The sequence below is a fragment of the Chamaea fasciata genome, unplaced genomic scaffold (genome assembly GCF_029207755.1).
Source record: "Chamaea fasciata isolate MVZ Bird 193981 ecotype frontalis unplaced genomic scaffold, bChaFas1.0.hap1 SCAF_11, whole genome shotgun sequence".
NCBI lineage: Eukaryota > Metazoa > Chordata > Aves > Passeriformes > Sylviidae > Chamaea > Chamaea fasciata.
In genome coordinates this window covers 3106604-3246792 of record NW_027094096.1, presented here as the reverse complement: position 1 = coordinate 3246792, position 140189 = coordinate 3106604, and the positions used below count along the sequence as shown (strand labels likewise).

The window sequence follows — 140189 nt, the reverse complement described above, 5'->3', positions numbered from 1 at the left end:
CACTTCTGTTTGAGGAGAGGTGAGGCGGCCTTTGTACCCTGCTCTCCCTGGGCTCCTGGCCAGCAGCAGCAGTCTCTGGGGCAGACCCACAGCCCAGGGTACATTTTTTAGGCTGGGACATGGTGTAAGTTGCTGGAGTAGGCAGCCACATCAAAGACTCTGTGATCACACTGAGACAGTGACGTGATGGCACCCAGGCAGCCTCAGAGGTGACTGTGAGTGTTCCTCTGGGTATCCCCTTCTAACACAGTCTCTTGGGATGAAGGGCTGGGGAAATCCTAGCGTTATTCTGTTTGTTTCCCTTTCTTGTCTGCTGCTCCCTGTCACAGCAGCAGTGGACCTGCTGACTCGTTGAATCAGTCAGGTAAACTCTGTGAAGTAGGAAGTTTTCTCTGTGTGTATGCATTAAAGAGTGTGCCAAACGCCGTAAGACAGTAACATTTCTCACATTTCTGCTCAGTTTGACAATGCCTGTTTATAGTCGGCAACAGAACACAATGGAGTGCAGTCTTTGCAGGAGTTACAGTGCTCAGCAAGCAACCTGAGATCTCCCAAACCCATCAGATAATTAACTAAGCTTTCAGCAGGATGCTTGTTGAAGCAGAAATGAGTAAAGTAATTAACGGTGCGTGGTTCAACCTGAAAATCGATACAGACTGTATTGAGCCAGAAGAGAGGCTGCTAATACTGTGTGTCTGCATCAGCAAGATACGTAAAAAGTGCGTCCACCTAACATAAATTTACTAGAGAGCATTTAAAAAAATCAATAACCAGAGCATTAAGGCCAGGTTTACAGGAAATTTCAAAAGGATCATTCAGGTTGGCACCACAAACTATTGAACACTGAGATGCAGTGGCAAACTGAGCTCAGTTCAGAATCCTCAGGAGTGTATCTCAGAGCTGCCAGCCCCTTGCAAATGTCCAGATGTGGAAATGCCTCCCAAGGTCAAGAAAATTAAAGGAGACAACCAACAGATATTCTTCAGAACCACCTGTTCTGGGTTATATCCGTGTGCCAAGAAACCAAGCTTTCACATTTCTATATCTAGCACAACTCTACTGAGCAGTTAAAAGCCCCTGGGAAAATCTGCCCAGGTCTGATGGGGTTGAATCTCTCTTCCAGTTATTTGCTGTTGCCCATTTCTGTAAAACTAAAGCTCTCCTGCATTCCTAAGGCTTTTACAGGCGCACAGGTACAACTGAACAAGCTGATGCCATGGGGCTGACCCTGCCAGCTGTAGCAGAGGAATAGCTGAACACAGGACACACAGGGCTGTGCACTTGTGCTGCCTTGAGAGCTCTGTGGTTCTCTTTGTATGTGGGCTGAACGAGAGAGTCATCAGAGGCCTTCCCTTTGTCATGAGGATGTCAACTGAGTGAGCCTTCAGTCACTCATCTAGAACTGGATGAACTTTAAGTTCCCTTCCTACCCAAATCATTCTGTGATTTATTTCTCTATCAGCTAAAGGTGTGCTGGTGTTTCTCTATCAGCTGGTGCAACAATGAACTCTTGTTGTTTTTTTTTTTTCACACTGAATCCTAAGCAGTTGGTGTAAAATCCAGTTGTGATTTTATATGGAAATTAGAGAGTCTTCCCATTAATAGGACATCCTTGTAGTGCCAGGAGCTGGGAGGCAGCAAACACCTCCACTATTAACAGAGATCTGAAATTACAGTTGGAGGTGATTTATGCATCTGAGTTTTCATTGCCTCCCTTCCATTTTACAACAAAAGTATAATTCAACAGTTTTGAGTGCTACTGTCCAGTTATGGTATTAACTGTGTCGTGACTCAGTTGTAGATGCAGGGTATGACCCTGGCACCAAATGCATAAATGCATCAATATTGCCCACACACTTCTCAGTGGATGCAGGATCAAGTGAGCAAAAATAATCACCTTTTGTTTTGCCTACCCCAGACACCACAGCAGCTGAAATGCCGTCCTTAAAATTACCATTGGCTTTTCCTTCTATCTTCTCGTTCCATATGGCACACCCTGTCAACTGTCTTAACATCCAGTTCCATGGGTGCCAGCTATCAGTGTGACAGGAAATGAAATGTGCACAAGATTGGATGACTGATGCTGAGTTTCATGAGCAGTCTGCTTGGTTGCTTGGCATGCCCTGAGGCAGCATGTCCATGGCACAGCAGGACTTGCTGACTCTCTGCATGGTGAGCTGTGCCCTTGCTCCTGTGGAGAGAAGCTGCACTGCTGTGGGCTGGTAGCACCGGGGAGAAAATGAATACAAGAATGCCAGGGTTAGTGAGCCTATTAAAAAAAAAAATATTAAATCGGCTTTTTTTATGATCACACCATGCCTGGAAGAATTTGAAATGTTCCTTCTCTGCAGTCCAGATCCTTCACAATTCTCTCATTGCACCCCCAGCTCTGATACTGAGATCTGGCATTAAAGGCAGCACGGTGCAGCAACAGAATGAGGGCCAGGAAGCCAGGAATTGGGCTCCAAATGGACACTGGAAGTGCCAAGTCTGCCCTGGGGTATGCTGGTATGGGACAGGGTATGTCACTCATCCCAGACTGCACAGATTGACTGGAAGGCTGCAAGAGATGAGAATACAGTATTTGTATATCATGCATGAAGAAAGGCAGGGGAAAGTTTATCATTCATTAATAACATGGATTGATTCACTGAACCAAAAATGGTTTTCATCTGCAAATAAGATAATTTCATTCACTAGAGTGATTGTGCTACAATCTTACAACAGGATTGAGAGCCTTTTTTATTGATCACTTCAAATAAATTGTGTTGTTGCACACACATTGGTACAAAACCACCCAATCACATTTATGACTCTTCTACATCAGTACATGTGGAATGTTGATCTGTATCATCGTGTATTTGTTTAATCAGGCTAATATTTCATCTGCCTCACTGGAGTGATGATGTGATGAGAAAAAACTCAAATTACTGAAACTGATCAACCCATTCACTTCTGTTCCAAGAGCTAGCTGAGGGATTTAGTCCTTTTCAAGCCACACAGAGTCATTCTCTTTTCTAAACATTTGATTTTTCGGAAAGAAAATAAAATCTCCTTTTTAGGCAAAACCATCTTTTGGAACTCACTTGCAAGTTTGAACTTTCTGTCCTTGAGAAGAGCTGGTAGAATTGGCTACAGAAATCACTTTGCTTCCATGGGCTTTTTGCATCCTCTGCTTCATTTGCCTTTCTAAGGACTCGGCGTAGAAGATCTTGCTTTCTCCAACTCAGACAAATCATCCCAAAATCCTAAGGAAATGGACTTGCCTGGCTGTGCTGCAGAAAGGAGAGCAAATGGAACTGGGATCTACCTCAGGGAGACAGAGCTCAACAGTTCCTCAAATTTGGATTACAGAACTTTGTTCCTTTTCCTGGAGGAATGGTCTCTCACCCCATCAGGCACAAACGTGAAGATGTTTTTAATCTCTCCAGTTGTCTGCCTCGTGGCAGGTGTCCTCATCATCCCTACCATCTTATTTGTGATCTTCTCTCGGTTTAAAATCCGCCAGGAAACAAGGTACATGCTGCTGGGAAATGCTCTGCTTTCTGATCTGGTCTACCTGCTGTTCTACACCGTGTCAGCTGCTCTCAATGCAGCACATCTACACCTCCCAAAGGAAGCTTGTGTCCTCCTCTTATTTTTGCTGGCAATGGCTTACTGTGGAGGGCTGTTCACGGCTGTTGCAATAGTCTTGGACACGTACATCGCTGTTTTGTTTCCTTTGCACTACATTGCTATTTTGCCTCCTTCACGAACTAAAAAAATCATTGTATTGCTGTGGATGTGCTCCGGAGCTTTCCCTGGGATTTTCTTCTTGGTGCTATGGTCTACCCACAGCTTTGTGCCCTGTGTCCTGGAAACATGCTCAGTTCCAGTAATACTAATATTAACCCTGAATGGGACTGGTGCTGTGAAACTCTGTTTCTGGCTTTCTGCCACAGTTATCATTCTTTGCATGTCTGTAATATTTTGTTGCTATGCTATTCTGTATTTTAAAACCAAACACTCAGGTATATGGGAGAGCATCTGCTCCAGAGCCAGTGTAACATTCTTAATGCACAACACTGTGTTGTTTTTTTACTTCTTTCCACTCTTGGCCCTTTTTGTAGAATCATTCTTGTCCATTAATGTTGTCATCAGGCTGCAGACAGGAATCTTGGTCTCCCTGACAGTCTGCAATGTCCTCATGATTCTTCCTAAAGTTTTGTTCCCTTTTCTGTATGGGCTTCGATACAGAGAGATCTCAGCCTCTCTCAAATCCATTGTCAGGAGGAAGCAGCTTCGCCTGGTGTCACCTGCTCCACCACCATCCTGAGGCAGCAGAGCAGTCACAGCAGACGAGCTGTCCTCACCTTGTTGTGGTGCAAGACTGATGGAAATCACCCAGCTTCTGAATGGAGAAGTGATCAACCCGTGGTAAGAAGCCATGGGTTCATCACTGCCTCCTTCATGCCAAAAGGCCACAGCTCTTTCATCACGACACAGCTGAGAATATACTGAATGCTACCCTGGATGAAGTTCCAAGCTTTGTTCTGATATGAAAAGCAGGACCTTCTGGAGGGGATATTGAATTAAGGTCATTTTCACCCACCTGTTGCAGATGCCTTTCTGGAAAAAGGAAAAATTAAAAATAGATAATGCAAAGCAAAGGAGTAACCACAGGTCTCGTGACAGCATCACCTACAGCAGAGGATCCTTAACCAAATGTGCTGTGAAAACAACACCCATTTCCTTCACACAGTATATTCTTGCAAGCTTGGCAGCCAAAGTCTTGTTCTTGAAAACATGCACTGGGAGGTGCCTCTGGAAACTGCTGCACTCGGTGAAACACCATCGCTCAGCCTGTGCAGTGTGCTGGTGTATTCACTGCCTTATGGATTCCATCTGACAATCTGCAAAACTCCGACGGTTTGATAAAATCTCTGCCTGATGGGAAGCCACCTTGGGTCAGCGTGTGCTGGGCAGCCAGCACATGGCACTGCCAGGCATTGCAGAGGTGGACGTGCTGCTGGGTGAGGGAGGACAGGGGGCGGCGGGTGGCATTCCCTCCCTGCCAGGTACAGAACTGCTGCAGGAGCCTGGGGCAGCCCGAACCCCGAGGCCCTGCTGAGCCCAGCAGCTGGGACAGCAGGGCAGGAGCAGAGAGGTGCCAGGCTGGGCACAGGGGTACCCACACCGTGGCTCAGACAGGACCCAGGGAGAGGGGCTAAGTGTGAACACCACTTCTGAGTCTCTGCCGAGGCAGCTGCCAGTTCTGCCTCACAAAAATCTTCTCCAGCAGCCTGATCTCAGTTTACAGCTACACCACGTCAGAGCTGCTGCTGGGTACCTGCCACCAAAGCCTTGGGAAGGTCAGGAGGAGAGGCTGCAGGTTGGTGTATCGGGGCAAGAAAAATGAGATCCTGTAAGAGCCTTTTAGGTTCTCCAGATCGGCCACCTACCTATAGAAGACAAGAGAAACATATATCTGACCTTTGAAGAAACCAAAGTATCATTAGATATAAACATCAGTGTGGGAAATTTAAATTGCTGTTCTGTCCCCTGGACTTGAGAAAAGAGTTCTGTTCTTCTAATTTGTTACATTTTATGTAAAAATACATTGGACTTTTAAAGAAGGTCCTTGCTTTCATTCTGTGCAGTATTTTCCTTGTGCAGACTCTCTCCACCTTCTGTTTGCTTAAAGCGATGCACAGAAAGTGCTGAATGTGGCTTTTGGCTATTTCACACTCATCTGAAGAATTCCACTAAGTGTGAGCCAGGAGGAGATCAGCGTCTGGTTGCATGAAATGTTTTTGGCAGCCAAGTGAGTTTGAGCAGTTCCTGCTGATCTCTCCTCATTCCCAAACTGCTTGTTACTCTTCTCACATTGCAGTGCCCGCTCTCTCCTCTTTGCTGATGCAACTGCTTCTGGGGTTGCAGGTTAAAAATATCTCTTCAAAGAGAAGTGGTGTTTTCATTTTAGCCGAGATTATCCCAGCAATGTGTTTTAGAGGATGTTCTGAAAACAGCTGCATCAGCACAACATTTGAGGATGTAACAAATTCCACTTCAGAGGTGGGGGGAATGAGCAGGGACGTCTTAGAGGCTTTGCTGCTAAGGGACACTTCTTGTGTGAGAAGTACCTCTAAGGTAAAATTGTTGCAAGTGAATGAACTGTAATATTACATATTTGCTTTACCCATGGTTCTGTGCTTCTCAATCCTCTTCAATAAAAGGATCTAGAAGTTGCTTTTTACTGGCTGCTTTTATTTTTCTCAAAGATGAATGTACCATGGACATCTGCCACAGAAACTACGTTTGAATACTTTATTTTCAACCTGTAACAGAGGTATTCCATAGCACATAGGAAGGGTGGGGAAAATGTCTGCGTACTGGATCAGGTTCTTTCTGCTGAACCCTTTTGGCATGTGGGAAGATCAAGAATGGAAGAGGTACTTGTGAATCCCCAGGTTTCCATACCCTGGGCCGAATTTTTATGCCAGTGCCCCATGACAAAGATGCTGATAACTTACAGGTTGTTTTGTCCATGCAAGGGCCATTCATGTTTGCCTCTATTGGAAAATTTCATGACAAGTAGTAAAGATAACTGTGTAAATAGCTAAAGTAAGGTAATTGAATACGGAGCCACAGGTGACTCTGTGTAACAGCAGGTTAACAGTACGTGGTCTTCCTGCTGACCTCTGATAATTATGAAGGTATAATCTGGACAGGATTCTGTTGCCAGTTCTGTAACTCCCTCTTACGTACAACATCTCCTGGATATGTTTAGATGCAACAAGAAGTTTGGCAACATAAAGAAGGATGCTGAAAGGCAGAGCCCATGAATCAGTGATTGTGGCAAGTTTATGTACGTATAAAGCCTGTCCACAGTGACGTCACAAGGCCCAGGCAAACAAAACACTGCTCTGTGGAGGTACTCTTGTAAGAAAGATCATTGCAAGCTGATATTAATTCTCTTAAAAGTTTTACATCAGATAGGTTCATTTTTCTTAAGTGACTGCTTGTAAACAACTTCCCATGGAATATTACTGTGCTGTTTGGTACAAAAGCAGCAGGTTATAGCCTGCATACAACAAGAAACACACCATGTGCCTGAACCATTTGCCATTGGGATTTCTCCAGGCTGTCTGAATAGGATCAAAGGGCTCACCAGGGCAACGTCACAAGTACTAGGTTCCTATAATGCTTTTCATAAATGTCGTGAGTTTTGTCTCAAAGAATGTTAGGCTCCTGCATTTTCCAGAACTTCATGGGTGTAGTATTCACCAGCCTTGTAAGGATGTCTCCACATAAGCTCTGGAAATTCAGACTGAGACTGTTTACCAGAGCCCAGTAACCGACCTCTCCCAGGTCACATAAGTGAACTTCTTGGACGTCACTGTGGCTGTCCAGCATTTTAATTTGAAGTGAAATGGAGAGCAGTCGGCTTTAACATGTGATTTGGCAGCTGGGGGCAGTAATCCTTTAATGAATTGCAATAGCATGAATCACTAAAGGTATTCTACTTTATAGCCTAAATATATTCCTGGTCAGTTTTTCCCCTCTTTTCTTGTGCCAGCACTGTCACAACGTTTACCTCTGCTCTCTTCCCTCTCCCAGCTGGATTCAAGTGCAGTTTGCTGTCTGTAACCTGCAGACTGAAGGGAGTCAGACCAGCATTCCAGGGGCTGGGGCTCTACCATACATCACTGCAGACAGAATTACATCAGAGATAGGTCTGTGCCTCAAATGAGATCAGTTTCACTAACAGGAGATGCAGAGGATCTCCATGCAGGTAAACAAGCACACAGCTTTGGATTTGAGGTACAGCTCACTGCGAGCATTTGAGTAATTATTCAGTAAAACTAATTAACCTCCTGCAGTTTTACTAATTACTATTGGAGTGTCTATTTCTGCTCCATCAGTTGGCTGTGTCATTTTCTGCTGGAAGTGTAATATAGGAACAGGGCAGAAGGAAAGTGGCATTTGCCTGGTTGCACTGGGGGCAGCCCGAGAGCCCCGGGGCTGTGTCCGTGCTGGGGAGCAGCACCAGCTGCCCCCAGACAGCTCGGGCAGCTCCTGCAGGGACAGCCGGCTCTGTGCTTTGCTGGGCACTGTTTTGTACATCCAGATACTCTGTGTTCCTCGGGCAGAAACTGTGGTTGTGGCCATTCCCTGCCGGAGGGGGATATGCACGGCCGATGAGAAAGAGTCTGTGATAGGAAAAGGAAATTGCAAGGTTTCGAAGCTTGATTTCTGTTGTCTGTTGTCTCCACCCCCACCTCGCTGCTGACAAATGAGTGCCCAGCACGGCTGGTTCTGGCCTTTTTTTTTTTTTTTCCACAAGCCTTGTGATTTTTGGTGTCTGCGTAAAACTACTGATTTGAATGTTTTTGTTTTTCAATATACTTCAAGTTCTTCGGATTGCAGCATGAATCCAGAAGGAACAAAGAGCAGAGAGGCAAATGACCACAACTCCTCACGCACTGCTATTAAAATGTCAGAATTTGTGAGCGATTCATGAGTTAGGAGAGGGAAAGGAGCCGAGCTGAGGTTGTGGTTGTGCTGTCTCGTGTTTGTCAGTGAGGTCTGTTTTGGCTTATGATTGCCCAAGGCTTGCACATGTGACTAGGAAACCACCTTAGCACAGACAAGAGGCTGTTTTCTGCCTTTGAGATGTGGAGTTAAGAATTTGTCTTAGGAAGTTTATTTAAACAACTTTTTTTTTTTCTAATTCAGCGGTTTATCTTTCACAAGTAAAAGAAATACAAGCCTCGCTATGGACATTACAGGGAGAAAATCAGCAACCAGTTCCTGAGAGCTGCTGGTTTTTAAGATGATTCCCAGTAGGAAGAACTAATCAGCTTCAGCAGCTGCTCTAATTAGTTTTTCCAACAGGTAAAGATACAGAAACGCAGCTCCTCAAGAGGAAAGGGAGACGCCTCCCATTCATCCACTTCTCTGTCCCTCTAGACCAGCCAGTGCTGCCAACCAAGTCAAAGGTGGTAACTGTTGTTCACAAAACCCTTTTGAAATAAAATACTCTATCTGGAGGGTATTTCCTCGTGCCCTTTGATAAGCAGAGTGGGATGGGAGAGTGTGGGCCAGCGTGGAAGTGTGAGAAGTGCTGAGCCTGCAGAATGACAGGAACGTAAAGAAGGAAGGGGAGCAATTAAAAAGTAGTTGAAAATGGAAGGCCAGTGGGAAAATTAGAGTGAGAAAATGTGGGGATTGGCTGAAATGACAGAGATGAGTTTAAGACATGGGGCAAATTTCAGAAGAAACAGGATTCCCTGCAGTCTTTCTGAGGGAAGGATGCAGTGGAGACCTGTTGGAGGGCTGCACCCGCCCTGCCCAGCCTGCACCAGCACTGTCTGCAGGCCCTGCCACACCATTGAGCACTCCGGCGTTAGTGTGCTGAAATTCAGGGACCCGTATTTTTCCCTCAGCCTAACATGACAGAAATATTATTTTTAATACTGTATAAGGCAAAAGGAGACATTCCAGAGAGGGAGGGAGGGAAGGCTGGAAGGAGTCACTGCTCTCCACGTGGAGAGATTTGTTTTCCACTGTATTTTTTTTGTCTTAATTTAACAGTGAGTTGGCTCTTTCCAGCAACTAGGCAGGGGAGGAGGGACGGGAATATGTTCCCGGTCTTCGGCCAAGAGTGTCCCAGGGCGTCCCGGGCGTGACCTCTTCAATGTTTGTTTTTCTTTCCCTACAACTGACCCAGATGCTGCGACTTGAGCCCTCCTGGCCTGTTGAACATTTGCCCCTTGTGGTACAGCATGTGACAGTCTCAGGAACCAGGCCGGGAACAGTACCTAGAACTGTTTTTTCTCCCCAGCAGACTGTTTTGTCCGGTTCCGTTCCAGGAAAGCAAAAGGCGTGAGGAAAAGGCTGGGAGCGCAGTGCCACCCAGTGGGGATGGAGGCAGCGATGGAGCACGGCTGGGCGTGCAGAGAGGAGAGGAAAAAACCCCTTCCAGGCACAGCCCTCACCCCACACACAACAGAGGAAAGGGAAACTACGTTTTGCTCTGGTTTATTTAGAAAACAGCCGCAAGTGAATGTTCAGTGGGAACAAATTAGCGTTCATTTACATTTGCAGCCTGTGCAGTCGCTTTCTTGGGAATGACAGCAAGGTTTGCAAACTGAGACGGATTGTTTTTGGTCATGCAGAACTGAAAAACCAACAAAGTATCTTCAAACAAACAAACTGGTTCGAACGTAATCTAATGTGCCAAACACTGGGGGAAAAACAAGCACAGCTTTGGAAGACGCAACATTATGTTCCACCAAAGTTAAAAATATTTAATTCCAAAAGCAACTTCTCTTTTTTTTTCACTACTGGGTATTGCAAATCCAATTTAATAAATAGTTGACCAAACTCTGGGACCAGACTGAGCCAGTTCAAGCACATTCCAGGGTAGATGTAGCTGGAAAGTAAATTTCCCACCTACATTTCTTTGCCTGATTCGAGGTATCGTGTTGGCAGGAGTAAACTACAGCCGATGCCTTTGTTCTTCTGTGGACGGGAGGAATTCAGATAATTTAAGGAAATAATGTACAGAGGAAACACAAGGATGAGCATATATACAGATACCCCCCCAGAGGACCTGCGGCGGTATTTCACTGCTCCCTGATGCTAAAACCCATCCTCTGCAGTCTGTGCCACCGAGGCTCCGGGTTCCTTTCGGGTCAGACAGAAACTGCCCCGGGCACAACCTTACGGATGGGCGTGTAAGACTTCCTGAGGGTAACGCTGCCGTGGTGAGACACCCCCCGAGGCAGGACACACTCTTCGGTCAGCTTCTGAGTTTCAGGGTCCCAGCAGAGCACTGTTGCAATGACTTCGTTCTTTTCATCTCGGCCGCCGGTGATGAACAGCTTGTTGTTGCAAGGAGAAATGCCACAGCTGGCTCTCTCGTGGGTGAACTGAGTCACCAGGCACCAAGTGTCCTCCTGGGGGCTGTAGGAGTAGAGAGCTTTCATTGCCCCACCTGGGAAGGAAATGGATATTGGTTTGCACTGGCCATTCCTGTAAGGGGTGTTAATTAAACCATCCAATTCAACAGAGCTCTGTTCCTGACATTCATAAGAATAGGTCTCTGCCCCAAAGCCAAGAAAAAACAAGGTCACAGGATACTTTATTGTTCTGAAAGCCCGATCTGCAGAAGGCCACTTATTGTTCGTAAGGCTGTGGAATTTAGGGCCAGAACAAACTGCTGTGATCCTTCAGTGTGACCACAGTGCACCTAGCAACAGATCTTTCTCATATCTGCTGCTCCAGCTAAGGACACAGCTTCACAAAAAGACTGTTTTGTTTAAAAGAGCTTAGATCATGGAGGACCAGCCGTGGTAAACCATCAGTGTTAGAAATGGGTACAGGATTTTTCCACTCACTCCTCTAACTTCATTGTCCATCAAACCTCCTTCTTCCTGGAGCTGGCTGCTTTCAAAAACCCTTCCTTGTTTAGAGCTTGTCAGACTGAATCAATAATCTTTCTATGGATTTGTTAAACAGAGAGTGACCTTCATGTTCTCTGTGTTTCCCAAAACTGAAGTTATTAATGAAACTTTTAGTGCACCTTTTCAATCTTGCAGTGTCCTTTTCTCTTGAAAAAAAAATGGTCAATACCTCAATTCTCAAGAAAGGCTATGAAAATAAATTCCCTCCCAAGATTAGCAACAGCTAAACAGTTCTTACTCTGAAATTTGCAGGCACTGAATGTGTCTTCTGTAGTAGCTGTACAGAATCACAGAATTGTTAGGGTTGGAAGAGACCTCTGGAGATTTTATCCAGTCCAACCCCTCTGCCAAGGCAGGGTCACCTGGAACGGGTTACACTGGAATGCATCCAGGTGGGTTTGGAATGTCTCCAGAGAGGGAGACTCCACAACCTCACTGGGCAGCTGTTCCACTGCTCTGTCACCCTCAGCATAAAGAAGTCCTTCCTCAGGCTGAGGTGGAGTTTCTTGTGTTGTAGTTATGGTCATTGTTCCTTGTCCTGTCCCTGGCCACCACTGAAAAGGGTCTGGCACCATTCTTCTGGATAGGGTGGGGGAAACCTTGAAGCCATGGCCTTAACTGATGAGGCGCAACAATGCCTGGGATCCTCCCTGCTGGCAAAGTGAGCATTTATCTGTGGCACTTATAATAGATGCTGAGTATTTGTACAATACTATTTGACAATACTAGTGCAGTACCTGAGGGGTGGTCAAGTCATTCAGAGGTGACTTAATTGGGACAGACTGAAAACAGACCTTGTTTGTTGTGGTGATTCACCTGGCAGTTGGTAATTCATCAGACTGGGTAACTTGATTGCTTTGGATGCAGTAACCAAATACTCTTTTATCTTTTTAACTTCAGAGGGGGCTGATTTCTATCCAATTGGAGTAGATTTGTTCCTCAGATAAATAAACAAGAGATTTACTAGTGGATGTTGCTGGCTGAAAGATGCTGAGTGAATGTGACTGGAGTATCATGTCCATTTTATCAGGGGTTATATCAGCTAGTCCATAAGTCATGTGCCTTCTCTCTCTGTCATCCTGTACAAACAGGGTGAGGTCAACCCCAGTGCTGAGGACAAGCATGAGGTATTTATGTACACAAAAGGGGCGTGTGTGTGTATGTGTGTGTGTACATGCAGAATATAAATCTCCCTCCGGAGCACCATTAATTATTTGGTGAATGCTCCATCTCTATGCCAGCTCTCAGCAACATATTGATTACATTGCAAGTGGGAAATTCCCTGCACCAAGGCTGAGAGAGGGAGGGAGCTTTTCAGAGCTACTGTTTTGGAAACAAATGTTCTTTTGGTTTTCCTGGTTCCATCTGGAGATGTGTGCAGGCTCCCTCCTCCCCCCACAGTTCAGCTCACCACCATCAAAATCCTGTTCTTCCATTTTTTCTTCCAGTTCTGGCAAGTGACTGAATTAACCCCAAGTGCAATCTAGTGAGGAGCTCTGGGTCTTTGGGTCTCACTGGCTCTGCTCCTCTGACCTGCTCCTAGAGTACTCTTATCCCTGCATAAACCCTGTTGTGTAATGCCCCTGGAGAGGGGTGGGGACGTGATGCAGCCATGAGATCATGCCCTTGCCACTGTGAACACATCTTTGGACGGCTTTGAGCTGTCTCTGGGCTAGCTCCAGCTTTCCAAGGTATCTACCACGCTAACAGGGATCTGGACTTGGTGACCTTTCCCTACATGCTGGATTCCCACCCCTGGCTAAGCCCAACGGGAAGAGCCATCTGACCCACTGATTGCACTCCGTGGGGCCTGTGGGTAAAACTAACAGAAGCACAGGGACCAGCCCTGCTGGGTGCAGCCAAGGAGAGCCACTGGTGCTTCACTCACCCACCACATAGATGTGGTCCCTGAAGCTGGCAGCGTTGATGCACTTGGCCTCCACGGGCATGGCAGCCCTGAGGCTCCAGGCGTTGGTGGCGGGGTCGTAGCACTGCGTCTTGTCCGTGGCCAGCTTCCCGTTGGGGCCACCCCCAATCACGTACAGCCTCTTCTTGTAGCTGGCTGCTGCAAAGGAGCTCACGTTGACCATCAGGGGAGCAGCCTGGGGACCAAAGAGAATCATTAGTAACCATGAGAAGCAGCCAGACTGATGCCTGTGGGGAGGGAGCCTGCGGAATTTTAAGTCAGGCATCCCTTTTTAAGCAGGGTTCAGAAGATGGTGTTTCTAAGGATAAGGGGGAAGTATGCTTCAGCTTTTTCTTAAGACTGCAAAAACCCTTAATAAAAAATATGCTCTGTTCAAATGCTGGAATTAAAATTACTTTATCAATAATTCAAAAGCTAGGAAATGTCAGAAATGCCAAAAATCTCCTTTACACACTTACATACAAAAAAAACCACAAGAAATTTGTTCATACTGATCTTTCTACTTGCAGCTGTGATTGTTAGAGTCATCCACATTGCTTTGTATAATCTAGAGACAATGTGCTGTATCTGCTGCTATGATGCCTAATCTCATTACTGCCATGGATTAATTAGTTGCCTAATTGTCTCCTCTCATTGCTTGAAGTACAATGAGTAGAACTAAGTGGGGGGTTATTCTGTTTACCTTCAAACCTGTACTTCCAACTTGAACGCATAACCCATACCAGATATAATGCACAGCTTGATAGATCCGTTTTATATACCTATAAAATGTGTCAGAGGAGTAGTTTTCAGCCTGTGCTCTGGCTCATGGATACTATAGTCTTACACCATGTTTTATGGACTGCTAGCTTTAAAAGCCAACTAAAAAAAGGAAAGTCAGTCTCATTAGATGTCTCACAGAAAATGATTGGCTGGAAATCCAGGGATTTTTACCTTCTAAAGGATATGAATTTCTATAGAAAAAAATGCATTTAGGACTTTTAAAGATGACAAATACTTTAAAGAATTATACAAGATCATTTTTATGAATCCAAGCCCTAAGATTTTCTGATTAAAATGTTCCAAGTGATTAAAATGTTACGTGATGCAGCCTCTTACCTCGGACCAGCAGTTATGAAAGGGGTCATAGGCTTCCATGCTGTTGATTCTCTGCATGCCATCAAACCCCCCAATGGCATACACTTTGCCACCCAACACTGCCATTTTATGTCTCCAGCGCCCAATATTGAGATACTCAATTTGGATCCATTTGTTGATGGAGGCGTTGTATTTCCAGACATCATGCTTTGTTTCTTTGCCACCTGTGGTGTACATGACGTGTGTAAATATGATAGCACAGCCTGTATTTACTTAAAAACTCCAATATGTTCAAATTTAAGTGTGTTCTCTCACAGGGGAAAGTAAATCATTATTACTGGTTGTTAAGCGGTCCTGTTACAACAGAAGAAAATGTCTGCATTTAGTTTACTTAACAGTGAAGGAAACTGAACAATTTCTACAGCCAAATATTCAGTGAAGATAAATCACTGTTCCCCCCTTTACCAGACCACAACCACTTCCATTTCAATACTGGGTGCATGACCAACCACACAGCAGGGCGACATGCAGTAGATTTTTGTGCAACACCAGGGCTCTGCAGAACTGCTGCAAAGCTACAAATAAACAAATAAGATTTCAATAAGATAGTGGAGGATGCTGCAGCTCAAGTGCCAAACCCCTTGAAGACAGGCCTGCACACTGGAGAACTGCCAGGTTGTGCAGGGCAGATCCAGCCAGCCCTGAGGTTTGCATCGTAAAGCACAAGACCTGACTGAACTCCTACCAACAATAGTCCTGCAGGACTTGGAAGTTTCACTATTTAAACGCTGGGTCCATATGGCTGGGATCTCCTTTTCGTGCCTCTCCTTCTGGTCTCTTTCTCTACAGACTCAGGCATGCTTCATATTTCTGGCTTGAAGATCAAAACTGGACCCTGTAAACTCATTCTAGAGCTGGCCTGCAAGTGGATCTTTGCTTGTGCTAAAGCAGAGAGCAGTGTTTTTAACAAGAGCTGTTGTTTGCCTACAGTTTCTGGTGTAACTGTGATACAAAGGGATCTAGTTAAGCCTGAAACCACATTTACAGACTGAGTAGCTTATTCCAGTCATCTGCAACCCGATTCAACATTTGCTTCACTGGTGAATATACTGAAAAGAGAATTCATATTCCATTGAGAAAGTGTCTGCCTTCATTGGTATTCTGTACTGCAGACAGATCACTGCAAATTGATGGAGCCTATCTCTGGGCCAAATAGCAGATTGAATGGGAGATAATTAGCATGCTAGAAAGAGTCGTTTGTAATGCTTTTGTCCCAGTATTTTTCACATGTATGTGTTGAATTTTATTTGCACTCAAACAGCTGAAGTGGCCAAAGGGCCTGAATGCAGCATTCATGGCTACAATGGGGCTGAGAGACTGCAGGTGTTCCACTTACTCTCCCTTGAAATTTCCCTTTGACATGAGCTTGTGCTTTCCTCCACAGGCTGAAACTCATGTAGTAGCTTGAACTGGACCAGTGGGTGAATTTGCTGCACATCAGGGGACAGGGAGAGATTTCTGAGAGGATTGGAGGTTTATTTTGTGTCTGTTTTTCCTCTGGACAACAATTCTTTCTAATTTGAAGATAAATTGTACCTAAATTAGTAAAAGCATCAGAATGGTGAATGATAGATAATTCACGCAATTTTTAGCTATGCTACAAATGAAGTGTTTCAGGCCATCCAGTCAAAGCATTTAAAATGTTTTGGAGAAATCACAATCTAACAGTAGTCATAATCTTGTGCAAAGGATTTTCTTGTTTTCCGGATGCTAAAGGAGCAGGGAAAACTCCAGACTGTACCAAGATACAGAGGGAAATGAGCACGTGGAAAGGGAGATCAAGTTAGGAAAAAATGAAAGCCAGGTTAGAGAAGAAGCAAATTACAGGAGCTAAAGAAAGAAAACAAAAGTAGAAGGACATGCAGGAGGAAGCAGGTGTTTAATCAGGATTGAGACACTAATAATTGGTTTAGCTGAGAAAAACATGCTAATGGCTTTGGTCCACTCAGACTTTTATTTGAATGCAAAGGGCAAAAAGGTGAAAGGCAAAGAGAGAATGGAGAGAGGGACTCAGAGGTGTGAAAGTAAGCAGAGAAGGAAGAAAGAGAAGCTGTGGGAATAGAAGCAAAGGGAAAGCCAGCTTAGACTCACCACAGCAGGGAATGTGTTAGCCTGGCCTGGAGGTAGCCTGGACAGAACATAAAATAATAGTGGAGAAGAGATATTGGAAAAGATGTCAGGAATAAAAGAATGCAAAAAGCCTTGAAAAAGAGGGAAGGGTAACAAATTGATGGCAAATGGAAAAAAAGACCTCTCAACTCAAGGCTGTGAAGGTGAGAGGAATATTCCCTAGCTGGAATGCTTGACTTAGCTTCCTCTCTACAGCTACCTTTTAACAGAGGGACTAATGCCACAAACTCTCTATAGTGGACTGAAAGGAAAAAACTTTTTTTGTTTGTTTGTTTTGTTTTGTAGTTATAGGAACATTAATCTAATTCTTATCCCAGGATAAAGCTTTAATAAATGTTAAATTGGAATGAAGTCTCAAAAATATGTGGAAAAGAAAGAATGCAATGGAAGATATTTGAATAAAGGCAGTGGACCACTATTCACATTTAAGCAAAGCATTCACAGTTTGGCCTGCTCTCCTCCTTTCTACTCTTCTGTTTTAATGGGGTATAGAATTTGGTGGCTAGTTTTGCAGGAAGAAAGTATTCTACCTATGATGGCCCTGCTCTGTACCACGGTTTGTAACGCCACAGTGATGAAAATTTGCTGTCACTTTTCCTCTGGAAGCAGAACAAGATCACCAAACTTGGTTTATGACAGGCCATCAAAAGCAGCTGTCAAACTGGCTAACAAGCTTGATTTTAACATTTTGATCGTCAGAGTGGAATCTCTGCAGCTCTGGGATCACACCCCTGTATTTGTGTGGGAAGGTAGATAGACCTCCTGAAGCTCTTGGGATGATGATCAGCACATGAGTTGTTCGGACCCACACGGGGTGTCTGGACCATGGGATTTCATCTGGCTTTGACAGTTTATACTGCCAAGTTAATAACTGTGGGTGGGCACTTGTACACTCCTCTGTGATGGCAGCTTTCAGGGGGCAGCCAAACATCAGTGACAGTTCCCTGGAGGTTCTTGACTGACTTTTGCAGAACGGCTCAGATTCTGGCAGCATTTTGCTTGCGCATGCGGAGCTTCCAATGGACTTGTCATGAGGAGATGCTGAAGCAAATTGTCATTTTATGTTTGGTAAAACATTCCCAAGGACCCTTCTGTGACCTTGGTCACTGTTTAGGGTGCTGCACACGACTACCCATGCATATAGATTAATGTTGTTTAAAAAGGAATCCTGTGCTCAAATCAGAGCTAGGCAGTGTCCTTACACATCCAGTGCTCTCTGGAGCGTGTCCAAAGCCAAAGCATTAAAATCCTGTACTGCTTAATTTTTCTAAAGCTGCCTCAAGCATGGTCTTGATAAAAGCTGGAAATAATTGTGAGAACCCTTTTCTCCCCTCTTGCACTCCCCATCAACGTCTTGTTCCTTACCCGATATGTAGACTTCATTTTTTAGAGTAATGCATGCAAACTCCACCCATTTTTTATTCTCATTCTCCGGCTCCTGCTCTGTGATTGGTAACTTTGCTACTTCCAGACGGCTTCGCCTCAAAGGATCCAGGCAAGTCACTTCTGCTACAAATTTCTCATCCTTTGTACAGCCCCCTATGATCATAAACACCTCAGACTGGAACTCGTGCATCCTGGGCTTGGTTCTTTCTGTAATAATCTAAATGCAAGTGAGACAGAGTGAGTACACAGGGCACTTACACCTACAATTACAGAAAGGCCAGGGGACCTTCTTTTTGATTACCTGCTTTTCAAATCACAGCAGGCTTACAGCAGCTGAACCAATTAGCCAACACTTTCTAAGCTGAGAGCCTGAAAAGTATAGAAGCATTCAGGAGAGGTTGCTGTATCCTTCTTTCAGCAGGATTTTTCCAACTCTGGACTTAGTTGCTTTTGCCTACCTACTAGGATCCTTTCAGATGGTTTTAGGAATTACCGGGATGGCACCAAGAGCTATGCAGGGGAGCAGTAGTGACAAGGCTGGGTTCATGTCAGGTAGCTGAAAAGGACAGGTTTTATTTGGGCTGACAAAGTGAGGGCAAGGTAAGGGGGCCCCAAGGTTTGTGTATGCCTTGGGGAGCTTGGAGAGAGCAAGACTGCAGTTGGTGCTACAAGAAAATCAGTGCTCTCATTATTTGTCCCAAAAAGATAGGTTAGTGTCAGAACAATAACAGTTCTCAACTGTGGAGGGGTTATTTTTGTTTGTTTCTTTGTGTGTAAGCTCTTATTTCAAGCCAAAATTAGAAGATTTACTTAAAGTCAGCACCAGGCCCTGAAATGTGCTTAGCTCTAATTTACTGCTTGTTGGCTCAGTTTATTGACCAGGCCTTTATTCCAGGGACACTGGAAAAGGTCACTTGCCAGGTAGATGTTCACCAGGAGCAAAGAATGCAAGGGGTGCTTGGAAACTTGTGTTCTGCGTGGAGAAAACGCTTGCAAACAAGACCCACAGGTCAAGTGCTGTGTCAGGAGGCAACTTGCTTCAAGTTTTACTTCTCTTTCTGCTTTTAACATGTTTCTATACATCACTGTAATTTATCCGTACTAAAAAATATTATCTACACAGACATGAATCTTGCATTCTGACTCTGTCCAGAAAACGATTCAGCACATTTTTATGGAACGTGAGTCCCGGAACTCGCCAGCTTCCAGGACTCTGTTTTAACCTGTCTGCCACCCTTGCCAGGCGTCAGCCCCGGGGGAGGGCAGCTGGCAGCGCTGCCTCCTGCGGCTGTCCCTTTGAAGGTGAGTGTACGGCGTGCTCAGCCCGGGGCAAGGCTCCTTTATCTGTCCCGCATGCACCTGACAGCGCTGCTCGCTGGGACAAGGCATCCTCGGGGGGCTGCCACCACACTGGCCGGCACTGCCCCAGGTCACCGAGCGTGTCTCACACAGTCACCAGCACAAGGAGCACTTGCTCTGTCCCCCCTCGGTGACACAGGTGACACATCGCTGTGAGTGATGGGCCCGCAACAGCCTCCTGCCCTCCTCTGACTCTGACTGAGGAGGGACACGTTTCCTCACACACTCACGTCCTTTGCTCCTGTTGTGAAATCCGACCTCTTGCTCGCTCTCCCCTCTCCCCCATATTTTGGCCAAGGAGATGTGAGTGATACCCAGCTTTCCAAAGGGGACAGGCAATGGAAGAACCAGAGATCCACCACAGCCTGCACTGAGCAGGCAGGACAGGACTCGACTGGATGTCAGGATTAATCTGTCTCTTTGGGGGCAGGGACCTCTGCAAATGGCAGATGGGCAGTCCTCCCTTCTGGAAAGAGACCGTCTTCTTCACAGGAGGAAGAATATTTCCTTTATGAAACATTTCCCCCCATAAGTAACAGGTGGAGATGTTACATATTCACATTTGAAAGAGTCATTACAGATTGTGGCACAGTTTGGTGGGGAAATTATTCCTCTGTTCTTGGGCTTGAAGTAATATCTGAGAGGGTGAGGTGTCAGGGCTAACACCATTTGCCTTTTTACTAGGGAAGCTACCTGGGGTCTTCATTTAGCAAGGGTGTGTATGAGGGGTCAAGCTCAGATGTTCATAACCAGGAAGCTGTACACTTTGTTTTAAAACAGCCCACCAAAAGCTTCTGAACTCTGTAAGACAGCAGGAGAAATTCTGAGGCCCATTTGTGAAAATTCAGTGTGATTACCCTCTTCTGCCCCATGGCACTGCTCCTTTCAAATCGATTTTTGAGCTGAAGCATGAGACGTTTACAAAGAGTGCCTAATACCTTCCTGTTTTACTCACCTCATTGCCTGACAGATGGTACATTCTTGCTTCTTGGAGCAAAGGAAAGACATCTGGACACTGTCTAATGAGTTGATCAGCTTCAACAGTCTCTACAAAATACCAAGGGTCCAAGAGGGGCAGCCGGACATTCTCCAGCACGTAGGGCAGGAGAGAAAACCTCTCCGACTCCTTGTACCGTACCCAGTTCATCACGGTCTCGAACACCTGGGCCTCCTCCGTGACGTAGAGCTCATCACTCCTGAGCGTGCTGCACAGGATGTCTGCCGGCAGCTCCAGGAACTCCTCGTAGTTCAGCACCTGGGTGAAGTTCTGGATAATGTAGTTCTGCACCTGTTGTTTGAGGCTGTGCAGGGAGTGGGCATCAGCCAGCCTCAGGATGCCAACGCAGTTCTCTGGCTGGAGGGCTTCGGTGAGAAAACTGGCACATGCATCCACCATGCGCAGGAACTGCGGGCAGAAAAAGCTTCTATGAGCGCAGAAGGGTTACTGTGCACCTCTCACAGGAGGGCCATGGAGCAACCAACCGTGCCCAGTACAGCAAAGAGCTGGGGGAGACTAGAGTTAGATCATCTGAGCACAGGGATCATCCAGGATCTGCGGTCTGAAGTGAGAATGTCTTCCTCCCACTGTTTTTATTCCCTCTGCATCCAATTGCTCCTTTCCCCTCCTGCAGGATGCAGAAGACCTGTGACATGAATTTTATTTGTTCCACAAAAGGGTTTCTGGGAGGTTTGGAGCAGTGTGCTGCCCCAGAAGGAATGGGCAGCAGTCTTAGGACTGGGGTGAGTGGCAGGAAGAGATTGGCCATCAGCAATTCTTTTGAGCTTCCTGACGGACTGGGCTTTCTGGCAAGAGTCTGTTGTGGGGGAGGCCTTCAGAGGGTCTAGTGACCTTTGTCATCACCATTGGCTGAAATAAATATTGATATGCATTTTACAGATAGAGTCTCCTTAATCAGAGAACTGGCTGTGTTTGCATTCAATAAGGCATCACAGCCACTCCCATGAATTTCCTCGGCAAAATAACCCCACCCGAGGGTCCCAAATGCACATATTCTGGGCCACAGGTGTCTGCGGGGCAGTTCTAAAAACTATGATAAGAGCTGGATTGCTGATGATTATTCAGGAATTGAGAATCAGTTTGGGGTAGAACTGATCAGTTACAGTGCTTCATCCTAATGGATGTCACCCCTGTCAACTCCATGATTTCAGGTACAAATATTGCCACCGCATAGTGCAATAAAGATGGGTCAGAGCTAATGTTGTGCATTTCCATCTGTGCTTTTTGGGTTGTTTTTCCATTGAGTGTCAGCAAGCAAACCATTTTAACTCATGTTCTCTCGCTGGGGAAAGTTGCACAACAGTAATTGAGGGGCAAAGAGGAAGCGAAACATTTTTTAAACACTGTAGTATGTAGATTTGTTGCAGTAATTAGGGTAGAATCTTCCAGACCCATCGGTGTCGTGTTGACGTATTTAGACTGTTTATCAGAGCTGAGCGCTCGCAGACGCTGTGTACAGACTGGTTCCTGTTTTACATTTAGCTGTGGTCAAAAGTTTAGAGAAATGCAACTGACTGATGAACGAGGCTATGTGAAGTCCCAGAATGTGTTGCTGCCATTGTGATAAAAATATGTCAGTGGCCCGTGGTGACACCTCGGCACAACTCAGTGACACCTCGGCACCTGCCACATTCACCCTGCCTGCTCTCAGGGCCAGCACAAGGCAAGCACTTTGAACTCACCAGGGCATTTCCTTGCGCATCTGAAAGAACTTTGCCAGCAGGTAGGCTTCAGACCTGAGGCAGGTAAAGCATCAACCTTATTAAGCTTATTAAGCATAAGCATTCAAAGTTGTCAGTAATGAGACACAAAAAAAAACCCGAACGTAGGATTTGCCAAGGTCATTCATCGAGTCATCTGTGAGTCTGGGAATAGACCCCGAAACAACATTCTCACCAGGCTGCAGCGAAGCTCTGTAGAGTTCTCTGATTATTTATACATGGCTTGTTCAGAGCGATACTGAGGAGGTGACAGCAGAGGTTTTGTCCCAGGCGGTGCGCACTGGTCCCACGGCCAGCAGGCCCCACTCCCTCGCTGGGTGGCTGTTGGTGGCCAGGCAAATGCAGAACTGCGAGGTGTGGGTGTGAGAAACGGCCCTGCTGAGGGCTTCACCAGAGAGCCTGGGCTGCTCGGGAGCAAATCAAGGCAGGACTTTCCCTGGTTCAGCTCCTCATCTCTGCGCTGCGCTGTCTCCCCACCACTGCCTTCATTTAGACACTAAATTCCCCCCGAAACTCCCCCAAAACTTGCTGGGCATGTGTCAGTCAGTCCCAGGAGAGCAGGTGAGTGACTCAAGAGAGCATCAGGAGGAAGACACCCCTGAGCCTCTGCCTCATCTGCTCTCATTATTCTGGCAGAGCTCTGAATTTTCTGCTTGTCCACTGTGAGTACTCCTCCCAATGCCACTGCAGGCACTTTAAAAGCCCTGTTCCCTGAGAACAGTTTCTTCAATAAGTTAGTCCTTCTCCTAACACCCATTTGAATCCAGGTCCTCACTCACTAGAGACATCCCATATGCTTACTTGGCTTCACTCTGAACAGTAAAATTTATTCTCCCCCTATAAGTCCTTTTTGTCCCAGCATTGATTCAATGGTCGAGTGCGAGCAGTGCCAGCAGCCCTGCCTCCAGCTAGAGCCCACAGAAAGAGAGGGGAATGGTGACTGAAAGCTCTCTCATTCATATCCCTCTCTGTATGCAGCACACTTTGGGCTGAATCCTGCTCCCTGCAGCTGGCGGCCCTGCTGTGGCTGCAGGGACAGCACGCCTGGCTCTGCTGTGGCCGCAGGGACAGCACATCTGGCCCTGCTGTGGCTGCAGGGACAGCACATCTGGCCCTGCTGTGGCTGCAGGGACAGCACGCCTGGCTCTGCTGTGGCCGCAGGGACAGCACATCTGGCCCTGCTGTGGCCGCAGGGACAGCACATCTGGCCCTGCTGTGGCCACAGGGACAGCACGCCTGGCTCTGCTGTGACACCTGTGCCCCGAGGGAGCCCGGGCCAGAGCCAGCTGAGGGGCACAGCCCCCCTTGCAGGGCTGCTCTCCGGGTAGTGGGAGCTTTCTGAGCCTGCGAGCCCTTCTCCCACCGGGAGCTGCCCTGAAGGCCTTTGTTAGCAGATGGTGCCCTCTTGTCTGGCGTGGCCTGCACGGCCACCCTGGCTCTGCCCTGCTCGGCGGCCTCAGGATGGCTGCCAGGTATTGAACTGCATTTCCCTTAGAGTGCCATGCTCGTGTAAAGTGGATTAACACAGGGATGAGGGGTGCTGTGGGGTCAGTCAGGCCATCAGGCTGCTGGAGCTTCAGCCGCGCCCTGAGGGCAGAGCAGCCCTGCTCTGCTTGGAGAGGGCAGTCCCTCCACTGTTCCCACTGCGCCTGGCATTTCCATGGCAGCGGGCATCCCAGCCTTTGGCATTTCCATGGCAGCGGGCATCCCAGCCTTTGGTGACAGTACAGTTTCTTTTCCATCCACTCAGAAGCCTGCTTCCCTCTCACCATCCCTTTGCTTCCACCACCGCAGCTGATGTGGTCCCTCAGCCAAACCCTGCTGAGGGAATGGGTAATACAAAGGTTGCTGGAGGGGCAGGAGCAGTGCAGGCAGGTCTGGAGGTAGTTGCTGACTCCTGGTGAGGGAAGCAGGGCTCCCTGCCTTGGCCCTGGGAAGCGGCCGGGATCCTGACCCTTCCCAGAGGTGAAAGGATGAGCAGCAGCTCTGCAGGCAGTGTGGGTGGCAGAGGCTGCAGGGCGGGATCCAGGGTGGGCACCAACCTTGCAAGTGCAGTGGCTGGGCAGCCACCAGCCCAGACAGAGGCAGTGACTACCGAACTCATGTCGCAACCGTGCTTTAGGTGGAAAAAATTTGTCTGGGTCACTTGAGGGTGAGGCTTAGCTGTTCAGCAGCTCCCTGTTCCAAACCCTTCACCTGCCTCCCCCACTGTGGCAGGGACGCCTGCTCTCTCCAAATAGCCCTCCACCTCTTCCTGCTGTCAGTTTTGACTGCGTTTGGTCAAAACTTACCAGAATGGAGGCACTCATTACATAAAACTTTTTCAAAAAACAGTTTCTAGAGAAAAGTAGATAATTGACATTGGAACATCTATACTGCAATATCTAGAACTGTGCAAGGTATTTGTTCTTTGGTTCCTTGCCGAGTCTGCAAGGTTAAAAAGAGGCACTGCCACAGTTCTTGCTAGTCAGATAAAAAGATTCTATTTGGAATTTGCATTTCTCACATGTCACTGATTTGAAAGAATTTATCAAACAAAAATGTTACAATAAATTGCAGAAATAATCTTTTTAGCTGTTGATATATCCAAATGAAACATTTGACTCTTTCAACTCTGTTTTTCAGCATAAACAGCACAGACAAGCTGGCAGAACTCTAGTTCTGTCAGCTTGATATAGTAGATTATTAAAGATTTAGTAGTTACTAAATCTTTTTTGCACAAAACACATTTTCAGCCCAAACCCTCACATTTATAATGTGAGGCTTTAAGGCCTTATAAAACTTGATAGTATCCAAGACAACCGGTTTTTAGCTGAACATTCCCAGTGTTCTAGGTTTGTCTAGTTTTTTCTAGTTTACTATTCTTACTTATGGTACCCTCACAATTTTAGCATTATTCTAACACAGTTTGATGGTTCTCTTAAAGCACCAGCCTTGGGAATCAAATTAAATCTTAATTTTAATGAAAAATAGGGAAGATACATGAAAAAAATGTAAGTTTATAGTTTTGATAGTTCCAGAAGGAATTAAAAAAAAAAAAAAAAAGCTGAGGAAGAAAGGTTCTAAAATCCTAAGGAAAAAGGGTTCAAATAAAACAAACAAACAAAAGAAAAAAGACAGAAAAGTGTCCTGAAAATGAATCAAAGGTAGCCATTGAACGCTGTCAGCTAACAGTGTTGGTGTGTTGAAAATGTCAGTGAGTTACTGCACTGCAGGCCCAGGTGACATTAAGGTTACCTTTGTGATATCCAATCTAAACCTCCCTTGGTACAAGCTGAGATAATTTCCTCTTGTCCTGTCACTTTTTACCTGGGAGAAGAGCCTGACTCCACCTGGCTCCAGCCTCCTGTCAGGGAACTGAAGAGAGTAATAGGGTTGCCCCTGAGCTTTTCTCCAGACTGAGCACCCCCAGCTCCCTCAGCTGCTCCTCACAGGACTCGTGTTCTAGGAAGCGGAGCTCCAGAACTCCAGAGCAAAATTTCCAGGAAAGATTCGGGAATCTGAATTCCCTCCTGAAGCAGGATGATCAGGGAGTTGGGTGTTTCTTGCCTTCCTTAATGAGAGGACTGGACACACACGCACATTGGCGCTTGGCAGGTTGTGTTGGTTACAATTTGTTAGCGATTTGCAGCAGGGTACCGGACCCTGCAATTTGGGAGACCTCACAGGTGGTTCACAGGACACGTGAATACCTCGTGGACCACAGGCTGAGTAAGGCTGCCCAACTCCGACCTCCCACAAGTCCCAGGTCATGACTAACGCCCTTTACATCACAGGTGCTACAAAGGAGGATGCTATCTTTGGCCGGCCAGCCTCCATCTCAAGGCAGGGGAGATGCAGAGGCAAAGTAGCTTCGTGCTGTGGCCAGCCATGCCAGCTGCTGCCCACTAACCCTTCTGACTGGCCTCCACAGCCTGACCTGAATTTAGGGGAGCACTGCCAGGCAGGCAGCACGTGGCAGCAGCTCTTTTCCTGTTTGCATGGCACTCAGCGCAACAAAATTCCAGCACGTGGCTGCCACTGCCATTTTTTACCTTAATGTAAGTAAATATGAAGCAAAATGCTTCCAGAAGCCATGAAACCAGAGAGGTTTGCAGTGTGCTAGCCAGGGTAAGACATGGTGCTGCCAGAGAAATGAGACTGGGTCAGTGCATTTGAGTTATCTGTACCTGAAAGAGGCTGGCGGCTTCCAAGACTTTCTGCACATTCTGCTTTGTGATGAGCATCTTGCTGGTGTAGGTGTAGTCCAAGAGTATATTCATGGTTTCTGCATCAACTCCTTTTAGTATGATCTTCTCCTCATATTTCTCTCTTAAATCATTGCAGAACATGGCCCTGGAAAGAAAGACATTTATCTTTTACTGCATTCCAGTCAGGATGAGGCATTCTGAAAACACTGGACTATTTAGATTTCAACACAGAATACTCTGATTGCTTCACATTTTATGCAATTACTCCTGTTGAAAAGAAACTACAAAAAAAAATCTTTTTTTTTTTTTTTTTGCTCTTCTACCTCCGTACTCATGAGTTTGATAAGGCACACACACATGATGGATGGTCTGCAGCAGACCTAAGGCTCCATGACACCAAAAGGAGCTGGGACCTTGCCTGAGTGGGGCTGGTGCCCATGTCTGGACTGGTGCTGTGGAGCAGTGCTGCTGTCTCACCTGTTGGCCTCTTGCTCAGTCTGTTTCTAGTACAGGTGCAGCTCGTTGAGGCCTGGAATTCTCCAAACTTGGTTAGAACATTTTATACCCCATGGCAGGTCAATACCCCCCTGCTTCCAAGCTGCAGGACACGGCTGGGAATGAACCCCGAGGCCAGGCAGATCCACCTGTCTGACAGCCTCACTTCTCAGCTTCCCAACACACCTTTGAGCACACTAACACCAGTGGTGGGCCAGGGGAGAGTGAATGGTTTACGGATTTCCTCTGATTAAGAGAATTAAGTTTTTCCTCTGCTAAATTTTGGGATTGTAGTGTTGGTACCTCTTGGCTAGAGAAGCAATTGGATTTGCATGAATTGGAACTACTGTTAGGCAGAAAGTGCAGTGATTTCATACGTGTAGACAGCAACTCTTGTTTGGCGGATGACACTGCCTTTGGAAGGTGACCACCAGACATACCTTTAGCACTAGGCAGGTATTTCATGTGGGGTATAAATCAGAAATTCTCTGAGGGCTATTTTAATCCATTTTGCATTGTGACATCTGCAAGACAAACACACGCATTTTCCTCTGCATTTTCAGTTCATAGATTTAAGTATTTCTTCCAAAGCTTTTTGCTTTTATTTAGGATTTGGATCAGCCCCTTCTTGTTCACTGCATTCAGAGAACGAGATGTCACATCACTTGGAATCTGCCTCAACAGATCAGAATTACATGAGTCCACTTGTAACTGCATGGGTGAAAAACATGTGCAGATCTAAAGTGTAATTAGAAGCGCTCTTTACCCCGCATTCCAAGCCCTTCTTTATTAGTCATATACAGTGTTGACAGGACAATGCAACCTTCCTCAGCCTGGGAAATGGCTAGAGGTCCCAAGTCTTAGGCCGTGCTTCTCTTGTAAAAGAAGTGCCTGAATTAAGCTGTCTGATTGACACATCTTACTGGAACCAAGATGTAAACAGATTTTATTGCAAAGCAGTTAGGCACGATGAATGGCAAATGGATGGAGGCTACCAGCTGCTACTTGCTCTAAGAACTACCTGTTCCTTACCTCAGCAGAAATTTTATAGCAAGGTCTTAGTTACCTCAGTGTGCAAAACTGCCTCTGGATAGAGAGGCCTAATTTTTGAGCAGAAAATTTGGGCAGAGAAGTTACTTCTCAGAAAAGTTGTCCAGACAAAATTCTCATTTTTCCTTTCACTCATCTCAGCTCATTAGGCATTGCTTCACTACCCTGCTTCGTAGTCCGGCTTCTGCTGAAATCAGAGTATTTCAAAGGCATCTAGACAAATGCTCCTTAACTCTGGTGACCACGGGACTGGGATTCATTTAGCTTCTCTCCCTCTGGCACTGTCAAGTGATGTGAGAGGGGATGTGTGGGCATCTGAAAAGAGCAGCCCTCGGTTGCCACGGCTCCCTGGGAAAAGGTTTCAGCTGGAGAGGGAGGCTGGCACAGCACAGCTGCTTCAGTCGTGTGGGATTGACAGGTGCCGGATGCTTCATCTGAAGGAGAAACGGCCCCATGGAGGGTGCAGGTGTTGTCTGCTCTTCTTCCTTTCATCTCATAAGCTTGTATTGAACCATCCCTGTCGGGGAGGTGAGAGTCTCACTTCCGTCCCACAGACCGGAGTGTTTGATGGGGTCAGTCGGAGACACAAGGGTTACACTTGTGCAAAGCTGCTCAGAAACCAACCTCAGCATTCTGGTGGCGGCTTTGCACAGGGGTCTGGTCAGAGTGCTTTGGCCTATCTGTGTCCTAATCTTTGTAATTGGTTTAGAGCTGCCATCCACTCCCGATTTCAGAGGGCGTGGATTCATGTAACACGACTGTGAGCTGCAGAAATCACACATCTAAAGCACGGTGCTCTCCCACCAGTTGTCTGCTCCAGATCGTGGCAGGGCTGAATGGGGCAGTGCTGCACAGGAGAGCTGGCTCCTGTGGCCTTCCTTCTGCTCCAGTGGAGTGGTTCTCATTCCCACCCTGTGTGCTGGCAGAGGGAACGCCTGACACCACTCAGGCTGATCAGGCCGAGCTTCTCTCCTAGGGATTAAAATGCTGCCTCTGAATCTTTCTGAATTTGTCCTCAGGAGGGTCTAAATCCTTCAGATGTGGCTACTGATTCCATTGTACGTTTCCCTGGTTCTTGTCCCTGTGTAATTCTAAACTGCACCTTTGAACCAACATGTACTCTAAGAAATGCGCATCTGAAGTGAGGGCCCAGTTCCAAATTTAGATACCCAAAAATGGGTAATTTTAGAAAAAAATTCTAAATCTTTTCTAATTTTAAATTAGAGAAATCTCAGTAAAATAAACAAGGGGTTGCAGTTTCTGAAGCATTTTTTAAGCGCCCTCCCACATGGGAATGCTTGTGCATGGAATTATGAACCTGACTTGAAACAACCATGCTGGAGCTCCAGGATGCTCTGGAAAATGGCTTCAACCTCTCCCAGCCCCATTCTCCCACTACTCTTGGGCAGTGCAGGACTAAAGAACTACTGTTCCACCTTAGCCAGCTGGTATTCCTCTTCTCTGCTTTGTTACCATCACGGAGGGAAACGGAGAGTTAATGTTTTTATGTCTACAGGGGCAGGACATCACAAGAATTAGTCTATCTACTCTCCAGCAGCCCGAAGAAGGACTAGGAGTGGTTAGCTTTGTTTATCCGTGTTCCAGTCAGCTGCTGTGGATTGCCTGCACTGTGGCACCCAACGTTCAGGAAGGGGGTTGTGTAACTTGAAGGGGAATGAAGCCCATGAGTCACTGGCTCGCTTTGCTTTGCTCCCGTGCACGGCTCTTAGAAGTCCTGTAATGGCATGGAAAGTGCTCCCAGGAACAGTGTGATTTGAGAATTCCTTCTTTCGCTGGGGCCATGCAGCTTCTGGAGAATTATGGCATGATGAATGAAACCTCCTCGTGAGCAGCAGAAGCAGTGAAGCTCAGTTCCCTGCAGACTTGCGTCCTCCTTTCCCTCCTCACAGTAACCTCAGCTTCCCCTTCCTGAGCCCTCCATTCTCCCTCGTTATTCCTCTCACAACTTCAGGGTCCCTCCCAGGAGCTGAGCTCTGTGCTGGCTGTGCCCAGCAGGGCAGGCCAGTGTGGTTGTTGTGTGTGCTGTGTGTGCTGGCTGGCCAGGACACCCTGCTCATTACCCTGCAGAGCACCAAGGCTGCCAGTCCAGCATCCCTCCTCTCCTAGCTGCAGATTTCCATCAAACTCACGGGAACTTCAGGCTTGAGATTTCCATCCTGTGCCAAATGTGACTGAAACTAACCCAAAGAGTCATGACAAGAGGCACTGCCAGACAGGTAATAAATCTCAACGCTGTGGCAAGCCAAATCTCTTGGCTCCTGTGGGAAGCCAAGCCAAGCAGAGGTGCCCAGAGGGGCAGATCCTAAACACATCTGCAGTTGCCTTTGGAGGAGATTACTTCTGTCCAGGTATCCCCCCTCCTCCCAAGCGACAGACTGTAGCTCAGGAAAAGCTCAGTGGAAAGCTGGCCAACAACTGTTGTCATAAAACTATCTTGCCTGGTTTTAACTGAGAAGTCCTTCTGATTCCGGCACTTTTACTTAGAGTGAAATTGGGGGGTTTTTTGACAAAGTATCATTATGATAATTTTGATTTTAATTTGTGCATCTGCTGTCCATTATACACACAATGCTAGTAACAAATATTTGGGCATGTCTGCTTTTAGATGTGTATTTTGTCGTATGCAATAAATATAGTCTCTCTGTAGAAATAATACCTGTCTCCAAATATGCACAGACACAATCTCTATTCTGGATTAGAAAAGCAGAACTATCCTTCCAGGCACTATCAGCAAAGCTTACCAGACTCCATTAAAATTAGCTTTCTGCTAATGTCACAAGTGGTCACAGGTTCTTTTTTTCTTGTGTTTCCTCTGTGGCTGCTCAGTCATCTGACCACTTTAGCAGTAAAAGAAAGAAAGAAAAAATCCCAGCCATGCAAATGTGATGGTCTAAATGATGTTGTCTAAATGATAATGGAAAATCTGTGCTAAAACTGATACCAAGTTCCTCTGTGTGTCTAAAATTTGTTCTTGTTGGCCAGTAGTCTCAGATAGAATATCTGTTGTACTGAAAGAATGAAAAATTCAAGCAGACCAGAAGGAGACGGTGAAGTGGCAAAATTGTTTTCAAGGAGATATTTCCCATTGCAACTGATTTCCAGATGGAACATTCCTTCTCTTTCCTCCTCAACAATTTAATGCACTATCTATTTTTACCCCAGAATGGTAATAGGAAAAATTAGCAAGTTCCAGAAACCCACTCCTATTTCAACAAAAATAGCCTGCCGTCTGAAAGGATATTCCTCTTTGCCCAGGTCCCAAAGGGACAAGACAAGTGGCTAAAGATACTTGGTTAAAACACCCTTTTCTCATGCACTTGTCTGCCAATATTCTGTCTTCCTTTGCATGCCTCCAAAGGACTTTTTGAGTGCTGGTATCAGAACTCCAGCAAATCCACAACTTGCCACCTGCCTTACTTAAGTCTCCAACTTTAAAAAACAAGCTGAAAGATGGAAGGAATTAGAGGCTCACTGCAAATCTTTAGCGCCCATTTTGCACTCCTTGGAGACCTACAGTTCAAGTCAGAGAAGCAAAATAAGTTTATTGGTTTTGTTTGTTCCAAACCTTACCTGAAATAATTGCTTGCTGCAGCAAGGACCACTCGGTGACAGGAGAATTCCCTGCTGTCCACACACAGGATGACATCTGTAAGGGAATTTTCCAGCCGAAGGTTCTCAAGGCCATTCTGGAGCAGCAGAGAGAGACCTGTATCGTCAAACTTGACCTTTTCACCGCTGGAGACTTCCACCAGGTCCCCCATTTTCGACGAACACTCATTGTTCAAAGAGACCTCAGGCTCCTCAGAGCTCTTCTCCAGCGTGTCCCCCATCTTCAGGGTGGCCCCGTCTCATTCTGTTGGTGCTTCGATCTAAAAAGGGCTCCTCAGCTTCAGGCAAATCACACTGCAGAAGTTGGGCGGATTTCCTGTCCAGAGGTCTCTGCTTATCTGTAGCTGTCACACACACATAACAGGAAGCCTTGCACTTTCTCATCCTGTTAACACAAACAAAGGGTGGGTTTTTGTCAGTGATTTTCAGGCAGTATCAACGTGTTTAGAAAGGCCTTAAGATGCCTCTGGATGTGAGAAGATTACAAGTGACAGGGACAGCCTGCTTCCCACCCTCTAGCCAGTCCCTGCCTGTTATCTGGCTCTGCTGGTTGTATTGATAGGGGCACCACATGCCTATCAAGCACTCCTAGTGGACTGGGCTGCTAAGGGAAAACCCATAATATTTTATATTTCTTTTTCCAGTTATGCAGTTATTAGTAACTGAGCTGGTTTGGGTTTGGGTTTTGTTTTTAATAGTGTGCTTGCATATTCAGAAAGCCCTCCAAGTGGATGTTTCTATCCCTCATGACTTGTTAGCTGCCAACCATTGCATGGCTTTTCTTTAAGGCTAAATGGGCACAACTCTCTCAAGGACATGGAGCAGCATCAAAGATCTCACAGCTGACGGTGTTCAGGCTCCACTGCTGGGCACAGGGACGTGGTCCATGCAGCCAGTGCCCTGCCACCAGCTCCGAGTGGCAGTGAAAGCTCAGGGAGGAAGCCAGGGGAGCAGTGTACTCATGTTCATCCCCGCCAGGGCGTAGCTTGGGGCACAGCTGCCTCTGACTTGTCCCCAAGACAGACACGGACAGTGGCGGCACCAAGGCTGCACACCTGGCAGTGGGGACACTGTGGGGCAGCTCTGGGCTGGACCTCCAGCATGACAGCAGCACACAGCGCAGTGCTGAGGGTTCCCCTTCACCTAAGGATGGACCAGATCTCCTTGGACGTCACCTAGATGAGAACCTGATCCAAGCTGAATTGATAAGCAACACAGCCTAGTGAGAGTTACAGAGCAGATCCCTGGCTTGCTTAGGAAACTCTCACACTGGGAGGTAGAAAAGCACCCCTCGGTCTCTCCCTGAGAGGAATGTAGGGCCAATCCTCACCTTGATAGCTTGAGTGCTAGCCAACCTTACCTTTGTGACAATTACTTCTAGGAATCCTCGTTTGGCCAATCCACAGGTTCTTATTGTGTGTTTGGTTTCCTCTTTTGTCTCCAGCTTGCATAGCTGAGCTCACGGTGTTATGGGAAGCTTGGCTTCCCCCTCTTCTAGAAGGAGGTGAAAGCAGGGTCTGAGAGAGACAGATTGGAAGATAAAGAGGAAGGAAAGCAAAAAATATCCTTCCTGCTTTCCTCTACCTCCTTGTAATATTTCTTCATTTTGTGTAGTTTGTGCAGTCCCTTGGCTTTTTCCTTCCCCAGCTGATGTAAAGGTGTTCCTGCTGCTTTTTGTGCTAAGGTTTGGTAATTAATGTTTCCTTTTCTAGAGCCAGCCCCTTCTTTCCCAAATAGTCTTGTAGGAATACAACAAGAAAATTAAGAAAACCCTCAAAAGTACTAGGTGTGCTTTAAAAATCACAATACTTTAACCCTATCTTGGGCTAGATTCTCCTTGTTTATCATCATGACTTCTGACCTTTGGGAATTCACCTTATCAGGCTTTTCTCTGAGGGTGAGAAGTTTCACATCGTGCTTATCTCTTTGAGCGAAAGCTGAGATTCCGCAGCGATCGCTTGATTCCAGCTGCTGAAGCTTGAAGCAAAGCATTAATAATTGTGAAATTGAAGTCGGTCTGTGTTGGCTGTGAGTGCTGGGAACGGAAACCCTGCAGTAACTAGGTCGGTCGGTGGCTGTGGTATTGTCACTGACTGCACTGCAGGAAGGACCTCAGCAGCTCAAGGAGCTGTTGACTATTAGCAGCAGTGATCATTATCCACAGCCCTGTCTCCTTCTGTGCCATTGCTAACCCATGTGGTGTATTTTTAACCCCTAGAAATGTTTTTTCTCTTGACAAGCACCTCCCCTCCTTTCTCTGTTGCCATGGTGTTATGGTTTAACCCCAGCAGCTGCCCAGCCCCAGGCAGCCGCTTGCTCGCTCCCCCACCAGTGGGACCAGGGAGGACAAAACATGGAAACACATGGGGTGAGATAAAGACAGTTTAATAGGCAAAGCAAAAGCCACACACACAAGCAAAGCAAAGCAAGGACTCATTCACTGCCTCCCATGGGCAGGTGGGTGCCCAGCACCTTCAGGAGAGCAGGGCCCATCACACATGATGGTTACTTGGGAAGGCAAACCCCATCAGTCCAAGCAGCCCCTCTTCCCCCCACATTGCAGACTGAGCATGATGTCACACAGTCTGGAATCTCTCTTTGAACACTCGGGGTCCCCTGTCCTGGCTGCACTCCTCTCAACTTCCCATGCACTCCCAACCTTCCCACCGGTGGGGCGGTACAAAAAGTAGAAAAGGCCTTAGCTCTGTGTAAGCCGTGCTCAGCAATAACAAAAACACCTCTATACTATCAACCCTGTGTCCACCACCAATCCAAACCGAAGCCCCACACTAGCCACTATGAAGAAAATCAACCTTAGCCCAGACAAAACAAACATATTCCACCAGTACTCCATATCATCCACACCGTGCTCAGGTCCCACACTACCCAGTGCAACCTTGCTAACCACCACCCCACCTCCCAGCCTTGGATATAATACACAGATGTCATTCCCTTAGTCTATGGACCGCCCTTGCAAAATGCCCACAATGTGTTCACAAATGGCCACAAAATGTCCTTTGAGTTAATTTAGTTTGTGACTTTGGGCTCCATCTGTTCTGGTGGTTACTTGGGACAGGAAAGGCACTGTCCCAAGTGTCAGGTGGAGTTCCTGGGCACCAAAACCAGCTTAGGTCAGGTCACTTCTGCACTGCAGCTGCTTCTTGGGAGGCTTTTCCTCCAATGACTTAGGTGCTGCCTGTTACAGTAACTCCTGCAACATACAACTCAAATCATGGCTTACAACAAAGGTGTATCCATTACAATCTCCACGCCAGGTCCTTTTTGGCCAGGTTACAGGGTTTAACGTTGCCATTAACTCCTCCCCTTGACCCCAGCCTGGCTTTACCAAGGGGTTCCTGCTGTAGCTCACCAACAGCATAGTCCACATCACTCCTCCATGGGCTCCAGGGGCACAACTGATTCACCATACGGGCTGCAGGGGAATCCCTGCCTCCCCTGTTCCAGCGTGGGGTCCCACCCACAGGAGACACTCCTTGAACTTCTCCAACACGGGACATGGGTCCTTCCACAGGCTGCAGTTCACAAGCTGCTCCAGTGTGGGTCTCCTGTGGGGTCACAGGCCCTGCCAGCAAACCTCCAGCACAGGCTTCTCATGGGGTCACATCCTCCTTCAGGAATCCCCCTGCTCTGGCTTTGGGTGCCCCACAGGCTGAAGGGGGATCTCTGCTCCATCGTGGACTCCTCTGCAGGTCGCAGCCCCTTCCACCCCAGTTCCCACTGGAGTTCCAGCCCGCCCAGTGCAGCAGCACAGACACAGCAGTGATGCCCTGGCCACCTGCCAGCCCAGCCTGCCACCATGGCTGTCACCAAAGTGCTCCCGGCCCAGCACAGTGAGGTGATCAGCAGCACAGCAGCCACAACCACCGGTGACCACCACAATGTCACTTACAGGCCGGCAAGCAAGCCCCGTGGCAGGCACAGCAGCCTGCTCATTAATAGCTAAACTGCAATAACAGCTATAAATTCAGTCCAGTACATCCCAATGAAAATCTGTGCTCTTTGTGCCCCACCTCGGGCTGCCTTGTATTCAGAGAAGCCCTTGCTCAGGGATTAATCTGCAAAGGCAGTAGTTAGTTTCATTCTTTGTACTAACACGAGGACAGTGCTGAGGTGAGTGCTGTATCCCTGCAGGTATAAGGGAACAACAAGCCCAGCAACCAGGCAGCTGCTCTCCTGAGGTGCTCTATGGCCCAAGACTGCAGCAGCAATGTGTTATTTAATCCTGGGGCAAATCCAGCTTGTTACTTCATGGTAGAAGCTTCCAGATACATTCTTCTATTTGGCCTCTAGAGACTTGTTCTGTCTGCACTCTCATACTGTTCTCAGTGAAGAATTACCTGCTAGCTAAATGAACACTGAACTGGTAAGGGCTGAAGGCTTGTCTGTTCATGACTTGTTTGTCTATTGTCTTTACCTTATGAATACTGAGCTGACCTACATATACTCTGTATCAGCTTGAGAGAACTGGCTACCTGGCTGGAATTCCTGTGTCAATAATGTGTATCCATCACTTGTGTCAGAGCAAGTTTACAGAGCTCTGTAACATCACAGCCTGCTGCTGGTACCTACGAATCTCTGTACAGTACATCTGAGCTGAGCTCAGAGGCTGCTTTCCATCCTGCCCTGACTTCCTCACCTCTGTGTCTTCTGTTCCCCCTTGAGCGTGCTCCCTGTTTAAATGTTGATCTGCAGCCAACACCAGCCCATTTTCAACTGTCTGTTCCTGAATCCAGGATCTCATCACTGTGGCATTTCAGCACTGCAGAGTTTGACCTCGACAGATGAATCTGCCTAGGCTAGCCAGGAGTCCTGGTTCCCATCTTGTAAAGTGAAAGATTCAGGCGGTCCAAGGAAAAAGCCATGGACTTGGGGCCATGACTAAGAGGAGGGACGGAAGAAATCACACTCAGCAACAATGGACCAAGAGCAAGGAGCTGAGGCATTCTTTAAACAAAGGCAGAAACATAGGAACCTGTTTCTGACAGTTCTTGTTACTTGTTTTGCTTCCCACGTCCTCGTGCCTTAGCTAACAGAGCCCCTACGGACCAGAGGAGTCTGACAGGAACCAGCTATGAAACATGAGAGTGTGTGGCTGCCTCAAGGAACAGGCCAGATGAAGACTGGCAGGGCGTTTTCTGGAGTGAGAAAGAAGATGCTCAGGCATCCTGGTAGCACAGTGGGATCTGGAAACTTCCTGCTCTAGGTAACGAGCATGTTGCTGAACTTGCAGATGGCAATGACTCCATATTTCTGACCTGGAGCTCACACAAAGTGGTCCTTGCTGTTTGTCTTCTTCCTCTTACTCCAGACTGTTGCTGCCACAAGTGATACTCCAAGTGCGTGTGTTCTGTGACCAAGTGGCTTCTGTTCCAGGCTATTCCACCTCAGAGTTCTTACATTCCAGACAGCTTTCAAAGCTGAAGCCACCCAACAACACGTTGACAGCGACGTCTCCAGGCCTCACCCTGCTTCCTGATGGCCGTGGAAGGCGGCATTCCTTCATCTGAGAGAGCCTTTCTAAAGGTGCTGGCCTCCAAGAGGGCAAGGACACAGCAGCAGAAAGCCTTGGCAAGGTTTTGACTTCTTCAAGTAGAAAAACATTGCAATTGCTTCCACTGTGCATCCCAACAGCACTGCAGAAAACACCTCAGAGCACAGAGGGCCCTGCTGGCTGGCAGAGACTGTTCCTCGGTGCAGGAGCAGGGGTGGTGACTGCAGCTGGACACGTATCAGGGCTCATCTTACCATCAGCTGTTTTCTAGCACACTGCAAAGCAAGATAGCTGAGGCCTGAGATAATCATGTGGACCCTGGAAAGCTGTTGGATTTTTGTCTGTGTTTTCAGTACATTGGGATAATGTTCACTAGCTCAAAATAGCACGTTCTTAATTTAGGTATGGGGGAACAAATGGGATTTCAGTTTTTGAAAATACGTACAGAACTTTTGGATCAGATTTTCTGCAAACTGCAGACTGGAATCCTTGTTTCATTGCAGTTTACTTCCTCTGCTGAACCAGCACCACCTCCCATTTCCAAAACTGCTGCTTGAGCCTTCTCATATCCCTCCCTCTGGGCAGCTGTAGTTGTTCAAAGTCAGCAAATAATGGTGATTTTGTGAAGCTGGCCTGTCTCATCCCCTCACTCTTGAAAATTATCTCTTATTTAGAGAGGATTGCAGTGTTACCCTGCTGGGTTGCATTTATTACCTGCCCATCTTTTGCTCTCAGAGTGGTTTTGCATGTATTTTAGGTCACTGGGATGTTTCTAGAAAAAACTGCTGCTTCCATGTATTGTTTTCTTCGGGATAGTCAGGCATTGTGCTAACAATCCAGATGAGTGACTCCAAACCATGCTTTCACCTTGTATAAAAGAGAGGCCCCAGCTGACCAAGCTGTAAATGCCAAATTATTTGGGTTCAGTATTTGAAATCCGGTTGTTATATTGCTCCCATGCGTGCCACAGGCTATAGAGGTCACCCTGACGTGTGGATGGGCCAGTTGAGCTCAAGAATCTTTGATCCCCTGCTCGGTAGCTTTTGAGGGAGTGGTGGAGGAAGGCTGCTATTTAAATGAGTGTTTGTTCCATTTGGAGCGGCTGAATTGCAGTCTGGGGGTGCAGCATGGTCACTCCCAAGGCAGCAGGCAGAACAAGCTGAGACATCACTTAGCGGCGTATTTTAAGATTTTATGGCCCAAGAGGAGATGCATCCAAACGAAACTGGAAGGGCTGAGGCCAGGAATGCGGCTGTAGGTAAGAACCAAAAGAAATGCAGTAGGTGCCAGCCATGGCAGTTGAGGAGAGCTGTAACAAGCCTTCCCCAGTCAGAAGAGTCCTGTCCTTCTCCCCGGAAGAAGGATGTCCTTTCGTCAACACCTTACACTACTGCAGGTTTTTCAAGACAAAGTGTTCCTCCGTTTCTGTCCTCAAGATAATCAGTCTTTGAAACAAACAAAATAGCAGCAGTTACTTCAATTTCTTGCTGTTTGTGGAGACAGAAGTTCCTAAAGTTAGTTTCTAGTAGGAAAGAAGAGCCTCACTTTCTTTTAACTTAGAGTTGAGTTATTCTGTAAAAGATTTTGCCAGTGTTACTCACAAAAAGGTTTTGTCATCAGCATCAGACTCCCTCTTGTTTCAGTTTATGTAACGAGATGCTCAGGTCACTTTTATACTGCTGTCTGCTCTGCCACCCATCAGAGTTTATTAGCATTTCCTCTGTATTATTAGCTAGTGGCTGTTTATGCACAAATAATTCTTCCTCTAAGTAAATTATACCTTTGATCTCCATAATTGGACAGCAGGAACCAGGTCCATGCTAGAAGAAATAGAGGCCTGTTGTCCTCAGTGATATTTTGATGTTGTATTCTTCGTGCACCTTCGTGCTGCCAGGCTCTGGAATCCAGCACACAAGGTAAGGAACACAGCCTTGGCAAGAGCAACAGCACTATAGCTCAGACACTTGTTCCACAGCTTAACAAAACCTGACCAACAAAGCAGCTCTTGAAATGCAGGAGGGCTGTTCTGCTTGGCAGGGGCTGGGAAATGGAGGCAGCTGCCACTGTAGTGAATTATGTGGAGGTCTGTGTTTTGGTGCCTCTTTGGTGTTAATGGGACACTGGCTGGACTAAAGTTTGAGTTCTTGAGACTATTCGTAGCCTTTGCTGAGTGGCCCTATGAAAAGCTCACAGCGTGACCCCAAAACCGTGGAAATGAACCTGGTCTCTGATTGATGTCCAAAGCAACACTGACTTCCATTTCTCATGAGGCCTGTCGATCTCAGCCAGTTCTGTGCACATACCTAACTGATGGGTTCACACTCTGAGTGATGCTCCAGAGCCGTGACCAAATTTTGCTCCAGTTTTTCACCAGCGTGAAGCTTAGAAATGCTGGCCCCAAAATCAGTGTGGTCCTTCTTTGCCTTCCATGTGCTGGGATTCTGCTCATTTGCAGCACAGGTCTCCTTCTTGGGTTGTAAAGCCTCTCGACCTCCTACTTGGGCAGAGTTCAAGCGGAGAAGCCAACGTGATGGTTTGTGTGCTCTGTATCCTCACCAGCTGCTGGCTTGCTCCAGGCAAGCCTTGTTTGCTTCCCCGCAAGGCTGAGTCTATCAGGCCAGAAACCCCCACAGACCCAGAGCAAAAGAGTGAAGTCCAGTCTAAACTTTCTGAAGCCAAATGAGATTTGTTTTATCTGGAGATGGTAACAGGAGAAGGGAGCAGGACTCTTTTCAAGAGGGAGTGACACTCTGTGTGGTGCACTCCACAGGTCACAGTCAGTCATTTCTTTCGACCATCATGTGGTACATTTGCCACTGCTGGCTGACATGGGGTCATTTAATAGTTTGTCTAATTATCAAAAAAAATTTTTAAAAATGGATGACGTTGGCAAATATAGCCACTCTTGGAAGCTGGAATTGCTACTCTCATCCCTGGGATAAACTTATCCTAAAGTTTCTGTAATTAATTCTTGTGTTTCCTATTCTGACAAAATAAGGGGGGAAATCATTGGTTTTACTGACAAGGGACTGCTGAAAGCTGAGCCTTACTTGGTCTGGGGGAAAGAAGCAAATTGGAAAGAAGCAGAAATCTACATGTTTTCAATAAATAAATGTGTAACTTTTGGTCAAAGTGCAATTTGATTTAATGCATCCCCACACAAGTGCTCTCCTGTACAAAACCACTACCTATGTCCATCTGATTTTCCAGTTGACTCTTTTCATCTACAGCTACTTTTTTTAGCTCAAACCTGACATTTAAACTTGCAATTTAATAGTGGGAAGAATGGTGAATGTCTTGTGAGCCTGAATGCTGGTTTAAAAAAGCGGACTGTGGTTCTTATTTAGTTCCACATCATTACAACAACGGAAGCTTCATCAAGTTCTAAAATACTGATGAAAAATCGGAACCTTTACAGTTTTTCAGCAGGGTGTCTTAACTGTCTCTTTTGCAAGAAATTTAAACTTGTGTGAAACTGGTCTTTAAGTCGCATTGTCAGACAAGAGAAGTCAATATCACTTTTAGAGGAAGGGTCTTTAATCTTAACTCTGTATGAGTCATAGAATCATAGAATGGCTTGGGTTGGAAGACCTGAAAGACCATCTCGTTCCAACCCCCTGCCATGGATCCACTCGAATCCTATGGTGTGAGCCAGGGGATGTGGATAAACCCTGCTCCCCTGCCTCACAGCTGCCAGCCACCTGCAGCCTATGGGAGAAATGAGCTGGCAGATTGTTAGCTAAGTAGCTGAGGAGGTGAGAAAATAATTATCTGAGCAGAAATTATGCTGCAGAAATGTACATTTTGCTAATTATTACCAGTAGCAAAAACCGTTATCGCCTTTTACGTAAGTGAATTATGAATGGCCTAAAGTTAGACACAGTGTAGGTGAGTTGTTACCATCCGCATGCAAATAAAGGTACTGTGTGAAGTGCAAAGATTTCAAATATAAAAAGAGGAACTGCTGAAAAAGTTGTAGTATTTCCTGCTGAGGAAGGGAATTATCCGAGTGTGCTTTAACTGCCTGTGTGCCAAATTTGAAGGAGTTCTGCTGTTAGGAGCCTGCGCCTTTGCTAGTTTGGTTTTCAAGCTGTTCAGAGAGTCATCTTACTTAACCCAGCCGTAGCTGCGAACATCAGATTCCCGGCGGCAGTGGCCAGAAAAGCACAGACATTTTCCAGAGCCAGCCCTCCTCCTCCTGCTGTGCGAGGTAGGCCAGGCAGGACGTGCCAGGCTCTGCTCCCCGCGGGCTCCCCGGGCTGCCCAGCCCGGCCCCTCTGCTCTGCAGCCCCGAGCGGCTCCCGCTGCCCCCTCGGGGGACTGGGCGCGGCACAGAGCTGCTCGTGGGGCACGGCAGCGCCCCTGGCACCCTTCAGCGGAGAGCCCAGCGGCCGGCGCTGCCCGGGAGCGCCGCTGTTCCTCCGGGGAGGGTCCGGGGAAGCTCCAGGAGCAGGGGGCGAGGTGTCCTTCCAGGAGCTGCTGCGGCTCTGCAGGGCCGGCATCCCCCGAGAGCCCGCGGGGATCGGGGCCGGCATCCCCCGAGAGCCCGCAGGGTCTGCAGTGCCGGCATCCCCCGAGGGCCCGCGGGGATCGGGGCCGGCATCCCCCAAGAGCCCGCAGGGTCTGCAGTGCCGGCATCCCCCGAGAGCCCGCGGGGATCGGGGCCGGCATCCCCCGAGAGCCCGCAGGGTCTGCAGTGCCGGCATCCCCCGAGAGCCCGCAGGGTCTGCAGTGCCGGCATCCCCCGAGAGCCCGCGGGGATCGGGGCCGGCATCCCCCGAGGGCCCGCGGGGATCGGGGCCGGCATCCCCCGAGAGCCCGCAGGGTCTGCAGTGCCGGCATCCCCCGAGGGCCCGCGGGGTCTGCAGTGCCGGCATCCCCCGAGGGCCCGCGGGGTCTGCAGTGCCGGCATCCCCCGAGGGCTGGCACAGCCAGGGACCCGCCGAGAGAGCTCCTCGCCGGCTCTCAGGGCTCTGCCATCCATCAGCGAAGCTGTCTGGAATGTAGGGCATTGGGACAGCCGCAGCGGGCTCAGGATCACCGCAACGCCGGCAGTGTGGAAACTGTGACAGATCCAGCGCCGGGAGGTGGAGCCCGGCTCGGAGGGAGGGACGGAGGGAGCCCAAGTCCCACTGGCCTTGTGTGAAATTCTGGAGGCGTGACTTTGGAGAAACAGGACGTCAAAACCATCTGAGATGGGAGCGAGCAGGGGAATTTTTAAAAGTTTGCCACTTCCAATTATAGGGTTTTAACTTTAGAAGCGCTACTGTAATTTTTCTGACAGTCAATATTGATTTAAGAAAAGGTTTTCTCTTAAAATTTTCTCTTAAAAAGAGAATGGAGAATTTGAATATTCCAGTGCTATTTCCATAATATCTGCCCTGGGGAAAGGCAGAAGTTCTTCAGAACTTCACACTCTTATTAGTGTGTTTCTGAGTCGAAGGGCATTATTAGGTTTATTTAATTTTAGAGAAAAAATATGAATAATATAAATACAGCATACATCTAAAGAAATGAGACATGTATTTGCCTTGTATTACTTCCTGCTCATGGTAATGATTTGTTCCTCATTTCAGTCTCGTCCCCTTTTAAAATTGCAAAATATTATATCCTATACATACAAATGTTAATTAAAAAGTCCAAGAAAGCTTATCCTGCCACATGTACTATCTTACATAATCCATTTTTTCTTCAAGGTTCAGTACCATCTTAATGTATGCCAGCATAGTCCAGCAATCATCTGTGATGTGACAAGTCAATTTGGTTTTTATCACAGGCTCACTGACAAACCAATCTTAGTTTTACAATCATTTCTGTCTAATGATGCTGCTTATGAAAAGACCGGTAGGGAAGGCTTAGGATCAAAGAGTGAAGCGCAGATTTCACAATGTTTTCTTGGCAAAGCAGGGTGTTGATTTAGCTGCTGCAGCACTGGAATCTGCAAACCTTCATTACACGTGTTTTTCCTGGGATTACTTTGGCTAACATTTTCTTTCCTGTCTTCGTGTGATGAGTCTGTCCAAGACCAGTGATCTGAAGTTGCTTTAGTCTGGCTGAGCATTTCAATAGAGCTGAGAGCTTTGTTTAGAGAAGCACACAACTCTTTTCCATAGGATTATTCCAGGTCCAGAAGCAGTCCCATTTTAGATCTCAGAACAGGTGCTCAAAAGCTTGTTTACAAAGGACAGGGTGACCGGGGAGCCGATCTGAGCTGGGACTTTGGGTGCTGCTCCAAAGCAGATGTATGGGCACAGCTGCTATCCCACATCCCTCCCCAGCTGTCCATGCCCAAGGCAGCCACCACTTTTAGACATGGCAGCAGCTTTCAGGCTGGGAATGCTGGGCTGGTGAGTCCAGCCAGTGATTTCTGGGTAGTAGGGGGCTTTTTTTCTGCGTGCAGGAAGCATGGGATTTGAGGACAGAATTATCAGTTGTCCTTCTGGCATCCATGATTCCTCCATCCTTGGGGAGCCAAGTCAGCCTGGAGAGAGATTGCTTTGCACCCCTGTGCCAGTAACAGAGCAGCTGCTCAGTGTGTCCTAGAATGCGGGTGCTGAGCCATTCAGCAGCTCTGGCTGCAAGCAGAGGAGGAAAAAAGTCACAGAGCTCCTGGTGAACTACCTCTTCTGGATTAACTTTACTGATGAAGCTTTGTTGATGAAAAATGTGAAGGGGTAGACAAAAATATAAGATAGCAAAAGTCACGTAGGTGTTTGCCCAAGCACCAGCCCAAAGGCAGCCCAGACCAGCGTGAGGACCTTGGGACACAGAACGGCTGCTCCTGCAACTGGAAACGTGCTGCCCACTGCCACTGGTAGGGGTAGCAAGGGTATTAGTCCAAGCTAACCAATTTCTAAACTTTCTATCCCCCAGCCTATCGCCAGAGGGGCACCAGAAGCAGGTGGTGGCAGGGATCTGCAAGCCTGGAGGTCTCTGATAGCTCTGAAAGTCTGAGATTCTCTCTTCAGGAAGACTGGCATGCGTATGCCCATTCAAAGAACTGTTTATTTGCAACCCGTCTGTTTCACTGTCAAAGCTTTTCATGGTTACTTGGGTTGGAGAAAGGATTTATTTAACTTGTGAAATGCCCGAAGGTCTTGGAGATGAAGAGGTGCAACGCTCCTGCCTATTAATTGGTCCAGGTATTGGCAAATGGTTTGAGGAGAGAGCTACTCATTGTGGCTGAAGGGCAGAGCTGGAGTTGTGCCCTAGGGTGTTCCGTGGCAGCGTGGCCTGTGGCGTAGGGAGGTGTGTGAAAATACTGTTGTGGGAGAATATTTAATGGAAACGGTTGTGGGGCTGTGGTTGGGCTTGAGGTTACAGGGCTGAGTGGGAACACAGTGATAACACCACATGGGCTCAGGGAACTGTTTTTGTTGTACCTGCTACTCTCTTGCTGGGTTAGTGGTTGCATGTGTCTGCCATTCCACAAGAACAACTCTCTTCAAGTCATCACCCGTGGAACCAACAAGAACTCAAACATCTTTCATTTCTTTGTTTCTTGCTTGTCCCCAAAGAGAGGAACCAAACACCAGCACAACAGACTTTATCTCCCCAGCTAGGCATCGGTTTCATGGTGTCTCGATACTCTGTGTTGGACAAAAATAAATAGTTCGGTGTTTACGGCAGCAGTGATGCAATGTTCATTCTTCTCAGCTCTGCAATTACACTCCCATAGTCATCTCCCAAACTTGGAACATGGGAGATACTGGGTGGAAAAAATGAGACACATATTTTCTGCACAGGAGGACTGTTGGCGTGGGCCTTGTTTTGAGGTGCTTACAGCAGTGAATGAGTGGGAATCATTGGGATGAGTGGGAAGAGAGGGGATTTGCATGGGCTAGGAGCATGGGCTGGCCTAGGAGCAGGGTGTACAGGGGGCTAGGAAATCCTAATTGCAGTGCTGAATACGTAATCATGGCACTGATGTCTTACGTGGTGGCTTTGGTGTGTAGTGGAAGTAACCCCGTGTAATCTCAGAGCCTCCCTGGCTGAGCAGGAGTGAGCACTGAGTGTGCAGGCAGTGGGACAGCACCCAGCTGGGCATGGGGCATGCAGGGCTGAGCACAGAGCCTGGCTCTGGAGAATGCCCCATTCCTTCCCATCCTCCTACCCAGGGAAGCACTGACAGCCTGAGCAAAGGGCTACAGTGTGCTGCAGAAGTGTCCAAAGGAAAGGGGGATCTACAGAGCCAGCCAGGACGCAGTGAAAGTGGCAAAAATAACTAGAGGAGGGATGTGGTTTTTGCCAGAGCTCTTCCTATGCAAGTGCCAGCGCAGCAACCTGTGTTGCAGATGGCATTTCCTGGTGTGGGTGCCATTTCAAACAGGTGATGGGGAGAGGCTGGAAGGGACTGGTCCTGGAAAAATGCCTCCCAGCCCAAATGGGTGTACCTGCTGGTTATCCCAGCAGACCAGCTCAAGTCCACGTGACCCACAGGACTTTTGGCAGGATAGTGAAAGAGTCCAGAGTCAAGGGAAGGATTTTAGAAAATTTTGGTGTGTTCTCTGTATTTCTGTGAGATGTCTTTTATCACAGAATAATAGAATCATGGAATCATAGAATGGTTTGTGTTGGAAGGGACCTTGGAAAGATCAACTCATTCCAACCCCCCTGCACTGGGCCAGGACACCTTCCACTTGACCAGGTTGCTCAGGGCCCCCTGGAACGTTGCCAGGGATGGGGCAGCCATCTTCTGGGAAACCTGTTCCCGTGCCTCAGCCACCTCACAGGAAAGAATTTCTTCTGTATATCTACCCTAAAATCCCCCTCTTTCAGTTTGAACCCATTACTCCTCGGCCCATCACCATAGCTCCTGACCAAGAGTTCCTCTCTGGCTTCCCAGCAGGCCCATTCAGGTACTGGAAGGTTGCCATGGGTTCTCCATGCAACCTTTCTTCTCTGGGCTGAACAGGCCTGACTTTCTCAGCCTGTCTCCACAGGGTAGGTACTCTCTAGTCCCCTCATCAACTTTGTGGCCTCCTCTGGACTTCCTCCAGCCGTTCCATATCCTTCTTATGCTGAGCGCACCACAGGTGTGGTCAGTACTCCAGGTGGGGTCTCACAAGAGCAGAGGGGGAGGATTGTCCTCTTATGACACGCAGAGACTTTGCTGTACTGCCACCTTCATTTCATCCAGCCTTTTTTTCTAATGCTATTTCCATAAACCTCTTTTTTTTACTTTACTGCACCTTAGTGCTTTTTTCTGGCATACTCAAAGAGCAGATTGTGCAATAGTTATTGAACTCACTTTTCTGCTTTTCCTCACAAACTCCTAACAATATCACCTTTCCTTTTGTTCAGCACTATTTGTAATCCTGCTGAAAGGCTTCTGCCATTACGCTTTGTGCACACTTGCATCAGGCTCTGCAGTGATGTCACTCAGCAACACTTCTTTTTTTTCTTTTTAAGCTTTCTGACCACTAAAACTTTTCACACAAATGTCAGAATCTGTTCTCCCTCCTTGGACTGAAGGATTTGTTTCTTCTCTGCTCCATTTGTTGCACAGCTCTTCATAACGTTCCTTGTCTTGGTTATTAGCTGTCAGTCTGTACTCATCTTAACTCAAATGTCTAAATCCTCTCTTTTATCCAGTGATACCCTTCCATGTTGCATTCCGGGTTTTTAATGTTGTCCAAGTTACACGTTGCTCTCTTCTCTCTGATCAGTGACCAGGGTAAGGGACTGTTCCCTCCCTGTCTATTCTTCCTCAGCCTCCTCCTCTGGTTGCTGTGGCTCACCTTCACCTCTTCCCTCGTTCAGATCCAAGCTCTTCTCCAGACTGTTTTGCACAGGTGCCCATGAGCAGTAATCGTGGACTTTCTTTGAGTTTTTCCTCTGTGTATGAGCCACTTGAACGCCTTTGGGTTTTCCTCAATTTTAGAAAAGTCTGGTAAGGAGGTACCACGCTTCCCAGAGCAGAGGAAGCTTCCCAGGAGCATAGCGGCACAAACTTCCCAAAATAGGCAATACCTTTACCTGGAGGAATGCACGGACCATTTAGGTGGCCCAGTGCCTCGGTGAGATGTGTCTGAAAAGTGCCCAGCAGTGGTATTCAAATCCAACACCACCAGAAAAACACGTGAACCTTGGTGGATGCATGCCAAAACCTTCACGCAGGCTTCTAATTTTAGGTTTTAACCTTTCCAGTGCCCTGAAGAAGCCTTCAAAATCTCCAAAATCACCGACCTGTTTGGAAAACACTGGCCTAAATGCTTTACAAGTACTTTACATTGTTCAAAAAGTATTAACAAAGCTTTATAGAAATGAGTAATCTTTAATAATTGGTTTCAGCTTCTCAGGCAGCGTGCAACTGCTTATTTTGGGAGAAATGCTTGGCGCAGCTTGAGAAAGAACAGCCAATGGCCCTGCTAGCAGAGGAATGAAGAGCAATAGGATGTAGTGGCAACTCAAGTATCCTTAATTTCAGACATCCTCAGTGACGTTGGCTTTCAGAACTGGAAGCGCCTGGATGTGACCACATGCATACATGAGTACATTATGAAATGATTGATTGCTCAATGAGTATTTTTAATTAGTATTTTCTTTTTAATGCTCCATCTACCCTCTTCACTCGAGATATTTTTTGCCACGTGCAGTTTTTATTGGAGTAAACATAGTCCCTTCAGATAGCTCCTTCAAGCCAGTGCAGAGGTATCTTGATCCTGTTTTGATTTTTTCCTTCCTCTGACTCATTCCTTTAATCCCAGTTATGTTTTCTCAAGTGAACTCTACGTACTCTTATTGACCCCAAGAGTTACAGACTCAAAGAACTGGGGCAGACAAGAGGATACAAAGGATAAGAAATCTATTTTAAGCAAAACATTTTTCTTGGGTCGTATACTTTTAGATTTAATGTCTTTGTAGCAAGTAAGACTTCAGGTTATTAATATTTCCTGTATTCAGTGGGTGAAATACGTTATTGCAGCAGACCTGTATTCTACGAGGTGGGCTTGCTGCTGATCTTCTCTTTGCTCTTTATGTTGTTTGGGGTCCTTCTTGCTTTTCCAGGCAGAGGATGAGAAACAGACTGAACACTCCGACTTCTAATGAAGTCAAGCAGTTCTGAGTGTTAGCTCCGCAGGAAAACGGCTGAAGGTTTCAATTGTTTAAGATCTATGTGAAAACAATTTATGTACCAAAATCAATTGACATTTTCAGTCTATTATTTTCAGAACTCAGCCTTTCAGGTTTTAATTAATAATTGTAACTGTTTTGCAAAGCTGCAATTGACCTGACCCCAGGAGAAATCAGAGCTTGTTTAGCCTATGAAAATCTGAGCCTAGTTTGCTCCGGAGGGGGTCAGCCCTGGAGTCCTGAGCACACACTGCTCCTCTTCAAGTTTCAGTGGCAGAGCACAGTCAGCTCCTGCCAAGAGCACACGGCTGGCTGCGCTTCCTGGGAATATCCTGGGCTCAGAACACTGGGGAGGGTCGCCAAAAGGTAAAGATATATTATGCCTAGGATTGATATCCACCATTCAGGAGAGCAAAGTGGGGGGGAGCTAATAGAAGAACTTGTATATCTTCCTTTCCCTTAGCAGCAAGGGGCCAAAGGGGAGGTCATCCTTCTAGGAAGGAGAACACAGCCAGTTACCTGCCCACATCAGCTCCACGGCGTTGCATAAGGCCTCATTTAGTACCAGGTAACGATCTTAATTTAAGCATGCATGTCCCTGCCCTCGCCTCGCTACTCTGCATTATGGGCTTGCAAGTTTGCTTATGCTAAAGGGCAGAACAAAAATAAATTTCCATACTCCCAGGCATGTTCCATCAGCCTGTGTTGGAGCATGGGCCACTGTCCAAATACTTTGGATATGAAGCGAATTTGGGCTCCAGGACAGGCTCAGACCTGCTCATGGAATTGCAGGGCGATGACACCAGGGTCCTGCTTTTATATTTGCAGTTGACTGGCTGCCACCACTGGGACCCCCAGCTGTGACAGCACAGCTCTCTCTTAAGTGTCCCGACTTAAAGATGACCTTGGCTTTCCGTGGTCAGCAGGGACAGGGACACTCTCTTTTGTGTTACTGTTGAAGAGGAACTGGGAATTCTGAATTAATTGGGTGGAGCTGTAGCTCAGGTAGACAAAGATTCTATCTTGGTTAATTTTTTTTTCATGTAATAGGTTTTGTTTCGGTCATGTAGGCTGAACACCCACCCCAAGACAGGGTGTTGTTTTCAGTCTGGGAGCCGGCTCTTGCTGGAGGGCTTCGGTAGGGCTCCGCAGAGCCGGCGCAAGGCACCGTCCAGCTGCAAGGTGCCGTCCCCATGCACCTGAAGCCTGCGCCCGCTCCCGGGGCGGGGTGGGTCGGGTGTACTTGTGGGGTACGCGGGGTGCGCTCCCGGCCCCGGCAAAGGGACGGCGATGGCAAGAGCTCGCTGCCACGGAGACCGCTGCCGCCCATCGCTGCTGCCGCTCAGGCTCTCCCGTCGCCGCCGTTTGTCCCCGGCTCGTCCCGGGGCGCTGACGGCCGCGGGCAGCGGGGCCGTCCCGGGCGGGGCGGCGGAACTACAGCTCCCAGGGCCGCGCGGAGCCGGTGACATCATGTGCGGTGGCTCCGAGGTCACATGCCCCGCCAGCCCCTTTGTTTTGAGCGGCGCTGGCAGCGCGACCGGCGGCGGAGAGGCCCGAGCGCGCTGCACCGCTCCGGATCGCTCCGCTCCGCTCCGCGCCCACCCAGCCGACCGGCCCCGACCCCGACCCCGACCCCGGCGGCTCCCGCGGGCGCAGCGCGGCAGGGCGCGCTCCCGGCTGTGAGTGCGGAGCGGCGGGGCGCGCTCCCGGCTGGGAGGACGAGGGGTGCGGTGCCTCACGGCGGGCCGGGAACCGCCGGGGAAGGCGGGGGGGCCACCGCGGGACAGCCGGGCCGCGGGGTGGGCCGGCACCGTTAGTCGCCGCGGAGGGGACAGCGCGTCCGGGGCCGTGCCGGCGGAGCGCGGCGGCCGTGCCACGTTGGGGGAGGGCTGCGGGCAGCGCCGGGACCCGGGGCGGTGCGCGGTGCTGTTGCTGTTGTGTTGGTGGTGGTGTTGGTGTTGTTCCCCAGCCCCGGGCAGCGCCGGCGGGCACAGCGGGGTCAGCGGGGCACAGCCCGGTGAGCGGGGCACAGAGGGGTGAGCGGGGCACAGAGGGGCACAGCGGGGCACAGCCCGGTAAGCGGGGCACAGAGGGGCACAGCGGGGCACAGCCCGGTAAGCGGGGCACAGAGGGGCACAGCGGGGCACTGCGGGGTGAGCGGGGCACAGAGGGGCACAGCCCGGTGAGCGGGGCCAGCGGGGCACAGCCCGGTGAGCGGGGCACAGAGGGGCACAGCCCGGCCAGCGGGGCACAGCGGGGTGAGCGGGGCCAGCGGGGCACAGCCCGGCCAGCGGGGCACAGCGGGGCACAGCCCGGTGAGCGGGGCCAGCGGGGCACAGCCCGGTAAGCGGGGCACAGAGGGGCACAGAGGGGCACAGCGGGGCACAGCCCGGTGAGCGGGGCACAGCGGGGCACAGCGGGGTGAGCGGGCGGGGGGCGCGCGGAGCCCCCGCGCCGCCCGCGGCCGTTTCGTAACGCGGGGCTGCGCGAGCCCCCGAGCCCCCCGCGGGCGCGGATTGGCCGCGCGGGCGGGCGGGGGCGGGGCGGCGGGCGCGGATTGGCCGGGGCGCGGGGGGGCCGCGGCGGCGGCCCGGGGTGAAGGTGAGCTGGAGGGCGGGACGGGAGGAGCCATTTTGTGCCGCCGCCTCCGGCCGCGCTTTCCGCCGCTCCGCTCGGTGTCGGTGCCGCGCCGTTCCCTGGGGGAGCGGCTCCCGGCCGGGCCGGGGCCGGGCGGGTCCGTTCTGCAGCTTTCCCCGCCGGGTTCCCGGTGGCTCGGGCCGTGCTCCAGCCCGCGGGCAGTGCTCGGTGTCGGTTGTGTGGTGCTGGCGTCCGGCTGAACCGCGGAGCCCTGGGAGCAGTGTGGCCGCAGCTCAGACTGGGGTTTGGTTCAACAAAATCTGAATCGAGTGCAACAGCGACAGCCGTGCCAAAGGACTGGGACTTCTTCGCTCTTTCCTCCCCATACATTAATAATAATACTACGCAGTGTACTTTTTTCCTCTTTTCCCCACATAAGTTGTTTTTTCCCCTCTGAGAGACTTTTTGTTTACAAAACAATGCGTAAAGGGCTCTGCAGTTTCAAGATGTCCCTTTTCAATGCTTGTTTTTGTTTTGTTTTACTTAATCGTGACTCTCGCGTCCAAGTCAGTCCCTGTTTTTTGCTGAGCAACTTTCGAGGGCATTTAATGGGTTTTTCTTGTGTGTGTCACTAGCTTGGATTACTATTGAATTTTGACATTCTTTTTCAAAAATCAAGATAGTGTCTTAGAATAAAACATTTACGCAGTTCAGCTAACTCTCACCATGTCAATCAGCTCGACCACTGAAGTCTTGTTTACTAGTTAATCGGTGTTGTTAAAGACTTCATGTTACACGTTCAAATCCTCTGTATCCGCTGTAGAACACGAGTTGTTTTTTTCTTTAAAACCAACAACGTTTTGGTCTTTTTCACACCACAAAGAAAGACGCCGGAAAGCTAAACGTTGCGTTTGTGTTTTTTGTCGGAGGGAGAGGTTATTACGCTCTCTTCCCCACGCCCTCTTCCTTTCCAAACAAAACGACACGTGCGGTGGTTCCGCCGGGGAGCGAGCTCTGCCTCCCGCGGTAACTGCGCGCCGCTCCGCGCCGCCTTATCTCCCATCACACAGCGCCGGGGGCCGGCCTCGCCTCGGCTGCGGTTCCCAGCCCCCGGCATGAGAACACCCTTCCCGCAGCTGCTTTGGTTCCTGGGGCGCTGCCGGCCCGGCCTCCCCAGCGCTTCCTTCTCTCCCCTCGCAGGCGGTCAGCGCTCCGGCCACGCCGGCAGCCGGCAGCGGGACACGGGCCGGACATCACCTCCCCTGGCAGCCGCAGGAGCCCAGCGCAGCCTCAGGTACTCGGAAATCACAGCCCGAGGGCGGGCTCTGGAGCTCGGGCACACCTGCGGACAAGGTGTCGCCGAAGGGCCTCGCCCCGGAGCTCGGTGACGCGCAGGGCACAGAGACCCGGCCGCTGGCGCAGCCCTGGGTGAGGGGAGGCGGGTAACACACACCTGGGTGCTGCAATAGAGGAAGGAGTTTAGTGCAATGTAAAGGTGTTTGGAGTAAGAGGATTTACTGAGAGGAGGTGTCAGGGCAGACGTTTTATGGATGGCTCCTACCGGCCTCTGAATTGGGATCGTAGGGTATTCCTGAGCAGCTTGTGTAGGCAAGCTTACAGATGGTGTAGGTGAAGGAAATAGAGGAACCTGAACTCGTGGTGAACCCAGCTTAACTCAGAAATACATGGGTGTGAGGTGACATCCGTGTCAGAGCCGTGTCTGTGTTCGGAAAGCGTTTTTAAAGCCTGTTGATTGGAAGTGTGATTTGTTTTTCCTTTCCAGTTTTTCAGATGGGCACACTCTGAATGCTTAAGATCCATCCTTGTTGGCCCTTGCTCTGACAAGCAATCCTGTAGATTTTGACTTATTTTTTTCCCTTTGATCAAATTAATTCCCAGTACTTGTCTTTGGGGGAAGAAATGTATTTTTCTTTTGCTTTAAGTTTACTGAAGAGATCTGAGTGTGAAATTCTCTGAATGACCGGTGTTTACAGTGCAGGGTCTGTAGGCAGGTAAGGTGTGTAAGTACCTCTGCATACAGGGAAGGTGCAGCCAGGTCTGTCCTGCTGTTTCCCCCCTTTGCTCAGCCCCAGGCACAGGTTCCCCTCTGCCTTTCCCACTTTGGCAGCTGGAAGGTGACATTTTAAAACTGCCAGAGCAAGATTTGCAGGAAGGGAACACGTATATGTGATAGAGCTGAGCATGTGACGCTGTTACTGATAGGCTTGTGAAATTGTTTTGCTGAAGCAAACCTGCAGAAGTAATTAACTGGACAGAAATTGAAGGAAAGTACATTTGAAAACAGGACGTTCTGTGATGGAGTGGAGTTCTTTCTCCTTTTTAGTATCTTATCTGTGAGTGTACAGTATTTATCCCCTTGATTAGTTTTTATTCTGTGTATTTTTTTTTCCATTCTCCCATTTCTTTAAACTGTTGGGACATTAAAAAAAACCATTTGCTGACCACTAATTTTGTGGTGTTGCAGGCATAAAGAAATCATTGCTTCCTTCAGTGAGCAGTTGTAACCCAGAGCCCTTGTTTCTCGTTATTAATGATTGCATAATACAGTGCTGTCTTAACTTCTCACATAATGAGAAAGATATCATCTTGAAGAATTTTTACTTAGTTGCTGTGTTTTGCCCTTTCATGCACCGTCAGGGTCTTGCTTCTCATTTCAGGCCAGCTTTCTTTGGAGACGGTCCATTAGCTTATGTGAAATTCATCTGATTCAGATCTGCGATGCTGGAATTCAGCCTTTAGTGTTTATATTTGCATTGTTGTATTTCCCTTAGCTGCTGCTGCTTGGTTTATGCCCGCTTTCTCAGGCTAGTAGTGCCTAGTTAGTTGCAGATGGAATTCGGTGCAGGGGGTAGATTTTGGCAGCAGAGCTGGCAAGGTGCTGGGGGTGGTTGTTGGTGTTGTTTTGTGTCGGGCCTGTGTCGTTCCAGGGTGAGGTGATTGTGCAATAGGCGGGATAGAATGTCAGCTACGGATCAGATTGTCCATTTGTGCCTCGTTAGTCTCTCTGAAGCAATCAGTTGTTAGATAGGCTCATTGCAACAGTGTTTTTCAGGCATCAGAGTGACAACTGGTCCTGTTTGAAATCAAATTAAAACGAAGTATTTCCTAGGGTAAATGAGCCCCAGGCCTAGAATCTGCCGTGTAAGTGTGTGTAAAAAATTTTGTTGGGAGCATGATAGTTTTAGAAGCTCTTTTCTCAATGAGTGAAGGTACAGCCTGCATTCTTTCCCTGCTGTTTGTTCCGATGGTGCCTTTTAAAGGTGCTGTGTAAAACGGCTGTTTAAAAAAAGCACGTTCATTGTGTTCTATATTAAGTGATGACGTGGCCAGTCTGGGACTGGGTAATTGCAGCTCTGAGGGTGGGAGTTCATCAGGAAATGAAGTTGCCATGAGGAGTTGGTGTTTCCTGACTGTGCATTCGGGGAAACTGAATAAAACCTTGGGAGGCATGAAAAAAAAATTTCCGTAAACTTTAAAATAGTTCAGTTTTTGTGGCTTCGTAGACGTAGAAATAAATATTGCAAGCATTTGGAGTTGTAGCAATGCCAGGCCTGAGAGGGTGCTTTGCCAGCCTCTTGCTACCTCAGTATGTCTTGGTGTACATTCATCCAGATCATTTTTAAGCTCAGGAGAGGCAAAAAGCCCTGTTGTGGTAGGTTGGTTGCTCCCACTGCCTCTAAAATGTGCTATTTGCAAAGTCAGCTGCATTTTCTTCACCTACACGCTTTAATATTGGCACATGCAAACGTTTGAGTATTTGATTTTTGCAACTTCAGTGCTCTGATAATGTGTGTGTTTGCAGGCTGGGAGGAACCTTTACACTTGTACTTGAAACTGGAGGGTGTTCAAGCAAAAACTTCTGCTAATAATTACTTGCCAGTAGTGCTTTGGAAAGAGAAAATCTCCCTGTCCTCAGCAATCTGTCATTTGTTATATTTCCAATAGTTTTACACAAGAAAATGTAGTTCATCTTTCATTCTGGTTCGTGTGCTAGCAGTTTACATGAATTTTTAACTGAATCATAGATTATCAGTGAACTAATTTTTAGATGTTAGGACTGAACAGGTCAAAACTTACAGTCAAGGTTACTTGTAGAGATCACAGGTTGTTATTTAACACTGGTGTTATAAGACTTCATTATGATGGACTTCATAATGAGAATGGAGTGGTTGCTCAATTAAGTTTTAGAATTAAAATTAATTTAATTAATCTAAAATTTTTAAAAAATCAAATTAAAAATTATTTCTACATTAAATTTAGAATTTCAGTTTTACACCCCCCCACCCCCCCCCCTTTTGACTAGTGCTGTTATATCGGCACTTTGGAGGCTCCAGCTGATAGGAGGATCAAACTGGAAAAAGGGAAAAGTTCAAGCTCTGGATCGTTATCCAGGAAATCTTTGGCTTCTGTCAGCCAAGTGATTTGCTGGAGCTGAGATCTTGAGGATTTTTTTCTTGCACACTAATGCAGTACCGGTGATGCTGGGACAGTCAGAAACTGCCATCCATGACAGCTGTTTGCTGGGGATATTTTGCATTCAACACTTGGCAGTGCTGCGCTGCCCTGGGCAAGGTGGACGCTAATTTGCCCCGTGCCACCTCCAAGGAAGGTCACCAATTTCACCAATTGTCAGAGTGAGCAAACAAGTGTCTTGTCTAATTCCTGTGATGCAGCTAAGAGTGTGGCAGACTGAATACTGAGGTGTTTTGATTTTTCAGACCGTTGCACTGAGAAGAAGAACCTCGGCGAGTTTTTCTCAATGACTCTATAGCCAACTGATGTAACAATGGTACTAATATTGGGACGCAGACTGAATAGAGAGGAGAGCGGGATACGAGATTCCCCTGCAACCAAGCGGAAAGTCTTTGAAATGGACCCAAAATCGTTGTCAGGCCCTGAGTTTTTCGACTTCTCCTCGGGATCATCCCACGCAGAAAGCATTCTCCAGATCTTCAACGAGTTCCGCGACAGCCGGCTGTTCACGGATGTCATCATCTGCGTGGAGGGCCGCGAGTTCCCGTGCCACCGCGCCGTGCTCTCGGCCTGCAGCAGCTACTTCAGGGCCATGTTCTGCAACGACCACAGGGAGAGCAGGGAGATGCTGGTGGAGATCAACGGCATCTTTGCCGAGGCCATGGATTGCTTTTTGCAGTACGTGTACACGGGGAAGGTGAAGATCACCACGGAGAACGTGCAGTACCTCTTCGAAACGTCCAGCCTGTTCCAGATCAGCGTCCTGCGCGACGCCTGCGCCAAGTTCCTGGAGGAGCAGCTGGACCCCTGCAACTGCCTGGGCATCCAGCGCTTCGCCGACACGCACTCGCTCAAGACGCTCTTCACCAAGTGCAGGAACTTCGCGCTGCAGACCTTTGAGGACGTGTCCCAGCACGAGGAGTTCCTGGAGCTGGGCAAGGACGAGCTCATTGATTACATTTGCAGCGACGAGCTGGTGATCAGCAAGGAGGAGATGGTGTTCGAGGCCGTGATGCGCTGGGTGTACCGCGCGGTCGAGCTGCGCCGGCCCGTGCTCCACGAGCTCCTGACGCACGTCAGGCTCCCGCTCCTGCACCCCAACTACTTTGTGCAGACTGTGGAAGTGGACCAGCTGATTCAGAATTCCCCAGAGTGCTATCAGCTGCTGCACGAGGCCAGGCGATACCACATCCTTGGGAACGAGATGATGTCTCCCAGAACCAGGCCACGCAGGTGAGGAAATTCTTTTGACCTTTTTTTTTCTGCAGGGGGACATCATTTGATGTACAGGTGTTTGATATGTGTGTGCCTGGAGAAAAATGTCTTGTGGATTATTTTACTTCGCTAAATTCTGGAGCTGCTGCAGTTACGCTTCTGTACTTCCCCTTGCACTTTATTGCCCTGAAAAGAGGTAAGTGAAGTTGTATTACCTTGCAAGTGAAATACTTAAGGTTTGTTAGGGGAGATGTTAAGGTCCTTCATACAATGTCAGTGTCTTGAAGAGAGCTCACTGTGCTGTGTTGGGTAAACCGCTCCGTTTCCTCAGCTTTCTTCTTGTAACAGAGCCATGTAAATGTACAGCACACCACAAAGGATGTGGATGGGGTATTATGTATTCAGAGCATTTCCTTGCCACATCACAAATATTTTACCGATGGAGTAGCACGTGTATTTGTAAGAGACAGCAGAACAACAGGTTCTTCACTGTAAAGAAACAAAATATTGTATTTTTAAAGAATCATGAAACAGTTCCTGAAGCATTTCGTGCTCATTCGGTGACATTTTAATAATTGAGAATTGCTGCTGCTTAATAATGTGTTACACAAATAGGCGACTGAGGTTGCAAGAAGAAATGAGGAAGAATCCATTAGTGGCGTTTATGAGCAATGACTATTATGTTTCCTTTTTTCCTGAAAAATATTTTCTCAGGTCAACGATAGTAGAGACGATAGTTTATAGTTCACTCCAGCCGATTTGAGCAGGTTTTTATAAAATCATATGTTACATTAAGGTGATGCAATGATGGTCTAGACAAACAGATTGTGTTAGGAGTTACTCCTCTTTGTTTACTCTTACTCCTAGGTGGTTACTCTGCAGTGACTGTGCAGGGAACATTTATTTTTTGGTAGGTGTTAAAGTCTCGTTTAAGGGGTTAAAAACCCACTTGGCAGTGTTTGCCCCATTAGTGACTTTCCAGTCTTCAGTCCCGTCCTGAGAGAGAAGAAACTCATCTTGAAGTCCCTGCAGCCCTGCTCCCACCCAGCCTTTCTGAGCTGTGCACTGCCCTGGGGGTTCTTTGGCTCGAGGGCAGTTTGGGAATTGCTTCAGTGTTCGTTCCTGGGCTGGAGGAGGAATTCAGGCAGTTGGAGGGGGTGCAAGCTGCAGTGTTTGATTTGGTGTTTGTTCTGCTTTTCTTACTCGACTGGCTGAGGAAGGCAAATACACTCAGTTCTGTCAGTGTGGGGTATGTATGTGCTTGAAATTCTGAACATCCCCAGAGTGGGGCTCCAGCTGGCAAGTGAAGTACCTTGCCTAATACAGGTGATTCCTGAAGCTGGGGGGGTTTGTTGGTTTTACTGCCGAGTTTGTTGAACTGCAGTGGGAGTTGGAGTAGGAAGGAACAAGAGAAGTAATTTACGAGGAGAAAAACTGGCTGGCATGCCAGCAGGAATTTTTTCCCCTTTTCTATATTACATTCATGGAATAGTTCTTTGTCATTTGTTTCTGTTGTCTGTTTGTTTCCGTTGCCTATAGCAAAAGGAGATGTTTTTAAATAGTTGCCAGCTCCCCCTGCCCCCATCTTTTCATTGCACCTTTTCTGGGCATTTTGGGGGGCTTTGGGGAGGGGAGGGCAATGGAGAGCTCTTTTCCTTTTCCTTGCTTTCCTCCAATGTCTTTTCTATAGAAACTGTTTCTAAAAGGTGACAGGCTGCAGGATAAGCAAAATCCCCACAACCAGTGCTTTAACTGAAACTTTGGGATATAAACTGAGATCGGTTGTATGGATATGGATGCACCCGTGGATGAAACGGTTCTACTTGTTTTTCCAAAGAACAGACTACACTGCAATTCAAGTTGAGTTTTGGAGTTATTTTGTTTGTTTTTGAAGCCAGTGAAGAGTTACCTGAAGGAAATAGAAGTTTAAAGTGTGGCGTAACTGTTCTCTTTGCCATTAAGGCATGGTTGGCAAATGCAGCTCTTTCTGAGAGGGCCTTTCAGTCGTGGACTTGGAATGACACAGTGACATCTTGAGGCTGTCCCTCCTGCTCCCTGTCAGCCTGTCCTGTCCCTCCTGGTCGTGTTGCCCATCAGGTCTCCAAGCTGAGACCAAGCAGTGAGCAGTAACACGCTTCCATCCCCCAAACTGCAGGGGCTCTTCCTGCTGTGTGCTTTGAGTTATCCTCAGACTTTGGTCAAAGCTGCTGTGAATGTCTCTGGTAACAATACATGAGGGTGCTCTTCAGTCAGAAGTTAGGGTGTTTCTGCATTTTAACATGTCCTTTTTGGTTGCCTTTGGAAAGCTTTAATGTAGCCCCTTCTTCTTCCACTTGGAGATGGGTTTCTCTTTCACTTCACATTTTGTCTGCTACTTCATTTTCTACTCAAAATTGATTTAACAGCAAGGAAGGAAAAAAAAAAATAGTGATTTACCAGAAGTTCTGCAGTTTGTTTGGATTTATGTAATTTGTTTTCTGAACTTTCCATGGTTTTGAATGTGATCTGTTTGACCTACCACAAGTTCTTCTGTGCAGCTCATGCTGTGCTGGTTGGTGTTCTCAGCTCCTCAAGAGGTGTGTGTGTGTGGAGCTCAGGAGCCCTGGGAAGCCTGCTCTTGGGCATGCATGGAATTGTGTGATGCTGTTGATTGTCATTCACTCCCTCTTTTCCATTTGATGCTCCTGTTCTTGGTGGGATTGTGTCTCCTGGAATCCCTACAGCCTGTTTAACACCTGTGTTACTTTGCTCACACTGTTTCTTCCGAGGGCTACTAGAAGGGCTCCTGTACCACTGGTTGAGGTCACAGCTTTTTCCAACTTTCATTTAAATATATCCTTAGTTGGTTTCTGGAATTAGCTTTGCCTGGGTGTTCTTCTTGTGTATTCCTGCCACATTTTACTTTTTTAAAAACCGGGTGTGCGCTCTGTCATTTGAAAAAAAAAAAACACAACCAAAATAAATTTGGAACTAACCATAAAACCTGAACAGTTCAAGACTTGTTCAAGAGAATACAGTGGAGTTCATTTTTCTTACCCGAAGAAGGAGTATGGTCATATAGGTACTCAAACATTTAAGAAAATCTTTGGATTTGAAATACTGTGCTAAAGGAATATTTTCTTGAAAAACTCCATTAGAGCTATTCATAAACTGCTCTTTCTGAGCAAAGGCTTTTGGTTCATTTCGTTTCAAACCAAAGATTGATAATCTGTCACAGCATCTTTCCAGTGAGTGAATGGAGGCCTTAATTCTAATCTAGAAAGTAATGCACAGACAAACCTCTTTGTACACAGCTGCTGTCTTTGGGCTTGCTTCTGAGGCAAATTATCAGATGAGCGTCTTGCTTTTATGGAAGTTCTTTTCTTGGGTAGTGCTTTGTTGGCACAGGAACTTCCCCTCTCTTACCCTTTGAGGGATTCTTTTCAGAGCTCTTCCTCAAAAAAGCCAAAAGCAGTAAACAGTAAATACATAGAAACCAGGAAGGAGCGTGACTTCAAAGCTGAGCAGCTGACAAGAGTCTCTCCTGCGGGTTCAGGTGCGTAAATGCCGTTCCTCAGACACATCTCAGTTTTCTCACCCTGCAGAGTGTTAGCACTTAGCTTTGCCTTTGCCTGTTGATGTATTCTGGGTGGAAACACGTATGGAATATTTCAATTTGCAGTGTGGTGGCAAGGAGATAGAGTGCCTCACTGGTTTTATTCATGATGTTTCAAGACAGGGAAAGCCTCATCAGGATTTATAGGTGAATATGTGCACAGGTTCATGTTAGGAACTATAGGGACAGATGGTGCAACTTTTGCCTCAAATCCAGTCATAAGTCCTTTTTTCTTTATTTTTGAGAGAAGACTGCAGTACTCAGCAATAGCGTGAATGGCTGTTCTATGAGATGCTTATTCACAGCGTATTCACACAGTACAAAGCACAACACAACAAAAAGGCTCATCAGAAATAAAATCAATCTTGTGTTCAGTTTTGCTTAACTGACAGCAGTCCTTGAAACAACAATGTCAGTGCAAACTGCTTTAATTTTAAAATGCCCTGAAAGAAAGGAGCTTGACAAATGCTGACAAGAAAATATCAGTCTTAGAGGAGCAATAATGGTGGTCGCAGTTTGATTTGCGCGTCAGAGGTAGTTTGTTGATTCTCTACATTCAAATGTGCGTTGATTTTTGTTAGATAAGTTTCGTTACTGTTGTGAATATAGAATATGTATAATGCAGAAGCATCTGGTTAGCGGAAGGATAATCAGTGTGTGGAACAGAACTTAAAGGTCTATTTGGGTACATTGCAGACTGTTTTAATGCCTGATTTATTCCCACTGAGTTTCAGCTTTCGGTTTTAAGTTTGAATTTTTTTTCAGTATTCCTTAATGTTTTGTCCTGTCACTGCTGTTTTCCATTTTACTGTGCATTGGCTCTAAGGTCTTCTTGGTTTTCCTTATTTTGGTAACTACATTCCTTCTGCTTTTAAACACTTGGAATATTTAGGTGCTGTAAAGTATTACTAATTCTGTAAAGCTCAGGAGGGGGAACGAAGACTGATTTCGTTGTCAAACAGATTGTTCATCTCATTGTCTCTGGCCTGGTTTGAACTCTTGTTTCTGTTCTGATTCTGTGTGCAGTCAAAGGAAAAATATTATTATAGTAGGGGCTTTCTATTTAATGTATGTTATTTAATTACATGGTTCTTACACAGAGCATTGTGCAGTACAACTCCGCCACTTCCACAGGACTCCTGTCAGTGTGGTAACCTGCTGTGTAATGAGACAGCTGGAAGCAGTGAAAACCTGTTCGCTAAATGACTCTTTCTTCTATTTTCTTTTTGCATTGTTGTGGAAGTTAAAGCTAAATAGTATTTTTTCTGATTTTCACAGAGTTTTGAAGACAATGTTGTTTGGCCTCCATGTAATAACGATAAATATCTATCTAATAAATATTTCTCTAATAATTATCTCCTACGTCTTAATTTTCTGTGTTCACTGTTTTAGATCAACCGGCTATTCTGAGGTGATAGTTGTTGTTGGAGGCTGTGAACGAGTTGGAGGGTTTAATTTGCCATACACGGAGTGCTATGATCCTGTGACAGGAGAGTGGAAGTCACTGGCTAAACTTCCAGAGTTTACCAAGTCTGAGTATGCCGTGTGTGCTCTGAGGAATGATATTCTTGTTTCAGGTAAATAATCATAAAAAAGTGAAGAGTTCTTTCTTTGTTTGCTTGGGTTTTGTTGTGTCCTGTTTGTGCGGGGTGTGTTTGTTTTGGTTTGCTTTTTAAGTACTGTGAACTTCCAGAAGCTCAGCTGAAAGTCACTTGCTGCTGTGAGCACCAGCCCCAGCACAATCTTACTGTAAACAAAAGTGTTTTCTGGAGTTCTCCTTTGGCATGAATCCGCAGTTTTTTACAGCTGATTCCAGGCCATCAATTGTATTTAAAGAGACCAGCTAAGGGCTGCTTTGAAATACAGCAGGAGCCTGTGTGCAGCAACAGCTGGGAAAGCTATGGACAAAAAAATCCCAAGCAGGCTTTTCTCAGCAGCTCGTTCAGTCCTTCAGCAAGGGACAATGACAGGGCGCAGCTGATGGTTCAGACAGCAGGCTCTGTGTGTTGCTTTGACAGGAGAAATGGCCTCAGGTGTGGGTGCCTGTGTCATCTGAACAGTGTGAAACCAAGGGGGGATGTGCCACGGGCAGGGGAGTTCACGGGTCTCATCTGGGTACTGACACTAGGGGAAGTCTGAAGAGCTTGGGCAAAAGCCATTAAAATGCATTCCAGCCTCAGGAAGTAATCTGGTGTGATCTCAGCCTTATGGGAAAGGAAAGCATGAGGAAAACAACTTACTGCAGGATTTCATCTTTGAAATCTACAGCAAATTACCTTCTTAGTGTAATGTATAAATACTGATAGATCCTTGCTACATCCCAAAAGGGGATATGAAGTTCTCATTGCCCACTCTAGAGGGGCATGTTCATAGTCAGCATTACCCATTCAATGATTATTCAGCTTGGCATGTGTTTCATTTTAAAGGTGGAAGAATCAATAGCCGGGATGTCTGGATTTATAACTCTCAACTTAACATTTGGATCAGAGTTGCCTCCTTAAATAAAGGCAGATGGAGACATAAAATGGCTGTTCTTCTGGGTAAAGTAAGAGAAGTATATTTTCATTTTTTTGTACTGGGAATGTTTGCTGGGTGTAAGAAAACAGTGGAGAAAATATCTAAGTATTACTTTGTATTTCACATCCAGTAATTTTAAAAATACGTGTTTTCAAATAAAATACTTAAGCAATTAGGCTCTTCATCAGTCAGACACTACCCATGGACATGAAAATCATCTTACTGCTCATTTATTTTTGGGGGGTTTTGTTGTTTCATCATTGAAGTGGCTGATTTCCAGGAAGCAATTTTTTGGGAAGCAAAGAAGCATCTGGATTTGCCTGTGCTTCAGAAGTGCTGTCTAACCGTTCATGTTGTTATTAACAGAAACTGACACTACTCTGAATGTCAGCAGTTTTGTTTAATGCTTTATATTGAAATTAAGCAAACACATGGAGTGTGGAAATGGGAGGTTTTGCTGTATTTTGAAGGAATATATGCCTGAACATAAAACCACTAGTTGGGACTCCCTTAGTGAAAGTTAGAAAAGATGTGCATGTAGGGTCACTTGATCTTCTTAGACATGAAACGTGCAGCTAAGCAAGCAGAGGGAAGAAGGTAATCACAAATAATGAGGAGCTCTGCTTCCTAAATATGAAAGAAGAGACAAGAAAGTAGAGTTTACAAACTGAGAGGAGGAAATACTTCAGTAAGCAAGTAGGGAAAAAAGCAAAGTGCCAGAAAAGCAAAGGTAAACTCAGATGGGTGTTTGCTGCTGCTGTTGTTGTTGAATGTTATCTAAAAAAAGAGAAATACAGAGGGATGCCTTTTCTAACAAATGCTATTCAAATTAGAAGTTTCCACTGCAGTATTAATAATACTATGCTTTGGCATGTGTTTGCAGTGTCATTCCACATGTGACTGAATGGAACTCTCCCGGGAGTCTTTACCTGTTATTTTTAGTCCATACTCCTCTCCTCCTGTGTACAAATAAAAAATGCGATGGATGTATCCCTTGACAAACGTAGCAAATCAGCTTTAAATCAATGTAGTTAGCTATTTAACTGTAACACCTCCTGTAAAGAGGCCCTGATGGCAGCTGTCCCCCCTGTGCAGGTGTACGTGGTGGGAGGATACGACGGGCAGAACCGCCTGAGCAGTGTGGAGTGCTACGACTCCTTCTCCAACCGCTGGACCGAGGTGGCTCCGCTGAAGGAGGCTGTGAGCTCCCCGGCGGTCACCAGCTGTGTTGGCAAACTCTTTGTCATCGGGGGTGGCCCTGATGACAACACCTGTTCTGACAAGGTCAGTTTGCTCTCCTGGCTCGCATCAGTCCACAGCAAACAGCATTGCTGGTTTACAACCAGGCCCTGCAGGAGGTCTGCTTCAACTGGTTTCTGCTGGATGGAGTGTGGAGTTACTCTAATGCAAAAAATACAGAGTGGAAAATGTTAACTGAGTGATACACTGTGACTGTAGTCTTTCTTGTGGATACATTGCTTATCTCATTGGCTTCACAAGTTCTGTGAATTCTTAAATGGGAGTGTTTGGAAAACAATGTCAAATATTGTGCATATGTATAAGTTATTGATATATGGATCTGCATCTCCATTGACTCTGTGATTTTGGGGGAGGCACTGCTGCTTTGCCTCTCCTTGTGTAAACTGTGTGGGCATGCTATTCCTTCAGCTAGGCTTTCAGTCTGAAAGGCCTGTCCTTGTTCCCAGGTGCAGTCGTATGACCCCGATACCAATTCCTGGCTGCTCCGTGCCACCATCCCCATTGCCAAGAGATGCATCACGGCCGTGTCCCTGAACAACCTGATCTACGTTGCTGGTGGGCTCACCAAAGCCATCTACTGCTATGACCCCATTGAGGACTACTGGATGCATGTACAGAATACATTCAGCAGACAGGTAATTACCAACCAAAACCCACAGACAGCTGACAGGTAATTTTTGACATTGTTACCTTAGCGTTGAAGAAGTGTACATTTGCTTATCCCTGAAAGGATAGCATCTCTGATTCCATTCTTGCTTTACCTCTTCATGTAACTCAAAACCTCACAGAAGAGCAAGTTTCTAAAGCAGCAGCTCTTCAGCTGGGTGTCACTGTTAGGGAGTCCAGGCTTTGCTTGAGAGCTGTTACTGTTGAAAAACAATATTAGTGGATGATGATTTCATTGTATAGAAATTACCTTCTGCTGCATGTTTTCATTTAGACTGAAGGGAGTAATTTCCTGATAATGGATTAAAGCCTTTCAGTGTTCAGTGTAACAGGAAATACTGAAGGCTGTTTTTACAGTGTGAAAAAGCCCCACTGTATAGCACAGAAAGTGTCTGACTTCAGCAGTGAGAGCTTTCATTTCCACACAAGGGGCACTGAACGGGATTTGAACGTGTCCCCTCAGTAGTGCAGTGTGTGTGCAGCAGTTACATTTCCCCACGTTTTAAAAACACCAATCACATACTCTATAGTATTACCTTAAGAGAAATTTGTTCTTTTTTTTTTCCCAGCCTTCCCTCTGTTCCTCTTTTAATCTGTGTTCTCTGTTTAACTGAGTAATTTTCCTTGCCTGCTTTTGAGGAAGAAATAAAATCCTATCTCTGCTTCAAGTAAGACAAAGCACTGTCTTTTCTTGTGCACTTTTTAGTCACGCCTTCTTTCCTCTCCCTATTTGCGTCCCTCTTCATTATCTGTTACTCCTCTAAGGTGCTTCTCCTTGTTCCCATTCTTTGCATTAATAGTACCTTACTGTGGTCCCTCTTCTGAAAACCTTTGTTCTCTCCTTCTTTCCCTATCTCAGATCTTTCAATGGTAAGTACAGTGTTCAGTTGTATTCCATTGTTCCCTTTGTCTGAGCTACACGTAGTAAAGGCTTAGACCTGAAATAGTCTTTTCTGTGGGTTGTGCTGCTGCTTTCCCTAATTTTTGTGCTTTCTGCACTGGCCCTTCCAGGGGGGAGCATTATAGGCCAGGCTGTTTACAGAAGGCAGTCACAGTGCTGCCCTCCTGCACTGGGGCAGACACTGGGGCATGAATCAACTCTTGCTGTTTAAATAACTGTGTATTCCCCTGTGTTTTCTTGCAACAGGAGAATTGTGGCATGTCTGTGTGTAATGGAAAGATCTATATCCTTGGTGGAAGACGGGAGAACGGTGAAGCCACAGACACTATTCTTTGTTACGACCCTGCAACGGGCATTATCACAGGAGTAGCAGCCATGCCCAGGCCAGTATCGTATCATGGCTGTGTCACCATTCATAGATATAATGAAAAAGGCTTTAAACTGTAATATTTTTTTTTCTTGAAAAAGAAGAACAGTGAATCCAGTGGTCTGCTGCAAGACAGGCTTTTTAAAGATTCCTGAAGTGGGAATTCCCTGCCTAAGTGTCGTATGAAAATTCTATCCTGTGCCTTTAGAAAAAGGGTTAATTTAACTTAGCAAACAAGTCTACAAACCTATCCAGTAACCAGAGTTCAGTTATATCTGCTGTGGGCTCTGATAGGAGAGCAGGACGTTGTACAGTGGTCGGAAAGTTTGCCCTGTGTGTGATTAGTCATTAAAACCTTGGGGGAAAGTGCCTTCAGCATTTGTGCCTGTGTCTTTAAAAGCAATATCTTCAAGGTGTTTCCAGTTCTGCTAATGGGAAAAATGCATAGGCAAGTGAATCCCAAAGAATCATCTAGGATAATTATCCATAATTTACAAAGCTCAGTTATAATTCATATGCATCATTCCTAAAAGCAGATTACTTGGCTTAACCAAGTAGAATTTTTGTCAGGTCATGCATGGGTGGGAATTAAAAAAACGAAACAAAACAAAGCCAAACATAAAGAAACCAAATCAAAACACCAACAAAACAAGCTACATCGGACAAAATGAGAATTTTTGAGGAATGCTTTCTTCTGAAAGAGAAACTGGTTGTTTGGTGAGCCACTACAACACACTGCAGTGCTGACTGTGTGCCTTAACCCTGTGGAACTTACTCATAGTGGTGATAAATGTCCAGCAAAGTACAAGGCTACATGATGTGGAAAACCAGTGGGTTCAGGCATGCATCTGTGAGGCAAAGTTTGAATCCCAATGTTTATCTTTTTGAATAGTATGGGTGAAGGTTGAAAGTTACTGGGTTCATCCTTTGCTCACTGCAATGTCTAAACCATTTGAGGAAAAAAAAAGATGTTGAACTCTGGATTCTCCCAGTTTTCTGAATCACGTTCTAAATTACCTGATGGTAGAGGTGGGGACTTGAGTTTGTGCCCTACAGCTTATAAATTGGTCTTCTGGATGTCTCATCTGCAGAGATGGCAGAGGATCCAGCAAGCATTTCTTGGCCTTTTGTCAGACAATCACTTTCTGTAGCACAGTTAAACTGCTGTACAAGCTGCTTGGCCACAGGTGGAGAAGTTCTGGAAAGGTCCCTCCTTTTCACCAGAAAAATATCTGTGGACCTGTCCATGTAGCCGTATGATGTGTTTTGGGTCATTTTGAAGCCTAGAAAGCACCTGCATTTTGATGCACCACCATTATTGGGTTGGGGTTTTTTCAGTCAAGGTATTTTTTTCAATCCTTAGATTTCTGTACTAGGACTCCTCATTTCCAGTACACAGTTGTACAGTCGAAGCATAAAGTTCATAAGAACTGAAATAGCACTTGGGAGTTGGAAAATGAGTATGATTGTCTGTGTACCAATTTCCTGTAAATCACCAAAAACCTCAGGAACTGCCTTTCAAAGGAATTCTGAGGACAGCAGCCAGTAGGGAAGTTGGTCAGTGCCAGGGCAGAAAAAAAAAACCCATAAAACCCCTGCAGAGCCAGCCCTGGCCTCGGGGTTCTGGTCTCTGTGCTTGCTCAGGAGGGTGAAAACGAGCACCATCTCTGGAACGTTGTTTGTTCCACTGGACTTTCCTCATCTGTTTTCCCAGAGTATTTCTTCACGAGATGGAAATTCTGACCCTCAGTGAAGCTATGCCAAACTGGGAGTCACCATTTTCAGTAACATGGTCATGAGTCTTAAAGAGCACTGGGAGCTGCACTTTGGGATTCATTAACTTGTAACCTCAGGAAAGGACACAAATTTGAGTTTCTGGCTGAATACCAAACACTGCTTTGGACACAGTAAGAATACTGATAAAATACAAATTATTGCATATCACCGATTAATCAGGAGTCAGTCCCTGAGCATGTACATTCACATTGCCCTAAAGAGAAAATCCCTTGGTAATATAAGACAAATGAATCAGATAAATTAATCCTTTTCTAAGTTTCATCTGTTTCTGCTCACCAAGTTTTACTTTGAAATGTCAATTTCAGTACCTGTGAATAAGGTCTGTTGATTGCAATGGTAATTGCCCTTTACTGATTTCATGTACTAACAGTGTATATAGCTTGTGCCATCATTGTAAATGAAAATGTCAAAGACTGTAGGAGCACTTCATTAGAGATGCAATTTGAAAAATATTCTCCTTTCCTTTGATTTCCTCTTGTTTGTACTCAGACTCGTAATGTTGTCATGCTCTACTGTTTTAAACAGTGCTTATTCTGTAGGTGTAGAACAGTGTCATTTAATCTGTGTTTATAATACTGCACTACTCTGTAAATAACAAGATACTGCTTTCCATGGTTTTGAAGATTCATTTTATAGTTTAGTTGTCTTTTCTTAACAATTTATGTACTGTTACCTATTTTTGAAAATGACAGCATTTAATGAACCAGTAAATGCAGAAATGTAGATGCCGAAAAGTTCTGCTTACAGTTCTTGAGAACCTGTATCAAAGCTGAACAGTTACAGGTGTGGAGCACTGCTAAATGGCAGTTACTTATGCAATGATTTCCTTAAAACAGGCAGTGAGTTTTTTCTTCTTGCTTGTTTACTCTGTAAATAATTTGCACTTAACAGCCTGCTCTGTTACAACAGTTGTTCTTAGATGTACTAGAAAAGAACAATTTGACCTTGATTTAATGAAAATGTACCATTTTTCTAGAAGGATGCATTGATTTGGAAGTTGCATTCCTGAGCCACTTGTTCTCCAATGCATTTCACTTAGGTATAGATGGATTCAAAGATTTAACCTCTCACTCTTGTGCATATCTAGATGCTTGCAGTTTATGGGCTTGAGCAGCAAGTTGGTTTTAGTTTTTTACTTTGCCTCAGCTAGGAAAGAAAATTATTAATGTCATCTACTATAACCAAAATATTTCCATCATAAATGGTAGTGGGTTTGGTAGCTCTAGAGCACCTGCACAAAGATGTAACTTCAGTCCAACTGTACATAGGAGGGCTCAAGCATCTCCAAGCCACACCTAAAAAATAAATTCTAAGAATTGTCTTCACTCTGCTAAACAGAAATGAGTAAATATTTTTCTTCTCTATTTTGATGTCCACTTCTGTTCTTAGCAGTGTGGTATTAATTGAAAAGACAGTTGCTTTCTTGCAGCCAGGCTTCTGGAAGGTTCTGAATCGCTTATTGATCACTGCAGCACATGCAGCCTGTAGCCCTTGGCTTGTGGCTGAAGCATTCCCCTTTTACAGCCATCAGCCACAGAACATTGCCTGGTAATGGTGGAGTTGGACCTGCAGGCTCCCTGCTTGGGAATGGTTAGGTGGGCATAATCTGTGGATTCTCTTCCATTTTATACTGTGTGTCTGGTATGCATTTGGGGGACTGGGCACTCTGCTTTCCCCTCCAGCACCAGGGCGTCCAGATTGTACTGTTACTTTTTCTTCTTTTAATTGGCACCAATGCAGTTCTCATCAAAGATAGCTTTGTTTGTACTCTGTTGAAGCAGAGATATTAATGCAGGTTACGTTGATATGGACCCTTATCGTAATTTACTGAAGCTTTTTAAAGTAGTATTTTTAACATGGCGAAGTTTTGAGAGAGGCTGATGGTGGAGGAAGAGGAAATGCTCACCTGGACAGAGATTCAGAGGAAGCTTTGGTCACCTGTGCTTGAGAGCAGGGACGCTACTGCCTGTTCAGTTTCTTCCTCAGAGTAGTTGAGTTCACCTCATTATCTTATGCATACACTTTGTTTATCCTTTTTTTCTTTGACTTGCTGCAAGGGCAGAGCAAGAAGCAGGCCCACTCACTGTCTGTGACTTTGACGTTTCCCCCTGCCCGAGGCACAGGGGGTGCTGGGCAGCAGAGGCTGAGCTGACTCCAGCTCCAGAGGGCAGAGATGAGAGAGAAGCATTGGAGCAGGCTCAGAGATGGCAGGAGGAGACCCAGTGTGCCTGGGGGTTGTTGTTTGCTGGGCTTGCTGAAACCAGGGTGTTCAGGGTGCTCATAATTTTGCAATTCCAGATGCTGAAACTCAGGTGGTAGAAACGTTTCATATTTGTCAATTCACTGAACTCAGCTCTAGCAATAAAGATGCAGATACTCTTATGGTCTGCTAGCAGCAATGCTCAGGAAAGCCAGGGGTTCATTTTTCTGAATTGCCCAAATAGGCAATTCAACCTGTGGGGCTCTTTTTCACCACAGAAGATGGCAAAACCCAATTCAAGAGTATTAAGAGTCTCACAAGACTTGATCACTGTGAGGCACAGCAAATATTTTCATCTGAATGTAGTCTCACGTACACAGGAAATTACAAACGAATCGATTTGTTGTGCCTGGTTTAAAAAATCTGAGCACCATATACTCAGAAAAGGAGCCTACGGGGTAAGTTGGAATTTCTAAGCAGAAACCTGCTGTCTGGTTGAGGGTCAAGCAGTGCTTTGGGTTTTGTAAAATACGTTTAGCACACAAGTTTCCTCAGTATGGAATTATTTCAGATGGCATTAATTAAAATGGATCACGACTGTGTCAGTGCTGTGAGCATTGCCACAAACCTGCAGCCTGCCACCAAGCCCAAGCCAGCTGTGACTCTGTGTTCTCTGCTGCCTTTGCGTCACACACAAGTTCATGATAACATTACTGTCTAAGAACTGTAAGCTATTTGCAGAAATACTTTTTCTACTGTAGAGATCCAGTCTATGCTGATACGTTTATGTGTGCACATCTGTATGTGAATTATTTTGTGATCATTCTCTGATAGTGCTGTTACAAGTGATGCACATAAAGGCCCTGTGTACAGCTAGTTAATAGTGTGATTAGGGCTTAGTTCGTATGATTAGCTCCAAAGAAGATCATGTGTGTTAATTTTGAGAATACCTGTGCCTTGAATTTTATCTGTATTTTTATCTATTGTGAAAAAGAGCTTGGATTACTCCTCCCAGTTTATTACCTTTATTATGATTGGTCTTACTGTCCAGACTGTTAATGTCCTCCTAGGAGAAATAAATCTTGCCATTCATTAATTAGAACAGTTAAACTTCTTGTTTAGAACATGCCTAGAATGCTTTCATTATTACAGTGCTATGGCAGATTTAATCTAGGGAAATCAGTATTTGTTTCTTTCTATTCTTTTGTTTCCAGCACGCCTCAGTGACAAAGGACTGAGTTCAGTCTTTGACTTCCTGTCCTTAACCTGTACAGTTTCTTATATTAGTCAGTAGCCTCTGTGATATTTCTGAACTCTCCAAAGTCATCAACCTCTTGTTCAAGATACAGAATATGAAGCAATAATGTGGTGCAGCATGGCAATAAGCAAATCAAGAGACTTGAATGTAATGTACTGTTACTAATTCCATCTGTGTAAATGCTGGACCTATGAGTCATTCTCCTTTTGGTGCACCTGTAGCACTTTGGAGTTGGATTAATAGGAACTGTTTGGCCATGGAAAGAGAGTTTACCTCCTGAACTGTTACTCATATGATATTTTTGCCTGAAATCATATTTTGATTTTCCTTGTTTTGCTGAGGAAGACAGCAGTTCTTGTTACTCCTTGCCAGTTCCTTTATTTACTGAAACATAAAAGCTGTAGTTCCACGGAGAGCTGATCTTGCCCTCAAGAACAGCCTGGTGCAGCACAAAGGACATTTGAACAGGGAAGCTCAGACCACTTACTGTGTGCCAGAGTCAATGTAATGGATCTCGCATATAACATTAAGGTCTTCAGATTGTGCTGACAGTAGAAAAGTGATCTTGTAATGTAGCACAATTGCAATAACACCTGTCGTATTTAAATATACTTCTTGCATAATTCTTTGAAAGTTTTTTAAAGTTCTGTGTATCTAATAAACATTTGCCTTTTGAATAGCTCACTGTGGTTTATTTAGTTTATGAGAAGTTCCAGGGTGGGGCTTGGTGGTACAAGGAGGAAACTCCCTCCTGGGTTTTTTTTGGGTCATGTAACTTGTTGGATTCTGCTCCTTGTGCAGTCTCCTTTGATCTGTTCTGCCTCCCAGTCTAGGTGTTTTCCCTGCTCATCTTTCTGTCCTACCAAGGGGAATAAAGGCAAGCTGGAGGCTGCACAGAAGGGAAAAACTTGAAAGAAAACTGGAAAAAGTAAAAAACGGGGTGGGATGTGAAATATTGCTTAGTCCTGGGCATTGTGATGGGAAGACAATGTGCACGGACTCATAAGGGAAGACCATCACGGGAAATCGGGAAAAGGTAACAAAACATTGGGAAGGCGACTGGCAAAACATGGGTTGGAAAGAATCCTGTGGGTTTATTCTCCTAAAATGAGAGGGTTGGCCATCTCAGGATCCCCCACACACGTGGCAGAGCAGGGGGCAAGACTGGTAGAGTGCTACTGAAAACTGGCAGGCCAGCAGTGACTGCTGCAGCTCTGCAGTTTGGCCAGGCTCGGCTACAGCCAGAATGACTCTTGCAGTGCCAAAAGCAGCTGCCAGTCAAGTTCAGTGCTTGCAGAAGCTCATATCACTGCAGAAAGAAGTAAAAAAATTAAGAGGGAACCCCCACAGACTGCAAAGCAATGGAAATATTTTTGAGAGCTGGAAAGCACACCTTAAGATATTTTAAGCCTTAAACACAGTCAACTGGTGGCAGTATCCTAACAACAGCTTCTTCCTCTTTCCATTAAGCAGAAATAAGGAAGAAAATAAAATTGAACTACATTACAGTCATCCCTGGTGGGCAGGATACTAATTAAGAGCATTCTCCATCGATCTGCCATACTTCACATCTGCTGCTTGGCAGAAAGAAAGGCTAGTAGTGTCAGAAAGGATAGTAGTGATCCTGAAATGACACGGAAAGGACTTTAAGGGCTCAGCTTTGAACATTCAGCATAGACTTGCTCATCAGTGGCCTCATAAATAAGTTTGCAAATCCATGAGTGAACAGGATGCCAATTCGTGCTGGTTCAGGGCTCGCTGCATGAAGCATCAGACTGCCACAGACCACTGATGCCATTAGGCTGCACCTGACAGAGGTGGCCTGGCCAGAACCAAATACAAACCATGGCATTAACTGCGCTCATTGTACTGGTTTAGCTCTGATTTGAGAATATGAAGTATGATAAGCACTAAGTATGGTATTAAAGGTTTTTTGAAGCCTATCCAAGGATAGGCCAGGGCTCCCCTCCTGGCCCATGCTGTGAGCTCCTGCTGTCCTGCGCCTCAGTGAGCCCAGGACTCCTTGCTTGGTCTTTTCTTTTGCTAATCATGGAATCACAGAATCCATTAGGCTGAAAAGACCTCAGAGATCGAGTCCAACCTATGACTGAACATCACCTTGACAACTAGACCACAGCACCAAGTGCCACATTCAGTCTTTCCTTAAATACCTCCAGGGGAGGTGACTCCACCAGCTCCCCGGGCAGCCCATTACAATGCCTAATCACCCTTTCGGTGAAGAATTTCTTGATGTCCAACCTGACCCTCCCCTGGCGCAGCTTCAGGCGATGTCCTCTCATCCTGTCTCTTGTTTCCAGAGAGCAGGGCCGGCCCCCACCTGGCTACGGCCTCGCAGAGTGGTAAGCTCCCCCTGAGCCTCCTTTTCTCCAGCTAAACTCCTCCAGCCGCTCCTCAGACTTGTGCTCCAGCCCCTTTCCAAACTCCGTTGCCATTCTCTGCACACATTGCAGCACCTCGATCATCCTTTCGTGAAGTATCTTCCGTATTAACAAGTCTTCCTCAGATCTTTTTACACGTTAAGACACGGTTGTTCCAAGCAGCAAGTCAGGATCAAATCACTGCATTCGTCTCTCCATAGAGGAACCGCGTCGCCCATGTCGCTTTCTCCGCTGCCGCGGGCGAATGTTGGCCCTGCCTACAGCCTGTGCTGCCCGCGGCGGGGGCGGCGCGGCCGGGGCTCCTCGGCCCCCCGGCCCGGCTCGGCCATTCTGCCCCGAGGGAGCTCCACAGTCACCAGGCCGGCTGGGCCGCTCCGCCCTGAGGGATCCCCACAGCTCCACAGCCCCCCCGGGCCGGCCGCTCCGCCCTGAGGGATCCCCACAGCTCCACAGCCCCGGCTGGGCCGCTCCGCCCTGAGGGATCCCCACAGCTCCACAGCCCCCCCGGGCCGGCCGCTCCGCCCCGAGGGATCCCCACAGCTCCACAGCCCCGGCCCGGCTGGGCCGCTCCCCCCCGAGGGATCCCCACAGCTCCACAGCCCCCCCGGCCCGGCTGGGCCGCTCCGCCCCGAGGGCTCCCCACAGCTCCACAGCCCCGGCCCGGCTGGGCCGCTCCGCCCTGAGGGCTCCCCACAGCTCCACAGCCCCGGCCCGGCTGGGCCGCTCCGCCCTGAGGGATCCCCACAGCTCCACAGCCCCCCCGGCTGGGCCGCTCCGCCCTGAGGGATCCCCACAGCTCCACAGCCCCCCCGGCTGGACCGCTCCGCCCCGAGGGATCCCCACAGCTCCACAGCCCCGGCCCGGCTGGGCCGCCCCGCCCCGAGGCCCCCCCGCCGCGCGGTGCCCGGCCCCTCGGGCCTCCCCGCGGTGCCCGGGCCCTGGGGCCGGTGCGGGCCGTGAGGCGGCACCTGCCCGCGGCCGGCCCGCCCCCCGCGCGCTGCCCGCCTGCGCGGGCCCGCCCCTGCCGTGACGGGCGGCCTGGGCCCTGCGCTCATGGCGGCGGCGGCGGCGGGACGGCCCGGCGGGGGCCGGCGCTGAGCGCCCCGGGCGGCGCGGCGGGCGGGGGCGGCCGGTGCAGGCGGCGGGGCCGGGCCGGGCCGGGCGGCGCAGCGCGGTGAGCGGCGGGGCGGGCGGAGCGCGGGGAAGGAGCGCGGCCGCGACGGCGGCTTTGTGTGCGCGGCGGGGGAGGGGAGCGGCGGCGCCGCACGTGGGACCGGCCGCGGGCAGCGCTCCGCCCTCCGCGCCCGGGGCGGCCCCGACACCGGCACCGCCGACACCGCCCCCCGCCGCGGCCTCCGCGCCGCCTCACGCCTGCGGGTCGAGCCCCGCGGTGCCCCGGCCTCGGGGGGACTCGCTGCCCCCTCACGGGCAGGGTCGTGGCTCGGGCTGAGCGGTGCCGGGGCAGGGACGGCCGCTGTGTGACCCGCAGCGGGGAGCCCCGGGCCGGTCCGCCGGCCCCACGCACCCGGGGTGCCGCGCGTCTCCCGCGGGCCGGGGTGCCCGTGGGGAGGGAGCCGCGCTCTCCCGGAGTCCCCCGCCCGAGCACGGTGCCATCCCGAGCCCCGCTCGCGGGGCCCTTTGGCGGCCCTTTGCCCGGGGGACGCGGGGCTCTGCCCCCGCAGCTCCGCTGGGGCTGTGGGCTCCCGGCTCTGCTGAGCCCCAGCTGTCGGGAGGCGTTTGGAGCTCCTGGGCCGTGCGGAACAGAACCAGCTCCCAGCTGTGGACCTGTGTGACGGTCACTGCCCCTCACTAGAGAGGCGCCTCTGCTCTTTTGGGGAGGGCACCACAGGCCTCCCCGTGGTGAGAGGTTGAAGCCTGCCCTGATAGTCACTGTGGGAAACGTGAATGCTTTTCTTTTTCTTCTCAGTGGAGTAGAGAACATGTCTGGGCTCAAGAGAGTGATAGCAGAGAAGGACCCCGACTATGAGGAGATCACCGTCACGCATCCCAACAAGCGGCACAAAGCGGCCGAACAGTCAGGTAGGAGCTGTGCAACTGGAAATTCTGTGGATGTGCATGTTGTCTGTAAACTGGTCAGGAAAAGGCTGGGGTAGGAGCTAGGGGCAAAGATGTTGAAAAAGGCAGGTAGTGATACCTCTGTGTAGCCAAATGAAGATCTTATGTGGAGTCATCCCTTCTTGCTGTCTGCACCATAAGTAAGGTGTGAGATGCAGCCTTTGGTACATGAGAAGAGATGGAACACAAGCTCTCCACCACCCCAGCACTTTGGTTTCTGCTGCTTCCTGAAGTATTTACAGTCTTACCTTCCCGTGCTCCAACCTGTGCATTTGTCCTGTGGCTGAAGTCTGCCCTGGGAAAGATTGGCAGGTTGTTTACGTTTTGGGGGATAGAGGTCACAGTACAGCACGGGGAGGAGAAAAAAAATCCATGACCCTGCAGGGTAAAAGTGATGCACAGCCCTGGAGTACAGGCACTGGTGTTGGAAGATGACAAATGTTTGCAAGAGCTGGCAGAGGACGCAGAAAGGAGCTTGTTTGATGAAGTGCAGAAAGGATAATTTAAGGAGAAGGAAAGGGCTTTGAAAAATGCAAGAGAGGAGGAAGAGGAGCACGACTGAAGGAAAGGTAGATAAAGAAGTGTAGTGGAGCAAGTAGCTGGATGAGTAGGTTTGCATTTGGCACGCTCGGATGTGCTTGCTTTGGGAACCAGCCTGTTGGCAGAGTGCCTGGGACAGGTTGCAGTCTCTCTGGGCAAATGAGAGTAGAGCTGCTTGCCCCGGGGGCAGGGAGTAGGCTAGTGATTTTTGGCTAGCACAGCTAGTGAGAGGATCGTGATGGGAAAAGCTGACAAACAGGGAGGTGAGAAAACTGAGGCTGGCTGTGGGCTCTGAAAAAGATCCAGGAATAGAGCAGGAGCTGCCAGTTGGAGAGGGACAGAGCACGGCTTGGTGGGTGATGTTTTGGAGGATGCTGGCCAGGTCTGAGGAGGCTGAGCTCCGGGCTGGATGTGCTGCTGGGCAGCTCCTGTCTGCCACGTGGGGCGGGGGCCCTGCCACTGGGGGCTGTGCAGCTGTGCTGGAGCTGGCCCTGTCACCACTCCCAGCTGCCAGAAGTCACCACCCCCTGCTCTGGCGTGTCCCAGGGACTGCAGGCAGGTTTGTAATCTGCTTCTGAAGCAACTTTTCAGAAGGTCCTGATGATGAGCAGGCAGAGTCTCAAGGGCCTTAGAAAACTGTCCTTACCAAAGTGAACTTTGCTTTCAGGAGATTCCTCCCTAGAGGCTTCTTTCTTCTTTTCATGGAAGATCTCCAGCTTTCAGTACCAGAATTCCTTATGTACACAAATTTCACTAACATGATCTTAATGAGGGGCTGTGGTTGATGCTAAGCTGGGAAAAAATGAGTATAAAATGTTCTTAAAAGCCTTTGTAGTGTAATCACAAATCCTGAAGTGCTTAAATTGTCATGGTGCTGCCATGGCATGGCATCAGCCTTGGAAAGAGATGCAGTTGTCCCTCTGAACCATACCTCTTGTGCCTCAGTCTGTTTAGGTTTATTTTAAGTGTATAGCATTACATGAGAATTTCCTCATCATGGTGTCCATAGCTGGAGGTAAATTATATCCCTCTGGTTTTTAATTTTGCCTTACTCATACAGATTCAACCATAATTGTGTTTTAATGTAGGCTTGAACTGTTTCTGGTCCTAAACTATATATACAAACATATGTATGTATACAGATATATGTCTGTGTGTATATATGTATGTGGAAAGAAGGAAAATTATTTAGGATACCCCTGTTGTGTATAGAGGCATCAGTTGCCTCACTCCTGTGGTAGGTACCTGATCAGACAGTAAAATTATCTATGCCATCTGGAAGCTGCCAGCAAAGCTTTGACTTCCTTTTCTTTCCCTTCTCTACGGTGATATGAGAAACCTCTTCAAACAGATACGTCCTTTTTGGAAAGACACACACTTCCTCTGAAGCTCAAACCACAGTCTTCATGGTGTTACCTCCTATTTCATTTAGAAACAATGTGAGATTTTTCCAGACTCTTTTGTTGATCTGCTTGATAGTGGGGTTACTGTGTTACTGACACAGGCTGGAGCACCTTTTCCAGGCTTTCTTCTTGAAATCTAATTCCTGCTTTGCCAGGTTCTGACTTCGAATTTGCTAAAAACAGAAGTTGTTTGAAACTCCTTGATGTAATGGAGGTGATTTAAATGAAGGGTGATATTAAAGTCTACAGTAGGCGTAGAGCAAAAAGAGTAAATAGTTCTTCTTATGTTTATACACGTCCTAGAAAAGTATGATAATATGGCAATTCCATTCTTAGCCCCTAATTTGCTGTAAGGTAATTGCACAGTTTGAAATCCTAAACTACATACTTCCCACCAAGGTCACTAAACCCCTGCTGAAAGGCTAAATTTTTTTGACTGCTGTGCTGGAAGAGGATTTTGTAAGAGGTGGACCGGCTTTTGATAATGTCGTTCCCTTTGTGAGTAATAAACAGCTTGTAGGCACTCCAGAGCAGGCTGCGCTTGGTGCCAGGGCTGTATAAATATGAGTTTGCTTTATTCCTGCTGTGTGAGGTGGTGTAAATTTCCTGGATGTGGCTGTGGCCAAGGAGAGCAGAAGAAGGCCCGTGGTGTTCCAGCCGCAGCGGTGGCTGCGCTGGGCCAGCGCTGTGGAGTTTTCCTTTTACTGTTTACAGCTTTACTGAGGCAGAAGTAAACAAACTGGCCCTGTTCTTCCCATTTTCTGTTATTTGTCATCTCAGGCCTAAAAAGGGAAAAAAATAGCTCTCCACATAAGCTGGCTTTTAAAGATCCATGTGGTTTTTGTTAAGACATAACTTTTTTTTTGCAGGAAAATGATCCATCCCTTTATGTGTGTGTGTGTGTATGCTGAACTTATTATCCCTTCACTTCTCACTCTGTAGTGATTTCTGACTGTTCTGTTTTCAAATGGAGCCTCAAAAATAGAAATGTAAATACTTCCTCCTCCTTTATTTCCCATGTGTGGCCTTGTACAGCTCGAGATGTTACTGTGCAGAAGATTGAGACCATTATAAAGGAACAGTTTGCTGTCGAAATGAAGAGTAAAGAACATGAAATTGAAGTTATAGATCAGGTATAAAGGTTTTGTTCTTACAATCACCTAAGCCTTGGTGTTTGGGGTGTGGGGGATTGCTGCAGTGCCTGTCATTACTGTGTGTTTCCTTTCTGCAGCGGCTGATTGAAGCCAGGAGGATGATGGACAAGCTGCGTGCCTGCATTGTGGCCAACTACTATGCCTCTGCTGGTCTCCTCAAAGCTGGAGAGGTAAAAACTACTTTGGGAATAACAAGACTTCAGGGAATCTTTGCAGAGGAAGGTGTGGAATTCAGTGGCTGTTCAGCTGATGGTTGGTCTTAAGATGTGATTTAATGAAATAGTGAAATCCAAGCTGCAAATGGGGTGGCAGTGGGAGAGGAGACCTTTGCATCATCTGCTGGGCCTCAGGTGTCCAGCTGCCTCAGGTGCACCATCTTTGCCTCCTCAGGGAAAGAGGAGTCTTCAAGAGCAGTTGTGAAGTCGTTCTGCAGCCCCTGGTTCTGCTTTCAGAAATACTCTGCATTTTTTTTCTTCATCCTCAGTTTTTCCCTGAGAGCACCTTGTTTCTCAGACACTGCACAGTTTGTCCTTGCAAAGCCTTGAAAAGCGTGGGATTTGTTTTCCCATTTCGCAGGAGGAGAGTGGCAGGAGATGGATTTGGGGACCTTTTTCAGGGAAAAAGAGAAATAATAAAGATTTCAAGATTCCTTGAGTCTCGGGCAGTGCTTGGAAAGTGAAGCCATCTTCCCTTTGCCCTGGCAGTCAGGCTGTTAATGGGCTGGTGAACAGACTGATGGCAGCAGTAAAGCAGGAGATAACTCAAGGAGATATCACAGAGTGATTAAAAATTCACAGGATGAAAAAACCTCAAACCCTGTTAGCTAAACCTCAGTTCTGAGCACTCTGCCCTTAATGACTGCTAATTGCAGGGTGTTCATGACTCCCAAATGACATGGAGTTCATTACCAGTGTAGGCATTTTGTTACTGTCTTTTCAGTTCAAGTTGATTTGATTTCCAGTGATTTGTGGAAGCTGTGGATTTGTGCTGCAAACACGGGTTTCACTCTAGTCCCATTAGAATTTCTCTTCCAAGCACTTGCTCTCAATGCTACTCCTGGTTTCCCTGTTGTGCTTTTCAGAGGACTTGGGGTGAGGTTAAAAACTAAAAGGTTCGACTTGTTTTTCCCTCTCTGAGCTTGAGGTGAGCAACTGGAGTTGGAAAAGGTTGTGGTAGCCTTGGGAGGCTTGGAGATCTCTCTGCCTCCTTTGATTTTTGTGTAGGCAGCTGAAGAATGTGACCTAAGTTCTAATCTCTGTGAGTGCCTTTATCCATTGTCATCATGTGTCTGTAGGAGCTGTACTGTTCCTTGCTCTTCTTGTTCTGCCATGCAGGGTGTTCGCTTTTTCCCCTGGTGAGTTTCACACTTTTCAGAAATAATAGCTTTTGTAATTGTTTTGAAGTGTTCACAAAACTTACCGGTGCCTCCTTGCTTTATTAAGTTTTCCAGTAGTTTTTATGAGTTTATGGCTAGTCTAGCTGTATCTTTGATTACACTTTCTTTCTAAAAGGCCTGATTTGCACACGGGTTAAATCAGTTTTTCCTTTATTTTCAAATTGTCGCTGATTTCAGTTTTCTTCGTTGTCTTTTTTTAGTTGTGGCTTGTGTATGTTTGACCAGGCAGTGAAAAATAAAAAAGTTTCTGCTTCTGGTAGAATAGGAGTCTTTGCAGTTTAATTCAGAACTTCTGGGAAGATGATTTGCAGGTTCCTGACCTGTTCTCATAAATATAAACAGTTCTCAAACCCAATGCTGCTGAGTTTTGAGGCTTGGGATTGCTCATGATTGTGCCTTAGCTCCACTCTGGCTCCCCCCTCTCGGGGGCAGTTCTGCTGCTCTGTAGTGATGCTGGTGTCTGCCTCCCCCTCAATCATGTTGGCAGAATTCTGAATCAGGGAACTTAATGTGTATTGAAGGGAAAAAAGCAAACAAAACCAGTAACGAAACAAAGCAACAAATAAATCCCAAGTCAGTTTCTGGATTTGTTTTCCTTTGTGACATGCCCCATGAATAGTTTTTCCAGCCTGGCTGATGTGGGTGGTTTGAGCAGGGAGAAGCAGGCTCTGAGCTGGTGCTGTCTGTAGGAAAAGCTGCCAGTGGCAGTGTGGGGTGAGGCTGTGGCTGCGGGAGCTGGAGGGAGGCTGTCAGTGCTCTGCTGCTGCACAAGGGTGTTCCTGCTGACTTGGTTCATCAAAACCAAGTTGGTTGTCAAAAACTTGGTTGTCAAACCCAGGTGGCAGGGAGGTCTGGTGCCTGGGTCAAGAAGTGGCCAGGGGACACTTGTTTTGAGTTGATGGATGTTTTCCCTCTACTTCTGAGGTAAAAAGCAAATGCAAGAGAAAAAGAAGGGTGTTTGTCATGGTAATGAAAAAACCAAGAGAGATTCAAACACTTGCCTGCCCTGTCCTCCCCCTTGCAGGTTTAGGAGGATCCAAGATTAGCTCTAAGATGTCAGTTTTGAGGAAAGTTTGCAAGCATGCCTAAGCACATTATTACTTATCCCCTGTTAAGCTTTGGGAGCAGACAGGGTGTAGCTTGCCTCAGAGGTGTTGACAAGGCTGCCAATGAGTATCAAAGCTAAAGAGCCTGATGCACTTACCTACCCTGCTTGTCTACAAGAGCCGGGCAGCTGTGGCCTTCCTGTGTGTGCTGAGACCCGGGCTGTCTGCACAGGAAGAGAAGAGGTTGTTTTCAAAGGGACATTTTAGGTAGTTGAGTAGGCTGCAGTCGTCACTTCCAAAACCCGGTGGGTTTCTGAGATCGAAAGGTGTCAAGGAACAGATTCAGTTTGGGGTCCTGGTACTGTAAACCCATTTTAAGCTTTTATCATCTGCAGCATCTGTTTTTCCTGCAGGGCTACTGGTTAAATATTTGCTCTTTCTTCATTCATTGACTTCTTCTCTTCTGGCCCAGCCTTATTTTTAACTGGGCTGTGGGGAAGTAGTGACCACATCTTCCTGCCCTCTTCATTGCAGGGGACCAGGTCATGCGATGCAACGATTCTCAACCACCCTTCAATCAAGAAATTCTTGGAATCTCCCTCTAGATCCTCGTCTCCAGCTAACCAGGGCTCAGAGACTCCCTCTGCCAACCACTCTGAGAGTGACTCCCTGTCCCAGCACAATGACTTTCTCCTGGACAAGGACGGTGGCAGCCTGGACGCCGACGAGCGCCTGACCAACAGCCTGGAGCAGAGACAGAGCAGAAACGCTGGCCGGGTAAAGTAGAAATCCAGTGGTGATCAAGGTGTTGGAGGTGTGTGCTCTGAGGACGCGGTGCTGGCTCCGGGAGCTCTTCATGTTTTCACCCACCTTGCTGAAGATGTGTTTCTTACCCTCTCCAACCGCTTGCTCCCACTCCCTCAGCCTGGCTTTGCTGTAAGGCCAACTGAAGTGTCTGTGACGTGGGTACCTCCTCTTCCTCAGCCCTGCCCAGAGCGAGCTCAGCAGGCCAGGGTCAGCTCTGCCACCCTCTTGGCTGTAGCCTCTGGGGAAGGAGGGCCTTCACAGCCTAAGCTTGGGCTTTGCTGCATGGTTGGGAGGGTAGAGCCTGCAGAGGAGAGCAGTGTGTGTCAATCCCAGCAGTGTTTTCAGGATGTCATGCTGCTGCCTGGCTCTGGGTGCCCATGGGGACTGCATTGCCTAGAACAGTTGATCCACTGGAGGGGTTTGGCCTCCTCAGCAGCTTGTAGTGCAAACAGTAACACTGGAGGATTCGCTCACCCTGCCAGAGTGAGTTGGTAGAGCCTGGGTGCGCAGCTTGGGACCATACAGGAGAGAATTGTTTTTCTCTTGATGGCGCTGCTTGCTGTTGTGCCTTACCACCATTTGCTTAACTGAACCAGTCTGACCCAAGGAAAAATATGTTCTGTCAGTGTTCCCTCATGCTTTTTTGGGGGGTCAGGGGTTATTTTTGGCCTGGATCCAACCCCTCCCTTTGTGGTTCACTGTGCAGCCACACAAATGCTTCACCTGTTGGTTGCAGGTACCTCCAGTGGGGAGGCTCACTCAGTGTCTGCAGGTGAAAAGTGAAAAACTCTTCAGTTTCCTTACAGGTCCTTTAAGTGGTCAGGCCTGCCCAAGGAGTGCAGCCAGGGGAGGGTATATCTCAGTGAATATGGCTGCATTCTGCAGCTGAGTAAGTTGCACTAACACCTGGCAGAAAAAGCAGTGATTCTGCCTCCATTAGGCAGTGTGACACCCTTGATAGCAGGGCTGCAGTTTGCTGGAGCTCTGCCTTGCGTCTGTAGCAGAAGGCAGATGAGCTGTGCAGAATGTGGACCCCCCTGTGCTGTAAACCACCAGTGCAATAGAACTTGTTTCTCTGCCGGGGGCAGAGATGGATGGAGTAGTTGTATTGCTTGGGGATAGCACATGGGTACATCTTTGACCAATGCAGAGGAGGCTGGGGGAGTGATGAGGAGCAGGAGCCATCCCAGCCTTCTGTGCCTTAGCAGAGGAGGGGGAATGGTTCCTCAGTGAATCCAGTGCTTCCCACACTGACCCTCCTGGCAGGTGCTCAGTGCAGTGCATCCACGGGGCTGTTGTGTGGTCAGTGGAGGATGGCGGTCCCTGACCCCCCAGCAGGCTTGTAGAAAAGCCTCTCAGTGCCTGCAAACAGCACTTCTACTTGTGTTGGCACAGTGGGTGGTCAGGTCGTTGTACTGGGGGTGTTGGCCACTGCTGAATAGCTGGGGTTGTGTTACAGGGATTTATTGTGCCAAGGAATGGCCGTGGATCTGTGGGTTTACCTGGATGGCAGGGACAGGTTATGGCTGCTCTCCCTGCTCAGCTGGAGCTGAGTTCCTGTCTCAAACCCAGCCTTGATTCTTCTCTGTGAGGCAACACCAGATACCAGAGGCTGGGAATGAGAAAGATTTAGATTTTCAGCCCGTTCATGGGTGATTGAGCTTTGTTCCTGATTAGTGACCAACACGATGCCATTGTAGCCATGCTTGGTTTTATTTCAGATAGTGCAGGGGCAGTGCTTTCGAAACCCAGGCTGCAATCATGGCACAGCTCCATGGGATGTCACACCATGTCTGCTCAGTTAAGCCATGCAGTGTGTTCCTGGCCAGGGAGGATAGCTTTGTTACATGCCTGAGTTGCTTAAATGTGCCTAGAGAGCAAAAGTATTTTTAGGGATGATTCCTTGCTGGTCTTTCATTATGCAGGTTTTTGTTTGCTTTTTTTTTAACAACACCTTACTTTCCTAGCACCAAACAAAATGATGTTTAAGAGGAATGTTTGGGTTTTTGTTTGCCTTTTTTTTCTTCCCCTACTCTCAGGACAGTTCGGGTGTTTCAAGCTCTCAAAAACCAGGACAACGAAATGCCGGACTGTCAAATGATGAAACTTCACGACTTTATGTGAAGAAAACGATTGTGGTTGGCAACGTCTCCAAGTTAGTATCCAGAGCCTGAGGGATGGTCCTTTATTTCAGGATTAAATTGAATAGAAAGTTACAGTTAGGAGACAAATGAAATTGCTAGGCTGTCATAATATGAGCTGTTACCCTTGAATAATCACTGTAGCAAGGCAGCCCTCCTCTGGTCTCAGCATGAGGTTTTTTTGTGGAAGGAGCAGGTGTTTTAGTAGTTATTTTATTTATGAATTTATATGTGTGTACAGAGATTTTAAGGTCTCTTTCTCTCAAAGGATGTCTTTCAGCCTTTTTTGATCAGGTATAAGTCAGAAGTTTTCCCCTGAAAATTTGGGAAAGCAAGTAGTCCTAATTAGTGTGTTGGCTAATTGAATTAATTGGCTAATTCAGTGTGTCCATGGGTACAATGTGGGGGTTTCTTAAACAGAAGAAAAACCCCAAGAGAACAATGCACCACCAACCACAATGAGGAAAATTTTGCAAGTTCAGAATTGTCTAAATAAATTATTTCATACAGTTTTTATTTGTATTTAAAAGAAGAAGACAGGTAAACATGTATATCTTTTGGTCTTCAAGAAAATTAGTGAAGAAAGGCACTAGTTAGGAATCTGGACGATTCCAGGTTTTAACTCTCCATCCTTGCTCTAGTCAAGTCAGTCTTTTGCATAGAATGTATCAGACATTTGCTGACAAAATGTAGAGTCAGAATTGCTTTTTAAAAATCTACCTAGGGCTGGAGCCAGGACTAAGTATTGACTGAAGTTGCCTAAAGAATTACAGGAAGAATTGTATTTTTTTTGTATTTATGGTAGCAGAGCTGTTGATGTGTTCTGGTGTGGTATTGCTTCCTGATAGCTCAGAATAGGACAGGATAAGGAATTTGGCAGTGGTAGAATGTTAAAATTAAGTCTTCTTAATTACGAGCCAGATGTTGAAATGGGTGAATGTCAGTTGTGCATTAAAATAGAGGAAGTGTGTTAGAAACTTAGAGTAGATTATGGGACCTGTATCTGTTCCTGGACGAACTGTCAGAGTAAGGACAAATGAGCAGAAATGTGCAGGGGGCAAGGTTCCCACAGGCATTTTAACATCCCTGATTTTTTTTCCTAATCTTTCTCAAAGCACTTTTTGCAGTATTTGTCTGTTTGGGGTTTTTATCTGGTGTTATTTGATTTCTTTACTAGGTACATTCCCCCTGACAAGAGAGAAGAAAATGATCAGTCGACCCATAAATGGATGGTGTACGTCCGAGGCTCTCGGAGAGAACCCAGCATAAATCATTTCGTCAAGAAAGTTTGGTTCTTCCTCCACCCCAGTTACAAACCTAATGACCTGGTAGAAGTGAGGTAATAAGGAATTATTCCAGTCTCTATTCCAGTCTTCGTGCTTGCCAGGCTTACAGTGCCAAGTTTCTTAGAAAATTAACAACTTCTTTGCCTGGTTTAATACTCCGTGTGTGTTTAACCTCAGGCTTAACTGGGCTTACTCCAGAACAGTAGTAAAAATAAATGATGTTTTTTATGTAGCAAATGTGCCCAACAGGCTCGCTGGCTTGGGGTTTTTTTAAATTTCCTTCTGGAAAGAAGCATTCAAATGTTGCATTTCATGCTGTTTGTGTGGGTTGTGCCTCTCCTGTGTGTGTTCTATACACTGCTGCTCAGGTTAGGCTTCTGATGCTAAACAAAGTGTTTTCTACCACCCATCTATTCCAGTGGGGGAAAGGAAGAGGAATCTCCTAAAGCTGATTCGCCCATATTTTTAATGCCACATGTGTTTTTGGGCATGAATATCCCACTCCAAAAATATTTCTCCATGGTGTGAGATCAGTGGCATTGGCTTTGAGGACTTTCCCATCAGTGTAATGGTGCTGGTGCTGCAGAAACAGGGCAGCTTCCCTGTGCTCTCCCAAACCTGTTTCCACAGCTGTTTTCCCAGCTGTGACCCTGGTGGGGGGTAGGTTCTCTCTTGACTGCTGCAGGGAAGTGCCCTGTCAGTCTCTCATCCTTCTTCCTTGGACAAAACTGAGAAGGATGCCTTTGAAATAGTTGGTGTCTTCCCAAAGAAATTATTCTCCACAGGATGTGCAGCTGCCTCCTGGAGGGAGGCATGTGGGAAGGGCTGCTTAGGTACAGAATGGCAGTTTAATTCTGGCAAAACTAAACTGCTGAAAGGCAACTCTAGGAAGACTTACCTGAGATAAGAGGTGTTGCTATGGCTCAGTAATGTTTCTGAGAAGACAGCCCTGAGCAGGACAAATGCACACTCCTTTGTATTTCTTTTGTAACATATTAAATGACATTTGATTGCCGCCTTTTTGTGCCTTTCTCAGTTGTCAGTGCTGGTTATCTCCTGTTTTAATCACCTCTGGTTAATTGATTCCTGGTGTCACAGTCCCATTCATTGTAGTGAATATTAATGTTCTGGACTAAAAATCACCTTTAAACCTCTTGCAAGTTTTCTGTTGAAGAAACCATATTTGCATTTACAACAACCAGCTGAAATACAGAGTAAATGTTGCAGATCCTTCTTTTTCAGCTTGGAGAATGACAGTGATTAACTTTTCCTTGTTGCCCCTATGTTGTTCTGTTGGTGTTATATGGAGCACGTGCCTTTTTGCTACAAGATAGGGAGCAGCAGGCAGTGATTGCAAAATGCTGCATTGGAAGCTCACCTTGCAGTGAGCTGACTTGGGGTTTTTTTAACCAAGTGTTTTTCATTTGACGTAGCACAGCCCTTTTTTTGTCTTCTTTTAAAAATACCACACTTGTTTCCCACATGTCTCATCCAACAGCGTTTTACCATTTTCTTCCCTGTCCCCCTGTGTAAAGTTAAAGTGAGTTTTCAGCTGTCCAAAGCCATAAAATTCTCATTACTGTGATTAGGCTCTCTCTGTGGTGAATAGCAGACCTGAAGATAGCTTTAGTTGTCAGCTAGAAAAACAGTCTTTGGCTTTCTGAGAAGGAGGGAGGTGAAAGCTGTACCACTGCTGCATCAAAATGTAATCACTGTTTGTTTCCAGAGAACCTCCATTTCACCTGACCAGGAGAGGCTGGGGAGAATTCCCAGTGAGAGTGCAGATACACTTCAAGGACAGCCAGAACAAAAGGATTGATATCATACACAATTTGAAGGTATTTGAACAAAATACTTCCAAGAAAGGCGCTGAAATGAGCTCTCTTGCATAATCCAGAGGAGGCTCTGCCTGTGTGTTTGTTTTTGCCTCGCTGTGTTATGGGTGTCCTGGTGGTTATCTTCACATGAATAGTTGTGCTGGAGAATCTGTAGAGATCTGGGAAAGCCTCTCACCTTGGCTGCATGGAGTTGGTGCAGTAGGAGGGAACCCAGCCTTGCAGCAGCAGGAGCTGAGTGTGCTCAGAGCGGCAGTGTTTATCTGATTTTTCCCTACAATTGGAGATTTTTCCCATGTTTTCACTGGCTTTTACCTAACAGGGTGCTTCAGGCTTGTCTTTCTTCTGGCAAAGTGGCTGCCATGTCTGTTCTTCGGCACAGGCACACATCAGCTAATGACTGTCTTTGTTGTTGGAGCAGGCAGGGAGGGCAGAGATTCCCTATTCCCTTTGAAGAGAGCTCCCTTTTCCGACTCATTCACCCCTGCAGCACTTGGGATTTCTAGTATGCAGCAGTCCTGGAAAACTAGGCCATTGCTCGTTTTCCTTTTAATTAGTAGTCCCTGGCATTAGTGGACTTAAGTTCTGAGCTGGGTTAGTCCCCTGTTTCTCTGAGCAGCATTAATTTTATTTGAATTCTGCCTGCATTAATGAATTTCATGCTAAATAAGGTACCTCATTGCAACCCTAAATATAGACAGTAGAGGAGGTTGAAAATATTCCCCTGCAGCTTAGGGACATTTAATGCAGATGGTGAGTAAAGTATATTTGGGGAGATGTGACTTGGGAAGAAATTTTTAACACTGTGATGGACAGTGAAGGAAGCTCAGCCTGCAGAAGGAAACTGAGGCAGTGCATGGCACACAGGAGCTCAAATCAGCAAATCTTTGCTGTTGTCACACTGAGCCCTGCTCTGTGCCTGGCACCCTGTGTGCCCCTGAGCTCTGGCACACCCTACACCTCTCAAACCCAGCTGCTCCCACAGGTGTCCCAACAGGTGCCTCTGGGATGTTATGACTCTTCAGCAGCTGATGGCTTGGGGTGAACACTTAGTTAAAAACCATGGTGTGAACACAGCCTTTGTGCTGGTCAGTTGAAGACTCAAGAGTTTTTCTCATTATTACTTCCTTACATTTGCATCGGGAATGAAAAAAAGAACACTGCTTGAGGACTCCTCTTAGATGGAAATATTCCCTCAACAGTCTCATTTCCTTTAACTTTTTTGCTCCTTTCCACTTCAGTGTGGGCCTTGGGTCACGGCTGAATTTTTTGCAGAGCACAGTGAGGGCACTTATCAAAGCACACAGATTTCTGACCTTATGGCCTTAAAATACTGGATGCACTGCTGCTCAACTTGCATAGTTTGAAACGTCTTTCAAACAATTTGCATTGTAAATTCTAGCTAATATAATGCTTTGCCCTGGCTAATACATTGTATTGTCTTTTCCAGCTGGACAGGACCTACACAGGCCTGCAGACACTTGGTGCAGAAACAGTGAGTCAGAGGGTCATGGGATGGATTTGATTCCCTTAAAGGTGTTTAAAAAGAAAATATGCATGGGACTAAGCACAAAGTCAGACCCATTTGGTTTCATAATTTGCTAGAATGTAGATTTTGCTCTCTTGTTGAATGAAAGGATTATGACACCTTGTCACTGTTCATGACAAGAGTCTTTTTTTCTCCTTCCTGGTTTGGGGGAGACTGTTTCCAGCTCTTTCCTTCATAAAGAACTTGGCTTGTACTGGAGCTTTAAATTTTACTGCTTTGTGAAGCTTTTGGTACAAAATGTTCTGATTTGCATTCTGATCTGCTGCAGTGCTTACACGTAAAGAATTTAAGTTCAAGGGATCACCCAACTATTCTGTTGAAGTTTTGCAGTCTGTTAAGTACTTCCAAGTTTCTGTATCTGTCAAGATTTAGAACTTTAATGGAAAATGAACTCCTGAAATTAATTAATTAATTAATAATTTGCTAAATTTCTTAAGGTTTTCTTGATACTGCTTTCCCCTTGTTGTACTGTAGTGAATGGAAACTTCTATGGTTAAATTGCATTACTTCAGCTTTTCAGTTTGCAGAGAAAACATTGATGTGAAATGTCTCCTGGTGTTAAAGAACACTTTTGAAGAGTAGATCATGTGTTTGTGTGATTCTCAAGGTCTTTCCAGAAAAGACAGGCTTCAGTTTTGTGCCTGTCCCCACAGGGGTATGAAGTCCTTTCTGGAGTGGATTGCTTGGAGCTGGGCTCCATAATCCTTCAGTGTTTACAGTTCAGATTTCCCCGTGGACTGAGACATGCTTTTGTACCGTGGGGCTTCAGTGGGGCAAGATTTTTGTTGTAGCTCAAGTGCTGCTGGACCTTTGGGAACTGTCCCTGAAATGAACGGAAATGTTATGTAGAGTTGAGGGAAACAAAGGGAGGGGGTTTTAGGCATTGAAATAAAAAAGGCATAGTTGATTTTGGTTTTTATATCTTTATCTAGCTACCAAATCCTAATGTCCTTTCTCCTCTTTTTGGAAGGTAGTGGATGTGGAGCTACACAGGCATTCCCTTGGTGAGGAGTACCTCTTCTCCCAATCTTCAGAGTCTGACCTTTCTGATGTTCCTACATCCTTATCACTGCCACTGAGTATCCCAGCACCAGTCAAAGCTTCTTCACCAATTAAACAGTTGAGGGACTCCAGCCCAGATGCTTCTGTGGACAAAGGTAAAGCAAATGGGTGTCAGTCAAGTGCAAGTTCTTGGAACTTTGGCTCTGCTGGATACCTCCTCTTAATTGCTCTTATGCCATAAAAGGTTGCTGGTGCTACCTGCTTGTTGCTAACCCCCGATCATATTTTCCTTATGTGCTCTGAAATGTAATTCAGAAATTGTTACAGATTATTTGGTTTGGTAGTTTAGTTTGGTTTTGTTTGGGTTTTTTATCTGAAGTTCGTTGAGCAGGCTCTTGTTTTGCTAAAATGTGGTGAGTAAGGAACAGCAGATGCAGTTGGAAAAAAGGTGGTTGAATAGCACTTGTAGTTTTGGCTTTGGCAGGCTGTTTTCAGAGAGGTTTTTAGGTTTCCGAACGTTTTGGGGGTTGTGTGTACATTTAAGGAATTGGTCCAGTGGTGTGTTCAGTTATACATGTGAGTGCCTAACATGAGCTGACTGTGAGGGAACAAAATCCCCTGGGTAACTGTAATTACTGTACTGTGGAAGCTGTGTGTGTTTGTCTGAGGGATGATGGCATCTCTGCACATCGGGGTCTTCTCCCCTTCCCCTGAGAGATCAGCAGAGTCAGGATCCATCGCAGTGGGGCAGCAGGTGAGGCCTCAGGATCACTGGGGTTGCCTGGAGCAGGCAGTGCTGGCCCCGTGGGCACACTGTAGGGTTTGTGTGTGTGAGAAGCAAGAAGAGCTGTGCCTCTGGTGGCCTTTAGCTGTGTTTTCTGGAGCGCTCGGTGTCGAGGCTTCCACGGCAGGCCTGGGCTGAGATACAGGGGGGTGTGTTACACTCCTTAGTGTGAGAAACCTTCTGGACACAGCCATGTCGTATTTCAAAGTAGTGTCAGATGCTGCATGGTCTGATGCTTTTCTTTGTTTATTCCCACACTCCTGTGTTCAGGGAGTGGCTGGAAGCTGCTGCCATGCGTGGTTGTGCTTCCTGAGAGGCACTGTGATGCCGCTGGTGGTGTTCAGGCTCAGCAGGGAGAATGTCTGCTGTTTAAATGTGGTCTTTTCTTGTGGCCAAAAAAGGACAAACACAACCGAATTTTAAACACACAGTTTTTTTATTCAAACACAGAGGTTTTTATTCAAACAGGAAGATTTGTAGCATCTACAGGTGAGTGGTGCTACAGCCAACAGGAAGGAGGTAAACCTCCTTTTCACACTGACAAGCAGTGGCTTCTCTCAACAGCTCCAGGTTAATTGATCTCCTTCTACACCAAATAAAGTGGATTCCATAGCCCAGCTCAAAAGGCAGTCTCTGGTCTCCTTGAGCTCTTACTCCAAAAAATGCACTACGAGATTCTCTGTGGAGGAGATCCAGCCTTGGTCCTGTGGAGCCCTAACCAAGGACACTTGGCACTAGCAGCAGCTTTTGGTCAGTGGAAGGGCATTCCAAGGAAACGTGTAAGAAGTGGCTGATCACCTGCCACAGCTGAACAGGCTGTGCATGGCATCATTTTATTCTTCTTGCCCAGCAGATCCAGCAGGCCAGTGCAGGAGCAGTCCCCTCCCTCGCTTTCACCCCGTTCAACGCTTCCCACCAGTTGCTTTTCCTTCCTCCTGCCTTCAAGAGTGTGTTTGTCATAGCTGAGTTGTGCTTGTGTAGAGAGGCACAGTCAGGAATCAGATGTGTCAGCCTAAGAAGTATTTCTGTTCTTTTCCCTGTTTTGATCAGGATTCTCTGGGAATGCTGAAACCGAAAGACATGCCGCCTTTTATTCCCTGCCATCCTCGATAGAACGGACTCCCACCAAGTTAGCCACACAGAAAGTTGCCTTTGGCTCTCATGGAAATTCAGCCTTCCAACCCATTGCAGCTAGCTGTAAAATAGTGCCTCAAGGTCAGAGTCCAAGCCCTGCAGAGTCACCAGGAAAATCCTTCCAGCCTATCACCATGAGTTGCAAGATTGTATCAGGTGAATGTTAGTTTACTTACCCGAGTGCCTCCCCCTGGAAAACCAGAGAGTGAACCAGTTGAACTTGTTTTGTGCCCTTCCCTTGATTTTCTGCCAGTCTTTGAGCATCAGACAGTAGGAAACTCTAGAACTCTAGAAACTCTTCTTAATGTTCAATGAAAAAAACAAATACAAGTGTGAAATGGTTCAGAGCAGATGAAAAGCAGGATGAGAGCTGTTCTCTCTCTATTCTTGAATGCTTTTAAGTATGAAATAGATAGTCTTGAAATGGACTGCTACCCACTGAAAGGCCCAGGCAAAAGCACATCTTCCATGTGGAATATTTTATGTGGGAAAAGTACATTCTTCTCCCACCTGATTTCATACAGTCTGGATGGATTAAGAATTTTTTTCTTGATTACTGGGCAAATAATTAGTTGTAACATTGTAGGCTCAAACAGACCCTCTTGTGCTTGCCATATTGCATCAGATGGAGCAGCTTTGGTCTTTGTCTTCCAGTAGCCCACCTTGTGTTGGATTAAATTGCCAGCTGGCTGCAGTGGGCAGTGTGGCAGCTTCTGAACCAAACATGGCCAAAATGCTGCTTTGCTCATTTCACTTGTGGTCCCTTCCCTGCCCCTGGGTTTGATGCCAGTCACTGGATGATGTTTTACATCAGAAAGTATTAATGTACAGCTCCCCATGGCACATGCTGTGAAGCTGCAAGGTGACCTGTTGCAGCTCTTCATTTTCAGGTGTTCAGGGTAGAGAGGATGAAGCACCAGCTATCAGTATGTGTGATTTCTGGTGATCTGCTCCCAGATATTTTCCTAAAGTATCTGATTTGTTGTTTTGTTTTGGTTTTGTTATTTTGTTGGTTTTTCTTAATTTAATTTCCATATTGTTCCTTGACATTTTAAAACTGTACTCAGGTTGATTTACACTTGAACCTATGCCTAGTGCTTTATTCTTTCTTTATGAACTCTTCTCTTGATCTTTTCCCAAAGCTTCCTAAAAAGCAGGAATTACAGGGGCCATCCTATCTTTCCTAAAGTCCTTGGACTATTCTTTGTTGATCTTTCCTATTTAAATGTTTCCCTGCTAAACGTTTTTCCAAAGTTCTACTGTCTGCCAAGAAGGGTTACCCCTTTCAGATTCCAAAGAAGTTTATAAGACATGGAGATTTTATTTATGAGCATTTATGTTCTAACTGTCAATAACTGCCAAGACATAGATTAATGGGCAGGTGAAGCTTGGTGTTTGCTGCTGTCTCTTTTCTCAGATCACTTCCTTGCCAGTCCTTTTCTCTGAGTTTCTTGTTTACCTCTTCATGTAGCTTTTTTCTTCCCTAGTTTCTCTCTCTCCTGGCCATGTTACCCAGAAGCTGCCTGTTGTACAGATTGATTTCAAGGGTTTCTGCTGTAGTGAGAGCAGCGAAGGGACCTGGGTGTTCCTGCTGCCCAAGGCTGTTCCATGCAGCCTTTTTAGGGGGACTCCTTGGTTCCCACTCTTGAGTGCCTGTACCTTGGGCTGCACAAGGGCAAGAGAGCTCAGCTCTCTTTCTCCATTTCCTGGGGTGCACTGGTCTTGGCAGTGAGAATGATGTAGCTAACATCCCTCAGGATTCAGGGCTGGACCAGATGGCTTCTCAAGTTCCCTTTGAGCCCTGCTTGTTCTGGCAGGCAGAGCATGTCCAGGGTAGGTATGAGCTGTAGTGCTTTGTGTGTCTTTTCCTTTCCTTCTGTCTCCTCTTTCCTTCTCCAAGTCCTGTGAGCTCCCTCAGGCTGGGAAATGCATCCTCCAAAAAACATTCCTTTTCTAAGCCATGTTCAAAAGTACTGCTATTGCCGTGTTTTTAATGTTCTGACAACATTTACAAGCTAGAAGCATTGGACTTTTTTTCTTAAGGTTCTCCAATATCGACCCCTAGTCCATCTCCGCTACCTCGTACCCCAACGTCCACTCCGGTGCACATGAAGCAAGGCTCTGCCCCCTCAGTCCTCAATAACCCCTATGTTATTGTGGACAAGCCTGGACAGACGGTCGGAGCAGCAGCCACCAGCACAGGTGTGTAGTGTGACCGCAGAGGGCAGTGGCTTAGCCTTACCCCTTCAGCTTTGTTCTCCCTTTGAAATGATCAGTGTAACAGCAGCGTTCCAGCTCGTGGAGATGGAAAAGGGCTCGGAAGAGGGAGAGGAAGGTGTTGGTTTGCACAGCTGGCCTCTGTGTATGGCCTGTATGGCTGAGGGTATCTCAGAGCTGAGCACTGCTTCCTTTAGCAGCAGCACAGTGTAAAGCCAAGCTGAATTCAGACACCGCCTCAAACAGAGCCTGTTCTTTTCAGGTGGGATTGGAAGGGAGAGGGTGATGTAGACCTCATTGCACAGCTGTAGACAGGAGTGCACGGGTGGTTGGGTGACAGGGCTGGCGTGGATGTGGCCAGGAGCATGGAGAGGTCACAGTGGCTGGCAGATCAGAGTTAGGTCCCAGTGTGGGGCACAGTAGATGTGTTGAAATGCAGAGACCCTGGTTACCAGGAGAACAGCCCTGCTGGATTTTGTTACTGCTCTCAGCTTCTGCCTGGTGCAATTCCAGCTGGTTTGGATTCCTCTTAACTGGATGCCCTCAGTGGTGGCAAAAGCCTGGGGTCACAGGGAGGGCTGAACTGTAGGACACAGGTGATGGATAGAGGAGTCAGTAATCTTTGTGTTGGGGTGGAGGAAGGGTCCTTCAGAAGTCATTTATTTGTTGTGATATATGGCCAAGAACTGCTGTCTATTTTAAAATACACTTGTTTGTGTGTAAGTGTGCGTCCCAGCATCTCGGCAGGATGCCCAGGGCCAAGTGAGGGAGTGCAGCATCCGTGGAACACAAACAGTTTGCTGGGCATGGTTGGAAAACACAAAAATTCTTTTTATTTATGCTTCCTCCCTTTATCTGAGGGAACACAGCTGTCATGTTCATTTTAACTTCATCACAGAAGGAATTGGTAGGGTAATTGATAGGAGTTGTGTAGCTCTGTCTGAATTTTTTAAAGTATGTTTTGGGGCTTTCTTGGTAACACTGATGCTGTTTCACCAATAGGGTTTGATTGTTTGGGGGTTTTTTGATTGGTTGGGGGATTTCTGCCTCTTACTTTCTGTTTCTTCTTTACCTCCAGCCTGACTGTCTGCTCTGTCTAAGTGGTTTCTGGTGGTTTGGGTTCTCCTAATAGAGGTTTGTCCATGGAGGATAGGATGTGCAGATGCACCAGATTGTTGGGATGTACAGTTGTTAGTGTAATTAAAGTGCAGTTATTGTTAAAGCTGCATTTTCCCAGCGCAGTGGGGATGTCCAGAGTGGCCTGGCAGAGACTGCTTGCTGCCTCTCCCTCCCTGCACTCCTGTGCCTCCCCTGCATCCTGCATGAGTCAGACCACATCAGTGGCAGAGCAGAAAATTGATACCCTCCCCTCCCCAGACGACTTCGTTGTGAGGGCCTCATCAGCAGACCCTGTGTCAGGTGCAGGAGGGTCTGTGGAGCTGACTGACTGGCAACAGCAGCCAGGCTGGATTGAGCATCACGTGTCTTGCAGCAAAAGTCACTGGGGCACTTTTGGTAAGGCTGCAGATTGTATTTAAGAAAAAGGGTGAGATCTTCGTACTCTGTGAAAGCCAGCCTTCCCAAAGCCCTTATTCTCAGAAATGGCTGCTCATTTACTTCTAAACTCAAGTGTGGATTATGGTACAACTGCATGAGACACTGGTTTTTTGCTTTTGTGTGTGTAATCCGTGGCTTTGGTGTCTCTTGAACAAACAAAACTGCCAAACCAGCCCAAGAGCAGCAGTCACAAGAGTGCTGAGGAGCAGTCTTGTGCTGATAATGCAGGGTAAGTTTACCACTGGACCCCCACCCATCTTGGGGGCCAGGAGATTGCTGTGGCACATGTGTCAGTCTGATAATTTTGCAGGAGGATCTGACACGCATGACTCTGTGCCTTCATTTCCTTGTTTCTGTTTCTTCCTTTACCTTCCTCACTCTGTCCCTTTCTCTTGTTACTCCTCACTTTATCTCCCTCCTTTTGTGGCCTTTCTTTTCCTTCCCTCTCCAAGCCTTCCTCCATGCCAGTGTCCAAGGCTAGTGTGGGTTCAGGGGGCTTCTGGGCAGCAGAGGACTTTGCATCTGTCCTAATTTCACATACTTGCACCCATAGCTGATATCCTCAGCCTCCCAGGAAGGTTCCTGACCATTTGCTTGCAGCACACAGAGCAGTGGGTGGAGAGCACCTCCTCTGGGGCGTGGTTCCTGCAGGTGGAAATTTGGTGGTGGATCTGTTTTGTGCCCATGGAGGTTCCTGCTGACGTACCTGATGGAGAACACAGATGAAATGAAATGCCCTGTTCCTTGTTAGAAGAGGTTTCATGTGTGCCCTGCTCCCAGCCCTCACCCAGCATCTGCTTTGTTTCCTGCTGTGCAGGGAGCCCCACCAGCAAACTGAGCAGTGTCTGCCAGGCCTCTCACGGGACTGGATCTCCTGTGTCAAAGACCCATGGGAGCGGTTTTGGCACCTCAGCTGTCAAGGTAATGTTCTCATTAGGTGTGTACTTCCCATTTTAAGTCCAGCTTTCTATTAAATGGGACTTTTTAGCATTAAAAATCCTGCACTTCAGGGAAGTTCCTTGGATTGCCGTTTCATGTGAAGGTTTTATTGTGTCTAACAGATGGAGCCATAGGAGAACATGGTGGTTATACAAGATGATAGTGTCACTTCATGCAGCTCTAATTAGGCTTGGCTGCATGTCTGTTAAAGGCACTGCTCTTCTGCTTCTCTGCAAGGAAATCCATGGAGGGCATAGCTCCCCAAACGTTGTATCTTTCAAAAAAGCTCTTCTGTAGCTGGCTTTGATCTCCTTCACTTTGTTAGTCACAGGGTATGATTAAACCAGAGATGCCTACCTCAAAACCTTCACTCTGTTCATTAGTTTTGTACAGCAGCTGTTCTTAGCAGCCTGAAAATAACTCATGGAGTGGTTTTACAACTGCCTGCATTTAGAAAAATGTTTGTGTAAACAGTGGAGTAACATTTGGACGTGTAAACAAACAGCAATAAATACAGTTTGTGCTTCTGATCTGCAAAGCCCAAAAACTACAGAGCTGAGCTGTCTCACATAAAATCTTTCCCTCATCTTGTGCTAGGGATGATATTTCTGGCAGGGAAGTGGCGTCAGCAAGGCTCTGAAAGCAGCTGGTGGGTGTGCTGCTAGAAACAGGAGCATTTCCCTGTCTCCAGGCCTCAGTGTTAAAGCAGGATATGGTGGGGGAAGGCTTGCCAGTCAGCCTGCAGAGAGCAAATCACTTCACATTTGGATCTGAGATGCTTCCTGTGTCTGCTGGGCAAAAGGTGATGCAGACTGTCGTCTCAAGCAGTCAGTTTGGAGTAGCGTTTTCAGTGTCAGGTGTGCAGCTGGCTAGTCAGATTTTAAAAACCGGTGTGCTCAGATGGATTTCACTTAACTGTGTTGAAAATCGTTCATTTTTCTTTATTTGTCACTGATTTGGGACAGTTTTTTGGAAAAGTTTTCAATGAGTCACAGTAGGCACACGTCATTAGTAACAGCTGAATTCCGTATTTCCAGGGCAACATTAAAAAGTGAAGATATTTTTAAAACCCCATAAAAATCATACTTCTATAAACAGAAATTTAATTTGGTTTATGTCTTCTGGTGGAAAAGCTGTAATTTTAGGGTTTCTTTAAAGAAAAGAACGTGCCTCATAGTTCAGCGGGATATTGATCAGAGTACGTGAGTCGATATTTTTGCCTGTGTATGACATGGTAAGAAACAGTTACTGCTGTTGGAGATGTAATTTTCCAACTAAAATTTGCTATGTGTGTTACATTAAGAAAGTTTGACTCCTTTTACTCGAGTGTTGACTGATTTTTGCAAATGCCTTATTTGCGCAGGTAATTTGACCTGCCCAGATGGTCCATGCTGCCCTTCATGAGCAGTCACTTGTTTTATTTCTTTTATTGGATGTATCACTGATGTTTGCACCATGTCTTTTTATTTGCAGCAGGAGGATTCTCTTTTTGCCACCATGCCACCCCTTTGTCCCATTGGGAGTCATTCCAAGGTGCAAAGCCCCAAATCGGTCACTGGAGGACTGGGAGCTTTTACAAAGGTATCCCTGCTGACTTCTTGTGCTGGGACAGGCAGCCCAGTAGTGTCATTTCATGCCGATTTGTGCCAGAAACCATGGAACTCCAGTGCCTGTAAAACTCCTACTGGAACCAGTATATCTTGCTGCTAAGGGCTCTGTAGCATCTCTCAAAAATGTGTCTTGTTTTCTTCCCCTATGGCTCTGCTGTACCTGGGATCTTGCCTTTTATCACCTCTCCCATCCTTTCTGGGATTCTTTTTTGAATCACTGTTGTGTTCAGGCTGATATTTTGGAAGGTATTTTTAATGGGATGCTTTAGAAGTAAACTGCAATAGATCTGTCAGGAGCTTCTGGAAAAATTGTAAGTGATTTGTGAATCTCAGATGTTGCTGCTTCTGACTGTGTTTCCTTGAATATTACCACACGGAGTATAAAATTGTTTCTGGCAATGTTAGGTGATCCAAGTAAAAGGTGAAAGAATGTTTCCTACCAGTTACAGTACCTATAACAATCTAATGTGAAAAAAAAACCCCGAAAGAGGCTTTTTGGTGTCTCTGCCTTTAGGGATTAGATATAGGGCTATCCAGGAGAAACACAAAACATGCGTGCAAGAGAATGTGTATATGTCACCTATGATCATTTATAGTGTCTATAGCTATTGCTTGTAGCATTGCAGGATAGAAATAAAAAACAGGTTCAGAATATGAATTTGAAACTTTAGAGTGTCTGGCTTTCTGTTAGAGTGGCTCTGTGCCGAGATGCAGGATGTGAAGAAGTTGGATGTTGGCAAGTCCCTTGTCAGGATGAGTGGTACTTGTAACACTACCAGCAATTGCCGTGGCTCTGTAATTTCCATGGCCACCTCTGAAATGGGACTGCTTTGTCACTGTCATTTGTCACATCACCCCACACGCTGTGTGGGAGCAGCCCTCACTTGGAGCCAAGTTAGAGGCCCCGTGGTGGTGAGCACCAGGTCTGAGTTCAGAGTGTGCCTGCCCTTCCCTGCAGACAGGCTGCTCCACAAGCCGTCTTCCATGGTTGAAGGTGATGCCTTTGGGTGGCTCCCTCGAACAGAGGCTAGACAAGATTGAGAATAAAGTTGGTATTTATTAAAGGCCTTCAGCAGACACACCTTGGGCAGTCAGAGCCTCCCAGGGGCTACACCCAAGGTGGACGGTGGGCACGAGTTTTTCAGACTGTTCTAAGTTTGGTCCATTTCCATATCAGGGGTGAATGCTCCAATTACAGCTTCGGGTAATGGATTCATTTGCCCCCAGTTTGCTCCCCCCAATTCACTTTTGTTTATACTTTTTGGGGCCTGAGGCTGTTGGGTGTCCCTGCATCTCAGGCCCGGAGGGATTGTTTCGTCTGACCAAAATGTAAAGCCAGTAGCTAACACTGTATTTGGAGTTTGGAGTTGTGCACTAACACGGTAGAGGATTTGAAAAACACAAAGGCTAAAATCCTAAGGCATCAAAGGTGTTTGCTTTCCTTGTGCCTGTGTGTTCCCCCTGCCCAGGTGATAATCAAGCAGGAGCCCGGGGAGCTGCCGCAGCAGGCGGCGGTGCCGGCGGCGGGCGCGGCGCAGCCCTCGGTGCAGCAGTACGTCACCGTCAAGGGCAGCCACATGCTGGCCCTGTCCCCGCAGAAACCCGTGGTGAGCGCCGGCGAGGGCACCGTGCAGTCCAAGGTACGGGGCCCGTGGGCATCTCTGGGGTGCTGGGAGCTGCCTCGTGGTGGTACTGCAGCCTCATGCGTAGCTGGGTTCCTGTGTGCACAGTGGCTCGTGTCCTGCTTCCGTGCAGTGCTTGGGAAGGGAGCAGGCTGGGCAGGCACTGTTGCATTGTACTGCGTACAGGGACATCTCCTGCTTCTGTCTGGGCTGTTGCAGCAGTGGGGTGCAGGTGCTTTTGGACTGTCAACCCAGAAGGCTGGCTGCCAGCAGCAGCTCTTGCTGAAACTCATCCAGGTCTTTCCATAGCAGAAGGTGAATTCTTTCCTAGGAATAAGCAACACAGAAGAACAGCACGAATAGGGAGTGGGGTGGAGACCGAGCCACAGCTAGCATTAGGTGAAAGCAGTCCTACTTGAGTGACAACTCAAGCATTTTACTGCAGGAGTCGTGCCAATGCAGTCCTGCTTTGACAGGAGTGACACAGCAGCTGAGAAGGCACAGTGCAGTGACAAGATGACAGATGTGTCAGAAATTGTCTCCATTCTTGCCTCTTTCCATTGTGGACAGAGTCAAATGATGTGCCAGGCACTAGAGATTACATACAGAACTTTCACGTTTGCATAAGTAAATACTTTTTTTGCATTTGCAACATTTCCTTGTTCTTTTTGCTGCCTTTCTTGCCTGTTTGAGCAGGTATGCAAGAACTCACGTTCCACTGCAGTTACCATTAATGCATAAAATTGAACCACTTTGTGGGTTCTGCTTTGAGGCCAGTTTTCCCAGGGAATCTGTTCCCATTAAGGTGTCGAAACTGAATTTCTACATCTCTTAATTCACCAAGGCAAGCTTTATCTTCAGCTGGAATTAAGCCATTGCTTATAAATCAGAAAAAAAGGAGTTGCCCTGCGCTTTGAATGAATTTAATCTTTTGTGGTTGCGCTGAGATCCTGCCTGGGTTTAACAGTTTATCCTTTTACTTTGGGATTGGCCTCTTGCCGATTTAATTTTGTTCCTGAATGAAGAGCTTCTGTTCGTGACCAGGCACGTCCTGAAATGTCAGGAGATGGGGGTCGTGTACCAGGCAGGATTCCCAGGCTGGCAGTGGCCAGCAGGGCCCCATCCCACGCCATGCCATCCCTGTTTGTTGCAGGTTGTTGGCGTCCCGGTTGGATCTGCGCTGCAGTCAACAGTGAAACAAGCGGTGGCAATCAGTGGTGGTCAGATCCTTGTGGCAAAATCCAGCTCCTCGGTAGCGAAGGCTGTTGGCTCGAAGCAGGTTGTGACTCAAGGTGTAGCCAAAGCCATCGTGAGTGGAGGTGGAGGGACAATTGTGGCTCAGCCTGTGCAGACCATAACAAAGGCGCAAGTTTCTTCCACAGGGACTCTGAAAAGTACATCTCAAGGCTCAGGTAGAGTCACTTTACACCTTGTTAATAGCTAGTGATGGGTCTGTGATGATTTATTCAACTGCAAAATAACTGTGTGTGTGATTGAAAACCTTGGAAGTAAGTAGAGAGCTCTGTAGGAAAATTCAGGCTGAGATGAATAGTAAAGTAAACATTAATTCATTATCTGTTAGGGGGAAGAGGGAGGACAAGTGCTTTGGAACATGCCGTGTGCTGGGAGTGGAGGCCAGGTGGATATGCTGGGGAATGTGCAGGAGACCTTGCAGACTTTCACGGAGCCAGGTCTCCCATTTTTGCCTGGCATTATGGTCCTTTCCCCATGAATCCAGCCAGCCAGAGCCAAGGTGTCCCAGTTTCAGCCCCACATCTTCCCCAGTGCTTACAGCTACAGAGTATGGGCAGAAGCCCCCATCTCCATCTGCACACAGCGGCTTTAGCTGAGCACAGGCTGGGGCTCTGGGCTGTTGGAAAGCTGCTGTGTGGTGCCTGGGGCTGCAGGAAGCCTGCAGACCCCAGGGCTGTGCTGCTTTGGCCTGCCGCCACAAGTGGGACTGCACACAGAGAGATTGTTTCCAGACCTATTAAAAAAAGTGTCTGTGCATCACTGGTGGAGTTAATCTGCGGTTAGAGCAGCTAAGTAGGGATTACTGAGGGCTGGTTGCATGTCACTGAGTACTTCCATCCTGTGCAGATTTCAGTGCATACTACTTTCTGCAAGCAGCTGTTTTATTCCTTTTTATTCTCTCTTTCTAGTGATGGCTACACTGCAGTTACCAGCCACCAACCTGGCAAACTTGGCAAACTTACCACCGGGCACGAAGCTGTACCTCACCACCAACAGCAAGAACCCTTCTGGGAAAGGAAAACTGCTGCTGATACCCCAAGGAGCCATACTGCGAGCCACAAATAATGCTAGTTAGTCTTGTAGGGAAATCTAATGAGTTAAATAATGTAAACACTGCATAATTAGTATGTTTGGCATTTTTGCAAGAAAGCACTCTGGTGCTGTGGAAATCAGTAATGGGACAGGGTTTCTTTGTTCACAACAACCCATATGTGGTGCTTTTTAAGGCTGAAATCTCACAAGTAGCTTTTGTTTTCAGTGAAACTGCTTTTCATGCCATGCTGTCAATGCAGAAATGTTTTTCTGGTTAATAGGCCTGTGTGTGGAACTCCCAGTGAAATACCTGCAGCTGGGGCAGTCAAACTTTAATAATCTCATTGGCAGCAAGGAAGATCAGATACTTGTGGTACTTACGACAGAGCCATAAGTATTTTTTTGGCCTTGTTTCTTAATGAGAGACTGCAAATGTCACTGTTCAGGCTGTTCCTTCTGGAGACAGAGCAATATCAAGGTGTCACTGCAAATTACCACTGCCTGGTATCCATGATGTGTTATTCTGTTAACAAGATTGCATTGACAGCCAGTGAAATTAAAATTAAGAAGCCAGTGAGATTCAGAGATTTTCCAGAGCTTTTGCTGCAGATCCATAACCTGCAAAAGAGTGATGAAAAGATTGTCGTTTTGTTGGACAGCATTTTCATTTCATAGAAAGTTCAAAAGAGCCTGAAATGAGCTTTGCTTGTCCACCAGCCCTCCTTATCTCCCCAATCATTCCTCTTGTTCATGGCATTAGCTGAGCTGTAAGAGAGCACAGCTGTACTCTTCTTTACTGAGTAATAACATTAACTGCAAAACATGTGGCACCAAATGTCTGGCAAAGTCTTTTCAAGTACTTGTATATGCAGGGATGCTTTAGCAGCTGGCACTCTCTGATTACCAAAGGGTCGAGTCTTCTCCTCTGGTTACAGGTCTTCAGTCTGGTTCTTCTACGAATAGTGGAGGCGGAGGTGGAGGAGGAACCCAAAGCACAAGCAGTAACTTGTCACAGCACCTCACCTATACATCCTACATCCTGAAGCAGACACCCCAGGTCAGTGGCACAAGCTTCTCAGTGGAAGCACCTTGACATTTCTGGCTGCAGGGGTGTTAGGTGGATGTCCTGTGGTTCCGTAGAATGTGAAACATTCTGGGACTCCTGTGTCTGGATTTTACTTGATTTTTCTTGTGCTCTGCTTCCATCAGAGGGTGTTCCGCAGCAAGAAGGCTGCATCCAGCTCTTAGTGCACGAGCATCCAGTGTAGATAGCAGTGCTTTGTTTCAGAAGGTGAAATCTTGTGGCTGCATTATAGCCACAAGCTTTTATCTATCATTGACACTGGTAGATTTCTGTTGTCTCATCTGTGTCTCAAAGTGCTGACCTCCTTGATTTCCTTCTGGAGCAGGGCACCTTTCTGGTTGGCCAGCCTTCACCTCAGGGCTCTGGGAAGCAGCTGACTCCAGCATCAGTTGTTCAGGGCAGTGTAGGAGTTGGAGCATCTTCCACACAAGGACAAGCCCTAAAAGTGATAACTGGACAGAAAACAGCTCTGTTCACGCAGGTAATGTGCAATGACGTGTTTCTCTCTCACTAGTTTTGTCAGGTAAAGTACAGGAACCACAGCCACACGTTATTGAGAGCATTTTCTTTCATGGTTGTTTGATGTGGGGTTTTGTACAATTGTGGTGCTGGCTGTACCACGATGAGGAAAGCACACAAAGGCTTACTTTTATCAGGCTGCAGATTTCCAGCTTTCTCTTTTCAGAGGGGGTCAGCCTCAATCAGTGTGAGCTTGTGGTTGCTGCTTTGTAAATGGGATTTCTTACTGAAATGGAATTGGAAAAGTGAATAGAGCCAGGTGCAAAAATGTACTTAAACACTTGAACTTCAGAAATGAGTCACCTGCTAAAGCTCTTAAAAATCTTTGGGTTTGGTACCCCTCAAAGGTTCTTCTTTTAAAAAGTACTAAGTAGTGTCTATGAAATTCAAATGCTCCAAGAGTACTTGCAGTTGATAATCCGGAATTCAAGACTGATAGACATCTATTTGCACAGTCAACACTTGACTTCTGATTTGAGGTGATAATTTTGTTCCAGCAATTATTGCCAGAATTTGATTTTTTCAAAAGCATTTTGAAAATATTTTCGAGTAATATGAAAACCATTTCTCTTGTTTGTTTCGTTGTTGTTCTGATTTGGTTTTTTTTAAATAATTTAAAACCCTAACAAATATACTGACTTCCTTATGCTGCTTTCTCTCTCAAAGGCTACATCCAGTGGACAGACATCGCTGGTGAAAATATCAGATGGGTCTATAAAATCAGTGCCTGCCTCGTCCCAGCTCTCCAAGCCTGGCACCACTGTGCTGAGAGTATCAGGAGGTGTCATCACCACAGCTGCTGCCCCTGCCGTGGCCCTCCCCACAAATGGGGTGGCCCAGGTGAGAAACGGCGCTGCCAGTGTTGTGTCGTGCAGTGTTTGCACTCTTGCCACGACAGTCCCAGGGAAGGGCATGTACTGCTCCTCTCCCCTGTTGGTGCTCTCTGCAGTCAGCTTGCTGCAGGGTCTGCTCTTCCTTGCACCAAGCAGCTTTAAGTGGGTGCTGCTGAGGGCGCAGACAGCGGCTGCTGGGCCCTGGGCCTGTGCAGGGGCTGTCACTGCTCTCCAGCCCAGGGCAGCTGTGCCACTGCAGCCTGGGAAGGAGGGAGGCAGGACACAGAACGTTTGCATTCCTGAAGGGAATGCTCTTGTGAGTGGATGCAGCCATGGATCCAATTGATGCAGACTGTCCGCCTGCAGTGGAGCTGCAGTGGAATTCACTCTGAGCCTGTTTTTTTCTGTGAGCCCTAATCTGTGCTTCCCAAATGCCTGTGGAGGGTTGATGCCATGCTGCCACAGCCTCCACTCTCTATGTGCCATCATTGTGTGTGGGCTTTTGGATATGAGCTTGAGAATCCTTTCCTTTCAAACAGTCGATAGATAGAAATTTGGGGTTGCTACTTTTATTACTTTTATTACCTTGTTGTGGTTATTTTTGAATCATGACATGAGAAGGGATTTGTTACCCCTCTCTGCCTCTTATGCAGCAAACAGATAATGCAGCTTCCAGTTCATCGTCTTCTGGAACTCCTGCAGCAAAGACACCTGGACAGCAGCACCAAATCTGTGTAAGCCAGAGCCAGTCTACTTCATCAGCAGTGAATAAGACTGCGACTTCCAGTGTTGTAAGTGTTGCTTCCTTGATGACTACGGCAACGCCTGTGACGGGAAAAGCTACAGTATCAGGTATTAAACTCCTTTCACACCTTTCCTAGAGAAAGTCAGAATCCAGGTGTGAGTTCTGTACATGTCTTCACTGTAAAGGGAAGAGTTTAGTCTCCTGCATTTGCGAGTGTGTGAAACGCTTTCTAAAACATCTTATTAGCGTTACTTTTGGCTTAGCCAAGGAAATTTCTAATCATTTGGCATCCTTTTGGCATTGACTGCATCTGTTACTTGTAACAGCACAAGTTGCCCTTTGGTATGGGAGAGGGATTTTAGTTTTCATGCCAGGTTTTCACTAGAAGATGCATTTTGCCTGTCAGGGGCAGAGTGTTTCATTAGCAAGATAGCAGGAGTACTACAGACTTAATTTGTTTGTGAAAGTGAAACTCCACTGTACACAGAGAATGAGCAGAATTTGTCTCTGAGGTTTTGCATCTGTTCTGTTGGGATTGAAGAGGAGAGAGATGTTGATTAGAGGGAACTGGAGCCTTTGAAGTCAAAATTCATTAAGTACAGTGAAGTAGGCTGGATCTGGATCATTCAAGTTAATAAAAATGAGGTAATTAAATTGGGCTGCCCTTACATGAAGGCATGTTATCCTTATTTAATTTTATTGTATTTCCAGCATCTTTCATGTCAGGGAGGGCAAATACAGTGGGTCTGAGAGTTATGAGTTAAACCTGGAAATTTTTGTTTAGATTAATTTACCTGCTGGCATGTTCTATTCACTTGAAGTGGCTTCTTGTGAAGTGAAAGCAGAGTAAGAATACAGAGAAGAGAAAGTAAGTGACATTGAGCTCATCTGACAGTGTCTTTTTGAAGCAGCTCGTGTTTCCTCTCTACTCAGACTTAAACTTCTCCTTTCTCATGGGTCTATTTTACCCAGAGCTTGAAAATAAACAGCGTAGACTGCTAAGACTGACAGAATCCTGTAGGAGATAATTCAGTATTTTTCTCTTTGCAAGGAAAGCAGCCAGGAGGGTTTTTTTGCAGGAAATAAGCCATACTAAATAGCTTTCAGTTTAAAACTTGCATTTATGTGTGAGAATGCTGTCTAGATTTTGTTTGGGGTTTTTTTTTATAACCTGAGGCATTAACTTCGTTGTGGAAAACTCTTTATTCAAGAATCTCAGAAGGAACAGTGGCTCTAAAAGTTACTTCAATGTAATACCAAAGAAAAACTCAAAACTGTTAAAATTTTGAACATTTGTGTTTTCAAAGGCAACGTTTTGAAAAGGATTTCAAAGTTTCTCTTGTTTTGTACCAAGCATTGTCTCCCACCCACCAGGCTGATAAGGTTTGTTGGAAAGGAAAAGGTCCCTTCTTAACAGCCTTGCTGTTGGATCCCCTGCTGTCCTACCCTGACACATCCATGTGTCCCACACAAAGGAATGGGTAGCACTAGGTGAGCCTTCTTGCCTGGAGGTGAAAGCCTAACTGACCAGTGCTGGGCATCCTTAAAAACCAAGAAAAACCAAGACATCTTCACCAGAACTTACCTGTTTAGTATTTGGAAAGCAGCTGTGCTTCAGTACTACTACTGCTAATAATAGTGTCAAAACAAATCATAGTTACAAAATTGCCATGGAGAAACAAGTTTGTTGTTGTCAATGATTTAAAATAGAAGCCTGCTAAATTTCCACAGTCTGAAGAAAAGTTAGCTACGGATTGAATACAATTACATGGAAAATAGCCAGTTTACCAGTAGAAAGGATGGGCATCAGCCCAAATCACAGTGTTGGAGTGCTGGCTGTGGTGGCTTGGGGTGTCATCAGAAGGAGGAGATGACACCTCCTTGTGGAGGAGAGAGCTGGCAGATAGGTGATGTGCACTCCTCACTCGTGGGACTGTGGCATAGCTTGGAGTCGTGCTGATTTCTCCTGGAGTTACTGAGTGCTGCCATTGATAGGGCTGTTGATATCTGATTGTTCTGCCTGTTCTTTTGGCCTTGACTGAAATCAGGGATTTAGTTTAGTCTCCAGTTTAAAGCACTTCCCAGCCTGATTAGCCATCCTTAAGGGTGTGTTCAGTGCACGTTGCAGAGAGGATCACAACACTCAGTTCAGGTATGTCCTTTGTCACACCTGCTGCACAGCAGCCTTGGGCTTGTCCCATAGTTGGAACAGGGTTGATTGTGCCCTGCTGACTGCAGTGGATGCTGCTGAGCTGAACTGCAGAGGTGTGAGTGGCACTGGGATACCTCCCTGAGAGCAGCTGTGTGAATACAACAGAGCTGTAGTTCATTGGCTTATCACAGCCTTGAGCACGAGGTCTGGTCCTGACAAGAGTGTTTCACTCTGCTGAGCCTGCTTCAGTTGAAAGGTTTGTTACATCAACTTTTTCTTAAGATTCCTTGGGTAATGAGGAGATTTGCCTTACAACTCTCAGAGTGCTGTGCAGCATGTAAGAGTGTGCACACCGCGGTGCAGCACTACAGCGTTTGAGCCATCACTTGTGTCAGTGGAAACTCATCCTGACAGCTCCCCCAGCTGTGGCTTGTTAAGAGGGTGGCAGTGCTAGGTTACGTGCCATCCTGCTTCAAGCAGAGAGGGAGAGAAGTAGCTGGAGAAAAACTAACTGGTGTGTTTTATTTAACATTTTGTCTTCCGTTCTTCTTGCAGGGTTGCTAAAAATCCACTCAAATCAGTCTAGTCCACAGCAGGCTGTTCTGACAGTTCCCAGCCAGCTTAAACAGCTCGGTGTAAACACAGCTTCTGGAGGTGTTCAGACAATACTCATGCCTATGAACAAAGGTAAAGGGCAGAGGAGGATGACAGGTGGTGTTTGAAAATCTCCTTTGACACAGGGTAGCACTTGGTCACGGTTGGAATACATGGTCCGAAGTAGAGATAGAAGAAATTGTAGCAAGGAATTCATCCCTAAACTTTGTGCTGCAGAAAGAGTGTGTTGCTTCTGAAAATGTTAATTTGTTGCAGTGTATGAAATTTGATTTTCTCTTCTTCTTTGTTGCCCCCTCCCTTTTTTTTTTTTTCCTATTCCCCTCCAGTGCTACAGTCACTTTCTACCAGCAAAGTTGCAGCAGTCACAGCAGCAAGTACAGTTGTCCCAAGTCCCTCCACGGCATCCATTGCCAAAGGTAAAAAGGGATTTCTTAGTAGGACAAGTAGTAAAAAAAAGCTGGTGCTGCTTTATGCAAGTGGCCTGACTATTAAAGTAGACTCCATGACTGTGGGTTCCTTTATTTCCATTATTATTAGAGTTTAAATCAAGTTAAAATGACACCTGGGGACTAGGAATTTAACAGCGACTTCCCCCTCAACAAATCCCACAGCATAAAGGAGTATGGAGAAAAATGAGAATGTTCTAGAAAGCCACAAGGAGTACCTTAAACACTCATTGTTTCGGTCCATATTTGCAGACCTGCCATGAGCAGCAAGTATTCAACCCCAGATCCTGCTGTTCTCAGCCAGATGTCCTGGAGTTTGCTTTCCAGCAGCACTAGATGCAGACAGCACGTGTCCCTGTGCACACAGGGGGAGGGAGATACACACAATCCTTCCCAGAATAAAGCATGGGGCAGAGTTACACACCTGGAGCCCAGTGCTGGCAGAACTGTCATGTCTCTCTCCATCCCAGCTGCGTGACCAGACTGCCTGGTTATTTGGGTTCGGCACATCTCGCTGCTTCTGTCTCACCAGGGTTCTGTCCTAGACGTGAGAAAGTTCACATGTCAGAATCACTGATGTCTTCCTAAAAGTTGTCACTTGGAAATGTCACTTCTTGTTAAAACTTGGTAGCTTTCTATCCAATTCTTTGCAGATTGGCCAGGCAGTTCAGTGTAGATCAGGTAGTCATATGCAAAACAGCAGCAACTGATTGTGCAGATTTTCTGACAAGGATGAGATGTGAGTGTGTGGACATTTGTGGGGGGAACGTGTTCTGGTAGGTCTCTTTCAGCAAAATTGAAGGTTAAATTTGTTCGTGCTTAGCAATGAGAATGCAAACAATAAATGAAGGGATGTTATGTAAGACCTTTAGTCTTACTGGAGTCTCACAAGGCTGTCTGGTACTTTTATCAAGCTGGCTGTACTTTCTGTCTTAAAATGTGTTCTGTTTCTTTGAAGTTAAGATGGAGCCTGATTCAACAGGACAGAACTGCAGCTCTGTGGGTACCCAAGAAGGCCAAGCAGCAGTTAAAACAGAAGAGAGCTCTGAACTTGGGAATTACGTTATCAAGTAATTGTTCATTTCTCTATGAGGATTTCTGATCTTTGAAGTGCTGGGGGAATGGAGATGGTTCTAGGGATGCGTGCACTAGTGTTACTTTGACCTAGAAATACATTATAAAATCTGTCCCAGACACTGCTGCAGCTGTACTAATCCTGTGGGGTGGCATTTGTTTCAGTGTTGCAACGTTTTATCTGGGCATGGATTTGTATGCACGGTTCGTGAAAGGGGAAACATTATTTGAAGATTTGCAGTTGTTTTGGGCTTTGTTAAAATCACAAGCTGCTAAAATCTTTGTCATCCTCTGCTTGTATAAGTCCCTTCACCATTGCATGTCCTTAGTCAGCTCACACTGCCCAGTGAAATGCAGCTCTGAGAAGGGGCATCTGAAATAAGTAGAACTGGCCACCTTCTGGACTCTCAAGTCTTGTTAAGCTCATATACTTGTGGAATTACTTGGTATGAGGGCTGCTTTCCTTCAGAATTCAAATTAAATAATAATGAGTATTCGATCACTGGATGCTGTGAAATCCCGTGCTTTGTTTGTGATGCTTTTGCAAGTACTCGTTAGTGTTTTTTCACCAGAACTCAGGCTGCTGAATTTTCTCTGCATATTTCTTGCAGTGTCTCTTCTGCTCTTGATTGCTCCAGCTTTCCTGTCTCTGTGTTTTGTAAAGTTTTGTTATCTCAATGTATCCCTGCAGACACTACCCTGATGAAGAATGTGTGTAAGAGACAGGAATAAATCTTCAGTCACTACACACTGAAAATGATGCTGGTTATAAGATAACTATTGGAAAATGCAGTTCCTGACAGTTTAATAGACTATGGCTGGTTAAGTCAAGTCCCAGAATTACAATGTTTCCCGTGTTTCCTCCTGGGACAGCCTGCACCAGTTGCCCCTCAAAGTAATGTGTAATAAAGCTTGTGAGAGAATGCAGGGATTTTCTCCAAGCCTGTCTTCACTTTCTTTAGCCTGACAAATGCAGCTTCAGATGTTGACACTTTGGCTGTTTGAAATACCTCCTCTGGATTGGGGTGTAACAGTTTATCCTTATGCTGCTATTTGTAAAGCCTTGGAGCCAAAGACTTTAAACCATGCAGTGATTTTGAAACCTTTTACATCTGATTCGTTGCTTCCAACAGCAGTCTTCACTGTGATTCTTTTTATCTCTTGCAGCATAGAATATTTGGAGAACATCCAGCAGCTTTTAACAGCAATAGTGAAGAAGGTTCCATTAATTGCTGAAAAAAGTAAGCAGTAAATGAAATGGCTTTGCTCTGTATTGTCAGTGTATCAACAGAATGCTTTGCATACTCTGTAGCCACAGAAGTTACTAAAAGGTGGAATGAAATGAAAACATTCTTCTAGAGAGTTTACCCCAGGGGTTATTCTGAAGATGCTTAGAATTAGGTTTTTCCAGAAAAGTCAAATATGTTGTTAGCAGCTAAAATCTTTTGCCTGGTTTTTTTTTTTTTTTTTTTTAGAAATAGATTGTATTTCTTCACCTAATGGCTGCAAGTAGGTCTTCTTTTTCCTGCTTTGTCCTTAATGGATTTGCTTTTTTGCTTTTTTTTCCCTTCTTTTTTTAAATTTAAAATTTAAGCTGGCAAATACAGTAACATAGCTCAACACTGAACTGTGTCTGTTACTGCGGGTTTTGCCTTCTTTTTTAAACAAAAGGGGATAATTTGCAGAGAAACTTTTTTATCTTCTGTGGTACTTTATTATTTCATTTCTCATACTCATGTACGTAACTGAAAATGTATCAACTTTCCCTTTTAACTAATGCACTTTGAATGAGTGGTCCTGGAGTCTGGGTAGAGCAGACCCTCACAGGCAGAAGCAGCAAAGAGGGAGTGAGAGGCACAGTAAAGCTTTCATCACATGGAGCTGTTGTGCTTTTGCCAGGAAACCTTTTCACTGTTGTTTCATTTTTATGTTGTAATTTCTTTGGGGGAAAAAAATCCAATTTTCCAAAGGAAAATACTTTGACTAGTAAGGCACACTTACAGGTCTACATAATAGAGTTTTGGAGGAAAAAGAGGCTTGAAACAGCCTATAGCTGCAGGTTCTGTGTGTGTGACCAAGAGGGAGGCTGGTTTTGCATTCAAAAACCAGTGCAAGTCTCTCTTGGAAAGAGCACAGCATTTGTAAGAATTGATTGCAGTCATTGAACTTGTAAGCATGAAATGTATTTCCCTCTTCCTCTTTGCTAAATAGCATCAAACCCAGAATTCATCTTCCGTCACTTACTGAAAATTTAATAGAGTTTTTGATCTTGTGTTTTTTTAGGTGAGGATGTAAGCTCTTTTTGTGCCAGTTCAGTGGAACAGTATTACAGCTGGAACATTGGGAAGAGGAGGGCAGCTGAGGTAATTCTCTCCTCCAATGTTTCATAAGCAGTCACTAGGAACACAGGAAGGATTTTGGAAGTGTGGAACTTTCCTTGTTGTTTTCTGATTTGTTTTCTGAATAAATCTGTTCTTTTAAATGGCAGCATTCCTTACTGCAAGGTGCTCTGACTTGTGGTCAGAGGGTTTATTGTTCACAGGCTTTCTCAAGCAGAAAGGATGCTGAAGGTCATTTTTCAGTTTATTTATAGCAAGATGGTTTTTGAAGCATCTTAAAGCTCTAAATTTTTTCAGACTGGTAGTACTTTATCCTCATCTCTCCTGTGGCATGTTCCAGTCAAGGGAATTCTACCCAACATACTTTATCTGTCTTGTTATGGGATTGTGTCAGCTTTCTGTAGGATGAGAGTTGAGGGATTTGACACAAGCAGTACTAGTGCTGAAATGCATTGTCAGTTCACCAAAGATAAGTATTTCAGTTAACCTGGACCTTTTGTATTGTGGTTTCCCTCTATTTCTTCGTAACTTTGCCATAATCTTGGTGTGGAGTTTTACAGGGAAGATGTTAACACTGTATTAGATCCTCTGCTGTTGCCAGCTTAAATGATCAAAGAGTTTAACCAGATTTTAAGAACATATTTCACTCTAATGGATTTCTTGCACCATGCCATCTTTGGTGTTACTTGGGAGATGAAACATTTCAAGTCAAGACGAATGTGACTAGGCCCCTGTAAATGTGTGTCCTTTTTCTTGAGATTGTTTTTTGGAGGATAAAGTGAAGTTTAAATGACCTGTCAGAAGTGTCACTCTGACTCCTGAGAAAATCATGTTCCTTTTTGGTTTCCTTTGTAACCTGGATTATGGTTCTGGGCTGTAAGCTAACCATAAATGTTGTAGCCAGTGTGAAGAGCTTTCTCTTTGGTTGGTCACAGTGGCAGCGAGCAATGACGGTGAGAAAGATCCTCCAAGAAATCATAGAGAAGCATCCCAGGTTTCACAGTATCACCCCGCTGAAGACAAAGCACGTGGTGCAGTGGTGTCGGTGCCATGGCTACACTCCCCCTGACCCCGAGGCCCTGCGGAGCGAGGAGGACTCCATTGAGGACGTGCTGACACAGATAGACAGTGAGCCAGGTGAGTGCAGGGGGACTGGGAGCTCCTCGCTGCCAAAGACACTGTTCATTGAATGCCTGTGTACAGGCATGTCTGGAGAAGGGGATTCTTGCTTTATTTTCACTTAATTCACTCTGGAATAACAAAACTTGGAGAAGGTAAGGGCAGACCTACAAGTGGGGCTGTCCCTTGTCACTATCAGTCCTGATGTCTTTCTGGGGCTTCTCTTGGTTTTTGTTGTGCTTTGGGGCCCTTGGAGGCTCAGTGTAGATGAATCTCCTGGACGATGATCCTTGCTCCACAATGTAATCATTTATAAGTGGATACACAAAGTAAGCATAGGGAGTAATGACATTTCTGCCCTTGGGTAGGCATAGCCTCTGTTAAGACTTACCATGCAAACACTATGAATGAGTTCAGGTGCTAAACAAAAATAACAAACCCTGCAGTGGCAGTGTGGAGCTCAGTGGGGGTTAATTTACCTCCAAGAGGGTGGTGAATTGGCTCATGTGAAGCTTCATGCTTTGTATTACAGCTGCTACATTATTCCACTAGCACAGCTCTAGGATCTCCTCAGTTCATTTCAGTGTGTATTAAAATCACATCTTTAATTTCATTGATTCTTCACGGTTAAGCTCTCTTGTTTCACCTTCAGATAATCCCTTTCCAAAAGCTGAATGTTTTTCTGCTCTGACCATACAGGGATTTAAGGTATTTCACAGAAATGTATGGCAGTGATAATATGTTGTAAAGTCTGGCCCTGCGTTGCAGTTGTTGAAGGTGGAAAGGAAGCCTACATCCACCTTGTAATATTTTTAGCTAAACCACTGTATTTGTGTTTGTCTTTGAAGAGTAGAATCTGTTTACTGCATAGCTTTGCACTGGAGGTTTTACTGGCTTGTGTCAATCATGCAGAGAAGAGGTTCCCTTTTGCCTTTCCGCTGTCAACCTGTCTTCTGATTTTTTTCTTAAGAAGCATGATAATGCTCATCACAATGTAAAAGATGATTTAGCACTACACGGTGCCTACATGTAAAAGCTCCATTTCTCTAAGCAAGTTGAAGAGCAGCAGACTGATCTGCCAGATGCCAAAAAGCTTAAAAAGCTTTTGGGAGACTGACATGAGCCTGGTTTTGTATGAAATGCAGCCTTCTTGATTGGTGTAGGAGCAGATGTGGGAGAGAACCATGAGTGTCATGAAGATATAATTAGAAGGCTCTCAATGACTGTTTGCGTTTCTGTTCATCTTCATATTCGGTAGGCGCTACAAAAATAACTTGCAATTACCTTAATTTCTTACCATATTTTGAGTGTGCATCTGTTTATAAACAGCTTTCTATAACCTATCATGTGTTTAATTGATTGCTTCTATTTCAGAATGCCCTTCATCTTACAGCAGCGGTGAGGAGCTGTGCCGAAAACTGGAGGAACTACAGCAATTTCTGAAACAAGAGCCAGAACATGAAGAGGAAGTAGATATTCTCAACTTTAGTGAGCCATTAAAAATAAACATTAAGAAAGAACAGGAGGAGAAACAAGAAGAGATGAAGTTCTACATGGCTTCCTTGCCTGCATCGGAATTTGTGAGGGACACTGCTGAGAAGGTAATAAGTGAATCATAAAGCTAATTAGAATTGTTGTTAAGCCAGTGGTGCAACATTTATTTAGTTGCATTTCTTTCATCTGTATCGACCTCGGGACTTTTTAATGAATTTTTTTATGCATACCCTGGAAAATTGGACCTTCTGACTCAAGACATGCAGCTGCCAGTTCTGGCAGGGGAAAAGGAGGAATGCCAGCTGGGAGCTCACTTCAGAGTAGCTTTTTTGCAGGGCTTAGAACAGAAAAATCATCTTGAAAGGCTAAAAGCGAGGATAAATGAAGGATGAGGAGTACTAGCAGTGAATTCTTCCTGTCTCATCATGCGAAAGATGTGGACTTGTTGCTTGGACCAAAGCTGTGTAATAGTTACTGAAAAGGGGTTGTGGTAGAACTCAGCAAACTTCTCTGCTGCTTGGATTTCTTCCTCCTGTTCAGTTTAGGGCAGGAGAGAGGGAAGTTTTCTGTCACGGCAGCAGGAGAGAGGGTAAGCTGACTTGGCTTGTAGGAAAGAGTGTACCAGAGCAGCAGGAGGGGTTTGTATGGAGCAATTGTTGGAGAAAGAACAGATCCCTGTCCCCACCTCACCTGCTGACACCAAGGGACAAAACTTTGGTTCTGCAGTGTGTCTGGTCTCTTGCTACATAGGTGACAAAGGCACAGGCACAATGAGAGTGGAACTGAGGGATGGAACACTGTTTTGATGTGGAACTCCTGCGCCAGGAGTGCTGTTTAAAGTGGTTTCAGTGGCCGTAGGTGGGTGCAGGAAAGGTGATGTGTAGATGGATTGAGGGTATGCACAGTTTTAAAATAGGGCTTCCATTCTCAACACGAGGATACCCAGTGCAGCCTGGCTTTTGTGTGGACTTGCTGAAACAAAAACTAAAACCTGCTTTTGTTTCTTCTGACTCTCAGAGGCATTCCTGCAGGTTCTGCTAATTTTACCCAGATGTTTTTTTAAAATTAAGCCTGAGCTTATACTGATGAAAGCTCTGTATGTCTACTTGCTTCTCTTTTAACTACCCTTTGTAATAGAGGTTTTTTTCTGTTAATCTTATCTAATTCTAGTACAATGTGAGTTGTGTTTTTTGATGCACTTATTCTTTTTTCTCTCTTTTATTCTATAGATAGGGATTTCTTTTCAACCTACTGAGGTACAAAAGAATGTTTATGCATCCGTAATAGAAGATATGATTTTAAAGGTAAGAAGTTACTTCACAGGAAGGGCTTGTCTGTAATTGTATTAACTCAACAATTAGGAAAAAAAAGATGAAATATCTTTATTATTGTGCATTATCAAATCAAAGTCTGTCTTTCTTCATGGATAGATACAGAGCTGCCCAAAGATGGTTATACACTGTTGTGTGAGTTTTCAGTTTTTAACTGATCTGTTGGCTTGAACACAGAGCAGTGATTTGCAAATTCTCACCACCACTAAGATACTGACATTCCGTAATCTTGAAAGTACCACCCCTTGCTTTGTCCTTCTCTTCAGAACTGGGGGGGAATCTTTCAGATTGTGTAAGACTTGATTGTTTTATACAAGGTTAGCTGTATTTTCTTAAATACCGCTCAGTTACTTTGCCCAGATTGTCTCTGCTGGGAGACTGCTGAATTCCTGCAGAGAGTAACAATTCTGCCGTGTGTGAAAAACTATTTCTCTATCATAATCACTTCTGGAAAAACAGAGAAATGGTTTTGCACCAAAATTTGAACAGCAGGGATCTGGAGTTCTTGGGCTTGGACTGAAGGCTAACCCAGATTATTTCTAGCAGCACTCTGGTGTATCTCATGCCAAAGATTATTTTTGGAGTTGTTTTTACAGACTGCAGCTTATCAGAAGATGGGTTTTACAAAAGCTGATTGATTCCAGGTGGCACATGCACTCACACCTGTGCTGTTCTCCCTGTTACTTGCCACAGTTGAACTCTGATACAGATACATCCATTTGTAGACACAGATTGTAGCCATCAGGTTGCTCCATTAGAATTGCAGAGTTATGCCAGCTTTCCTCACTGAACGTAGCAGAAACCTCTCCTGGTCTTGATGCAGCACAGAAAGCCAAGAGCCTTAATTAGCTTTTTGAACCTTGGTTAAGCCAAGTGTTGGGCATATGGCTGCCCAGGCAGGGAGGTTTCTGTGAGGGTGTCTTGTCACAAGGCTGCTGACCCCAGGGAGAGGGCTGGGGTGCAGGTATTGGCTCCAGGAGGATATTTACAGTCTGCCATGTACAAAAGCAGCTCTGGTGTGCGAGAGGGAGGGTCCTGCAATGCTCTTGGAAGCTCAGGCTCTGGAACACTTGTTCCACCCTGCTGGGCACGTACAGCTCTGCAGGTGTGGGGGGAAAGCAGGCTGGGCAGTTACAGCCTGAGCTCTGTGCACTTCTGGGTCTCTTTTTGTTAAATAAACTCATGTCTTAAGTAATAAAACTCACTCAGGTGTCTTGAACTGCCATGTGCTGATCATTTGAGGATTGAAGCCGGCCAAAATTTCAGCTGCATTTACCCTGATAGTTGAGCGAATAGCCAAGTTCCTTTGCTCTTTTTGTCATGGTGCCTCCTAATGGTGTCTCTTGTCTCAGGCCACTGAACAGCTGATGAGTGATATCCTGCGGCAGGCGCTCGCGGTGGCGTACCAGACGGCTCCTCACAACAGGTACAGCACAGGGCTGCTCTGCCACCACGGCACTGAGAGTGTCCTGGCTTTGGGAATGTATGTCTTTGTGTGCCTCAGACCACGAGACTCAGGGAATTTATGGACTATACTCTGAGAAGAACCAAGCCTTAAGAGGGATTTGTCGTTTCGTGGCTCCCTAGTAGGCAAGGATGGAAACATAAACATTAAAAACCGAGGCGGGATTCCCTGGTGTTGCCATGCCTCAGAGGCAGATAATCTGTTTCTGCAGAGCCACACTGGAAGGACCTGCTCACTCTTGTCCATCTCAGGTTACTGTGTAGACAACTTAGCCATGGCCTACCAGAACTTAAATAACCTAAATAATCTCATTATTTTACTGATACACACTTTTCTGCCTCAAATGCTGAGAGATTTTTATAGGATTATCAAATGATTTGTATTGGAAGGGACCTTAAAGATCATCTTGTTCCACCCCCTGCCATGGGCAGGGACACCTTCCACTATCCCAGGCTGCTCTAAGCCCCATCCAGCCTGGCCTTGGGCACTTCCAGGGATGGGGCAGCCACAGCTTCTCTGGGCACCCTGTGCCAGAGCCTCAGCACCCTCACAGGGAAGAATTTTTTTTAATATCTAATGATTAGGCCACATTTTGATTTCTGTTCAGCAGCATGATTTGGGATAGCTTAAATTGATTTTAAAAACCCAAACACTATGAGAAAATGCTCAGTTTAAATATTCACTTGTATGCAATATATAAGTATTTGCATAATACATTAAAAAGTATATGTACATGTTATATATAGAAGTACATACACAATAATTATGCTATGCATGTTCAAGAATTCATACTTTAGTATGTGATTTTCCTGTCCAGTGCCCAAGAGGTTCCCCCCGTCATTTGAGTGTGTTTTTTTTGGTGCTGTGATATTTTAATGCTTTCCCTGCATTACTCTAACACCTGCTCTGATATACTTATTTTTTCTTTGATTGTTTTTTTTTGTTTTACTTGCTGCTTTATGGATATGTGGTTTTGTGTATTGTAATAGCATCTCTGATGCATTCCCTGCAGGACTCCAAGAGAGATCACAGTGATGAATATTCACAAAGCCATCTGTAATATTCCCTTTCTTGACTTCCTCACAAACAAACATATGAAGATACTAAATGAGGAGCAATGAAATAGAGCAGAGAAGGTGCTACAGGAAAGGTGGATTTATGACTGAAGTTGGGCTGACAAATCCAGTATTTCTGTAGGACACTATTACATTTATAACATTGGGCTACTAGATTGTTACCTCCAACTAAAGATGCACCTTAATGCAACAAAATGATGCTCTGTTCCAAATCAAGTTGTTAAATGTCAGTGTTTACTTGGTAAGTGTATGTTCAGTGGCTGAACAAACATAGTCAGTTTGCATCGAGTTGCTAGCTGTGAGAGACTCCACAGGCCTGGTTCCTCTGAGACGGCTCTGCTGATGAGACCGAACGGGTTTTTGAGATGAGAACTGCTGTTTTTTAATGCAGTCTACATATGAGCTGGTTTCCCCATGCAGTGAGCAGGGCACTTGCTTTGGCACTGTGAATATGGGAAAAGTCCAAGGCAGCTCGGTAAGGTGGGCCATGTGAGTAGATGGGTGGATTAGGTGTGAATTTGGGGGAGCAGAAGGCTGATGGCAGCAGCAAATTTGGCCATTCCTGCCTGAGCGTGATGTATGTGACTGAGAACACAGCTGGGTAGCTTTGTCAGCAGCTCACTCAGCTAAGTGTTGTCACCTAACCAAATTCCTTGCCTCTCCAGAGGAGGTGTCAGGTGCCACCTTTCTTGGTCACCTTGGAAAGGGTAGACTGGCACATCCTCAAGCAGGATGAACCAACCACGATCAGGCTTGGAAGGATTTGACTGACCACTTGTCCTGCATGGGAAAGGAGAGGAACAAAGACGATATTCAGGGTTTGTGGGCTTGGCCTGGCTGAAACGCTTCGCTTTCCCAGCGAGTGCCTCCCCAGGCTGCCAGAAGGTTTGAACAGTGCTGGAGGGCAGATGAGCAGCAGTGTCGTGCAAGTCGTAATGTTGTAGCAGTGTTCACCAAGTACCAGCCCAAACTGTGAAGTGCTGTGAGAGCAGCACTGCTTTAGCTCAAGTTCTGTTCAACACAGAGAGGCTTGGTAGGATCGAAAACTCCAAGATTTGCCGCTCGTGGGGAGATCCTCTGTTGTCTTGACTGCAGGAAGAAGTTCTGCTACTACCCCCAGCACTTACCTGTCTCAGGAACACCACTGGTGAGAGAGACATTTCTGCAGCCTGGCTATCAACACCTTGCTGAAGGAAGCTTCATTGACAACATCCTGACCACCCCACGTCCACCACCCCTTTGCCCTTCCCCATGGGTACTTGCTGGTAGCGTGCATAAGCCGTTGTGAAGTTGGTGGGACTCCCGTGGGACTGTCGTGCTTTCAGCATGCTTGTCTTGTCTGGCAGTGCTGTCATGGGTGGAGCATGGGCCAACAGCCAGAACCTCCAGTGCGCTGATCTCAGCTGGGTCTCTGATCTGCTGCATGGCCTTTGATTTAATCACTCTGTGCCTCAGTTTCCCCATCTCTGAGCATGGGGAGCAGGATACCTACCTCACAGGGGTGTACTGAGGCCTCGCTCTTGTTGGTGCCGTGCTTTGACAATACAAAGCCTTTTATAAACATTAAACTACAGTTAACTTTCTTGGCCTGGGGTAGGAGCAGAATGTTATCTTTTGGTGCTTTTTTTGGGGCTAGAAGACAGGCAATGGTAACTACAGTAGCGTGCAGGAACTGTGCAAACATGCTTCAGTGAGAGGTTTCAGACTTGGAAGGAGAGTGGTATAAGTTTGATGCAGTTGTTAAACTGAAGAAAGCACTGTGTACCTTAGATGGGGTGCCACCTGTCTTCTCCACCTTAAATAAAACTGAGGTCTGCAGGAAGGCCCCTCTCAGTTCATCACAGGTGACAGGGAGCTGCAGTTCTGTTGAATATGAGTGGCAGAACCTGACCCCTGAACCTAGGAAATGGGACCAATGGATGAAATCCAAACAGCATTCAGAGAAGGACTTAAATGCCCCCTAGGAAGGACATTACAGATGCTCTGGATTCAAAAGCTAATCCTGGCTTGTTCGGGTGAGCTGAGTGCAGGATTGCCCGTGAAAGGAAAGGGCACAGCTTAGCCCTGACATTACTTTATCAGCGGAGGTCAGTGTGGTGGAGTTGAGCAGCAGTGATTATGTTTCAGCTCAGTGTTGAGTTGGGAGGAATCCAGGTAGCTGGGGAACCGCAGGACCCCTGCTTTGTAGGCTGTAGTGAACTTGGGGTCTGTAGTGCTTTCAGGCATCCCTGAACACTTTATGAAAGAGAAGGGCATTTTCGAGATGCCTGTCACTATCCTGACAGCCTGTAGGTTCTGTGGGAACAGCCTTTTGGGCAAACTCAGTCGTGCTGTGATCTGCAATGACCTCCTGTACTGTGCAGTTTTGGGTGCCACGATGTAAAAAAAGACATTAAGCTTTGAAGAGTATCCAAAGGAGGGCCACAAGGATGGGGAAGAGTATGGGGGGGAAGCTGTAGGAAGAGCAGCTGAGGTCACTTGGTCTGTTCAGATTGAGGGGAGACCTCGTTGTGGTCTTCAGCATCCTCCTGAGGGGCACTTACCAGTCTCCTCACTCGTGACCAGTGACAGGACCCGAGGGAATGGCCTGAAGCTGAGTTACAGGAGGTTTAGGTGGAAGATCGGGAAAAGATTCCTCACCCTGAGGGTGGCTGGTTACTGGAACAGGCTCCCCAGGGCAATGGGCACAGCACCCAACCTGTCTGAGTTCAGGAAGCGTTTGGACAACACTCTCAGACACGTGGTGTGACTTGGGGTGACCTGTGCAGGGCCAGGAGTTGGACTCAGTGATCCTAGTGGGTCCCTTCCAACTCAGCATGTTCTGTGACTCTGTACACATGCATTTCCAGCCCCTGCCTCTTGCAGGCTTTGTTTCTGGGATTCTGATAACACCCAGAGCAGCTTTTGAGGATGCAGGAGCTCATCTTTGGGCATCTGTTTGCAAATTGTGGCTTCTTTGCCTGTGTCCTGCTTTTCTGTGAGGAATGGAGTTTCAGAAAAAGCCCTGAACCTGGCCCTCAAGCAGGCAGGTACAGACCCCTCCTTCTTAATGGGCTTCTTGTAGTGGAGATCTATTGCTACATTTCTGAGCAACCACAGGTTATTCTCCTAGGAGATGCTATATTATTAGTATATAAAGTTTGCTGAAGAAAAAAAAACTTAAAAGCAGATAGAAAATGACCCATTTGTTTAGTTCTTCAGATGTAGGAAACGTTGTTGCAACAAGTTCTTTGCATTTTGAATAGTGGTGGGAGAAAAATTTGTTGGTGAGAAGTTCCTGTGGGAATTGCTTGGAGATACGATAGAGGTTGTGGAATTTCACACATCCCTTCAGGTGTTTGTGGAATGCTACAGGTGCGGTGTGTTGAAATGTTACGGTATATTTCTCTGGCTTTCTGAAGAGTTAAAGATCTCTTTACGAATATTGCCCCTATTTGTAATGCTGAGTGTTTAAATCCTTCATGTTATCTGTATTATACTGTATAATTGTGTAATATACGTATGTTTACAATAAATTCTTTTATTAGCTGTGCTAGGATTGTCTTGACTGTCGCTTGTGACTCAAAGTTTCTCCAGATCCACAGATATTTTTGTGCTCTGTGTTTTCAGAATGTTGTAGTTAGTTCTGGATAAGAATTGGTAGTTGAGGAATTGATCTGTCGGAAAAGCTAATTTTCCCCTTTTCTAGTTAATTTTAAAAGCTCCTGGTTTTGGAAGCTGGGGGAAGGGAAGCCAGGAGCTGAGCTCCTCCAACCTTTCATCTTCCAGAGCAGCCTGCTTAAATAGCAAGTCACTAGTTTGTGTGGAAGACGTTTGAAAAGTAAGGTGGGTTGAGGCTGGCCAGCTGCCAGGCCCACCCAGCCGCTCTCACTCTCAGAACTCGGGAGAAAGGGACGTGCCTCACGTGGGTCCGGATAATGTTCCACAGAATCGCTGAGTTTGGAAAACACCTCTAAGGTCACCGAGTCAATCGTCACGGCCAAGCCCACTGTTAACCGTGTCCACAAGTGCCACATCTACGTGTCTTGAATGCTGCTACAGATGAGGATGCCACCACTGCCCTGGGCAGATCAGCGAAGTCGGTGCATAGGAACAGGAACAACAGTGTTGCTGCCACAGGCAAAACAGGCTCGGCCTGGGGAAAATTAGTTGAACTTGTTGCCAGATAGGAGCCGGATGGCGAGAGGCAAAGACAAAAAGACCTCCAACCCCCCTCCGCCCAAAAAGATGGAAAAAAAAACCAACCCTGAAAAAACCTGATGTCTTCAGTCTTTCATCACTAACTGCTGCCTCCTCCCTCCCTCAGGCCGGCCGCGGCTCCTCCGGGGCTTCGGTGCCCTGGAGGCGACGGGAACCGGCGTGTCCGGCACGGGGCAGCCCGTCCCCTCACGGAGACCCCCTCACAGGGACTGTCAGAGATTCCCCTCGGACATTCCCCTCAGAGACCCCCTCACAGAGACCTTCGCCGAGCTCCCCGCAGAGACTTCCTCACAGGGAAGAGATTCCCCTCAAACCCCCTCACCGGAACGTCTCCAAGACCCCGTCCACAGCTCCCTCCCCTCCGACACCCCACCACCCCCGGCCAGCGCGGGGCAGCGGCGCTTGACACGAAGAAGAGCCGAAAGAGTAAGCAAAGTAACCGAACTTGTGTGTTCTCTCCGCCCTGTGAGGAGGAGCCGTCGGTGCCTGTGAACAGACTAACGCGCCGTTGTTGCTGGAGATGCTGCGGAGCTCCGTGTTAGTGCTAAATGCCGCCGAAGTGCCTCCTGCCCTGGAGGTGAACACAGCCTTTCTGGGCTGCGTGGCACCAGCGAGCCATTTGTGGCAAACCAGGTTGGTCCTTAGGATCAGACATTACTGCAGTGGCCAAGGTAGAGGAAATGGGTATGAGTAAGGTAGAGGTGATAGGTTTGCATGTGATTGTTCCCTCTCAAATACATTAGTGCAATGCAGAGGGAAACGTGCAGTTTATGAAAGCAACCAAATCAGTAGTGTGCTGCTTGTGAATTTTGCAAGTTCACAACAAGAACTCTCCTGAGCAACGGTGTGTTTCCCGCACCAAAACATTCACTGAGCATGTGGGAGTGCAGGTGTTCACTGCTCCCCGACACAAAACTCACCTTCAGCATCCCAACAGGCCAGGTGTCAGCAGGATTAAACAAAACAAGCGGGTTCAGTGTTACCCTAGAGGTAGTAAATTCTGAAGTTGCAGGTGTAAACTCTTCCTTTTTAAAGGACATTTCTTTATGTATCAAATAACCCTTACTTGCAGCGTGATTCACAATCCAAAATCCTTGAGGGACTTGGACATGGGCCCAGAGCAATTGGGAAGACAAATACTAGCGTGAGAGCAGTGTTGGACGCAATCCTGGCATCACGACTCCCTGGAGCTTCCAAAATTCACATAGATTTGACTTCTTCAGAAGAACTTGATGTGATACCTTTCAATTGGGCTGAGGCAGGCGTTTTTCATACAAAATCAAGTAAGTTGTAGACACTGACGGCCAGTGGCATCACTCTGGACATTACCGTGGTAAGTACCTGCTCACTTTTCCTTCCTGTTCACTGCTCACGTACATTGAGCCTTTGGCTTCCTCCTGGAAGTCTTCTGAGGCATAGCTAAAAGAGCTATTGCAGTGTCTAGGGAAGCTGGTTGTATCTTTAGCGCTTTTACTGACTGAAGTGTTCTTGGGAATAACTGTAAAGCAATGGTCTCTTTTAAGATTCAACGCTATCACCTTTCCCTGTGATTTATGTGAGGAGACAGAGTGAAAGTGAGGTGAAATTTAACAGGGCACAGTGTGGGTAATGCAGAAAGGGATCTTCAAAGCATGGCATCTACATCGAAGTGGATCGAACCCCTGTGCATTTCATAGGGAATGCAGCTGGGCCACAGCTGAGTGTGCCTTCAAGCTGTCCTTGCTGGGGGCTGTGCCTGGGGGAAAGCTCCAGGAGTAAGGAACAGACTGCTGGATGCATCCCAGATGGCTTGCTTGGTGTCCAGTGTGCCCTGCTGTCATGCAGTGACAAATTGTACTGCAAGGTTGAATACCTGAGGGTTGTATTTTACAACAACAACAAAAAAATGGGAGAGAACCAATAGCCAAAATACATTTTAATTTATTAAATTAAATCCAGTCCATTTGATAAAATACAAGCTTATTGTATTACCAATTCGTTTAAACATGGATCTTTTTTTTAAGAAATACAGTCAATTAAGAAGAGATAGACAATTTCCTTTTTACTTTTTTTTCCTTGCTGTTAATAAAGTCCAGGATTGAAATGAACTTAAATTGTTTGAACAAAACTGTTAAAAACATTATAAAGAGATTAAACAAGCAGATTGAATTCTTAGAAACATCTAACATGCAAAACTTTTAGCACAGTTTGAATGCTTCAAATGAATTTCCTGAAAAATGAATTTCCTGAAAAATTATTTTGGCAAGCACTGGGATTACTGCAGGTTTCTCCAAGGATGAGTGTGGGAAGAGCCATCCCTTGTCCCAGCCAAATGCAGCTCACTGCAGGTGTTCCCTGTTCTGGTGGTTGTGTTCGGTCCCACAACAGTGAACAGGGATGGCACCATTAAATTCTCACATAATGCAGTGAGAAGATGCTGTCTGCATGTATTGCAAGTACAATTCACATGCCAACAGCTCAGAAGTTGTTCTTACGGGAATTATCAGCAATGCATACGTGTTTGCAGAATCCCTGAAGTTCATTAAATTTGCCTTAGACTTTAGCTAGTAAGAAGGTTAAGAAAAAATCCTCCTGTGTTAAAAGTCTGTTTCATTACAGACTTCAGATGAATGAATACCGGATCACTGTTCAAGTCTGAGGATAGTTTCCCTTTGTTCTGGACAACACACATGTGTTGCAAACACAAAATAAAAGTTATTCAATTTTTTTTTCCAAAATAATTAGTAAATCCATTAAATAAGCAGTAGACTAATTATATTGCATAAATTATCAAGATAGAAATTGTAAAGTCTCGATGAACAAAGGCTAAAAAAATGGTTTCTTAAAACACAGGTACCTCAGCAAAAGTTTAACGCTCAGCAGTCTAAAAAAATCAGCTTCAGAACAATGACACTTGAAACAGCCTATCTTAAAAATGACAGATGGCTTACATTCTACATTACATTTTTCTTTAGGAAGAATTTCTAAGTAACATTCGCTTGTGGTTGTTCCTAGCATTAGCATTACCAATATACAGGCGATAAGTTAGGAATTTCAAGGCAATATTTCCCACCTTGCATATGCAAAGAGTTAACATTTATGAAAAGTATAAGCATGTCCTTTTCATTAAAGGATCACAAATTGCTTTAGGTAAAATCCATGTACATTATTTACAGTCACCCTAACAGCTATACAAATTATGTAAGTATCCTAGATCCTCTGGAGGAGTCTGGTGGGTGCCTGGCTGTATCCATGCACTTCTCTCCAAACCAGTCTGGTGCACTGCTGTCAGGGCTGTCTCCTGGAGTTCAGTCCTCCCTTGCTCCTGCATCAGCTCTCCAATTTTGGAAATATCCAGCTCCCCAGCCTTAAAGGCCCAGACACTGCATGTGCCAAATTTATTTTAGAGTTCAATGACATTGGCTTCCTCTGGCTTCTAAAACAACTCTGGAAGTTCAGATCAGCCCCTTTGAAGCTGTGCTTTCTGGTGATGCCATTTGAGGTCCTACTCCCCAAACCCCTCAAGAAGCTCAGAAGTCAGCCAGACTACTCTCTGTCTTTCAGTGGCCTACTTAGAGGGTGTTGCTAAATAAAACTGGTTTGGTTTAAAATTATCCATCCTGCTTGCAATTGTTTCCCCTCCTACCCGGTGTATTTCTGAGTGGGGATGTTGCCTGCAATCCTGCCTTTGCTGCCCAAAGTCAATCTCCTAATGTGACGCCAGCTGGCATAGTAATGAACCTGCTCCTGTGAAAAACTAGGTCACTCCTCGCAGCGTGTTTTGCCAGCTCTGAACCAAGCGCTTTGCGGTTTGTTGTGTTAACAGAAAGTGTGTGTGCCTATCATTAATCACTAGAGCTGCTTTTGATAACACCAGTTCTTTGATCTTAACACTCCTCATGAAAATTGCATAGAGATACATCTTAACAGAGACTCCACGTTTAAGCTGCCTGGGTGTGAGGAGGGTCCAGGTTCACACGTTGAGGATCCGTGATGGCGCCTGGAAAACAGCAGAAGGGTTGGGGGAGAACCTGGTCTTCACCTCTGGGATCTAGTGGGGTGAGGAAGGGAGAAAAGTGTTAGTGTCACACAGGATACAACTGTCCAGAGAAGTCTGAGGGGCCTGGGCTGTTGTGAGGATCTATCTGCTCTCCCTGTAGCCACTACCCAGGTGTTAGCCCGTGGCTGGGCATCAGTGAGATTGCTGTACAGGATGTGGTGTGTCAAGGGCAGGTGTGATGTTGGGCCAGCAAGGAGGGGCTTGGTTGTTACCCAGCCCTTGGACCTTGAGGTGTGTGGTGTGATGGGGATAACCATGACTGGGCAGGCCTTGGCTGGACCCAGCCTCTGCAAGATAAAGAGCTGCCTCTTCCCAGACAAACACTCTACGAGCATCACAACAAATTCACTGCTGGATGGGTGCTGGATTTAAGTATGAGGAATTACAGTGGTGTGTGTCTTGTCCTCAAGCTTTTGGGGAATGCCATCCAGGCTCCATCAAAATGTTCCATGGTAATGCTTTAAGGGGCCACAGTGTGTCTGCTGTGAATAGAGGTGCAGACCTGGAAGACCCAAAGGAGAAAAACTGGTTGCTGGACATGCCAGGCTGTTCAACTGCAAGGAGTTGGATAAGGATGTAAACTACTCACGCCTGGAGGAAAGGCAGAGATTATAATGGTTGTTTGCTCTGATGTGTGTGGAATCAGAATTTCATGCAATATGTAGCCCCTGTAGTTGTACTGAAGCATGAAGGACACCTGGATGTTTCTGTCATCCCTAATGATGAAAACTCCAAGTAGCTTATACAGGACTGGCTGTAGATGTTCATCCAGCCCAGGACTTGGGGTGAATTTCGCCATGAAACATGAAAGGGTTGAAAGCTCTGCTGGGTATGCTGATGGCACCATCCAAACATAAAGCAAAATGCAAAATTACAGGCAAAGAATATAGGGAAACAGGGAAAGCTATTGATCTCTGGTTGATGTTGTTTCATCATTCACTGATGTTTCCATTCCTCTGGGGATGCATGTGACCCACTAAGGAATAAGTGAGATGTCACAAACAGCATATGCACTGCTCAGTGGCTGGGGAGCACCAGCAGCCTGAGTCCTACATGTAGGCTGTCAGGACACACCATAAACCTGATTCCCACATGCCTGGCAAAGCCAGGGGCTTCATGTGAGAGGGAAAGTCCTAATGGCCAGGTGTGAACCAGGGAGAGTGTGACTTCTCTTTGGACTAGTGGCTCCTTGGCACTGTCTTCATTCCTGCCTACACCTTTGCCATGCTGTCTGTTGGACAGACTCTGATGGTGCCCTGGGGCTCCAGGACGTGGGACCTTTGCTTGCATGGTTCAGAGTGCAGCGTCCTGGGTAGCATGTGTTTGTGTCTAGGATTCCAGTCTTCTTTCCCTTCCTTGAGAACTGGGATAGGGACCTTCAGGGGTTTTTCTAGGACCCCCTTCTTTGCATCCTATTTGGCAAATTGGAAAACACTGTATTTTGACTGTATTTAGGGTCAAAATGAAAAATTAGATTAACAAGGGTCACATACGAGGTTTAAGGGTTAAATGCAAGGTCTATCCTCATTGCTGCACCTCTGTAAACAGCCCAGACTATTCAGAGCAAGGAGGAAGTTTTGGTGAGGTTTGCAAATTCTGTTTTGCCTGAGGTCACTGTCCCACTTTCAGCAGAGTTGGCTATACCCATCCTGAGCCTTGTCGCAGCAGCGTGCCAGCAGCCCTCTGCGGAGGAGGCACTTGACTGTCTGCTGATTAAACACTTCTTCCTTGTCTCCTCCAAGGCAAAGATTTACTTTTCACATGTGGCCCTGGAGTAGCTGCTTTACCTCTACTGGCACAGCACACTGCGGCTGGGGAGTTCAGCCCCGGCCCTGGCTCTGCACTCTGAGTCATTCAGTGCAGCCTGTGAACAATTCCTGTGGTTGGCAGGGAGCTGCTGTTCTCTCTGGTGGTCTAATGCAAAAAGCAGCTAAAACAGAGCCTTGCCCGGGTGCACTTTCCTTTCTTCTGGGGATGGGGAGTGTGGAGGGCCCTATCAGGGAAAATGCTGAGCACAGAATGTTTCCCCATGGGATTTTCAGTAGCGCATGTATTTCACAACAAGAAAATTATCTTTGCTGGTATAGAGAAACTCACAGAAAAAATTGTAGAAACTCACAGGAAAATCCCAAGCAAGTCTCAGAGCTGTGCCGCTTGTGTGTTCATCACAGCCATGTCCTCCTTGGCATTCATAGTGGGGGCACACAAAACTTCTGCCCACGCCAGCAAGGGGGAGTTTTGTGCTGTCTGGGCAGGTGCTGTTCCTTAGGCAGTGATCTGCCAGCATTTCCAGGCAAACACCTGTGCCCAGAGGCTGAGTCTCACTCTGCAGCCCTGGTGCTAGTCCACACTGACTGCTCCAAGTTAGTGCAGAAGGTGTTAAAGGCACCTTACACACAGAGGTGATGACACACAACTTGTACATAAGGGATCCAACTGAGGGAATCGTAAATCTTGAACTTTCTGTCATGCAGTTTAAAATCTTTGTCCTGGGTTGAATTTTGATCAGTTACAGTGTGACATTGTCCAGCATGCCTTTCTGAAGGCAAGGGATGGCCACATTACTTAATGGCAGTGACAAAACAGTTGTCAATGAGGATGTGGCTTTATCCTTCATGCACCACAGTGACCAAATATGAGGAATTCCTGATGGGTATTTTGGGCATTACTCACATTGACTTTAGGATTTTTAAAAACTGCTAATTACCTTAAAGTCTGCCTTGTAGCTTGTCTCTTGAACAAAATGGTCTTCTGGGATAATGAAGCCTTGCTTTGACTTTATAGGCTTGGATGGTTTTGCTCCAGTCCATGGGCGATACTCTTGTCTGAAATGAGAATGTCAAGACAGAAGAACTTACAAAAGACAACATTCTCACAGGGCATTTCTGCTCAGAGGGGTTGCAAAGCCAGAAGGTGAGGTAGGATACAATCAGCTTACAAGGCTGAAATTGTCTGAGGCATACAGAGAATAAAAGAACTGAGCCTAGCAGCCTGTTTCTCTCAGAAAGCCCAGACTGAAAGATGGAACAGGGCACAGACTGGGCTAGCTGGATTCCCTGACTTAAGTCTTCTTTTTTTCCTACAAAATGTGCTCTCTCCTGGAAGCCATTGATGCTTCCCTCCTGGATTAAGAAGAAGTCAGGATGACTTTTTGCATGCTAGCCCACTGACCATTTACAATGTAAAACAGTTTGGCACGTTGGCCACTCACACTGTAAGACACCTCGGTCTGGCGTGTGGCTCTCACACATGCAGAGAGCCTGCTGATGTTCCCATACTTGGCTGTGGCTCTCGGCAGCAGGTGTTTGCCAGCGTGTGCTGTGCTGCACAGCTGTGGCAGCTCAGTCTGAAATGCATCCAAAGGGAGACACCGTCTCAGCTGGCAGATGCTTACGCTGATGATTTTCCTTCAGATGGGGGAAAGTGCTTTAAATCTGCATGATGATGCCTGAGAAGGCATTGCTGCTCCAAGAATAAGTCAGCCAAGGGTCATCTGAGAAATGGGAGCAGAGACTGCACTGAGAAAGGGGCAACACCTTTTGACAGCACCAAAGAACAGCATTGCAGCGTCTGCCTAGTTCAGCTGCCAGCTCCCGTCTGCAGCTTTCCCTCTGCTTCTCTGCACCCCTTGTCACAAACAGGCCTCACTAATGCCCTTGCCATTAGGACTTTCTTGAGGCTGCAGTAACAGCCAACTGAGCTGTCTCGTTGCTCAGAGGAAGACAGAAGTCTGCTGTGTTTGTATGTGTATCTCTGGCAACCAATTCAGGCAGTTCTGTAGCAAAAGGAGAGGTGACTAACTGAGATGTGACAATCTTACTTTCATACCCTGGCATGGTTCAATAACCACATTTTACTATCTGCTTATATACAGGATCAAGGACTAAGACTGAGGCTTGTTTTAATGTGTCAAGCTTATCTTTGATCACAGCCTTTCTGAGTTTCATTTTCCCAACCATGCTATTTGCTCTATTTATAATAGCCGCAAATTCCTCTTCTAAATATCTAACTTTAGGTGCATAAGTGCAGCGGATTATTTCAGAATGCGTAGTTTGGACTTGATCCTTTTAGTATATAATGGATAATGTCCTATGGAAGAACTTTCTGCTGTTGGAAAGCAAAACCAGGCCCCTGTCAAGGCCATCTATGTGCATTGCAGATCTTGTTTAAAATCAGTTTGTTCTTGCTGTCCTGAGCTGCCACCTTCTGCCTTCTCTGCACCATGCTGTTTGGGCCTGCCCAGGCTGCAGGTGAGTGCCCATGCAGCTGCCCTGGTGCTGCTGGTGGCATTCCTGCTCCCTTCCTCTAACACCTCAGGATGAGGCAGCACTTTTGAAGAAAGGTGATTTTGGCCAAGTGATGCCCCAAGAAGGCAACCTTTCAGCAGGGAATCCCACATGTGAATGAAAGCAGAGTTAAATCTGACCTCTGTTCTGCTGCACAGCCAGAGGGAGGACACAGCTACTGGGCAAAATACCAGCAAAATGGTACAAAACCATCAGTTACATCCCTACAGTTTCTAGGAACTGGAACCTGCTGCTCCACATAAAGCCTGATTTCCTCAAGAATGCTGGTGGCATTGATTCCTAACCATTCATGCTTGTGCTGACTGGTCTCCCTGCTGCAATGGAGTGTGTCTCCAGCTTTCAATGAATGACTGTGCTGCCCGTCTGTGCAGCCAACTCTGTCTCGATGCTTTATAGCAGATCATTTGCTGATTTGGCAGGCCCCCAAGCACAGTCCTTTTGGATCACAAGACCCTCATTTTGGCTGGAAGTCAAACCATTCTCATCTCAGCCTGGATAGTCAAAACTATTTTTGAGGCACCTACATGCACTGAGGAAATGCTCCCCACAGAATCAGAAACATAAGGGCAGATACAGTCATGGCCCCCACCACCGCAGCATTTCTGATTTGGAACTGGGATTTTGCTGATTCTGGGAACCCAGAACTCTGAGCCAAAAGTGAAGGCAGAGCAAAAGAGAGACAACTTAGCTTAGCTCCTTTTGGGAGCTGAGGTACTTAAAACAAGTATTTTGGTTGAGAAAGTGCTGCTCACTAAATTTGCTCTGTCTCTAAGCTTGCAGGACACATGTTCCCATCTCCAGCTGCATAGCCAAGAGTCAGAAAGAACACAAGCCCAAATATCAGTCTGGTGACATGACCACAAATCAGTCTTGGAGTCATGAGTGGAGTCAAACTGATCAAAGCCTGGGGAAGAGGGATGACCTGTTTTTAATGTTACTTAGTTTAAGATGTCAAGTGACAAGATTAGTGACTGTCTTCCTGTTTGTACCCTGTGTAGGGTGACATCCAGCTGCTGCTGGGGATGAACATGCAAGACTGACTGTTGCTGCTGGACATAGTAATCTTCATCCTTCCTGTTGCACCCCTCTCCTCCTCCCCTTGCGCCTAGACGGCAGCAGTTGTCAGGTTACTTTGGGACTGCAAGGACCTGCAGTGGAGGGAAAGTAGCCTCCAGGTCCAGAACTCAGTGACCAGGCTCTCTTTAGGTTCTGTTTTGTCCTCCACTCTTACAACCCAGAGGTGAGATTTTTGATCTCCATAAATAGGAATGACCAGTGGTACTTGAAGTACTAAACCATTGGGGTTCTGAAAGAGGAAGACCTCTTGAGTAGCACACGGGCTTTAAAACAGTAGGGACCACAAGGGAAGGGCTGCTTTCTGTGTACTGCTGTTTCTTTACCTCTTACTCACTCGAGGAAGAATTAAGAAGCAGCTTTTTGCATGTGGGTTGCCCTGGTGCTTTGATCATATAAATCACTGCTTTTTCAACTGTTCCTTTACTCTTTCTCAAAATCGGTTAATAGAGCCCGAGAAAAGGCATTTCTTTTGTAATGTGTGGGGATGTGTCTGCAGGGGAAGGTTTGAATCAGTGCAGTGTGGAGAGGGAGGCTTGTGGCCTGCTGGGACAGTTTAACCCCTGTGGTGTTGAGAGATGGAGCAAGTGGGAGTACAAATAATGTATAGGCCAGAAACAAACAAAAAAGCACTGGCTGTTAATTACCAGGGTGTTGTGCTGAAACCCAGCATTGATGAGGGCTGTTTCACTGAGCTGGTGTTTATGTGCCACCTCCCCCCCTGGGGGAGCAGGACTGCCTGTACCAGGCTGTTAAACAGCTGAGACAGGCCTGGCAGGAGAGATGTCCTCACTATCATTCAGCATGGAGCCTTGCAGACTTCAGGGCATGATTTGGGAATGATGGCTTTGGGATTGGTCCTTCTGCTCTTTCCAAACACAGTGTCTGCTGCGGCTCAAGCTGCTGGATGCTGTGAACTACATGATGACCAGCCTATGTGCTGCCTCCAGCTCTTCCCCCGTTTCATGTGCTCTGCTAATGTTCTCTGCTTTGCAGAGAAAGCTGTCTGCAAAATCCTTTTTATTTCACTGACCTAGTGAAAATCTAGCCTAGAAGGTTTTTTAATTTCACCAAGGTGGAGAGCACTTCTGTTAGGCATAGGGAGGCAGACAGTGGGAATCCCAACAGAGCTGTTTGTAGTGCTGGGGCTGCTGTTTCCAAACAGATTTATCACTAGCATTGATAGTCATACACCACCAATGCCAGAACAGTTGTCATTTTAGTACCTCATCTTTATGTCACAGTTTGCTTCGCATGATTAATTATCAGTGGCGGTTCTGAGCCACTGCATAACATTTCTCATTTAAGAATTGGAGAAAAAGGCTCATTCTGTACAGCTGACTGTAACTCAAAGCTACGCTGCCTGACCTAGTCTGTGTTCATTCTTCTCCCCTCTTCCTTCTCATACCCAGCACACCAGTGAGAATTAAACAGCATAATGAACATTCTTCCAAATTCTCTTTAGAAGGAAACTCATGTGCATAGCTTGGGGTGTCTGTTATTTTCTTTTGAAAGTACAAACTACTCTAGATGTCCCCTGGGGAAGCCAGACTGGTTTTGGCAGAGGGTGTGGGGTGTGAAATGTGTCCCTATTTGCAACACAGCTCTTCACAGGCTACTGTCAGGGCCATGCATTCGGTTTGCCCAGGCAGAGCTGGGCAGCCAGGAGTGCTCTCACAAGGGACAGGCTAAGTCCACTCATTGGCAAAGATCTCCACAGGTCAGGGAGGGTGCTATGATGTCTCCTGGCAAACTGAGGATTGCACATGCTGCAAGTCATGGTCACAGAGAGAGCTCTGCATGACAAAGTCAGGAGCCCTCCTGGATAATGGAGCCATTAAACTGCGTCTCCTCTGAGCTGCATCAGACACCGGTGGGGTGCCCTTCCAACCCTTGGTCACAGGGGCAGATTGTGCCCATTCTCCTACCCAGCCAAGGAGCCCAGCCTGAGGACAGAAATGGGGGAAAGGCTGAAGGAGGGGGAAAAATAGAGGGGTAGAGAAAAGACACAGCAAATAGATAGAGAGACCAGCACAGAGGAATTAGAGAGGAGGAAAGCAGAAGCCACCTGGATATTTCCTCTCTCAACTGTCACCTCCAGTAAGGTCAGGCAGTACTTGGAGCTGTTCATAAGTCACAAGAAGGAAGCAACAGCAAAAGACTTGAATGAAAGTATAAGACAAAAACCCTAAGACTCAGACTGTTATTTTAGGGTGAGTTTTAGGGGCTTGCTTTGCTCACAGGCAGATGCCCAAGGAAGGAACACACATTGGTGTGACAGGACAGGCAGCTGCTTCCCTTTTATCAGAACTGTGTGACTGGGGATGTGTGAGTAGGTCTGAAGGTCTTGACTTCTGCCATTCACTCACTTTCCATTCCTTCACTCTAACCGAAGACCAAGTGGACTTTGAGTGGAGGAAATTCCTCCTGCTTTAAGGAACACCTTTGAACCCCACACTTCAGTTCCACAGCATAGTTTGCACAACAGACACGGTCTCTTGAGCCCCTGTTCCCAGCCCCACTGTGTGTCTCCTCACACACCGCTGTGCCCCTCCAAGCCCTCTCTACCCCAGCCAGGCTATGCAGTGCACAGTGAGTCTCTCTGGATCCATCCCAATGCCTGCACCAAGCAAGCTTACTTCTTAAATAGCATAAAAATCAGGGGCTTGAGTATTAATTTCCTCAAGCAGGGAGATACTTAAGAACGTAAAGATAACTGTAAGCCTTGATTATAAAAGATTTACTGCTATTATTAAGGATAAGCATGCCTTTAAAGATCTTGCTGGATCAAGGATGGAGCTCCTCATACACAGTACTATTAACCCTGCCAGCTCAGGTGCGTGCCCTGATCCCAGACATTGCTGAACACAACTGCAAGGTGCCTTCTCTGTTTTCTGCACAGCTGCAAGAAGATGCTTTTCAAAGTGAAGGAGTCACCACAGCTCACTTTGTTTTTCTACACAAGCACTATTTGAAGGCAGATGAATGTACAGGCAGCCAAGTAACACTCTCTGCGAGTGCATCCGTAGGTATGGGGAAAAGTGTCATTCCCCTTCGTTCTGCAGTATCCCTCCTGGGGGGGGGGAATGTCTGCTTCATGGTCACAGGATGGCACGTGCTGAGTATTTGTGCAAGAAGGTGGGAAATCAGTTTGCTGAGGTACCTTCCACCTACTATTCCCAAAAATCATGAGCAATGGCACAACAGGCATCTTTCCCCTTAATTGCTCCAGGTCCCTATGAGCTTTCTTTCCATCAGAACAACATGGCTCACTCTGGGTGAGCAGGAAACCCTCATGGTGTCAGGGCTCAAGCTTGGTCTTCACTGCTGTGCCTCCCAAGAGCAAACAAGGTGGGTGCTCTTGTCTCTCACACCTGCTCAAAATACCTGTCATGGAAACTCCAAGTGCAGGGACTGGGCTCTGCTCGGGGCCTGCCTTGTGTCTGTGTGCAGAAATCTGCAGTCATCTCCCAGTTCCCCACATGCCAATACAAGTAAAGCCGATGGGTGGGGGGAAAAGGGGCAAAACAACTGCTCACAGCTCTAGTGCAACGTTCTCACTTACACATTTTCCACAAGCTGGCAGGTTACTGAAGGGAAAACTGATGTCTGTAGTGATTTATAGTCTAGCTGAGTCTTGAATAGGGTTCTCCTCCCAGCAATACCGGCCCTGGCAGAGAGGCTGTGCCTTCATCCCTGTTGCCTTCTAACAAGGTAAGAAGATGACTGACATCCAGAGAACAGAGCCAGCTGGGGAAACCTGCTGACAGCACCAGCTTTCCTCATCCTCTGCTAAGGGAGCTAAGTAAAGCACTTCTCTATTTCTAGAATGTCTGCTAAATGCAATCAAGACCTAGTACTACAATTAATTGTGTACAAAGCGAAAAGTACACAGCACCTGCAACTTACTGCTGAAGGGAGAAGTCACTTCCGTGACGCCAAAGGACAAACCCTTGGGAAGGTGCAGAGAGGCCACTCAGCACTTTCTTCTGCCTCCTCCAGCATCACTAAGGTGTAATGTACTGCAACCCTCTGCAGCACTCCCCGGGATCTTTTCACACTTGGAGCACATCCCATTTCAGCCTTTCAAGTGCAGCTTGTATCGATTGCCTTGGCCCTGTGTGCCTGAACTCCCACGATGCAGCCCCATTGGGTTTGACTTCATTCAGACCCTGCAGAACTCCAGCCAAAATTGAGGGACTGGAGGGAGACAGAAGCTGCCCAAAGATCTGGGGACACAGTGCAGTAATTTGTAGGGCCGGCAGTTGTGCTGTCCTTTCATAATATATTCAGTTGTTATTTCAAACTACAAAAAAAAATCTTTGCTTCCTTGGGAGTACAGGTATTCTTCCAACACCCCTTCCACCTTCATCTTTATTCTGGCCATAGACAGATTCCTCCAGTCTCAGTCACTGATCCCAGAGGTTTATTTTGTTCTGGGAAATGCCAGGTCATGCTGACCAGCTTCACTATGTACAGACAGTTCTGTGTGCAGCTGTGTTTCCTTCGGAGCTTAAAGCAGAGTGCAGAATGAAGTCTCACAGGAGCATTGCACTGATACACAAAAGCACATCAAATGGTGCTGAATGTTACAACACAACACTTGGGTGCTTCACAGAAACAAACACAATAGGCTGTCAGAGTCAAAATTCCTGAATTAAAAAAAAAAACCTAAACTACAAAAACTAAAGAAATCCCAACACCTTACAGAGTGAAGCAAGAAAACCACTACTGCCATTAAAAGCATGGACTGGACCATGTATCAATGCCAACTCTTCTGCATTGTCTTGTTCAAGACAGTCTTGATTTCTCCTTCCCACTAAGCAAGCCCAGGCTCCTGCTGAGACCTGACACAGTCACAAAGCACAGGTGGAGGCTACTGACCAGCAGTGCCCACACTCCAGGAAGAGCCTCATGGTGCGTGCCTGACCCAGCTGTACACAGAACCTGCTGAAGCACCTGGAGCACAGAGGACTCGAGTGACCCATTTCTCAGGAGAGTGGACACAGCTCCCCATGCAGAGAACCCAGTCCTCAGGGCTGATACTCCTGCAGGCAGAAAAGAGGGAATCTCCCTAATGTTCTCCCTAGCAAGGCAGTGAGACTGTCTTACAAAAAACATGTGTTATCATACCTTTGCTCCTCTCTACCACCTGCTGCAGTGCTCCCTGCCTGTATGTCTCTGTAGGACACTCTCCCTTTTTCCAACCCCCCAGACATCATGGGGTTCACCAACCTCCTCTTCAGGACACAATGGGCCTCAGTAAGAAACCCCCTTGCTCTGCCTCTACCACAGGTAATCTGACTTCCCTGCTGCCCTGGCAGAGTACAGTCTACAAGAAGTGGGGGAGATCCCTGTTGCCAGAGCACAGTGGGGCTGTGTACACACACCAAGGGACAGTTTAATAAACAAGGAGGGTGTTTATGGTCTTTGATAGAGAGGAAGATGAGTATCAATCCTTAATGGTGCTGTTCAGCTACTGCTTGAATATTGGACAAATGTTTGCAGATTGCAGTGCTGCCTTTGGAAAATAAGGTAAGAGGAGTGAATTGTAGTGGTTCTCATGGAAATGTCCTTGTGGGTTGTGAGTGCTCAGCTTACCAAAGGTGGGTGTACTGTCATCACTCCTTCCCTGCTTCAGACTGCAGGAGTGCCATCACTGAAGCTAGCAAATACAAACCCAGTACCCCAAGTGTAACTAATAATGAGTGTAACTGCCAAGTACATGCTTAGTCTTAAAAAAAACCAAAAAATGTAAATGAAAATATACCCTTGGAACCTGTGAAGCTACTGTGAACTTTTCTCCTACTGCTTGTGAGTCCTGTGTGCTCAGTGGTACGGCAACTTAAACGTGATGTTGTACCAGGTGATAATCTAAAGAAACCATGGGAACTACTGGAACAAGGCAAAAGTGGCTTGAATGATATAGTTCTGTCTGCATCAGTTGTTTAACGTGCCTTCAAACATCTTAAAGGTTTTATATGAGAATTTTATCTGGTGTGGCTGCCCTGGCTTGGGTCTCCATTCCTGTCATTCACTGCTCCTTCTTTCAGCTCTGAGTAGTTCCTCAACTACCTTGAAGTCTTACTTTTTGTAAAACTCGTTTTGGTTTGCATGTTGGTATACTGCCCCAGCCAGTACTTTGTCCTGTGATCTGTACACTTCTTGTTCTTCTCAGAGAGAAAGAAGGTGAGAGAAGTGACTCTGAGCACTTGAACAGCTATAGGAAAGCTGTGGCTCTAATGCAGGCTGATGCAGCCTTCCTCTCTAGTCAGGCTGAAAAGGCAGGGGAGGCTTCAACAATGAGGTGGAGATGGATGCGTTGCTGAAAGATGAATCTTGCTAGTCTTGTTCTACGCAGGTTTCTCTGAAGTAATTCCTTGCTGCTTTGAAATTGAAAAGTGCTTTGCCTCAAAACCAGTAATTACTCAGTGATTGTCCTGTGAGATATGGCAAAGAAGAAAATAGCACATAAATTCAAGCACTGCAGTTATCCTTTCAGAGTCTGCACGTTAACTGCACACAGAGCAGGGCAGCTGCCTGTGCAAGAGGAGTGGGATAAGCAATACTGCTGTGCAGGCTGGTAATCTTCCCCTGGGCCCCCAGTTTGTCTTAAAAGCACCGCGATAAATAATCTAATGAATTGCAGTGATGAAGGGAAATGTCTCCTAGGTAGATAATAATAGGTAGTAAGTGCCTGAATACTTGTGAATCAGTTAGAACAAAAATGATTACTCTATTAGAATACCTAATAGAAAACACCTTATTAAAACCTGCCACACACCATTATGAGGGAGCATGTGGTAACAACATGAAACCAATACAATATTCAACAGCAGCATGGTAGGAGCTAAAATCCCTCTCCTCCCATGGAGGATGCCAATAGGAACAAAAGTTGGATTTAGGTGCATCCCACCTGACTGCTTGTTCCAGAAAATAAGCATCTGTAATCGGTCACACTGTTCAGAGTGAAAAGAAAGACATCAATAAGATAAGTCACTTAATTTTTAAAGGCTCTGAGACAAGGGGTTTGTGACAATTTTTTCCATTGCCCATTAGATGACAGAGGGGATATATCCTGCAAATGTCTTCTTGTCTGACTAATCTTTTAAGGCTGTAATTTGGCTCGCCTTGAATGTCGCATTCCAGGAGTTTTAAAGGGAAAAGGATGACGGCACTAAGGGATGCGGCTGCCGGGCACGGACGGGACGCGGGGAGTCCCGGCTGTCGGAGGTGCGGTGTCTCCCGGCAGCGGGTGGGTAAAGCGCTGCTGCGCTAGGGATGGATGGCATCATGGATCCCACCCCGACGTGTTCCCTCCTCTCCCTGAGCGCGGGGCGGGCAACTGCGCGCACTGAGGCCGGCTCCGCTGCTCCGGCACGCACAGGGGCCGCCGAGGCCAGGCACCCGCCCGGGGCGTAAGAGATGCTTTTAAGGACCGCACTCCCAAAAGCAAAAGCGGTTTCGGTGAGAGGCTGAGCCCGCCGGCGAGCCGGCAGCCCCCGTACCCCCCCCCTCGGTGGCGGCTCCCCCGCGCCGCGGCCGCCCGCCGGCATCCCCGCCCCGCGCTGCGGAGGAGCGTCCCCCGCCCGCGGCAGGAGCAGCCCCGGCTCGGGGCGGAGCGGGGCGATCGCCGGGCCCGGTTACCTGTAGGAAGTGGTGTGGCCGCCGTCCGCCTGCGAGCGGGGCCGGAGCTGCTCGGGGCCGTCGACCGCCGGTCTCCCGCCGCCGCCGGGCAGGGCGCAGGCGGCGCGTCCCGGGGCGGGCTGGGGGGCGGCCCCGTCCCTCCCGCCGCCGCCGCCGCTACTGGCACTGACCCAGGGGAAGTCGTCCCTCCTCGGGAGGGGCCACGCTCTGAAGTCCCGCCGGTACTGGGTCTCCGCCGCGAAGGGCTCTTCGGCCGCGGCCGCCCGGCTCTTCCTGCGGCCGCTCGGCTTCCCGGCGGCGGGGTCCCGCGGGCGGCGCGCCGGGGCGGGCGGGCGAGCGCTGCCCCGCGGAGGGGGCCCGCCGCGTTGGGGCGGCCCGTCCTCCTGCTCCTCGATGTCCGAGTAGTTGTGGATGGTGAGCGGCACGGAGAGGTCGGACTTGTCCAGCTGGCTCCAGAAGCGGGCCAAGCAGCACACCCGGCTGATGCAGGGCCAGGCCATGGCCGCAGCCCCCGCCTCGCCCGCAGCGGCGCCCGCGGCTCCGGCGCCCGCAGCCGGCCGCGCTCCCGGCTTCAGCCCTCATCGGCGGCAGCCCCTCCTCCCGCCGCCCCCTTCCCCGGTAACGACACCCCCTCGCCGGGATTACGGCCCGCACACGTGACCCGGCTGCCGGCGGGAGCCCCGTGCAGCTGCGGGGGCTGGCGGCGGTGCGGAGCGTGGGGAGCGCGGCCGGCACCGGACCCTGCCGGGCTGCGCCCCCGGTCTGCCTCCCGGAGGGGACCGGCTCTGCCCGTGCTTCTTCGGGTCCCGGTGGCTGTCGGTGCTTTAGGAGCCGCTCTGTGCCCGGGAGCGCCGTAGCGCGCCCAGTGACGGGCACCGGCCAGGCGAGGAACGCTGCTCCGCGCCAGCTGGGTGTTACT

General features: G+C 46.8%; 5 protein-coding genes across 14 annotated transcripts; 3 read left to right on the top strand and 2 right to left on the bottom strand.

Annotated features, from left to right (window-relative positions):
* Positions 1-3256: 3256 nt before the first annotated feature.
* GPR148 (G protein-coupled receptor 148) lies at positions 3257-4382 on the top strand. Its single transcript, XM_066194002.1, has one exon. The coding sequence runs from the start codon at positions 3257-3259 to the stop codon at positions 4313-4315; it is 1059 nt and encodes a 352-aa protein (XP_066050099.1). The 3' UTR covers positions 4316-4382.
* Positions 4383-10007: 5625 nt separating this feature from the next.
* Positions 10008-31763, bottom strand: KLHL6 (kelch like family member 6). Its single transcript, XM_066193982.1, has 7 exons — positions 31455-31763; positions 26298-26463; positions 20345-20794; positions 18010-18247; positions 14476-14678; positions 13339-13552; positions 10008-10981 (listed from the first exon to the last, which is right to left on the bottom strand). The coding sequence occupies exons 1-7, from the start codon at positions 31712-31714 to the stop codon at positions 10680-10682; spliced, it is 1833 nt and encodes a 610-aa protein (XP_066050079.1). The 5' UTR covers positions 31715-31763; the 3' UTR covers positions 10008-10679.
* Positions 31764-48365: 16602 nt separating this feature from the next.
* On the top strand, positions 48366-71607 carry KLHL24 (kelch like family member 24). Of its 7 annotated transcripts, none has more exons than XM_066193978.1 (8): positions 48366-48447; positions 48545-48649; positions 55398-56385; positions 61355-61539; positions 62389-62507; positions 63575-63763; positions 64186-64374; positions 65553-71607. In XM_066193978.1, exons 3-8 carry the CDS (start codon positions 55466-55468, stop codon positions 65751-65753), a joined length of 1803 nt encoding a protein of 600 aa, XP_066050075.1. In that variant the 5' UTR covers positions 48366-48447; positions 48545-48649; positions 55398-55465; the 3' UTR covers positions 65754-71607. The 7 variants fall into 7 exon arrangements, with proteins under 7 accessions (XP_066050075.1, XP_066050076.1, XP_066050074.1 ...); XM_066193979.1 differs by having other exon boundaries at positions 48373-48447; positions 48548-48649; XM_066193977.1 differs by lacking the exons at positions 48366-48447; positions 48545-48649 and adding exons at positions 48937-49086; positions 51859-51952.
* A 2849-nt stretch (positions 71608-74456) lies between these two features.
* On the top strand, positions 74457-121536 carry YEATS2 (YEATS domain containing 2). Of its 4 annotated transcripts, XM_066193966.1 has the most exons (31): positions 74457-74501; positions 75255-75367; positions 78382-78479; positions 78578-78670; positions 81477-81719; positions 83789-83904; positions 85068-85229; positions 86903-87014; positions 88462-88506; positions 89531-89717; positions 91397-91636; positions 93524-93682; positions 96072-96175; positions 97667-97774; positions 99273-99443; positions 100579-100837; positions 101588-101749; positions 102647-102768; positions 103121-103276; positions 103981-104154; positions 104801-104999; positions 107600-107731; positions 107986-108075; positions 109064-109175; positions 110347-110420; positions 111463-111542; positions 112454-112655; positions 114012-114238; positions 115361-115435; positions 116815-116888; positions 117940-121536. In XM_066193966.1, exons 2-31 carry the CDS (start codon positions 75268-75270, stop codon positions 118046-118048), a joined length of 4185 nt encoding a protein of 1394 aa, XP_066050063.1. In that variant the 5' UTR covers positions 74457-74501; positions 75255-75267; the 3' UTR covers positions 118049-121536. The 4 variants fall into 4 exon arrangements, with proteins under 4 accessions (XP_066050063.1, XP_066050064.1, XP_066050065.1 ...); XM_066193967.1 differs by lacking the exon at positions 107600-107731; XM_066193968.1 differs by lacking the exons at positions 91397-91636; positions 93524-93682.
* Positions 121537-124111: 2575 nt separating this feature from the next.
* On the bottom strand, positions 124112-139840 carry MAP6D1 (MAP6 domain containing 1). The gene is made up of 3 exons (XM_066193965.1): positions 139271-139840; positions 128950-129067; positions 124112-126233 (listed from the first exon to the last, which is right to left on the bottom strand). Exons 1-3 carry the CDS (start codon positions 139768-139770, stop codon positions 126156-126158), a joined length of 696 nt encoding a protein of 231 aa, XP_066050062.1. The 5' UTR covers positions 139771-139840; the 3' UTR covers positions 124112-126155.
* Positions 139841-140189: the final 349 nt, after the last annotated feature.

Bases quoted from the DNA above. Each gene is read 5' to 3' on its own strand.
- YEATS2 (XM_066193966.1), top strand. From the start codon at position 75,268: ATGTCTGGGCTCAAGAGAGTGATAGCAGAGAAGGACCCCGACTATGAG. The intron at 97,775-99,272 runs GTATCCCTGCTG...CCCCCTGCCCAG, and splicing joins GACTGGGAGCTTTTACAAAG to GTGATAATCAAGCAGGAGCC. The intron at 105,000-107,599 runs GTATTAAACTCC...TTCTTCTTGCAG, and splicing joins GGGAAAAGCTACAGTATCAG to GGTTGCTAAAAATCCACTCA.
- MAP6D1 (XM_066193965.1), bottom strand. From the start codon at position 139,770: ATGGCCTGGCCCTGCATCAGCCGGGTGTGCTGCTTGGCCCGCTTCTGG. The intron at 129,068-139,270 runs GTAACCGGGCCC...TTCTCATTTCAG, and splicing joins GGCCACACCACTTCCTACAG to ACAAGAGTATCGCCCATGGA. The intron at 126,234-128,949 runs GTAATTAGCAGT...TCACCCCACTAG, and splicing joins GCTACAAGGCAGACTTTAAG to ATCCCAGAGGTGAAGACCAG.
- KLHL24 (XM_066193978.1), top strand. From the start codon at position 55,466: ATGGTACTAATATTGGGACGCAGACTGAATAGAGAGGAGAGCGGGATA. The intron at 61,540-62,388 runs GTAAATAATCAT...TTCATTTTAAAG, and splicing joins GAATGATATTCTTGTTTCAG to GTGGAAGAATCAATAGCCGG. The intron at 62,508-63,574 runs GTAAGAGAAGTA...CCCCCTGTGCAG, and splicing joins TGGCTGTTCTTCTGGGTAAA to GTGTACGTGGTGGGAGGATA.
- GPR148 (XM_066194002.1), top strand. From the start codon at position 3,257: ATGGACTTGCCTGGCTGTGCTGCAGAAAGGAGAGCAAATGGAACTGGG.
- KLHL6 (XM_066193982.1), bottom strand. From the start codon at position 31,714: ATGGGGGACACGCTGGAGAAGAGCTCTGAGGAGCCTGAGGTCTCTTTG. The intron at 26,464-31,454 runs GTAAGGTTTGGA...CTTTCTTTCCAG, and splicing joins GCAGCAAGCAATTATTTCAG to GGCCATGTTCTGCAATGATT. The intron at 18,248-20,344 runs GTGAGTAAAACA...ACTTGCATTTAG, and splicing joins ACCATCTGTCAGGCAATGAG to ATTATTACAGAAAGAACCAA.